The sequence below is a fragment of the Argiope bruennichi genome, chromosome 10, assembly GCF_947563725.1.
Source record: "Argiope bruennichi chromosome 10, qqArgBrue1.1, whole genome shotgun sequence".
Lineage (NCBI taxonomy): Eukaryota > Metazoa > Arthropoda > Arachnida > Araneae > Araneidae > Argiope > Argiope bruennichi.
In genome coordinates this window covers 32,090,054-32,234,232 of record NC_079160.1, presented here as the reverse complement: position 1 = coordinate 32,234,232, position 144,179 = coordinate 32,090,054, and the positions used below count along the sequence as shown (strand labels likewise).

At 30.0% G+C, this 144,179-nt stretch overlaps 2 protein-coding genes across 2 annotated transcripts; both read left to right on the top strand.

The window, feature by feature from the left end:
* Positions 1-37,292: 37,292 nt before the first annotated feature.
* Positions 37,293-108,164, top strand: LOC129988112 (beta,beta-carotene 15,15'-dioxygenase-like). Its single transcript, XM_056096241.1, has 11 exons — positions 37,293-37,444; positions 72,887-73,023; positions 82,117-82,241; positions 84,298-84,439; positions 86,245-86,398; positions 93,127-93,335; positions 95,428-95,670; positions 101,767-101,875; positions 103,749-103,849; positions 106,820-106,934; positions 107,845-108,164. Exons 1-11 carry the CDS (start codon positions 37,384-37,386, stop codon positions 107,997-107,999), a joined length of 1,551 nt encoding a protein of 516 aa, XP_055952216.1. The 5' UTR covers positions 37,293-37,383; the 3' UTR covers positions 108,000-108,164.
* Positions 108,165-115,986: 7,822 nt separating this feature from the next.
* On the top strand, positions 115,987-130,306 carry LOC129987491 (uncharacterized). The gene is made up of 3 exons (XM_056095466.1): positions 115,987-116,053; positions 127,283-127,449; positions 129,898-130,306. The coding sequence occupies exons 2-3, from the start codon at positions 127,304-127,306 to the stop codon at positions 130,304-130,306; spliced, it is 555 nt and encodes a 184-aa protein (XP_055951441.1). The 5' UTR covers positions 115,987-116,053; positions 127,283-127,303.
* Positions 130,307-144,179: the final 13,873 nt, after the last annotated feature.

Genomic DNA, 144,179 nt, shown 5'->3' with positions numbered 1-144,179 from the left:
CATATTTCATATGACGAAAGATAATTTCCGTATAACGAAATTTTTCACTATTAATTTTTCTACTACATATCGCAATGTCTCATTAATCGAACTTTCAGCAAAATAGGTTGCCTTGGAAAATGGCAGTATCTAAAAGATATGGTACTGAAAAAGGAAAGAGTTTAATGCCTTCTATTCTAACTGAAATTGCTTTATAGCACATGGAACAGGACATACTGTAAAGGGTTGCAAAATGAAATGAAAATAAAACGGTGAATGGTGAAAATGACAATGAACCGGTTATAAAAACAGTTTTCACTCGAAAAAAAATACTACCAGCATTTGACGCAATTCGGAAAGGAATGCTGTCTTAGAAAAATGTTGCAGGACTTGTGTTTCGTCTTAATAAAAATACGAAAAAAATCTCCTTTTTTGTTAAGTTCAAAGAAGTAAATATATAACCATCTTTGTTTTTTTCTTTTCCTTTTTGCAAATTAATATGTAAATTTCTATTCAACAAATTTCCCATATAACAAAACTTTAAGGTGAAACGATAAGTCTTCAATAAAAAGAGACTCGAGTGTAATTAAATTACCGGTTTTTCAATATATTCTTTAAAAAAAAGACGTTATTATTTATTTTTATACATTTTATTTTTGCGATTAACATATTATATTTTTGAAGCAGGGGTTAATTATTTCTTTTTGTTTCTATTTTAACTTTCGATCAAACAAAAGTCAATGCACACAATTCTTAAGACGGGATATTGAATTTTAACATGATAATGTTTATCAGTTGGTTACTAATTGTGAATTCCGCTATCTGACATGCATGAAGAAAATTTTTAACATGCTCTACTAAATAAACGCGCCGCGGTGATCTGATTGTAAGGCTTTCAAACCGAAGGATTTCAGGTTCGAGACCCTATTTTACCCAAAAACCGTCGTGTAAGCTGGACTGGTGCATATTAAATCCGTCGTGACCAAACGTCCTCCCGTTGGTGTGGTGTGAAAGTTTGGAGAGGGGAACGCCAGCTCAGCTGCTGTCCTCGTTATCTGACCGCGGTTCAAAATTACGAGGTCCGCCCCAAAATAGCACTAATATTGCTTTGAAATAGGACGTTCATCAAACTAAACAAATTAAACTATTAAGTAGACCGCTGAAACTAGAGCTAATAAATTAGGCACGAAGTTACTTCTTGAATAATAAGACTCATTAAGAAAGAAACATGGCTATATTGACATTTATAAAGGTAATTAGATTTTTTAAATTAAAAATTAATCGAAATGTTATGAATTTTTATGTATAAAGTCGGAGTATATTGTTATTCAAAAGCAACTTTTATGTCACTTTAAAATTAAAAAAATTACCTTTTCAATGATTTCAATTTTTTTTTATCTAACATTAATTGTTTTATATTAAATAATATTATTTTAAATTTACTTTTCACTGATTTAATCACATCATTTATACACAAACGTGATAAAAATGTTAAATATATATCGTGACTTAAAAAAGTATGTAAAACACTTTAATCTCGACACCATTACCTATGCAACTTTTTTATCAAATAAGCGAGTTTTATTTAAGTTCAAGTCCATATTCTAAACAGTAAGATAAACTTTTATCTTGAAAAAAAGGATCTTCTATTTATATCCTAGGCTTCTAAATACATATCTTAGTTTTAACATAATACAGATATTTAATGCTGTGTTAGAATATTAAATATCTGAGTGCGCATTAGTGATATTGCAATGCTAAGAATAATTTTTTAAAAATATTTATATTCTTCTTCACTGGCACGACAACCCCAAATGGACACTGGCCTTTCTCAGAATTCTATTCCAACTCCTGTTCTTGGTCAAGGTTTTCAAATTTAGAGAATGATTTTCAAGTCTTTTTAAAGGCAGTCAATCCATTTAAGTTTTGGTCTCTCTTTTTATAAGGTACCAAATGGTTTAATAAAACAGGTATTCTTTAGTGAATCAATTATCATGCGATATTATTAAGTTTGTAATAATGTCCTGTTTGCTCTTTGAATAGTTTGTAAAGTTTTGAGTAGATTCTTCTTCCTTTGTAACTGTCACATTTATATTCTTCTTATATGTCCCCAAATATTCTTCTTAAATCTTTCTTCGTCGTTGCTCATATTTCAGCAGTTTATGTGAAAATGGGCCCATTAAAAGTTATATAAATGAGTGATTTGGTTTTCTTATTTATGAAATTAGTAGTTTAATATTTTTATTGTCCACAAAAACATCTGTCAGCAGATGTTTTATAATATTCACTTACCTTATTAATTTTTTCTCGCAAATACAGGCGACATAAGAAAAGCATTTTACGGTTTTGTTTTGCATGATAGAATCTGAGCAATATTTACAATAAATATAATCTTAATCATATTTATAATTTATTTTTATTTTCAAAGAATATTAGAAAAATTCTTTGATTAAATTCAATAAAAAAACATTTATTTTCTACGTTTCAACAACACTATTAAAACTGTGTTTTAAATCTTTTTATTTATATTATTTTATACTTTTTTGTTTTTTATATATTTTATAATTCATAAGTATAGATATTATGGATCCTAAAGATTAATATTTCTCAAACTGAATTCCAGATGGCGCCACAAATGTTAATTGTTTTTTTAGTTAAATTAATATATCAGTTGATAGCTAAGTTGTCTAAAATTATTTAAATATTCTATTGTAATCCTGTACCAAATTCCAGAATTGTTGTACATAATGAAGAAAGTTAAAATTCAATTCAAAAACTCCCAACCTTACAAATATGAACATATGAAATTAAATAAAAGCATTTAAAAGCAAATGACAATTCTAACAAAAATTTATCGTTCGTGTTTGTTATCCCATGATTCTGTCAGCAATGGTGGTTTCCCCAAAACTAATTCGCATCAGATGATATTTCTCCTCCTCCTCTTCCTGCAAAAAATTGTGGACCTTGGAAAAGGCATTGAATGTTCTGATTTTTTCCCCCCATGTCCTGCACGTAAGAGTTTTGTGCTTCGTTGAATGGATTAAAAAAAAATTCAAATATACAATATTTGTCACATTAATGTATCAAATTTTATTCTTTTAGCAGCTTATGTTTTGTCGTTATCGAGTTCATTTGTAGTTCGACAGCCAGACACAAACAAATTCTTAGTGAATAAATATCATTCAAAACTTGATAAAAATTAGTAATTGTTCATTTCTTTTTTGAAAAAAAAAAGAAATATCAAATTTCATCCACTTAATTGGAAACGGCATACATGTAATTATATTTTTAAACCTAATTTCAATTCTAATTAATTTCCATTCCAATTTAAAATACGCAGATTCGTCAAAATATCAAGTTCGAATTTTTGACTGTTGCAATGCTTTTTTTTTTTTTTTTTTGCGAACTTCGTAAATGAGAAGCTAAAAAATGACGTCAAATAGCATCTCAATTCTGGCGACCAATATTCAAGTCGAATACATTAACTTAATTTATTCGGCTGCGAAGCAACACTGAATTATTCATAACGTACATTATGATTCCATTTTTTTCTGTATGTGAAATTTTATCGTGACAGCCTTGGTAAAAGTAGAACAGGAAGCGACAGATGAATCCATTTTTAAGTATAAGTTTTGTTTATTAAAGATTTGAGACTACGTCTTAATAGAAATTGGTGACTATTTAGTAGAGCATGTTGTTGATTTGGATGATGTAAAAATAACCACGAATTAAACGTCGTTGAAATAAATAAAATTTTGAAATGGTTTAAGCTTCAAAAAAGAGTGCATAGAGACACGTGTCGAGAAATTTCTACAGAAAAAAAAATAACTGATAATAAATTATTAATTTTTTTCGCTATTTAATCACGATAGAAAAACCACAAAGGCCTAGAGACAAAGATCAAGGATCACGGATTAAAAACACAATTTATCAAGTTCTAAGCAAATAATTGATGTCTATTAAATTTGTCTTGACATTGATAGAAACGGTTGGTATATTTATTTATGGTGTTATAATTAACAAGGGTCGGATTATGAAATAAGCAATGTAGGAAATTGTTAATCCCCCCCAAAAAAAATTCACTATATTTTTAGCGATATTTTCTGAGTATATTAATTTTATGCTTTCATTTAATTTACAAGGATCTTGGAATCAGAAAGATTCAAATTGAAATCGAATATCGTTTAAATAGAGCATTATTCCAATATTCTTAATAGATTATCTTTTATAAGGTTTTTTATTATATTTTTTAAAAACTCTTAAAAAATAAAGCTCTATAATTTAAAAAAATGCCTGACTTTATAATTAAATAAATACTAGATTGTATTTGATAAAAGCTTGTTTTTATTATTACTTTTTAAAAAAATATTTTTAATATTAATTTTGTAATATTTTTATATGCGAAATCTTGGTAAACACCATTTTATCGAAAGGCTCCTATAATTAAAAGTTTTGTAAGTTTATCAATATCTGTCATATAAAATTGTTTATATAGAGAAATGTAAATAATAAAAAATATATCTGATTTTGGAAGCTCGAGAAGGAAAAAAAAGAGACCCCGACATTTAAATGAAAAAAGAAGCTCCTAGATAATTGCTTAAGGGCCAATAGTAACATTAATCTAGGGCTTTATCACAACGGTTCCATAATATAGTAAACAAATTTAAAAACTTAGTAAGACAGTCAAACCTAGTATTATTCTAAAACCGAGAATTATATATAATTTACTAATTAATTCTGATAAATTACTCCATATGGACGGGCTAGATGTTAGTTGTCAATACGACCTATGAGTATATAGATAGTATTTGACATACCAGTTTGACCTATATATATTAATGTTTGTCTTTTAAAGATATATTAAAATAAAATTTATATTTATCCTAGTGGAAAACCGTGAAGTATTCCAACAGAAATATCAGTCACAGTGAGAAATTTACTGTTAAAACACACATGGGCTGCTGTTTATCAGTATTTAGGCAACATCTGAGAGTGACGTTTGAACTATTTCTAATTTATGGGGATAGGTTACCTTTTAGGGTGACTTTTAGATATAACTTTAAACTTTAAACTGGCTTCTCCGACCCGCCGGAAGGCACTCAGGAAAATCTGAATGCACGGACCACCGCAACAGCAATACTGGTGGGAACTGTGGTTGAGTTATAAGAGCCATTACCGGCGGCGGCACAACCCTTCTCTTGGAAAGTACGTCCCGTCATCGATGGGAGGAACCAGACCCCCACCTTTTTGTGTACTCACCAGTGTGGCGAGAACCAACCTCGATGATGGAAGCTTCTCACCCTCAATTTCGAGGTCCCCCTCCACCGGTGGGATGACTTTTAGATATAAATCAGTCTCAAATCAAAGGCATTTTGAAAAAAAAAATCGATTCCTTTTCGATTTTTAGAAAATCTTACAGTAAGAAACTCAACCAAGATGAAAAATTTGTTGCTAAATCTCTAGCGAAATGTTACTTAATATAGGCAGCTCCTGAGAACAGAGTCTGACCTACTTTTGATACATGGTGATATATTGCCTTCGATAGGAACTTTCAGGTATGAAATAAGCCCATACATTGTGTGTGCTTTAATTGGAGGTAAAGTAGGGACACTTCCAGCAGAAGCTCAGAGGCAAAGAAAAATTTGTTTTAAGCATTGCATCATTCGAAATGATGAGATGCTTTCATTTGATGACTGCAATCCTCGTCTGTTATAAAATTGGAGAGACAGAGGATGGAAAGAGGAAATAAATACTCCATATTTTTCAAGAAAACAGAAGAAAAAAAAATGACATAGCTTTTTTTTTCTAATACAATTTGAATAATCTTAAAATAAAAAATCGGCATATTTATAAAACGCAGCATTTTTTTTTTAGAATTATGTGAATTATTTATTATTTTTTGTAAAACTTGTTCAACGGAAGATGGAACGAAGAAGTAAATACCTGCCGGTATCCTGGCTAAGGGATAGCGCGTCTTCTGCGTGATCTGGACGTCCTGGGTTCGAGCATTTTTGTTCTTCCTCTGTTTTATCTGTGAGATGTGTGAATGTGCCCTCTTGTAAAAAGGGGTTGTGCAAGCAAATGCGTGATACGTGAGTGGCAAAGTCGTATTCTTGGCCCTAGTTGGCGCTACTAAAACAAGAGACGCTCCCTACCGGCTTAAATCGCTGTCTTCGTAACAGCGGGCTTGTCCATGGCAAGTACCATAAGAAACAACAACAGTAAATACCTTGTATTTTTCAACAAGACAAAAAAAAACGGCAGAGCATTTGTTCATACAATTTGAATAAATTAAGTAAAAGAAGCGGCATACTTTAAGATTATAAAGCGTAACATTTTTTTTTCTTTTTGAACTAGGCATAATTTGGAATGATGTGAATTATTTATCAGTTGTTGTAAAACTGATACAATTTGAATAATCTTGAGAAAAGACTTTACTTTACTTTGCATACTTTAAAATTATAAAGCATAGCAGTTTTTTTAGAATTAAGCATAATTTAGAATTATGTGAATTATTTATTTTTCACATAACTGATTTGACTGAGAATGGAAAGAGGAAATAAATACTCTCATTATTCAACAAAAAAAAAAATGACAAAGATTTTGTTCATTAATTTGAATAACTTTAAGTAAAAGAATCGGCATGCTTTAAAGTTACAAAGTAAACCGTTTTTTAGAGTTATAAAATAACTTAATATTAGAGGTGTTAATCAATTAAGAATGTTATTGGAATAATGCACGAAAAATAATTTAAATAATATTTTATTTTAATTTGATCAAGTTCGATTTCACGGCCTTTGTAATTAAATGGAAGTACAAAATTAAATAGCTTTTCAATTACCACAAAAAATCTCGTAGAATTGAGCTCCCTGAAGTTGAGGAGGACCCCTAGGCCATTATCGACTTTGTCTATTTAAGAATCCGCCCTTTCTCAGAAAGTTATATCTTTTATCGTGAGTTTCATTTTTTAAAGTCAAACACAGTTAAGTCCTGATTATACTATGAATGAGTTGGGGAAACAAATTCAGAAATAACCGAAGAAAGTTTGGAACAATTTTTATATAAAGTGGGAGGAGTACACAAAAAATTATGGTTTAATAAACAATAAATGACTGTATTTACAAATTGTTGGTTTACTTTTTTACAAAATAAATAAATAAACTCTTTATTATTCGTTGTGTGTGCGTGCTAAATCATCTCTTTCCCACTGGTGATAAAAATGTTCTTTTATATTTAATAAACATGAATGATTCCCTGGTGGATAGTTAAGAGTTTCGAAATATAATTATCATTTTCCTGTGGCATGAAAAATATATCAGAAACAAAAATGGTGTTCTACTAATTTGGATTTTGTTTCATTCTATTTAGATTTTCTTCTCATATGTCCATATTACAACTTTTTTAATTCTAATAATATTAAAAGTGAAAGTGTGTATATGTGTGTTTGCGTTCTACAGCTTAGACCATTTGTTCTACAGTTCCCAAATTTGGCACATATATACCTTGAAGGGCAGAAACATGCACTTAAAAGTGATTTTTTGAAATTTTAGCTAAATAAAACTTAAACTGAATTGGATTATTAGCAAGACTGTTAAAATAACACAGCTTTTAATGCCACACAGTTTGGTGGAAACATGGACATGAAGTTTTTTCTATACAATTTAACTGAAATTAAATATAACTAATCTCTCCTGCAAAATATCTGGTCACCAAAGGTGACTAGCATAAAATGAATCGTAAATTGTGATTTCTGAATTCTATACACGCACAAAAAAAGAGAAACAATTACTACCTCATTTATGTAACAAAACAGCGAAAGATTTATATTTCCATTTCCAAATCAACTAACAATCACTCCACTTAATTCACTTTCAAATCACATTGAATGTTATGAGAGCAACAAAACGTAAACAGCACGCCAACCATCCTCAAAGTGTCAACAAATCTATATCTCTTGGACAGATAAGGTCAACCGGAACCCGCTACTTCCGCCAAACGAACCCAGGGGCGAACCGGAAGGAAATTCGTTACCCGGCCTATTAGCGTGGCCCACTGACCCATGCCGAGAGTTCCTAAGTGCCCATCTCTAGGACAAGTCGAAAGCAACACCTGTAATCTTACGCAAAAAGTAGCCATTCGTCTTCTTTGCTTTTTGATTTGCAGCGTATTTCAACACACGTGTTTCGTCTACTTTCATAATGAAGAGCAACGAGAGTGGAAGTTGTGTTGGTAGGACTTTGTGATTGCGCAATTTAGATCGGGAAGTAACTGGAAGAAGGTTTATTGTTGAGAGTCGGATTATTGTTCTCGCTGCTTTTGTGGATGTTGAGATTGTAAGGCGAAAAAGAACCATTTTTTTTTTTCTACTCTATATTCTGGTTAGTGTTAGATTTGGAGGGGAAATTATTTGAGAGAATGTTCCAACAGACAGTCAGTGGTTTATTTTCAAATAGTTTATTTTCAAATAGTATATTCCAAAATAACTCCGAACCACTGCATAAGGGGGTTTGGTTGGTTGATTCGGATTTTTTTGGTGCAACAGCCGTATTTGGCCATGCTGCGCCAAGCAAATACTAAACCGTAGAGCAAATAATTAAAACATAAGATATTAAAACAAAAGGTATAAACATAAAAATGCAAAAGATAAAAGTGCAAGAATGTATAATATTAATAAATTTAAATGAAACAGTGATGCGAAAAAGACGTTATAATGAAGTGATGTAAAAGGGCAAACATAAACAGAAATTAAAAAGTATTAAATACAAATATAAAAGACAATGATCTTTAACAATTTAAAAATGTTTGGAGGAAATTTTACCACCAGGTCCTGCAAAGTTATTGACGATGACTTAAGAAAGTGTAAACGAGAGGAATTAAAAGATGAGCATTCGATTAAAATATGATTAATGGTATAATCCACACGACGTATAGGGCAATTCGGTGCTCGCCAAAAATGAGATGTTTATATGCGTATAGCGAACATGCCCTATACGGAGGCGAGCCAATTTGACATCAACCTCTCGTTTAGAGTGAGCAGATCACAAATCAATTGCCGGTTTAATTGAATGTAATGTGTTGTGGAACTGCAGATTCCATAATTCCTACCAATTAGTAAAGAGCGAACAAGTGAAGCATCAGAATTGGCAAGCGAATGTGTTGGAAAAGATGATGCAGATTTAGCAGCAAAATCTGCTTTTTCATTTCCGGTAATACCTACATGCCCCGTTATACAGCTTAACTCTTTCTAGGGCCTTGGGAAGTATGCTTCCCACCAAATTTATCAATCTTTGTATGAAATTATGTAGGTTGGCATAAGTTCTGACAAATTGTTTTAGTAAGTCAGAAACTTAGATGCTTCAGTTCTTTATCTCAGACAAAATGATGTGTCTTGATTTGTTACTTGATTATTAATTAACCAAATTAATTAATTAATGAAATTAAATTTATCTAATAAGCTAAATGAATCCCTTTTCTTATTCTAATTTCAAGCCTAAAAATATTTTAACATAATATGACTAGAAAAAAATGGCCCTTTGAAGTGTTAAATGACTTTGAAACCTCTACTTTGTAGGAGTTTCAATGTAAACAAAACCTGGACGGCAACTGGGTGCATCTGATGCTGATAATTTGAAAGTGTCTCCAAGGGACTCATACTGTCAGTATAAACAGGAGGGCAGCCTGTTATACAGTCAGTATAACAGGCAGGTTTAAAAAAACCTAGTCCTCCATTCTTTGGCAAGTTTCTAAATAAATAAACTCGTAAAAAATTCATTATGATTTGTATGAAAAATTTCATGAACTGTAAAATATTAGGACAACAATGTCTAATTGAATTTCTTTACACTGAATTATTAAAATCATTTTTTAAAAAATTGAAATATAATTATTTATATTACATTAAAGTACTAATAATTTATTTAACTGGTCATTTTATATAACGTGGAACTAGAATGATTAATTTAATAAAAGAAAGGGGAGGAAGGGGGAGAGCCCATAAAAAGCATTGCATAAGACACGAATTATTAAAATCTGCCATTAGTTCTTGTTATGCTATTTAAGTTTTATATTCATGTTTATTATGTACAAGAAATTTCCATATAAAATGGAATCCGATGTTGCCACAGTTCTTTTAAAAAGATAATTACTCAAATAATTTATTTTTTTAGTTGCACATTGTCTTTCGTGGTGCTGTGCACTTCCTTATTATTAAAAGCGCAAGGGCTTCTTTCTTCGTAAGCTTTCAAAAACGGAAGAAAATCAAGCGATTTAACTATTTAAAAGTAGATATTTGAATTTCATTGTGAGAAGAAAAATTATTGTTGGAACTTATGCAAACATTTAAAAAAAAATGTCAACATTCAGCAAAACAAGTAGACCGACAATTTAACTCGTCAAAAAAAGACGATTTTTCGAATATTAAAATGATTTTTAAAAAACATTTTTATGCTATATTATTAGTGGGAATTACTTTTGGTGGGAATTTGTGTAATTATCGTAGAAAAATCTCGAATTCTTGTTAATCAAAAATCTAATTAAAATTTTTAAAAATTATTTAAAGAACCGCATTTCTATCATCCAAAGTACATTTTTTTCTCTGTTAAAGTGTTTGGCCAAAGTGGAGCCAACAGATGCACATAAGAATAGAAATTAAATTTTTAAAAGTTTTTTTCTCGAAAGATATACACCCTGAGAATGGGACATAGGTAATTCAAAAGCAAAAACTTTCCAATTTACATAATCCAAGTCGACTATAGTACCAATGTAAAAGGCTTTAAATTTTTTTTTTTTTTTTTTTTTTTTACCTCAATGGATTTAACATGTTAATTATTTGGGTCTGTTGCATCACGAAAAATAAATCCTTCGTTATACACGCAAAATCATTAAAAACTGGCATAATAATTTTAAACAAAGTTATTTAAAGTAATGTTTTTGATTATGAAGCAGTTGTGTTCACGTGGACTCCACGATCAAAACAGTTAAACAAACCGGATGAATCATAAATAATTCAAAGCATGAAAGTGTTTGTTTTTGTTAGTTTATTCGAAGTTGTGCTCTGTTAGCAGTACAATAAAAAGCAAAGTAATATAATATGAAATCGTCCATACCACACATTTTAGTTCAAAAGATAATTCTATAGTACTTTTTAAAGAAATCTGAGTAATTATGAAAAGAGGGAAGGTACCTTTTCTAAAAGTAATTGAATAATATACAATCTATTGAAAAAGATAATGTATTCCAAGTCTCCATGGATGAATATGAGTCTGAATTCAGCAATTTCTCATCAAATAGCTCAGCAGATAGAGATGAGTCATAAATAAAAATTTAAAGAAATTTTACAGCCTGTAAAACTAAACAACTTTCTTTGTTTGATAGGCCATGTATTAGAAATAAATATGCTTATATTACCTATTCGAAACGTCGCGGATATCCGGATAAAAAAGCAAAAGACGTGGTGAGGCAGCTTTTTTTAACCTTTAAGCGGGCTCACGTATATGAGAGATACATTAGAGAAGAATTTCGTTTTATATCTCTTTACCGAAGGGCGCAAGAAAACCGTGATTATGGCTATTCTTGCAGTTCCTTTTGACGAACTGTAAAACAATATTTAGAATTCATGGAGTAAATAGAACTCTCTTTATCTGTTATTTGTATTTCAGAAATACAATCGATCAGTGACGTAAGTTTTTGTTTTACCTTCTTTCCTTTGCTATTTTGAAAAAAATTAATGTAATTAATATCAACAGATACATTAGTTCTTTGGTATATATTGTTACGAATCTGTGAGGCGGCTTCCCAGCATAGTCGGTTCCATAGGAGGTCCCAGAACTTGGCGACAAACTTGGTGACCATTTGGCGACTTGGCGACGAATTTGGCGCCAAAACAGATTATACCCGAAACATCGAGAATTTTCCCAATCCGTCCAGTAGGAACGGAGATACGCCTCGAACGTTCCTGATTGGTTGAGAGGCTTCTAGCCCCGCCTCCTGAGACCTATAAAAGGAAATACCCGCAGCTGCCGGGGTGTGATGAATTGAGTTGTGAACCAGTCGTGAATTGGAGTCGTGGACCAGTGGAGTCGAAGAGTAGTCGGAATCGAGAGCAAGAACTGGCCTTCCAGAGATTAGCGGAGCAGCGACGGAGTCAAGTGAGTGCTGAATTAAGTTGTGCGCTACGGTCTGCATTAGAGTCTGTTGTGTGCTGTTGTCTGCACGTCTCGGCTGAAGATAATTGTATGCTGTATATAGTTGTTGTCCTGTGTGTCTTCGTGTAAATAAACGTCGTTGTTTCATTTTCTACTGCCGCCTGCTGATTGAGTGTTCTCCACACCATATAACTCCCACTATCCAAACGAGCCCCGGAAATTTCGTAACAATATTTAAGAAAAGCTACTTAGAAAAAATATCTACCCAGGTGACAAACGATTTCATGAAAGAACATATTGGGCGAATGACAACTTACTTTTTACAAAGCCAGCTAAGACTACAAGAGTTGAAAAGAAACATAGAATTAGGTTTTGTCGAAATGAACGAAGAGCCATCAAATAAAAACAGCTACAACTACATCAGATTTACTCAATTAAAATCTAATTATTAGATAATTAACAATTCAATTGAAATCTAATTAACTAATTAGCTTCTTAAAACTTTTATAATAGATTATTTAGGAAATGAGCGAGACTGTTTTTGCTAGCATGCAGGACACGCTCACCTAAAAGTTAAAAAAATGGAAAGTTAATAATGTTTTATTTAGGTTAATATTTTTTATTAATCTTTTGAGTATGCATTTATTTTTATCTAACTACCATTTTTACGATGATAATTCTTTTTAAGTTAATATTTTTTTATCAATCTTGTGAATATGTATTTATTTTTATCTGTCTAACATTTTTAACATGTTTATTTTTAACATTTTAACATGTTTAAACATGTTAAACATGTTATTAACATTTTTAACATTTTTTAACATTATTAACATGTTTAAACATGTTATTAACATTTTTAACATGTTTATTTTTAACATTATTAACATGTTTAAACATGTTATTAACATTTTTAACATGTTTATTTTTAACATTATTAACATGTTTAAACATAAACATGTTATTAACATTTTTAACGTGTTTATGTATTATCATGTTTTAAACATGATAATACATTATTAAAGTTAATAATGTATTAACATGTTTATTATTTTTACATGTTATGTACATATTGTATTATTTTGTTAGTACTTTTTTATTTTATTAACCATGTGAAAATGTATTGATATTTATCTATCTAGCATGACTGCAGATTACACGATATACACATTTTACACAAATATTATTGAAGCAGAATGTTCGATTTTATAAATGTTCTAAGTGAACTTGACGAAACACACAGGAACGTGGTCGATTAAATTGGGCAGATTCGTAATATTATCCTTATATTTTAAAATTCATAGAATTTAGTATATTTTAGAAATTTATTTGTTTGACAACAAGAAAAATAAAGTATTCTAATCAATCTGTTTCAGTTTCTTCTCAGACCCACATCTCTAAACAGCTACAGTAGACTCCCGATTATCCGCGCCTGCCACATAAAGTTTTTTTTTCTTTTTCTTTTTGTAAAATAAAAATGTAAAATAAAATTTTTGTAAAATAAAATTTTGTAAATAAAAATGTTCACAAAACTGAGCGAAACGTTAAATTTGCTAACATCGTGCTTATTTATGGCAAAAATATCCCAGGCCTTCTCGGGACCTTCCCCTCTGATGAGTAAATGATTTCTTACTCACCCTTGCAGTGCGGACTTGGCCGAGAAACTTATGCTACGAGAAATGCAATCTCGGATCAAGAGAAAATGCTTCCAAAACAAGAAGCAAACACAAATGACTGATTTTTTCAAAAAGGTGTAGTTTTACAGTTATGCTTTTGTAATTACATAATACAATACAGTATTAAAACAGTACATATGTATTCATTTTTCTGTGTATCCTTGACGCCTCTCGTAAGTACAAAGAACTTTTCTGTTTTCATTAACAAAATGCATTTTAGGTTAGTTTTGAGTGATATACTAAAATATTAAGCGTTAGTGAAACATTTCCTGCTGTTTATTTTACGTTTTATTGTGCATAAAACGATTTTTCAAAGTTGGAATGACTGTTTTCTCTTTTGCTATACCCGTTTTTAGCTTTTTTCGGATTATCCGCGATTTTAGTTATCCGCGGCGGCCGCGCCACCCAATTCCGCGGATAATAGGGAGTGTACTGTACTTAGTATGCCTAGTTAAAAATCTGCTACTACCTGTGAGATAAACATGCTTCTCGTGGCGTCGAACGTGTTGAAGAAAAGTTACACCATTAGCATACTTTATATCAATCATTCAATACAGTCTAACACATTAATTTATAATGTAACTTCTCTTTAAAACTTTCTTCCCTTTTTTTGACATAGAAAACCATGCAACATCCTTGACCGAGCAGAAATGGAACGAAATAAAGCAAACATTCAGCAGGTAGGCATCTGTCTTCTTTGAAGTCCAGAAAAATTACTTTCTCCCAGTAAAATGTTCTTGAAGCATTGTTATTTTTATGGGAAAAAAACTGAGTACAATTTTTCTTGCAGCTTATTCATACAATGTGAAAAGATTTTCTCAATGCAAGCCTTGAAGTTCTGCAAATTATCCGAGCAAACTTTGCTCGGTTGCTCGGATACTGCTATTGTAATGCTTCAATTTTACGTCTCATTCGTCGAAAGAAAACAATCGCCGATGAAAAGAAACTTTTGAATGATTTAAACGGATGTGTTTTGCCTTGACCCAAGCAGAAAACCGCAAGTTCACTTTTGGGGATGTCACAGTGCTTGCGCAGTCCTCAAACAAGTCTGTTTGCGCAGTACTTTTTATATCCATCAAGTTTAAGTGACAGAAAGGTAGAAAAAATATTTACATTAATGTTCTTAGCGTTTGCATGACGAAATCCCACTTTCAATGTGTAACGTGCAATAAATAATTGAGAATTGAGTTTTTTAGAGTAATAAGTTGGCATTTTACATACAACTGAATTATAAGGAATTTGATGAAATATCGAATGTTATTCGGCCTGAAATTTTCATACTTTTTATTAGACCAAAGCTTAATTATTTATCTCAAAAACTTTATTAATACCTTATTTCTAATTTAATATTTTCGAATAGAATTCCGATTATGCGTCGTATGATAAAAATGTAAGAAAACATTATCATTATTATCATTAAACATGAACATTATCATTATCATTATTATTCATTATTTTCATCATTAGTATTCGATGGAATCCCAACTCGTCCGCAATCCCAACTCGTTAATAATTGCATTTTAAATAACTTATTTTTTAATGCAAGAGTTTATTTTATATCAAATATTGGATACACAAAATCTTTCTATAGTCTGAATTTTCAATAAATTTGCCTCTTATTTTCAATAAATAAAGTTTAGGATCCCTTTAAAACCAATGAAAAATGCCATAAAAATAATTATTAAAAAATGTGAAAATAAATAAATAAAATAAAATAAAGATAAAATAATCGAAAATTTCACCATTGCCTAGCATGGAGTATGTATGAATTATTTTTTATTTCAAAATTGCCTACACCTATTCAACTGTATATTGAATTTTGAAAAATTGATAAAAGTTAAGGAAACGTAAGACATGAAATTAGTATTAATGAAAAAAAAAAATGTTTGAATTTAAAGATGAAATAAAACGATTTCTAGTGAGATAATTTTCTTAGAAATTACTGCGAATAAAATGGCAAAATTTCGATTTCTGTCAATTTAATTGATTATAGAATTAACTTCTGCGCTTTAAAAAGTCTTAAAGCGCTTTTCTTAAATAATAAGCATAACCAGGATAAAAATAAGGACCAGGCTCTCCTAAATGTTATCGCATACTGTCCAATACAGATCTTATTCTCCACTCCGCTGCTAAAATTACGAGCCTTGGGTAAGTCTCAAGTGCTTTACTTGACAATGGCGAACAATAGTTAGGAGATATTGATCTTTGAAGTGAATACAGCATTTGTGAATCCATACATACACAGTCACTATGACTTCTATTAATACAACGTGCCATGCACAACAGCGACTTCTATTAAAAAATTGGTTGACTTTGGTCCAGTTGTTTATGAGGAGATGTGGAATTTTCATACATACACAGTCACTGTGACTTCTATTAATGCAACGTGCCGTGCACAACAGTGACTTCTATTAAAAAATTGGTTGACTTTGGTCCAGTTGTTTATGAGGAGATGTGGAATTTTCATACATACACAGTCACTGTGACTTCTATTAATGCAACGTGCCGTGCACAACAGTGACTTCTATTAAAAAATTGGTTGACTTTGGTCCAGTTTTTTATGAGGAGATGTGGAATTTTCATACATACACAGTCAATGTGACTTCTATTAATGCAACGTGCCATGCACAACAGTGACTTCTATAATAAAAAATTGGTGGACTTCGGTCCAGTTGTTTATGAGGAGATGATGAATTTTCATACATACACAGTCACTGTGACTTCTATTATTGCAACGTGCCATGCACAACAGTGACTTCTATTAAGAAATTGGTTGACTTCGGTCCAGTTGTTTATAAAGAGATGAGGAATTTTCATACATACACAGTCACTGTGACTTCTATTAATGCAACGTGCCATGCACAACAGTGACTTCTATAATAAAAAATTGGTGGACTTCGGTCCAGTTGTTTATGAGGAGATGAGGAATTTTCATACATACACAGTCACTGTGACTTCTATTATTGCAACGTGCCATGCACAACAGTGACTTCTATTAAAAAATTGGTTGACTTCGGTCCAGTTGTTTATGAGGAGATGAGGAATTTTCATACATACACAGTCACTGTGACTTCTATTAATGCAACGTGCCATGCACAACAGTGATTTCTATTAAAAAATTAGTTGACTTCGGTCCAGTTGTTTATGAGGAGAAGTGGAATTTTCATACATACACAGTCACTATGACTTCTATTAATACAACGTGCCGTGCGCAACAGTGACTTCTATTAAAAAATTGGTTGTCTTCGGTCCAGTTGTTTATGAGGAGATGTGGAATTTTCATACATACACAGTCACTGTGACTTCTATTAATAATAATGCTATAGATTAAGAAGCAAACATATTAATAAAGGGAAGATATCAAACAGTTTTCTTTTTTACTTTCACTTATTTCGTTCCCTGATATCTAGAGACGCTGTGGGAAGTTATTTCGTTCCAAACTTGTAGGATAGTTCGAACCCACTTAGTAATTTATTTTCATTTTTAGAACACGTTTTCGGTATTCTAGGTCATTATCCAATGGCAGACTTGCTGGGAATAGGAATATTTTTAAAGGATTTTTCTTATTTTTTGCTTTTATAATATTTATAATCAAAAGTTGTAGAGAAAATTATTTCAACATTTAATTAAACTTCGCTAAATTTATATTTTAAGCTAAATTTACTGCTAAAAATATTTAATAAATTTTAAATAGTAACAAACATTATGAAATACTTCATGTGATTTCCACAAGTGCGATTTTATCATTATGCATAGTGGAGATTCAATTATAGAAACCTTTCTATCAAGTGGAGATGCTATGCATTCGACATATTCCTAGACCAAGTGATAAATACTGTATTGATATTTGTATTTAACCATAATAGTACATTAATATGTAAGCTAATGAATTATTGATTATTAAAATGCAAGTTAAGGAATATTTTCGATTTTTTTTTTCTCTTTTGAAAAGTTAAAATGTTTCATTAAGTTAAAAATACGAAAGATATTTTATATAAAATGTGTTTATATGCTGCTGTGTTATGGCTGGAAATTATATTATATATATATATATATATGCACAAGTACATATGGGTAACATTTTTCTTTATTATACTTCTATGCGATATGTGTTTAATTACACGCAGTAAATTAAGTGTTAACTATGCCAATGAATATTTAATATTTAAAATGCAAATTAATGAATATTTTTGATTTTTTTTTTAGAAAAATTGAAATGTTTTGTTGATTGAAAATACAATAAAGATTTTATATGAAATTTATTATTTTTTAAAGCTTTTTTTTATGAATTCTACTGTGCTTTGATTCGAAATTTATATGAATGATTAAGAATATATAGGTAAGATGTTTCTTTATTGTATTTCAATGTCATATATACTTACTTACCTGTAAAAATTAAATGAATAAGTAAATTGTTTCTTATTCATTGACCGTTAAGATATATTCTTAACTACAACCGTCAATGAATAAGTGGATATGCTAAAGAATATCTGTCGTTTAAAATGCTAAACGATGAGTATTTTTATCTTTTTGCATAACTAATATGTTTCATTAATTTAAAAACACAAAAACAAATCAATATTAATATCAAGTTTGTTTATGTCAAATTTGCCCTGTTCTGCAGCCTGTTTTTGATCATGAATATTATATTATATATATATATACGGCATAAGTACATTTAGTATTGGTTTATGTCAAATATTTTATATCAAATTTACCCTGTTCTGTTGCATTATTGTTGGCCATACATATACAGTATAAGTACATTTTTTTTTGACAATTAAAACGCATGAGGTTTTTTTTTTTCTTTCTTTTTTTTAAATTTTTAATGTCAGGGCTTTTGATAGTTTCACACCCGCCTTTCAAATTTATATAAAAAAAACCAAATAAAAAATTAATAAACAAATACAAAATGCGTCCTCTAATTAAGAGAATTAAAGAAATTAATAACAGTGAGATTAAAATACGAATATTGTTTTGCATAATTGACGTAATTCATATTTGAAACTGAATTATTGGATTGACTTGATCAGAAAACATAACAATAAGACTCAATCTGCATCCGATGGTCAAACAAGGCACACTTTTGAATTAGTCGATAGGAAAAAAAATCAAATAAACACACTCTTTGCAGACCGTTGTTCTAGATTCGGAACGAGTTTACGTGATTAGAATCTCAATTATCCGCTCACAAATTATGCTATGGTTTTCAAATGATTGTAAATGTAAACGATGCATTTAGTGCTCTATATAATATGTTGTTATTCGGTTGTTTTTCATGTTATTCATAATGTTTATTCTGATAATTTTCATTTTTGCATTAATGTGAGATAAAACTAGTTGGATTAGCCTCCCCGCGGTTCCCTTCTTTTCATGCATTCTCTAATAAAAGTGTAATCAATCTTCCCCAAAAATTATGGATTTTGAGAAAAGCTGTGCATGAATCCCAGATATGAGAGTCTTATACTTAACGTGGGCCGCGGTGGCCTGGTCTCAGCTTCGGAACCGGAGGGTTTCAGGTTCGTGACCCATTTCCACCGAAGAACCGTCGTGTAAGGGGGTCTGTTGCACGTTAAATCCGTCATGACCAAACGTCCTCCCGCTAGTGTAGTGTGGTGTGGAGAGGGGGGTGCCAGCTCAGGTGTCGTCCTCGTCATTTGACCGCGGTTCAAAATTACGAGGTCCGCCCCAAAATAGCCCTAGTGTTGCTTCAAACGGGACGTTAATATAACTAAAACTTATACTTAACGTGTAGTGAGATAACCAAACATGCAATTTGGAGACCAATTTTATAACAAAAGGAGAAAAAAAAAAAATTGACACAAAACTGCAATTTATTATAGGGATCACATACTGAATTTCATATGTCTAAATCGTTGCGTTTTTACTTTCACGTATACGAATTACACAAATAAAAACTAATCTCTCTTTTAAGGAAACCGACATTTTTTGGAATCTGCATCTTGTAACATAAAAATCAGAAAAATATTTTCTTAAAACTATGCCTATCTGTTTTTTTGTCTATGAACGCGGTAATTTAAAAAAACGTGTTGAGCTAGACGGATGAAATTTGGTACATAGTCTTTACATCAAATTTCTAGATTACTATTAGATTTCAAACGAAACCATACAGAGGAAACCTGTCTGTCATCTGTCTCTCTCTCTCTGTGTGTGTATGTGTGTGTGCGTAAACACATTTAGCCGAAGCACGATCAAGAAGAAGAAACTTTTGAAGATTTTATATTTTATTAACTTATATTTTGAAGATTTCCATTTATTTCATCAAGGGAGGCATGCTATAAACAAACTGACGTCCGTTTACATCGCAAAACAATAACAGAAGAGCAAAAGATTTTTCCCTTCGGTGGTTTTTACAATGAGATTTTATTGGAATTTCTTTGACACGTGTCTGTTAAAGATAGGGAAATTCAGGTATATTTAAAAGACGTAGCAAACCTTAAGGGTTTTTATCTCTTCACTCGGAGTGTGAGAATGTGCGGAATTATCTGTTATCCAGAACAAGTGTTGAATTAATTAAATAAAAAGTGGAATTGGATCAGGAAATAAGAGAACATTTTAGAATGAAGTTAATATGAGCTAAATGTAAGCATTATTTTTTGAAGGCAGTTTCATGGTCGAAGGAGGAGAAGTCACTTTGAATTTTTAACTTCGTTTTATTCCATCCCGGGAGGCATGATTTATGTACAAGCAGCGCACGAACAAAACACGTCCGCTCACAGCGTGGCATAAGAGAGAAAGAAGGGGAAAGTATTTTTCCCAGTGTTTAAATACTGTGAGATTCTGATAGGGATTTCTTTACACGTGTCCATTTCAGTAGGGGAATCAAGAAATCTTTTAGAAGAATTTGTTTAGTTAGCAATTTTTTAATCCTTTCACTCTGAGCTTGGGAAATGCTGACTTAAGCATTTTTACAGAGCTTCAATTGCATTAATTAAATAGAAAAAAATGGAATGGGATCGATGAGGAAATAAGAGTACATTTTAGAATGAAGTTAATATGGACTGAATTAACTTTGGAAAAAAATTAACTAAAACTTTGGATATTAATAATAAAAACTTTGGAAATTAATTAAGGTTGAAATTAGATTTTAAAATGTCATATATAATTAGTAATAAAAACCAAGTTAATAGGGAAAAAAAGTATCAAAATTAAACCAAATAAAATACGAATTTAATTAACTTGGTTTTTATTACTCCCTGCTTGAGGGTGAACCTTGAGAAAGTCTTCAGGCCGGATTCTTATTTTATTTGGTTTAATTTTGATACTTTTTCCTATTAACTTGAATTAGTAACATTTATTACAAATTTTAATTAAAATTTAATTAATATTTATTACTAATACTTACTACAATTAGTAACTATTTATTACTAATTGTCTAAATTCATCTGTGTTTTAGTAGTAGCTGCATTTGCGTTCCCTAAATACAATGGTGCTTTTTCCGTTCTTTTTTTAGTTTTTAGTTTGATTCAGAAATAATTTTTTAGTTTTGATTCCGAAATAATTTTAATTTTAGATTGTTTCAATTATAGGTTTTTATTACAAAATGCTTATATTTTTGATTACTTTATATTATATTATATATATATAAATTTTAAAACAGCTAGGAAGCTTCGATTTCTTTGCCTTTGCAACACAACATCAAAACTGATTCATGACTGAAACATATATTATCCTTTCGCCGGGAAATTTAACACATTTTTTTTTTGTTCTTGATGTATAAACTCCTTGTGTGCCAACAAGTATACCACAAGACTTACAGATACAAGTCATTACACAATTGACAGTAGAATAAATTTCAAATATAAGGACGCAGGCACAAATGCAAAGAAACAAGAAAGAAAAATGGAGGGAAACAAGTAGATACACAAACAAAAGCAAACAAAATTGCTTGAGAACATTAAAATTATTCATCTTTAGATCATAATTCTGCCATCATTTGTGAGTTCAACGAACACCAAATATTATATATTACAAATCAAGAACATTGCAAGAGCAATTTCCCAATAAAAGATTTTAAAAAATTCTTTTAAAAGATTCGATCTCGTGTAATCAACTTGGCAATTTCTGTTTTTAGTAGATTAGCCAAGGCAGCGATCATCTGCGGCAACTGCTAAAACGTCAATAAACTGTCTGGAAACACGTGATTACACATTTCACTTTCTCTTTCGATTGCCGACTGTTGGGCTCGGCCTACTTAAACGCGGACAACTCAACAGTTGCTCAAGACTACTTACAAAAGCTGGAATGCTGCTCTTCCGCTGTTTCACCACAAGGCCACGGGAATGGCCCACCCTCCAGGGGACAGCGAAAGTCACGGGGAACTTATTGCAGGTGGTCGTCTTCTTTGAATATTGAAGGTGACTAGTGATTAGAAAGTTTTTTTTTTTTAAGGCAGGATTTTCCAAAATTGAAAGGTAAAACATCGACCATGTTAATTAAAGATATTCGTGAGGATGTATTCATGCATCTTTCCTTATATTTAAGCCAGAAAAGATAGAAAATAAAAGTACAGCAAAGTCCTTCATAGATTACTATTTAATTATGTTTATTATTGGAATTAATTTAATTAATTAACTGTTAATGACTTTTCAGTTCTTTTTATTAAATTACGGAAACTATGCAAAATTTTGTGTGTGTCTTTTAATTTAAAATAATTTGCACTATTTTCGATATCATTTATTTATTTGTGCCAATAGTATGGCCGACATTGTTTTCTAATAATGCAATTCCTATGAATAGCATCACAAAACATGAAGAGGTTAGTTCAAGAAATATAAATAAATTTAGAAAAATCTCTTTTGCAGCATCATCGAGGTTCCATTTTTGTTGGTCAGGTGAGTCTACATTGCTTTGCTATTTTTTCCTTGCCAAATCTATACAAAAGCTCTCTCTAAGACGCTTTATGAAACAAATGAGCTATCAATGGTAAAATGAAATATGTAGGGTTTACTCATGCAGTGAATCCTGTTATGCACCATAAAAATGTTTTTTAACTATATATTTACATTTACAAAATATTCATACAAGATATCCAATGAAACTCAATATTTCCATGGTTTCTAAAACATGGTATTGCTATCTAAACGAACAAATTTTTAAATTTGAGTTAATTTCTTTTTAATGTGTTGGTTTAAAAATCAACAAAAGTAATAGCAAATTCTATACTTTCTTCATAATAACAAACCATGTATGTATAAAAATCGTTACACATTGGTTGAACTAACTTACCTACAGGAACATCTGTTTCTAAATTTTTATTAATGATTTTTAATGCTTGAACTTCATGCATGATATGGAAAATATTTCTAAAGTTTCTCTGTATCTTCATTACCACAAAGCGATATCATTCATAACTTGATGCTTTGTTGCATCAAATTCTTCAGTTTAAAGGTAGTATGCAAGGCTCCAAACAGTACCAGACAAAAAAAATATCAAATTCATGCTTTTTAAGCATCATTTTTACCAATGTTGCTAAACATTATTTTAAACTTCTGAGTAAAATTTAAATGAAGATTCCACTTTATTGGGAGTACCGTAAATTTAATTGCAAGTAACTACCGTAATAATTAACAACGTTTTGAAAAATGTGAAATTTCATCACATTTGGAATAATAGCCATCAAATTCACTTTAGGACTTTTTTATATAAGTTGTTGTGTTGTATTGTGACTTATGGCACTTTACAAGCCCACTGACAGTTATCTGTCAGCGATTTAACCCCTAGGCGTCTCTTGTTTTTCAGTAGCGCCAATTAGGGCTAAGTACTACTTAGCTACTTCATGCGTCACATTCGCTTGAACAACCCCTTTTTACAGGGAGGCACATTCACACACCTCACAGATAGAACACAGAAGAAGAACAAACAAGCCCGAACCGGGACTCGAACCCGGGACGCCCAGGTCACGGGGAAGACGCGCTACCCCTATGCTAGGACACTGGCTTTTATATAAGTGTTTTGCTTAATTAAATTTCTTATATTTTTGCTCATAATGAATTTTCACAGAAGCATCCGTAATTCAACCAGTTAGCAACAGGAAACAATATTAATAGACTCTCTCAAAAGCGGACTTTTTTCGAATTTCAATGCATTTTAACAACAGTAAGTGGTTCAATACATCTAAAGAGTGGATTGGGTTGATCAGGGAAGATTGACGACGCGCGGACGCTCTCATTATATGGACAGGAACGTCACTTATATTTCACATGGCAATCCGGTACGGTTCTAGAAACGGGTACCATTTGGCGATTTCCCGCCAAATTTTTCTCGCCAATCCCCGCGAACACTGTAATCTTCAGAATTGTATTTCTCAATATTATGACTATTTTCAAGAGATTTTTTTTTCTGAAGATTACAGCGTCCATGGGGCTATGGCAGGAGAAAAATTTGGCATGAAGTATACAAAAAGAACAAAAATAAGAATTAGAAATAATTAAAAATAGCACAATTTGAACAATGTTAAATTTAAAAAAATGCATAAAAATAACAATACAATTTTTTTTAACTCACCCGATTGAAAGATGATAATTTCGTTAATTTACAATAATGCCCTTCTCTTCTACAAACCTTTCCTTTCTGTTAATACCATATCCTGCCCGCATTCACCACACTTCCATCAGCAATTAAATCCATTTTCATGCACCATTCAACACACGCTTTCGCTACCAAACGTTCTAAATCGAAAAAACCTCTCAATTTAAGGGATTCTTCATTTGTCACATTCATACCAGCCATTTTACACCGCAAGAAAAATCGAAGAAAGTAAGAAAAAACTACGTTACAAGACTTGGGGAGCAGTATAAATTAGAAATTCCCCGCGAAAAGCTGCACTTATACCTAATTGGTTGATATTCAAAGTCAATTCATACCTGATTAGTTTATAATTACATCATCGACATCAACCCATTCTCTTCACAGGGTTGCCATACATTGCAGGCGTAGAGAGGTTGCCATATTGGCAACTTTAGCTTTAAAATTTGGCGCCAAACTTGGCGGTACCCCTCTCTAGAATTTAGCCGGCAATCCCTGCTTGATGGTTATAGATATAGTACGCGATCTTTATAAACCCAAAAACTCAAAACTCTCTGTTAGTACTATCAGAGGTAGATATCAAACAGCTAGAGTGCAAACCTATGATCTCTATGAAGAATCGCAAGTCGCGTGTGGCATGGACAAAGATGCACAAGGACTAAATCAAGAAAGGATAGGAATTCATCCTTTGGAGTGAGGAGAGCAGATATGTGTTGTTTGTTACGTGTGAGATACAGTGCATTCGTTATCCTCAAGTACAAGAATCCAGTAACGAAGCATAAGGGTGGAAATGTCATGATTTGGGGATGCGTCTCTCGCCATTGTATGGGTCTCTTGAGGCAGCTTCAAAGCACCGTGGTTAAGGTTCAGTATCAAGACATCCTTCAGAGCACTATACGTCCATATGCACACGAGTCTCTTGTTGCGGTTATATCCTTAACAGTATCGAGAGAGTATAGGCTTGGCTGAAACATCGTCTTATAAATAGAAATGAAATGAATGCCAATGAAAAGAATGGAAAAAGATCCATTTCTTCTCCAACCAAACACTTCTTGATTCTTTGCCTCATAGGTGTTAAGCGGTTATTGGTGCCAAGTGGTTTGCCACCATGTATTAATGCGTAATTGTAATTATTCCTATTTTCATTGGCAATTTTGTGTAGTACCAACAAACTTCTGTTTGTTAATAAATTTGACTTATTTTGAATTAAATAGTAAACTTTAATTCAATTAATTATTCTTGCAGTTTGAATTATCATTGGTTTATGCATCAAACAGATACATAAAAATATACATTGCAAGACAATTTCAGAAAAACAAATTCACTTTGGGGTGAATTAGAAGCAATAAAATATGAACTTGATTCTTTTTTAAAAAATAGTACCTCATTAAACAAAATTAATTATTTTGATTTTTAAACCAATTACCTACAACCTTTCATTCTCCATCCTACAAAGTAATTAAATTCCAATTTTTTCTTAGATGATTCAACTGGTAAAAATGAATACTGCGCTATGGTTGTACAATAACAACAGTTTATTATTTCCTATAGCTTAGAATGCAATCAATATAGTAATAAAAGTGAAATTTTCTTGATGACTCAGCTGATAAAAGATGATAGCTGAATCCAATACCATAGGCGTTATCTTTGAACTAATCTGTAGTAATCTGTAGTAGCTCTTTAAATCCCAAGCTGTGTAGTATTTTAAACAGATCTTTTTACAGATGAGTCGGTTAAAGATTGATTGTCTACAAAGACTGTAGATAAATTGACTACCAGATAATTCTACTAAAGCAGTCAATCATTCGTATCTGTTTTAATATCAAATTGCATAGTAGTTGAAGAATAGTAGTAAAGTAGCAGAATTTCATTTGCAGGTATGTCAGACGATAAAAGACAATAGATAAAGCTATTGCCATATAGTGCTATAAAGATTATCATTACAACTTATTATTTGTAGGTCTTTGAATAGCAAAATTATGGCAGAATTTGTTTTATAGATGAGTCGGATGACAAAAAACGGTAGATAAAGCCACTGCCACACTATGCCATAATAATTACATTTGAAGCCCTCCATTATTCGAAGCCCTTTAAATAGTAAATTTTCTAGCAATTTAAATAGAATTTTTAATGGATGAGTTGGTAAAGGATGATGAATAATGCCACTGCCACATAATGCCATAATTGTTGCTATTGAAACAGTTCATCATTCGCAGATCTTTAAATCGCAAAAGGCTCAATTGGTTTTGCAGATGAATCAGGTGACAAACGGCAGATAAAAGCATTGCCACTTAGTGCTAAAGTTTTTACCTTTGAAACATTTCATCGTAACTCTTTAAATCGCAAATATTTAATTAGTTTTTTTTGTAATAAATGAGTTGGTAATAAACAGTATTAAAGTGGTAGAAGACAGTAAGTAAAATTGTACAGTGGTATTACAGTAGTATAGTCCAACGTACATAACTCTATAAAATGTGAATTATGTAGTGATTAAATAGGATATGTTCTGTAGACAGGTCAGTCAGTAGAAAATATTATACTAAAACCAAAAAAAAAAAAAAAAAAGGATAATATATAATGAAAGGCAATAATAGTTCATGTTAAAATACCAGAATCAATACAATTAGAGTTGTTAACAATTATTTCTGTGAAATTTGTGTTGGCAATGCTCAAAAGAAATAAAATTTACTTATATTTCAATGTGCAATATTAATTTCTTGGTGAAGAAAAGAAAGAGTAATTCTGTAATAGCCATAATTCCAAAAGAATTAAGAAAAAAATGAAGATATTTTTTTTGTGTGTGAGATAAAACATATTTTCTGTGTATTTTCGCTCTCTGGACCAACATAAAATATCCAATCCGATGTTTTTAGGCTAGAGAATTGAAAAGCCATACAACCTCATCAAAAGACCAGGAATTCTTATTTTAAAAAATGAGAAAGGAAAGCCTAGGTGAACAACCTAGATTGTTAACGGTTTCAATAAAAGCTTTCCTTTCACAGAAAATGCGGCATGTAAAGGAAATAAATGTCCCGTTACGAGGTGTCTTCTTCATTTTGGAAACCTTTCTGCACGACTGGCAAACACGCGCGTTTAATATCTCCCATAAAGAAAAAAAAGCGGATGCAAAAACGGACTCGTGAAGTTCTTTTCATAAATTTTCTTCTTGTTTTGTCCATTCTTAAGTAGACCTTGAACAGGATAAAATAGCTCTATTCATGTACTATTATGTTGGAAATAAAGCTTTTAACGTTTTTTTCTGAGCGAAACTTGTCATTCAGCAATAGGCTTTTCTTTAGAAGGTTACTTTCTTTTTGTTTGAGGTATTCTGTGTTAAATAATTCTCTGAAAGGATTTGATTTGAATAGAGTTGCAATGGTTCGCTGTAATGACAATCACGTGTAAAGGTGATTGTCTAAAGACGAGAAAATTAATTCGTTTGCAAAGCAATCAATTGGAATGGTATTTTTTCTTTCTTTCTAGTCTAGCTTCCATTTATTAATTATTATTCCCCTAAAATGTGAATGGCAAATGAATTATTAAATAAATGCAATAATTAAAATTGTTTATATTTTTTTCGTGAACAAGGAATCACATGATAAAAAAAAAGTTTCATTTTTTTTAATCATGTGATAATGATTTTTTTTTTTCAATTTGTATAATAAATGAATCTGAATACGTGGGAATTAGTAAATCTTTACTCTGTTGCAAAATTTTATATCCATCAATATTTTGGAAGTCAAAATATTTTTTACGTGTACAGATGTGTGGCAAACGGACATAAAAGATTTAAGAACATACATATTCGAACGCACTGAGAAAGCACGGATGAACAATTTCCATTTCGATATTATTATTATTATTATTATTTTTTTTTTTTTTGGATTGACTCAAGTCTAAAACTGCGATTTCCAATTTCTATACCTTTCTTAGAACATGATTAATTCTTTTATTTTAGGTGACCACCATGTGTTGGGAAAGTTTATAGGGGGGGGGGGTGCCAGCTCAGGTGTTGTTCTCATCATCTGACCGCGGTTCAAAATTACGAGGTCCGTCCTAAAATAGCCCTAGTATTGTTTTAAAACGGGGCGTTAATATAACTAAATTAAAGTTTGGATGACCGCCTATTGTCATATTCCTCTAACTGAATCATTCCATCGAGAAAAAAATAAAGTGTATTAACTTTAAAGACTTATTTACGGATTCAAATTATTCTAACATTATTTATAAAATTCGTTTTTAATTTTTTAATTTATTCTATTTCAATTTTTTTTTATTTCTATTTCTGTTTTAACTTTTAGCCAACCAATGCTTTAATTTGCCCGAGATGGAAAAGAAGTTTAGTAATGAAATGTAAAATCAATCAGTGGTGTTAGAATCGAATCGGTTTTTATAATTTACAAAATATGAAGAGCCTAAAGATTTATTGAACATATTTCAATTGAATTGATAACAGATAAAAATAAATGAAGGAAGATGGCAAAAAGATTCGATTGATAACTAATCTTTTAAATATTTAAATCGATTCAAAACTTTAAGTGATATAAATGTCCAAAATATTTGAATTCGTGTAAATTTGATCATTGATTAAACAACATTATACATACCATGCACATGTACTTGTGCTCCGATTAATAACTGCTTTTGTGGATAACTTGTGTCCCTAGTCATTTAAAATAATAATTTTTTTGTAAGTTTAAAGTAAATGAATTTAGTACAATTCGAACAAATTTTATTATTGGATACATAACTTAATGTTCTCTATATAATTATATGTGCTACTTGTATGCTTCGATGGATTATCAAATAGGGAAGTCAGCCATCTGATTCTCCGACCCACCATGAAAGCACACGGATTTAAACCATAAAACTGAATGACCGGACCGCCGCAACAGCAACACTGGCGGGAAGTGTGGTTGAGTCCTAAGGGCCATCACCGGCCACGGTACAACCCTCCCCGAAGGAAATACGTCCCGTCATCGATGGGAGCAGTCAGATCCCACACCTATTTGTGTACCTTCCAGGGTGACGAGATCCAACCACCATGCCTGAAGCATCTCATCCTCATTTGGAGGTGCCCTCCCCCGGGGGTTATATCAAATAGGGAAAGTAGCAACTACTTAGAGGACCTCGTAACTTTGAGTCCCTGAAATTTATCAGGTTAATTTGATTTCATGCTTTCATTTTTTTCACAGAACCATTTTTCCGAACTTGTTCAAATTAAAATGAAATATTAAAATGTCAGAATATTCTTTTTTCAGAAATGTCAAATATTCTTTCAGTCAGAATAATCTTTCCAAATTTGGTTGCAGATCAAATTTGGAATCTTGATCCCAAATTTTTTCAGCTGGCAAACCAAAAAACTGTGCGTGGTTTTCTTTTTTGTGACCCAAATTTTTTCAGTTGGTAAACTTTATAAAAAATTTTAAAAACTCTATTGTAGCTACTTTTTATTTTTTTTATTTAAAATTACTTTTTTATTAATTTTTTTTTACGTGAGATACCGAAACAAACCCGCAATGAAATGTTTTGTTATTTCAATTTGCCATATTTCTTTAAAATATTTTATATTAGATTATTAAAAAAAATCAGCAAAAATATCTAATTTCGAAATTTTGCAGAGGAAATGGGATCTCGAAATTTGCAGAGCTTAACTCGGCACTTCTTGCATATCCTATTTAGAGGCGAAATAATTTGGTATCTATTTTGTTAATCGGTTAAATCACAAAATTCACCAACCAATAAAAGCCAGAATGGAATGCACTTATTGACAACCTTGAAATTCATGTATTTTTTTTTCTACTTGCTTAGTATTTTCCTATTATCGGCAGTAACACTGTCAGAGATGTTGATAGTAACGTGTCAACATGCGAGATGTATCATCCATGTTTATCCTTCCGCAACATATAAATCGATTATAAACTGTTCGTGAATCGATTGTAAATTGTGTGCGAATTAGAATTCCTTTTGTAAATGGATGCAAGAAACAACATCATAAAACTGATATGCGTTGTTCAAATTGAAAAGAAATTGTTGAAATTCCTTTTGTATTTATTAAATAAGCAATTAAATTAATTATTTATTTATTTATTAATTTTTTGTGGTATTTTAAGAGTTATTTAGTCACATTCTTTCATTTGACTATAAAGACCATGCATACGAATTCATTCAAGTTAAAATCAAGTATTCTTTAAATTAATTAGAATATTATTCTAATTATTAAATACTATTTGAAAGTTTGAAGCATCATTTTAAATAAAATACACTGCCTTATAATTTAAAAGAATACGATCGATCCAATTATTAAATATTATTTAAATCGTATTAAGAAAAGTTTTGTAATTTTTTTTTTTTTTGTTTAAAATTATTTTTAAATTTCAGTTGTGCATTTTTTTTATATGCAGTACTGAAACTACTTTTTTAGAAAGTGATCTGCAATTAAGAGTTTCAGTACATGTAAATTTGTTACTTAAAACTACTTATATAAAGGTTAAATTGAAATCGATAAGAACTATTTAGTTTTGAAGGTTTAGTGGGAAAAGGCCCCGATATTCACATTGCTTAAGAGCCCTTAGAAAGTCTAATTCGGCCTCTGGTTTTCAGGAAGTAATTCCTATGAAGAGGTTCCATGGAACTGATAACATTGTTGCATTATAAGAATTTTATGGATTCCATGCTAAAGATTCATCTAATTAGTTTAGTTTAGTTATATTAACGTCCCGCTTCAAAGAAACACTAGGTCTATTTTGGGACTGACTTCGAAATTTTGAACCGAGGTCAGATGGCGAGGCCGATACCCGAGCTGACACCCCCTCTCCAAACTTCCACACCACACTAGTTGGAGGACGTTTTGTTCAGACCAATTTAGCGTGCACCAGAGACCAGTTCCACCGAAGAACAGTCATTCTTCGGTGAAATCTGCGAGAATCGGAAATTGAGACTGAAATCCTCCAGTTTCGAAGCCGAGACCTTACCATCAGGCCATTGCGGCCTTCATCTAATTAAAGACTATATGTTTAGAAATATATATATATATATATATATTTGAAATATATATTACTTCTAATAAACTGTAAAAAAAATGATACATTATATTTTGAGTATTAAAATTGTAAAAGATTTTTAGTAATTCCGACATAATTTTTTTGTGAAATGCATGAATTTAAAACTCACTTACTTGAAAGTCAACTTGCTTAAGTCAACTACGTATATACCAATAAGATGAAATGCCGTTAGTACACGCCTGGAAAAAAAGCGAAAAGTAATTAAGATAATTCCATGGTGCGTAATTATTCACTTATAGATGCCATAAAAACCAAAGATTACGTTTTCAGTTCGATTTGCACATATAGTTATACAATATGGAGCGTTTTGTATGAAAATTAATAGTTTTATTAAGAAAATCCAAAAGAGATTTCTAACCTTTTTTTAACCAATTGATTCAAAATTTGACAAATATTGCATTTTGATATAATTTGCATTTTAATGCTGATAGCTTTTGCTTTTACATTTTAACATGTCTGTTTTTTTTTTGTTGTTTTTTTTAGTTTACACTATTGTTTTTACTATTGGCTTGGCACAGCATATCCATACATGGCTCTTGCGATAAAAAAAAATTAGAATAAGAATATCGTCATAAACATTTTTTCAACAGTTAAAGAATATTCTAAAGTCTTATTTTAAACTAATGATTATTAAAAAGCAGGAAAACTAACTTGAACTTATAATGCCTTTTCTTTGTCTATGAAAATGTAAAAAAGTAAAAGCATTCATTATGCAAACAAGTGTACTTCGCAAATGTATGCATTGAGTGCTCATAATTAGTAAAAGAAAGGACTCTTAAAAGTCATTTTTTGCTAAAGGCTTGAGGCGTAATACATGGGGTAGGAGAGATAGACACATAAGGAGGGCAGTATTTTGCTGATTTTCCCCAACACTGGCGCCTTTCATTAAATTTTAAAAACCAAGGATGATGAAAGGGGAGGGGGGTAATAATACCTTACCTAAGGATCATTTTCATCCCTTTTTATGCTAATTGTCTGCACGCAAAGTGTTCAGAACACTAGTTCAGAAAAAGGAAAGGTCAGAAAGGTTCATTACCTGATCTCATGTAGGATCGTTCAAATTTCTACAAAACAGTAGTTGAGCAATTGAACAGGAAAAGTGACCTTGAGAAATTTCTCATGTGACAACAGAAATTGAGTTCTTTTGTCTTGCAAATGATGAAAATTTTATTCAAGACAAGTGTATATTTGCATAACCTTGGCTTCGTTTTACCTTATTTGTTTTCTTGGGGTTGTCTAGAGGCTTCTGTAAACACTATCGTGAATTCTGCCGATTCTGATAACATTAAGAACCTGAAATGATTGCGGTCTTTGCAAATATTCGATAATATTTTTGCATGCAATTAGAAATTGGATTGTATGGATGAAAAACCTGCTGATTTTGACATGGCATGACATTTTTGATTTCATCATTATTTTGTGGCTTTCTTTTTCGCTTCTGGAAAAAAAATTAAAAGCTTCTGTGTTACTTTAATCTTTTAATTGTTTTTTTTTAATTATTGAATTAGAGGAAGCATACTTTTACGAGAACGTGCAGTCTTCTCAATTCAATTAAGAATCTATAGAATACTTAATATACAACTTAGGTATTAATAATGATGTTTACTAAAATATATAATTCGAAATTTTGTTTGAGTCAGTGAGATCTAAAATATAAGTTTACTAAAACTCGAAGGATTTCTGATCTAAATTTTTTAATGCTTCAGATGCAGAGTAAAAAAAATAAAATAAAAACCTTATTCGTCAATTATACCCGTAACTGAGTAATTTTTTTAAAATCATTGTTTAGATGCGATGTTTGCAAATAAGTTCAAATACTTTTCAAGCAAAGTGAACTGTTACTATATTTTTCACTATAATAATACAATATAATATAAATCTGTAATCGTAAAAATAAACATATTAAACTGCGAAACAAGCGGGATGCAATAGAATATGGACTGCAGAAATCGTGGGATAAGCAGTTGGAGGGTTAATATAAGACAAAAAATATTGAATATAAAATTATGTATTATATTTTAACCCTTTCAAGGGCCGTGGGAAGTATGCTTCTCACCAAATTTATCAATCTTTGTATGAAATTATGTAGTTTGGCATAAGTTCTGACAAATTATTTTAGTAAGTCAGAAACTTAGATGCTTCAGTTCTTTAACTCAGATAAAATGATGTATCTTGATTTTTTACTTAATTATTAATTATCCAAATTAATTAATTAATCAAATTAAATTTATCTAATAAACTAAATGAATCCCTTTTCTTATTCTAATTTCAAGCCAAAAAATATTTTAACATAATATGACTAAAAAAAAATGGTCCTTTAAAGGGTTAACTGACGTATTCTATCTAATAGAATCAAATAACTCCTAAAAATACAGTGACGTATGATTAATTGTTAGAAACGAATTTTACATTTTGATTTTAAACATGGAATGAAGATTTTTTTTCAGGCAATAAAACGCGAATCAAGATAAAGAATAAAGTTTCAAACAATAAACTTATCAAGAAAATGGAACTTCAAACTCATTGGTGACAAACAATTATTATAATTAATTTCTTAATTTTTTTTTAATTCCTGAAAAGATGATATTTTCTAAAAAATAATTTTTAATTAATATAATAATATTAATATCACTTAAGAAATTTATATTTTTCCAAACTAACTGCAAGCGATAAAAATTTTCAGTTTTTTTGCTTGAAATTTTTATAATTAATTGCAAAAAGCAATTCGCCATAAAAAGAAATTAAAGAAATCGAAGTTATTAAAACTGGAAAATTAATAAAATTACTTTACTCAAAGATTTTGCGAATGGTTTTGTCTTTAGTAAAGCATCTAAGTTCCCAAAATAAATTGTTTTTATAGTTAAACATCTCATATCAAACATTTTAAGCATCGAGATATACGATGCATTGTTTATGGTTTTATGAGCATATAAACTCCAAACTTCTTTGTTATATTTTGTGCAAACGGGACTTTCTATATAAACATAAAACAATCTTTAAGAAGAAAAAATCGATTTCATTGAAAGTACTGCGTTTCTCCTTTATAGATAAGCAAGTAAAATGTTTCCAAACATACTGTTGCAAGCAACCACAGATATTTAACCAATTAATTGTTTCGACCTCTTCGGAAAATGCGTATCTAAATTTTGTAGTAGAAATTTAGCGATAGCGAGTCTACTCGTCAAATATAGAGTATGTGCAAAATGAAATTATGTTGTAATGAAATGACTTTTACTTTTTTTATTACAATAATCACATTAATTTATTTACTTTAACTGACATAAATTATTTGCATATGAACGGAAAGAAACATAAAAAAAATAATTTATTATTCTAATCTGCTGTTAGAGAATGCTATGAGCAAAACATGGTACAACGCATAATAATCTTGTATTTGTTCCTTTGATTTCGACTTGGTCTCAAAATATTTTAAACATCGTGATATTTACGAATAAGTTTCAGTTTTTACTAAAACTGTAATTCAAACTGCAAATTGTCACTACATATTACTTCTGACGAATAAACTCGTCATAATGCAAAATGTTGTTTTTCCCATGACGAATATACTCGTCAAAAACGGTTAACTGGTTAAACAGATTGTATGCATGAACAAATTTTATAAAGTTTATGTCTAATAGTTATGTTGAATAGTTAGAAAGTTTATAATTATAATTAATATGTATAATATTAACCATTTAACTGCGGAAATTATTTATCAAGTCCTTCAAGTTCCTATTTTTTAAGTCAAGCGATGACGTATATCCACTTCGAACGCAATACAAATGGTTGCATAGAAAATTTTGCAAAAAAAAATGTAATAATGCAAATAGGATTTCATTTTTATTTGACAAAAAAATGATGCATGAACCACGCCAAAATGAAAATTGGGATTGACGTGTATACGCGATGAATGCACTTAACTTGCTAAAAGTTTAATCATAATATATCTATTAATAATAAAGAAAGGAACTCTAGAAGTGAAACTGTTTGACTGAGAGCTATCCAATTCGAACAAATATATTTTGGAGAGGAGGGGGGGGGGTCACCTATTGGAAAGAGGGAAGATATTTGCAATTTTTTAGTAATACTAATTAATTAAAAATTAAGTGCGATTTTATCATTTTTCCGTGATAACGGCCGTTGATAATATTGCACAAAAAATATTTTAACACCATTTTAAGATTCAAAAAATTGCATTTTTAATATCATTGGTTTAGGTGTAATTGAATTTTTTTATGAATTTTGACAACTTTTTTAAATAATAAATTTTGCATAATTTTCAGCCACTCTTTTCATTATTGCAATAAAGTTTATACGGTTTTCATAGTTTAATTCAAACATTTAACCCTATGAATGCGTAATTTCTCAAAATCACTATTTAGATGCGTTGTTTTCAAATAAGTTTAAATGGTTTTCAAACAAAATGAACTGATACTATATGTTACACGATGATAATATAATATAATAAAAATCTCTAATCGTAAAAATAAACACTCTAAATTGCGAAAAACGTTGGATGCAATAGAAAATGGATTGATTGCCAACCTGCGGAAATGGCGGAGTGAGCTGCTGGAGGGTTAATCGTACGACTGCTTCGATTGTTGAAAACGGAAAAAGAAAGATTACGTTTATTATCTATTTCGTTAATTGGAAGAATAGGAAGTGCGACGCAATAGTGATGAAAGTGGAAACAAATGTTTGAGCGGAATAAAATGACAGATTCTGACAATTTCGTTTATCATGTCACTACGATGTCACAGGACTTCACTCGATTAGGATTGCTCTTGCTCACAATAAATAGAACAAGTGTGAAAGCAATAAAATAACACGAATTTTATGTTCATTACAATTTTATGCCTTAAAATTAGGCTGTGTTAGAAATCATAAAGGTTAAGTTATGGATAAGAGGAAACATAAAAATTTAGAAATTAAACGGTACTAATATTTGTGTCAAAACTGTTGGTTGCCAAAGGCGGCTAGTTATAATAAAAAATAGAATGATCCAGAAGCATCTTTAAAAATCAGTAATCAGTACGCCATTATCGCAGAAAGAATGCATATTCCTGCTCTCAAAGCATTTAAACTTTTATATTTATTAGATAGTTCATCAGTTAATGAACAGACGTGCTACAGAGGAAGAGACGCTGTTCAGAATTGTTTAATATGTCGTTTCCTTTCACAGATTTAAAAAACAATCATGGAAATGGTGCAATATGTCGCAAAAAGGGAGATTCTTTGTATAATATCCAATTTCCTAAATGGAAAACAATATGATGAGCATTTTTAAACATTGCTTTGTGCAGTGACTTTCTTACATTTAAAAAGAAATCTTTCTATTAACTACAAAGTGTCTTTTGGGTTAAATTACATGCTAGTTCTAGCTACAAAGTCTGATTAATTAAATAACAAATAAAACTAAATTAAATATACCTTATTATATTTTCCTTTTATAATTCTTTTAGTTAGATTAATGCTCCGTTTCAATGATACGCTATTGGCACTTTAGGATTGGCCTCTTTTTTTGAACCTTGCTCGTATGATGAGGATGACATCTGAGCTGGCATGCTATTCTCCGACCTTCTGAACACATAATCGCAAAACTGACAGTTTCGAATTAAATACGAACATCGTAAACGCTATGCATATTTTATGATTGACAAAAATTTATTAAATCTAATTATAAACACAAATAATTATTAAGTAAATAAAAATATATGCTTCGCTGTCTTCTCTAATTATTATAATTCACTTTTTTTGAAACTGTTTGAAAAATTTTTTTAATGAATTGTACAACTTCAAATGATATGCATTCATTTTCTTTACATCTCATCACGAGACTGAGCATGCTCCGCTGTCGTGACGTCATCTGACAACTATGACCTCATTTTCGGAAGTGCGAACCACGTGCTGTTCTCTGGAACTTCACTTTCACTCCGCTCTCTGTGGATTACCACTTTCTGCTTTCGGCATCTGACCATGGAGAAGCTGTTCGAATCCGTTCAAGAGAATCCCAATCCGCAGGTGGCGGAAATTACAGGTGGGCCTCTCTTATGATATGCATTTACTACGTCGCAATTTTATTGCAGCGAGCATGTTTATTATATGTTCCTTTGCAATCTTATCAATAAATTTCTTTGCACTATATTAATATATTCATTTGCATATAAGTTCTCTGCGATATATTAAAATATTCCTCTGCATATATGTTCTCTGCGATATATTAAAATATTCCTCTGCATATATGTTCTCTGCGATATATTAAAATATTCCTCTGCATATATGTTCTCTGCGATATATTAAAATATTCCTCTGCATATATGTTCTCTGCGATATATTAAAATATTCCTCTGCATATATGTTCTCTGCGATATATTAAAATATTCCTCTGCATATATGTTCTCTGCGATATATTAAAATATTCCTCTGCATATATGTTCTCTGCGATATATTAAAATATTCCTCTGCATATATGTTCTCTGCGATATATTAAAATATTCCTCTGCATATATGTTCTCTGCGATATATTAAAATATTCCTCTGCATATATGTTCTCTGCGATATATTGAAATATTCCTTTGCATATATGTTCTCTGCGATATATTAAAATATTCCTTTGCATATATGTTCTCTGCAATCTAAGTCTCAAATAAGTCTTTTGCATATAAGTCCCAAATTTTTCAATTAAAACTTAATTATTATATAATTATTATATTGTTAATTGCATGAAGATACGTAAAATTTATTTTGAAGTGCATGCTGCAAGTGCAGAACCTTCGTCCTCAAACCACCGAATTCGGTATACGTGTACTTCTTGGATAGTATGTGCTCCCTAAAAAAAATAATAGTGGTTATTAAAATTTTGAATTTAAAAACTAACCAAAAAATCATGCTTTTTTTTTTCAATAACTTTAGAACAAATTATTACACAATATTTTAAAAAAATAATTTTTCAGGGATATCCATTTTATTTCCATATGATTTCTAAAATTTTATTTATCTTTACTTTTTATTGTCTTAATAATTGAGTTTATACTCTAACACATTGTTGATGCACAACTTTCTTTCGCAGATTGCCAATGCTATATTTAAAATTGGATTTTTTTAAAAAAGAATTAATTTAGCTTAAAACGTTATCCCACCATTTTTAAGACGACAACTTCGAGTATCTCGTAATTTTCTGATTCTTTTTTTAATGATTTTCTAGGATATATTTTTTACAAATTTATAAAGTGCGTATACATGAACATTTTCGGACATGTCAAGCAGAATTTACGCTTAATTTATTTCGTAATATTTCCCTTCATATTGGGCTGATAAAATCATTGACCTACCAATTTAGTTAATCTCCAAAGTAAATAATACATAATATATTAGAAAATAACAACAAAGTTTTTCAATACAAATAAAAATAGGTACATTTTTATTTAGATTGAGAAACGTTGCTGTTAATCCGTTGGATGCGTTTAAATGCTAGCATAACCAAGCTTTTATTCGTCTTCAAAATGAATTGCTTGTTTCGCTTCATTATAGATTTAACCCTATAATAACTCTTCAGCCGGTTTCGGATGATTAAATCATATTTAACAACGAAGAAGAGAGAATTTCGCGGTGAACGAGTTAAATATCAAATTTCATTATTTGAGCCGCAAGTCGAACTCCTCATTATATACGAAGAGGCTATTAATACAACTAAAATTTTATTTTATGAAGTTGCGAATATACAAAATTGTTTCATTTTGTTATGTTATGATGTCGAATAAGAATATGAAGTTGTTTCTTAGTGTAAATATATTTATTAATGGGTTAGAATTGATTATGAATTTGATAAAAATGCTTCTCGAAGCTTGATCGATGGTTAATCTAGTGTAGAATATTTGCATCTTATCGTAAATACAGACAACATATTAATTTTTTAAATTGAATTGAAATATTTATATTTTAAATTACTGAAACTTCTGCGTTACCTTTTGTAAAATGATTTACATAGATCTGGTAATAAGATCCGTTGAGATCTAATGCAATGTCGATTGGAACACAATTATTAAATTTTGTTTAGCTGCAGTTAGAAAATATAGTAAATCCCTCTTTCAAGGGACTAATGATGCATGAATGAAGACTTATGGTCGGAATGTTAATCAACTTGTATTATAAATATAATACAAAAGAAATCATTTAAAAGTAATTTTAAAAAATAGTATTGTATATTACTATACAGAGTTGGAAAAAAATTAATATTAAAAATATCATAAAGGATGGAAAGTTATATCTTTATTGTATTATGCATGCAGCTAAACATCTAGTTAAGGTTTTTTTATTATCTAACGTGCTGCTATTTGAGTATTAAATATAGCATATACGAATTGGGTTCATTAAATACATTTCCAACTAGTTTTTTTATATTAAAGTTCGAAGTTTTTAAGTGGAATCTCTTGACTTTAATGGAAGAGGGAATGATTTTAATTTCGTAATTAACAAAATATAACTTTCTATTCTTCAATTGTGAATAATTATGGAGTTGTGATAACATTATAACAGTACATAATCTTCTTTTTTCAATACCGAAGATTCTAATACTTTCTTAATAGAAACGAATTATTTTATTAATTCGACGGATTGATTTTGAATCTTCAAAGAACTGATAATTGGAAAATGTTTGAAAATATATAAATTCCATCGTATGATTTATATTACTGAAAGCATAAGAGAAATCGGTACGATAAATGGTCTATACACAAGTGCAGGTTTCAAATATTGTTCAGAAAAATTAGTTACCGAATGTATAACGGAGATAATTTTACTACGGATTTCATCAAATGTTCAAGCTATTAAGATAAATATAAATTTTTGTTGCCTACTTTGAGACAAAATGATACAGAAAGTAAGATATCCAACTAAAAATACGAGTATAGATATTTCTGGTTCCTGTGAGACTAAAGACGAGCTATTATTGCTCGTCTTTAGTCTCACAGGAACCAGAAGCTCAATTCAAAGAACTAGATGGGTTCAAAAACTTTGAAACATTCTGTTAAGATATAATTTATAATTTGAATTTTTTTCTGATAATTCAAAGTCAATTAAACCTTGTTTGCTTTTGAAATATATAAGTTAAATACGCCCATACCCTATGTCCCAAGAGATTCTCAGTGAATAATTTATTAAATTCCTTCATGCTTCATAAAACTTAACTGTATTTAAGGTGTACGTACACACTAGATTTTTTTTAAATTTTAACTTTAAAAATCCAGTTTTTTTTACAGTAGGTCATTAATATGTTTAAACTCATTTCAGTGAGAAAAAACCATATTACACTAATTAAATATTTAATGTGCTAATTAGCCTATTTTTTGAACATGATATCTTAAATTCTAATTTGTACAGACACACAATTCCAGTTGGAAATGATGCCTAATATTAGTCTTCATGTTGTCTACCTAAATCAAGTTATAAAAAAATAGTTTTTTAAACAATTTTTTCATCAACGATGAATAGAAAAAGCGAGATTTTTTCTGTCATTTTAACTTTTAAATAGCTATTAAAAATGTATTTCTATAAATATAACTTTGATTAAACCACAAACCATCCACTGTTTCATGTAAATTATTTTGATATATAAATAATTGTATTTGGTTCATTTCTTGTTGAGTTATGATTGATTGAATGAAGTAACATAGTGGGAAAATATCATTCTTCATAGAATGAGTTTAAAAAATACCGAAACTAGAGTTTTTAGTGAAAGTACCTCAAGAAAAATAATTACAACTCGAGAAATATTTCGAATATTGACAACATCTTGGTATAGTTTGAAAGCTAAAGGATCAGAGAATATTATTAAGCAATAAAAAAAAATTCGATATTTTGAACGATTTTCGAAGTTTCAAGTGTGTACATACATCTTAATGAAGTGCATTCATTAAAAGGCAATACAAATATTCTCTTAATTAGAAACTTTGAAGGCATGAAAGTATAAATATACAGTTTATTTTTTACAGTTAATAATTAGATTTATTAATTTATACATTTAAAGTTGTACAATATAATTACTTATTTAACTCTTTAACTGTTATAGGTGTATAGATGCGTCAAGCAAAGGCTGTCGGCTTAGAGTATAAATGTACCTCTTGCTTTGCGGAAGTTTTGGTTGTTTATTTCATGTATATGTTCGGCAATGTTTCTGTAGTATGAGTATAGCATTCGCAAAAACCACATACTTCGTTGATTATCAACGAGAATAAACGAAATTTTGTTTATTTCGTCAGCTATTTTCTGTATCTTAAAATCGTTACATCTGTTGCCAGAAAGTTGATTAATTCATTAGCATATTGTAATAAAACGTCGTGTTTGTATACGATTTTTATATTTGCTGCTGTTAATGCCTTAAAAATGTGTATAAGTGAAAGGTTAAAAGTATTTAGCAGTCAGTCAGCTTTTTTTTTGTGCATAATTAGTCATTATACCTACGGCTAAACCCGTATTTGTTCTATATATATATGTAAGAAAAGCCAAGTAGATATTATTTTATGCTGTGCAGTTTTCATATTTTTATACCCAGCCCCTTAAGATGTTTCGGAACTCAAACATAATTATGGGAGTAATTAAATATTAAAAATTTAGCACGAATGACTGTTTCTATCTCGCCGTTTGGCGTGTGTATATAAAGATTTGGCAGGAATTCCTTCTATAAAACCGGGTAACATATATTTGGCAGCGTAAGAATTATAAAATTTCTAGGTTAATATTGGCGAATTTGAGATTTTTACTACTTAGATTATCTTAACATTTTTAATAATAAGAATTCTTTTTTGAATTAATACTTAATATAATAAATAACATAGATAAGTTTTAATATTAACTGTTATTAAAATGGAATTGTAAATATTACAATACTCGGATACAGTCAAATAATTTTCGTTGGGCAAGATGCAATTTCCTGTAAATGGAATACTAACGCACATAAAAGAAAATTTTCTATGAAAACAGGCTAAAAATATGTAGTTTATAAAGGTTAAGAAAAAGTGATTATTAAAAATAAGTCTTTGAAGCCAGTTCCATGAAATATATATATATTCATGACTGTTTTTTTCAAGTGAAAAAAAAATTGATAGCAAAAGCACTCGAATTATAGATGTAATTAAGCAGTAAAACGGGTTTAGTACTTCCAAAGAAAAGCAATTATTATTGTGTTAAGTTATTCATTTTATAATTTCCGAAAATTTAAAATTGGAGAAATTGCTATTTGAAAGTGAAATTTTTCAATTAAAAGCTAATTTTTTAAAGATGAAGCAAGATATTCGGTAATTATAGACAGAATACATCTTATCAGGAAAACGTAAATCCCTCTTTACTTCCCATTTCACGGATTTTAGGAGGTGATGTGAATTTTAAGTAGCCCATTTAATCATTCTAAACCGTCGATGTGTGTACCGAAATTCGTTTGAATCCGTATGGGATGTATTATTGTATAAGTTTCAAACAAACGGGCATGCAATATTGTATATAATAATTGTATATTGCTTCTTCACTAAAATTATTTACATGTTTTTTAATTAAACCTTTCACACTCACAATTTGCTATTGCCATCAGAACATTGAAGTTTCTCATTAAAATATACAAAGCACAAAATAACTTCCTTTTACGAAAAGTTTCGTTTTTCAGTAATCTCTGATAAATCAAAATATACACGAATTCCTTGAATAATCCATTTTAATAAAATTCTACATTCATCTAACATTTTATCACAGTTGCAAAACTACTGATTAAATCTAACACTTCTTGAAAAATTTGCGCATTATATTTATCAATAGCATACATGACATCTAGTCATGACATACAAAAGGACTGTTAGTCACTATAATACTTATATTAATCACGTATTTATTAAAATAGCTAAATGTGTAAAAAAAAATTAACATTCTATCAACGCGATTATTTAAATGATTACCAACACAAAATGAAACGACAAAATGTTTAGTTTTAAACATTTTGTCGTTTCATTTTGCTTATTCACTTAGATCCAATTACTCTCAATTTAAATTTTTGAACCGAAATGAATTGAAATCGGATTTTAGTAGGGTTCCATCAGTTTCAGATTGTACAGGTATCGACGTTTGATAAGAGGAAAAAAAGACATTTCTGGTGCCACTGTATACTTTAGACTTTTTCTGTACCATAAATACTGGGTATTATTTGACATTTTGACCCCTTTGATGCCCACTCTCTTGATATTTGGTGAAAACATTTCCTTTCTTAGGGAGAAATCTATGTAACCTTTCTCCTTTCTTCCTTTCAATGACCTCTTGCAGAAATCCCCAACTTCTCCTTCCATTTGGCCATGACATTCCGAAACAGGGTCATCACCCTGAAAATCCAAAAGTTGAACAAAAAATGGACAACTTTTGCAATGAGGTTTAATAACCCCCTAACACCAGGAGCATATTTCGTAAAAGCGTGTGCCAACGATTTTCTTCAATTTCTAAAAGTCACCTTTAAGTCTCGTGTTGAAAGGGCTTCTTTTTTCTGTAACTTTTGCTCAATATGATTGAGGACTTAAGTGAAGCAAATCGAAAACAAGTTCTTATGAAAAGCCATGAAATGCCTTCAGATACAATTCCATTTAACTTGCCTTTCATTTTATAAACTACTAGCTATAACGAAAAAAAAAAAAATTATAAAAGCAATATTTTGTCGGCTGAACTTGATCTTGGGTTAGACTGGGATTTTGTTGTTTGAGAATGGGGAAAAAGGGATTTTTAGCTTTAAATGCTGACATGTGCAGAATAAAAAAAAAGATTCTGTCTAATAAATAGTAATTTGTTTTTTCAGATAAACTTGAAGGTCTTACATATTTTACAAAATTCTGCTAGCGAGTTCCCTGAATATACTAGTTGTTGGATTTATTTTCAGTTTTCTCCCCTGTCTATATCTTATTTATTTTGAATGATACTGAAAAATATGGCTTAACTTGTTAAGTTCATCGAGCGTATTATATATTGAATTATTCAGAAACCTGGGTATTATCAACAGTTTTCTTATTCTATTTTAATGCAACTATCGTTCGTCATTTTTTTTCTGAAAGTTTTGGTACCCAGAATTTCATCCTAGTTTTTCGAGGTAATTAAGCCTGTAATTTTTATACTTGTCTGCATAACAAAGTTTTATTTAAGAACTGCTTTTATATGAAGGAGTATGGCTTCTGTATTTTAATTCTTGCATCAAAATTTTTTGGGATATAAATGCGCGATATATTATGTTTTAATTTTTTTTTTTTTTGTATTTATGCTAGGCACGCTTTTTAAATTCATTTTAAGTTTTTTAAATATAAAATACAAAAGGAGTGTAATAAATATTAGAAAAGGCTCAAATATCGCATTGCTTTTATATTGTTATGGGCCCATTTTTTTTAATCGTAAATATAGCTAAATTTGGAGATAAATACAACTGAAATCATTTTACCTCAATAATTATAACAACTTTGGCGCTGTAAACATTGAATTAACATTACTTTTTTCAGACAAATAAAAAGATTGAAAAATTTTAAGCGTATAAACTTTTTCAGATAGAACAGCAACAACAAAAACAAATTCAATACTTTTCAATATAAGCATATCGAAGAATACTCCAATTATTATATCCCATTCAATTTTCTTTCCTTTTTCCTTACTTCCATTTCAATAAAGATATCGGGATAGGGAATAATAATAAATAAACAGGAGACAAAGTAAAATATTTTATTGCAAATATGGACATCAAAAATAAATCAGAATAACCATGAAATACTAATTAGACATTCTAAATAAACTGGGATATGTATCATATTTGAATCACAATTTTTAATAAAAATTTTAATGAACTATTTTTGTATTAAATATGGATTAATTTACTGTTTCAGCGCCTCTGGCAATTTTGGTTTAAGGTCTATTATATTAATAAAAAATTCACTATCCAGTGCTCTAATAATTTAAAAAAAATCTATTTGATATTCGTTTGATATTTAAAAAAATTTAATAATTCATTGTTGTAAGCATGACGGAATGTTAAAATTAATTTCATATTCAGTGACGCAATGCGTATGGAATCAATATTAATAAGTAGACGATTAATAAAGTTTTGAATACATTAAAATCCAATAAACTGGAAAGTTAGTCCCAATCTAATATATAAAAAATAAAAATAAATTTCATTTTTTATGCCGATAATAAAGTAACAAAATTATTAGGAATAAAACTTTTTATCACTTTCAATCCTCCAATAGTTTATTTATTGTTTAACCGAAGTGTTTTCTACAAAAAAGATGCATCTTGTTGGTGTGGTACGAAGAACATTTGATTGAAGTTAAAAATTATAGGCCCACATCAAAATTGTCTTATCTTTGCTTCCTAACAGGACATTAAGATAAATAACCTCAAGGTTTTTGTTATTCCTTTAAGGTGTATGTACACACTTGAAACTTCGAAAATCGTTCAAAATATCGAACATTTTTTTTATTGCTTAATAATGTTCTCTGATCCTTTTAGCTTTCAAACGATACCAAGATGTTGTCAATATTCGAAATATTTCTCGAGTTAAGATTATTTTTCTTGAGGTGCTTTCATTAAAAATTCTAGTTTCGGCGTTTTTAAAACTCATTTTATGAAGAATGATATTTTTCCACTCTGTTGCTTCATTCAAGCAATCATAACTCAACAAGAAATTAAACAAATACAGTTATTTATATATGAAAATAATCTGTATGAAATAGCGGATGTTTTGTGCTTCAATCAAAGTTATATTTATAGAAATAAATTTTTAATAGTTGTTTAAAAGTTAAAATGACAGAAAAAATCTCGCTTTTTCTACTCATCGTTGATGAAAAAATTGTTTAAAAAAACTATACATTTTTATTACTTGTTTGAGGCAGACAACATGAAGACTAATATTAGGCATCATTTCCAACTAGAAATGTGTGTCTGTACAAATTAGAATTTAAGATATCATGTTTCAAAAAATAGGCTAATTAGCTCATTAAATATTATTTAATTAATGAATAATTAGTGTAATATGGTTTTTTCTCATTTAAATTAGTTTAATCATATATTAATAACCTACTGTAAAAAAACTGGAGTTTTAAAGTTAAAATTCAAAAAAAAAATCTTCAAGTGTGTACGTACAACTTAAAGCTTCAAAAAATATCCAGTAAGCACGTTTCCATTCCTGAAAAATATAATGAAAATGGCACGTGAAAATGTGTAAGCAAAGGACTCGTGGTTTTGATATGGATTATATCCAGACATCACAACCGATGAGTCAGTCGTTACTGAGAAGAAATGTGACAACTGAAATGTGCAATTTGCCGTTAGTCAAATTTTCCCCTTAGAGTAAATAAAATGATTATTTTGTGGCAAGAAAGAGGCAACTCCAATTGTCATTATGTGCTATATCATCTGCAATATAAATTTTTGAATGAAAATACTTCCCCTATAAACAAGAGCAATTAAGGAGATGAGCAAAAATAATTTCATAAAATCCAGAAATTTGAATTCTCAAAGTTCATTTACGGTTTTTTGGAAAATTGGAGATATCTCCTCTGTGCAGCAAACTCAAAATTCTGAAAATTCTGAGCGAAGCCATTCAGGAACGCTGTTTAAGTGAATTATCATTCAGATCATCAAATATTATTTAATATTGAATAGATTATCACTTCTTAAATTTCCAAGCGTATAATCTAATGCAGGTTTATATTTTGCTGATATATCTCGATAGAAAAAAATAACTGCAAAAGATTTGAATTGGGGAGAAAACGTGTATTTTACTGTTAAATATTTTTGTACTTTTTTTCACTTTTAGTGCTGCATCTGCACGTTTGAGGTCACTTTTTCTGATGAGACTTAAAACATCTGTTTGAGATAAAGATCATTTTGTGACCTTCGTATAGATCACTTATATAATAAGATTATTCAGATATTAAAACAGCTGCGTAAAATCGGCTATCAAGAATTACTGAATCACCAGCTGTTTAGAAACACGATATACCAAAAATTAAGAAGAGGTATGCGTTATTGTGAAATATTTTCAAAATTGCAATTTTATTCAAAAATATTTAGGGGTTTTTTTTTGCCCTATCTAAACGATTATTTTGAATATAATTTTCACTTTCTTTACAGTCGAATGTACAGTTTGGCTAATTCGAAGCAGATTAAAATAAAAATAAAAATTCGATTTAGCTAAATATGCGAATTGTGAAAAACTGAATCTTAACCAGAAAGAGTGGTTTTCTCAATTTTCTTGTATATATTCTAATAAGTGTTATCCCAAAGAATGTCTTGGATGGCATTAGCCTACAGTAACGAAACATTAGCCTTTGGCGAGAATTTGGCATTTATCGAATCTATCACGTGATATTTGGCGAGTTATTTAGCGATTAATCCCTGCCATCAGGCTAATAGCATCCAAATATCGAATTTGTGTTTTAGGTAATAAAATTGTAGAAGAAATATAATAATCTTACAAATTTCATTTATGCAAAATGTTATCTTTCCTTTATGGTTTTTCGCATGCCCATGAGCAAACAGACTATCAAACATTCATCTTCATGGATTTGGTTCGGAATATCGCAAATGTTGATCTGTATCATAAAATCATAAGCTAAATTGAATATTTCTAGATCTTTGCACTTTTGAGTTATATGCCCCATAAGCAATCGGATGGACAAACAGGTTTTCTGTAAAGGGACTTCATTTAAAACTTAAGCGATATTTGCAGTTTCGGTACTATGACCAAAAACAAGATTTCATCATTTTCATTTGAGTTATTGTACAAGACCAATTTAATTTTGAAAAAGTGACTTTTGCTAAAAATACTTAACCATATGGAGATTCGCTAAACTTTGTCGCTTGAATTTATTGCAATATTTTTCTTTAGAATATTTTATTTATTGCAAAATTAAAGTAACTCGTAAGTATTTAAATTCAATTTTGCAACCTCAGAAAATACATCGGGCATTTGCTCTGCTTAATTCATCTCTAAGAATACCACTGAACTGAGTCGGTGCTTAACTCATCTCTAAGAATACCACTGAACTGAGTCGGTGCTTAACTCATCTCTAAGAATACCACTGAACTGAGTCGGTGCTTAACTCATCTCTAAGAATACCACTGAACTGAGTCGGTGCTTAACTCATCTCTAAGAATACCACTGAACTGAGTCGGTGCTTAATTCATCTCTAAGAATACCACTGAACTGAGTCGGTGCTTAATTCATCTCTAAGAATACCACTGAACTGAGTCGGTGCTTAATTCATCTCTAAGAATACCACTGAACTGAGTCGGTGCTTAACTCATCTCTAAGAATACCACTGAACTGAGTCGGTGCTTAACTCATCTCTAAGAATACCACTGAACTGAGTCGGTGCTTAACTCATCTCTAAGAATACCACTGAACTGAGTCGGTGCTTAACTCATCTCTAAGAATACCACTGAACTGAGTCGGTGCTTAACTCATCTCTAAGAATACCACTGAACTGAGTCGGTGCTTAACTCATCTCTAAGAATACCACTGAACTGAGTCGGTGCTTAACTCATCTCTAAGAATACCACTGAACTGAGTCGGTGCTTAACTCATCTCTAAGAATACCACTGAACTGAGTCGGTGCTTAACTCATCTCTAAGAATACCACTGAACTGAGTCGGTGCTTAACTCATCTCTAAGAATACCACTGAACTGAGTCGCTGTCATCCAGTGAATTCTGCCCCTTAAACATGGAGTCCAATTGAATTTTTATCACAGTGGATCTTTTACAGTGTGTTTCAAAAGTCACTATGCTCTTCTCTTATTTTATTAACAATCTTTCAATAGATGAACATATATTATAGTCAAATTCTTGAGTTCAAGCTCTCTTCTTTTCCTGAACAATGGAAATAATTTTCACCTCTAAAATCCGATAAAGGTACAAACGCTGCAATGTACTATTATCAAGTCAAGATTTTTATAAAATTTAGAACTCATAATGCAGTTGTTAGGGTACTATGCACCTTTGGATAATAAATGTTAAGCAGGTTATGTTTGCAAAAGCGTTAACATATTGATATTTGTTCAAACAAAATCACTCTTTTGGGCCAAATCGAACCAAGGAGGAATCATTCTTGCAAAATACATGCTGAATTTTCTACAATTTAAAAAGGAACTAAACCTAAAATGCGCCATATTGAAGAAATAAACGGAAAGTCTGTAGCTGGCTTGTAGTATTTTACTGCCATTCATTATTCCGGTTACATATACGGAATACAAGTAGGCCAGAGTATACTATTATAGCAATCTTCTGATAGTTGTGCTGTGAATAATACAAGGACTTGAACATTGGGAAACATCTTTATATTCAGGAATCGAGGCAACAGTAAACAACGAAAGTTTTATAAAGAACAACACTGTTAAAATTTAACAAGCAGACAGTACTTCTTAAATAATGTCACCATTTCGCAATGTGAACAGTTCGAAGCGAGGGTTAGTCCGGGTGCCTTTTATATGATCCCGAAAGGATGTGCAACTTTCAAGATGGATCTCCGGATCTCAGGTACTAAGCGATTTCTGGAATTCCCAAATGTATCAAATTTTTTTTTGTCCTCAAAATCGCTACTAGTCTCCTAATGGTTGCTAAGGTTGAGGGATCACTGTTATGGCATTTATTAACATTTCGCCGCCCACATGTCTCGTAAAAATTTCTTCGCTTGGAGCCGGCAGCACTACGTAAGATTACTTCGCTTGTCGACGATAGTTTTTAAGGTTATTGGAAGATTATAAATCGTCAGCTTTACTAACATACTAAGTAACAATAACATCGCTGTGGCGTTGCCGACCGTTGAGCGATACTTTACGTGCGACACTACTTGGTGTCCCCGGGCGGCATAGTGTTAAGTGTCAAAAATATTTCCACTGAAGACATTAACATGGTTAAGAAACGGTAATTCGTAAAATTCTCTTTTTATCCGCGAATTTATTTAAACTTAGAATTGGATGACTATTCAGATTTTGGGCATTTATTATTTCCAAAATATTCTAAATATTTAAGTGACCAAATAAGTTTTCTCATTTAAAAAAAATAGCTACTTTTAAATATAAATTTAAAAATCGAAAATTACGTTATAAGACAAGAAAAGTGCAAAACACATTCAGCCCAAATATTAAGAAATTCAGTTATCGTTCACGAAAAATTTGATGTGTAAGTAAAATTCAAATAAGCATCAAACATGCAATATGATACCAAATAATAAACCTGACAAGAATAAACACTCTTCTAAAATAATAACTCATAGGGATGATTGAATGTCTACTTATATGAATTTGTTTAAACAGGAAAAGTAAATAATCTACGAAAGTGATATATGGTACGTTTGACTTGTTATCATGGTGAAGTACAAATAAAGCTAAAAGTTTGACTGCTATAAGCAAATACTTCATATCTATACACATTGATACACCTTTTTCATTTTAATCGCTCATTCATTTTGTGGAAGAGTTATGGAAGAAACTTTGTATTCTTATCAAATGAAAGCTTTTAGAAAATAATGTAATATTTAAACAAATATATTTTTATCTTAAATTGTATAATAAGGATTTGGAATTCAATGTATATTCGAATTAATATACTTAGGAACAAATATTAGAAGTTTCAGAAACTGAATCCATTGTATTAAACAATAGGTAGGAGTATTCTCAATTTGATTTTTTTCTTTATTTTCATGTTTTACTTTATAACGGAGATATTCTATTTGGCAATCATTACTTTGTCTACATAGTATGCGTTATCTGCATTTTTGTCATCTATATCACATACTGAATTTCTTAAATCTGGTTTGTTGACACACACGCTTGATTTGAGGTAAGCTTTGAAAGGGACGAAAAGAGGGGAAAACTAATAATTACTACTTAGAATGAGAAAATAAATATTTTGATAAATGTAAACGGATGTTTTAAAACTTCATTTAGTTTTTCTATATACTTAACGTTTTTTATTAAGAATCGTTTGGTTTATACCATTTGGAAGCTTTATATATTCTTAACTAACGACATAAAGGAAATCATAACTGTACTTAATTTTTTTTCTCTTGTTGCTGCTTATACATTGAGTCAAAATAAAATAAACACCCATGATTGATATAGAAAATGCATTTCAAATATATTGTTAACTTATAAGGTAGATATATACAATTAACTTATTCTTGTAGGATGCAAATACTTGTAAACGTTTAAATCAAAATGCAAAAAGAAGTAACTCAACTAAAACAGAAAAGCAACAAGTTTCATTCTTCAAAAAAAGTAAACGGAGAACACCGATGCCATCAAAAATGACAGTTGTAACATTAATATTTTGTCTGCAGTCCTTCAGATTTTATCACTTCTTTTAATATTCTAGGCATGGATGAGACCAGTTTTTTGTCAGTTCGAGAGTTTTTTTTTGCATTTTTTCTATGACTATTTGTTTCAACTCTTTCTTATTAGAAATGGTTCTTAGGCATGCTTTTTTCTCAAGATATGCTCATAAATTTTCAATGGGATTTATATCTAGTGACTCTGGATGATGGTCCAAAGTCTTCTCACATCACGATAGAGTAACCATTCTTTGACAATCTATGTGTGTTTGGAATCGTTATGTTTGAAGAGCCAGCTTCGTGATGATTCTAAATTCGCAACACTAGGGGCAACATTATCTTTTAAAATATTTAGATAATATTTTGTTCATTGTAAATACGAAAAATACTAAATTATCGACTCGTGAAACTGCTATAAGCCCCTAGATCATAACAGATGCATCCTCTCCAGTGTTTAATAGTCTTAACTGAATACTTATTACTGGATTCTTCATTCTTTGGTTTCCATATTTTTTGCAAGCTTCTGCGTACCAAACAATTAGGTTTTTTATTATTATCATTAAATAAAATGTTATGCCAAAATTCTAAATTCTTATCAGGTACTTTTTGGCAAAAAGTTGGCGCTTTTTCTCGTTCGATTTTGTTGTGGTAAATGATTTCTTGCGTGGAATCGTGTCATGTAACTCATGCTCATGAAAGTCCTCCTTATAATGCTTGCACTTAATGCCTTCGCTGATCTTTGCAAAGTGCTTTGAAATATTTTAACATCATTTGCAGCTGGATTAGTTTTGACATCTTGTACTAGTGCTCTCACTTTTGTACCCGTGAATTCACTTCTGTATTTCTTGTTCTCTGAAAGTCTTTAATCTATCTGTATTTGGAGTATTTGTCAAATATTTTTTCACTTCGCATTTTATTGCCCTTTTTCTCGTAAAGATTCAACATTTTCCTTCAAATTTACTATCAATTGTCTCACTTCTAGTGTTGTCTGTTTCCCCATCCCCAAATATCTGAATTTTCTAGAAATTTATTTAAATTCAAGCAGAATATAAGATTTTTATATTAAAATCCTCTAAAAAATGGTAATATCTATAAAATTAAAATATTTGAAGGAAAAAGAGTTGTTTACTTTTTGTTGCAAAAAATTGGATGATCTTGGGTTCAAGTTGATTTATTTCTTTATGGATTTTATTTTAATTGAATGTTTACAAGCTGTTAGACACTGCGTGAATATGTTAATAACTATCTACTTTATAAGTCAATATATTATATTTGAATATAATATATTTGAAATAACACATTTTCTAAATCAATCGTGGATGTTTACTTTCTTTTGATTCTCATTATATACCTTGTATTCTATTTGTTCCTCTATTGCTTTTAACTTTTACCCGCAAAATCTCACGATATTCGGTTACGGGGTTTAATCGTCATAATGTCAACTATTCCAGAAAACCAGGATTTTTTTTCAATGGAAAAAGCATGCGTATCTATTATTTGAGTAGAATAATTCAGAACACAACTTGTGTGAAAAATATCGTACTCTTTTGTAAATAAAAATTAATTGCCTAGCAAAGACTCAACTGCCATATGCCCCAAATTCAGTTAGAAGGTTAACCGTTTATTAGGTCGTCATAAATTAACCTTTGGCAATCCTTTATCGCCGCTATAGGGTCATTGGGTTGTACGCATATTTTTGGCCTACACACATATAATAGAATTTTCTTTATTAGACTTTTACTTCGACAACATTTACCTTTACTTAGATTGCAACTGTTATTTTTCGTTTTAATCGTTATTTTTCGTTTTAATAGTTGCAATGTTTTTCAAGGACTAGTGAATATTAGCAGCTAAGCATCAGTGACGGATTTAAATATTTTGAGATTCTAGGGAATGCATATAAGGTCTCTTTTAATAAAATGGACAATTTATTTTTATATATCAGTACATTTTTACATGTTATGAGTTATTTTACTTTAATATGTATTTTATTAAATTTAGGAATATGTTTTATCTATTATGATATCAAATTTCTTGGCTTCTTTGTTAGTTACAATAGTACCATTCTAAAACTGGTACCACAATATTGTTACAAATTTGTAATTTTGTTACCCGGCACGAATAATGTCATCCTGGGAAAAACCGTTAAAACCCTTTGTAAGATCTGTCCTGTGCGTCAATGACCTGAGAGCTTGGCGACCATTTGGCGACTAAATGGATACTACTGGAAAGTTCGAGAACTTTCACGATCCATCCACTAAGACCCGAGGTACAGTCAGGTACGCCCTGATTGGTCTGGAAGACTCTAGCCCCGCCTCCGGGAACTATAAAAGACAGGCACTCGGAAGTCGTGTGGATCGTCAGAAGTTGTGTGTGTGAGAGTGGTCGAAGTCACCGACTAGTAAAAAGATTTTGGAGAGGATTAGACAGCAAGCAAGCAAGTTGCTGAACTAATGACTATAGCGATTAAATGCGTTACGTTATTACGATTGATCGACGGTAATTTGCTGTATAGAAAAAATTTGTAACAATATTATTAAAGCAAATGTTGAATTTAAAAAACATTTGAATAACTATAATAATGTAATGAAAAATAAACATGCCTAATGATACTTGATAAAGTGTTAATATCCTAATATTTGATCATTCATAGAATTTATTTTTCACACACTTATTTCTTTGGAAACTAGTTAAATGGTGTTTTAAACTACCTTCTTGCAACTGCCAGTAACATCCCTGCCAGCTGCCTAGTTTGAAATATCAACTGATAAACATGTAATTAGTTTACGATGGTAACGAAGCATTTAATTTTGGACTAGCCAGTCGGAATTTTAACTGTTTAATACATTAAGGTAAAAATCTGCCTTTTATGGATTAAAACTAAAATTCTGAAATATTTCTTCTGGAATCTTGCCTGCTTTCTTCCGATTACATTATCTAATGTCATCTATTCGTATTCGTGAAGTCTATGGTGTTTTATTCTTTAATTTGATTGCACGTAGTTCACTTTTGAACTGGAAGGCTTTTGACATCGGTTAGAAAGGCATTGTAATTGCGTACATTTTTATCATAGTCTAACGCCGTAGTCATAACTGCAATACAACTTTATAAAAAACCCAATAAAACAAAACAGAAAACAAAACCTATTTTTTAAAATGTTTTCTTCTTTGTTATGAAATTCTTTTAGAAGCAGATATAACACGTGAATCTCGATTTTGGAACCGGAGGATCGTAAGTTTGAGACTAATTTCCATGCACGATCTGCCACCTGATGCATGTTGAATCTACCAACATTTTCCTACTAGAATGACACGGAAGTCTAGGGAAGGCGAATGTTGAATCTACCAACATTGTCCTACTAGAATGACACGGAAGTCTAGGGAAGGCGAATGTTGAATCTACCAACATTGTCCTACTAGAATGACACGGAAGTCTAGGGAAGGCGAATGTTGAATCTACCAACATTGTCCTACTAGAATGACACGGAAGTCTAGGGAAGGCGAATGTTGAATCTACCAACATTGTCCTACTAGAATGACACGGAAGTCGAGGGAAGGCGAATGTTGAATCTACCAACATTGTCCTACTAGAATGACACGGAAGTCGAGGGAAGGCGAATGTTGAATCTACCAACATTGTCCTACTAGAATGACACGGAAGTCGAGGGAAGGCGAATGTTGAATCTACCAACATTGTCCTACTAGAATGACACGGAAGTCGAGGGAAGGCGAATGTTGAATCTACCAACATTGTCCTACTAGAATGACACGGAAGTCGAGGGAAGGCGAATGTTGAATCTACCAACATTGTCCTACTAGAATGACACGGAAGTCGAGGGAAGGCGAATGTTGAATCTACCAACATTGTCCTACTAGAATGACACGGAAGTCGAGGGAAGGCGAATGTTGAATCTACCAACATTGTCCTACTAGAATGACACGGAAGTCGAGGGAAGGCGAATGTTGAATCTACCAACATTGTCCTACTAGAATGACACGGAAGTCTAGGGAAGGCGAATGTTGAATCTACCAACATTGTCCTACTAGAATGACACGGAAGTCGAGGGAAGGCGAATGTTGAATCTACCAACATTGTCCTACTAGAATGACACGTAAGTCGAGGGAAGGCGAATGTTGAATCTACCAACATTGTCCTACTAGAATGACACGTAAGTCGAGGGAAGGTATGGATGTTGAACATTATTTAAAACTACATTTGCATTACCTTCCTTCGAGTAGTTCCAAAGAAGAAATTTAATTCCGTTAAAAAAAAAAAAAAAACCTTATGAATAACTTCTAAACGCATTTGCGTGTCATCGTTTACCCCTACGTTGGAATTAGTTTTAAATTTCACATTGTGATAGATTCATAAATGTTTAGACATTCATTTTAATGCCTAAATCGTTGCATCGTAAATTCCCATGATTAACTGACGCATTTTAGAATTTTTATTACTGTTTTTATATCACATTATAATTAGCGTGACACAGCCTTGGGGAGGCGGGCCTTGCGGCAACAAAAGTCTATTTTAAATGTCTAAATTACGGTTCTTGTTCATTCTCAACAGACATTCTAAAGTTTCAAAACGGAAAGTTTATTTAGCAAATAAAAGGAATCTGCTACATTGAATGAAATCGGTTCTTTTTTCCAACATAGCATTCGAAAAAATAAATAAAATAGCTTCCAGAACCTGTTTAGTAATTTCGACCATTCTTTTAAAATAATCTCCCTAATGATTTAGACTGTCAAAAGATGCAAGTAGCAATTATGGAAGATTATGGAAAATAAGATACTTTAATGATTTTTTTTTGTTCATTGAAAAATATTTTCTTTTGAATGAATGAAAAAGTTCTTTAATTATATCTGAATCGTGAATTTTGAGCTGGCTGCTTATTATATTCAATTATACTGTCACCTTCCTGCGAAAAGACTGAAATGCTTCAGGTTATTGCACAGTTCTCAGGCCTTGTATTTTGAAAATGTCGTTTTGATTCAGCTAGAAAAGTCGTGGAATTACTTATGCATTCAACATAGTATAAGATTCAATACGAAAAAAATTCATGAATTTTAATTTCAAGTTTAGAAACCTATTATTGAACTATAATTCAGACATGAATATCTTTTGAATATTTTAAAGGAAAAATTTTTGAATTCCAAGTATGGTGTTTCGTTGTATTATGTGGACTATAACTCGCCAACAATAACCATTCTTCAATGTTAAGCCTTCTTGTTTGTTTCGTGCACCCGCTTGTGTCATGACGCAGCTCTCGACTGACTGTTACAAACTTTTTTACAGCTGGTCTTTCAGTGGGCTTTTGTTATAAATGACGTAACATATGATGAAGAAAAAGTTGGTGTGTAGTGATCAAGACTGACGATTGGAGGTATAAGGATGAGATTGGTGACGATTGGAGGTATAAGGATGAGATTATAAAATTAAAGAATAAAAGGAACAGATTGAGTTATTTGCATATTAGTTTTGTGCATCTTTAAAAATATCTTTAGTAAGAGTAATGGAGAAGCGTTCTTGTTAAAAATCTAACATTAGATCAATTGACTGTCTTTAAGGATTGTAATATTGGGACAATTTGTGAAGTATAGTTGGAAATAGATCAAAATGATATAAATTCATTTGCATGAATATTACTCGCTCTGCGTTGTCGAACCATTGATGAAGAAACTCTGGAAATCGATGCGCTTTTATAGAATTCTCCACAGGCTGTTACCAGCTCATTCTCTAACTCGTTTATACTTCATATTTAATTCTTACATCCTAGTCTACTCCAAGAGGTTTTTGATACATTTTTTTGGATTCTTTCCCATATTGGTATTCGAAGAGAGGACAGGAGTTGGCTGATGCTGTTGCACAATTTGTAAACGAAATTCGTATGTAGTCTCTTCCCTATGCTAATTTGTTAACATGCATTCAATGCGTTTTTAAAAACCTGACGAAAACAATGGAGTTAAAATACAGAAGATGAGTTGCATACTTTAAACTTTTATAATTCTATGGTTCTCCTCTCTAAACCGCAGAAATGATGACCTTGTAATGTAATCTAATGAAATGTAAGGCGAACCTTAATACTTTAAAGTGAGTTTTTTATTTTTGAATTCGCGTTGATTGCATTTTACCTACATCACGTCACTACAGTTCACAATATACACATTTATAGTGGTTGTAATTCATTTTGTTTTCCGTCGATTTTTATGATTTGAATATTTTATAAAATAAGCTGTAAGATTGTATAAGCAAAAGTTTGTTTTAACTTTTAGAACAATAAAAATCACTCGAATACTGCTTGATAGTTTATCTAAAATAGCGACAAAAATGCAGTTTAAAAAAATTATTAGAGAATTAACTTTAAATATATTGTAATATTCAAACAGTTTCAACTAGCTTTTACTTGACTGTCTTCATATTTATGCAAATGGAATTTAATGATTTATTAGTTCTAAAATTTTGCGGAGATGCTTATTTTCATTGATTTTACCATTTCTTAATATTTTTGAGTAAGTCTTCATTCCATATGAGCAGATATTCCATCTGAGAGCAATTTGAAAAAATAATTTTCAAGATTTTATAATACTGATAATATTAATAATAAACTATGTTAAATACTAAACAATACTTAAAATGGAGATTATTTTATCATTGTAATGTCCTGATCTAGACTGATCAAATAACGAAGCAGAATTTCCAGACAATTCTTTATTTTACAGCCCTATATATAAAAAGAAAAACTTTTTCTAATCTTGGTTAAATAAATAGTTATTTACACTTGTAGTAGGAGATACAACAGTCAAAGTCGAAGGGTTTCTTAAAACTCCGTTGGTTCTCGGAATCCGAACTAGTGGGCGTAGTCCAACAGTCCTCTGCAATTCGTTTCTTCTCTCCCTCCTAAAAAATCTCCGCACTTTATTTCGGTGACAATCTCCGCCTCTTAATTTACATTGGTCATTTGAGCTCCCTTTCGGCCAATCGGGGTTCAGCAATATACTCTCTTAGCGGCGCCAGTGGGTCGTGGAAAGGTCCTTTCACAGAGAGAAACATCTAGCATCCAGATGTTTGGACACCCCTTTCTCTTTGAAGGTGCTATCAATACCTCTTGGACGAGGAATTCCACATGTGGTCTTTCATTGTAGTCGCTAATGAACAGATCCGAGACCACCCAGGTGAAAAGATGCACCATCTGGCTTTCTTGAGGCGTTTAATAAGTAACAGCGACGACACAGCTGACTGTAAATGTCTTATCAGTACTGGGAAATGGGGAATGTTACAGTGCATATTTCAGCAATAGCAGTCAATTTGAGAAAACATGCATATCATGATTCTATAATATTTATAATAATAAATGTTAAATGCCAAAAAAATATTTAAAATAGTTTTATTAACATAATGTAGAGCTTAGTAAGTAGTGCACTATTTATATCGGCTAATAAAAAAGTTTGTCTACTTTTTATACTCTAATAAATATACGTTTTTATTAATTAGAAAATATTTTTAAAAATCATATTCAAAATAAAAAACTCGAAACGCTGAAAGGAGATTTCGAGGAATTTAATCCGCATTGAATATTAAGAAACCAAATATTTTATTATTAATTTCAGTCTAGATTATATTATAAATTTGATTAAAATTCGGATCTAATTGACGATTTATCAATCTCTTGCACTTTTACCATGTTTTTAACTGCCGAACTTTTGATAAAATTTATTTTCTACATTAATTAATATGCATTTCATTTTCTACTTCCGTTTCCATAATTACTTTACGTATTAGCATGGTAAACAACATGGGTGTTTATTATGTTTGCATCTCCTATACTATTCAATAAAAAACTTTCCTCCAGACAATAAAAAAAAAAATCTTATTAAAACATTCTAGTTTTCGTTTCAAACTTAGGTAAGTAGCTTGTAACTAACATTTGCATATCAAATAACAAAAAAAGCACCTGCGAGCATGTTAGATGACATAAAAAAAAAAGAAACGAAATGCAGTAATTAAAACATAGCGTGACATTCTTCGTCTAGCAGCTGGAATGTATTCGGCTTTGTCTGAGCTTATCATATTCCTATAGACATATACATTTGTTTGTTTGGTTTCACTTCGGGAAGTAATTACATATTTATGATAGATATTTAATAGCTTTCTTTTCCTCGTTCAAAGCAACGGTAATACAGGTCAATTGGTGACTGCCATTTATGTGTCTTCTTTTGAATGGGAGAAATGACCACTTTTTGAAGCATTCAATGAATACTCTAATCTAGAACCAGAATTGCTTCAGGGAATTCTTATTGGTTTATTCTTTATTTCTTTGATTCTTATAAAGGATAGCGTTAACAGATCAGCGGAAGATAGAAGTCTGAATCGTTAAATTAAATAGAATTAACAAGAATTCGGCACAAAAACTGTACTTCTAGCCACAAAATCCCATACCAAATATTAATTATACCTTATGATATATTTAAACCATTGCTTTTTTAAAAAAATTATCGCTTTTATAATTTTATGAAAGTACCTACTGAATGAAAGACAGTCAACCCGTTGTTGGATTTGGCTCAAAATTGGTCATACGTACAGGGCCGGCCATCTGGAGGATGCGTCGGGTGCTATGCACCCAGGCCCTGCGACTGAGGGGGGGTCCAACCGTAATTAAGAATTAATAGTGCTCAGAACAATAATAGCATTTACACGTACTGAAAGTATAAATGTTTGTTTCCACGTGGTTGGCTGAGCTTCGACTGACGCCGCTATTACGCAATGCTTATAGTGATACCTATAAGGGGGGGGGAGGAAGTTGATTTATGAATAAAGAAATCCTCTTCAGACATGTTCAGACAGAGCGGCGCGACTTCTGGGCGCAAGCGGCGGCCAGAAGTTGAGGCTGAAGCCGGTTTCAAATGGACTTGTAAATCATCTATATACTTTTTCTGCATCTAATGCAATATTTTTTATGCGTGCTCTATTATGTTTGTTTATATTAAATTGCTCAAACAAAAAGTAAAAGAAGATAAATTAAACGATTACTGCTTCACCGGCCATGACGGAATGAAAAGAACTAAGAAGTTTAAATGGAGCTGCCGACGAATTTGGAAATATATGAAGTTCATAGTATATATTGTCACGTGGGTACTCTAGTGTGGAACTCAATAACACACACAAGAAGTAGAGCTAAATCAATTTATTAACTCAACTCTGAACTCAGAACACAGTGATTGACAGATCTTCTGCTTTTATACTAGCAGGGAAAGTTCCAGAACACTTGTCTGGAGACAGTAAGAAAAGTCCAGAACACTTGTCTGGAGACAGTAAGAAAAGTCCAGAATCTTTTGGAACATGAAATAAAGGAAAACATAGAATCAAGGAATGAAATATTTTACAGACTGTGAATGACATTGTCTCTAGAGAGATTCAGACTTACGATCTCTTTATTATGAGATCAGTGCTATGACCATTCGGCCATGCAGAGTCGACTGCCTCTTTTGAATGCGGCAATATTATAGTCTTGTACAAGTGTGAAAAGTATTGTTAATATAAGGTAAATAGATTTACAATCACTTACCTCATCTACTAAATAATAGTTATTTAAATAAAATAATAAATTCGAAAAATAGAATTGTGCATCATTTAGCACATAGTTCTAAAGAACAAATTACCTCAGGAAATGAAGTCTTTAACAAAATTAAACATGATATAAAAGCAGCTATGTACTATAGTATTCAAAGGGATCCTACTCCTGATATTTCCCATAAGGAATAAACTTCAATCGTTATTAGGCATATAAAATTTAAAGAGAAAGTTAACTATAAACGAGTCATTTATAGGGTTTATTTATGTAACTGATGTGACTGGAGAAGGACTATCAAGAACTCTATTGAAATGATTTACTGAGCTTGATTTAGATATTATGAATTGTAGAAGGCTAGCATATGACAACGATAGTAACATGAAAGGGAAATGTGAAGGAATACAATCTAGAATACTTTCTCTAAATCTGCATGCAATTTGTTTCTTGCCTGTCACTTTCCTTTAATTTATTAATTTGTGATGCCGCTTCCAGCAGTATATATAGTTAAAAAAATTTGGGGGATATTACAGCGTTTATATTGCTTATTTTCTGCAATGGGAAAAAGATGGGAAATTCTACAAAGCATTTAACATTATTCTTAAACCATTATGTGACACTTGTTGGGAAGCCAAAATATATTAGGTGAAAGAAATGTATACACAGTTTGTAAACAAATGTAAACTTGCAATGCCCTAGAAGAATTTATTGATGTTTAAATTATGCAAGTAACGATAGTATAACGGTATCCGAAACTAAAAGTTTATTAGGTGCAAGAAATGTTACTTATTTTATGTTTAAATGTATTGTTTACAATATTTCCTAAAATTAACACTATAAATAAACTACTTCAAGCAGAAACAATTGTTTTTGACTCGGATTTCAATTTAGTCAATAAAATTAAAACATCCAAAATTTAAGAACAAACTTTAAAACATTTTTCGACGAAGCAAAAGTGCTAGCACATAATTTTAACATTTTCCTGCAAAACGAATTCGAAAAAGGAAAAGATTATATTCTGAATTAGCCAAAGACGTAATTATAGAAAACCCGATAGAGGAATTAAGATGTTATTTTTATAACACTGCAATTGATACTGTTATTGTACAAATAGAAGATAGATTTAAAAGTATACCAAATATTATTTCTGGTTAAAATTAATTACTGATATAAAAACTTTATAAAAACATGAATTAGAAAAATGTTCCAAAAACTTTGTAAAGTTTTATAACAAAGATGTAAATGAAAACCTAAGTCAGGGAATTTGTTGACTAAATATTTTAATTTGCATACTAAATAATAATTATAATGAATTATTTCTAAATGTATTAACTGTATTGAAACTTCTTTTTACGGTGCCAGTTACTACAGCAAGTTCTGAGCTCTCAGAAAATTAAAATTTAAAAATTATCTTCAGTCAAGCATGATTCAGAACGCTTAAATGCACTTGCTGTATTATCGAAAAAGAAATTGCAAAAAATTGTAATTTTTCTTATTGTAATTTCTGATTTATTAGCAAAAAAAAACCCTCATTAAATAAATATGTATTACAAATATATGTTCAGTTTTTGCTTAAAAAGAAAATTAGGGTCCCAAATGAATTCTTGCACCCAGGCCTGTTGGAAGAGAAGGCCGGCTCTGGCCATAAGCCCTTTAATCTATTTTTTCATAACCGGCTATAAATATATGGCGACGAGTTGTTATGAATTTGTAAATTTTTACTATAATTTTTCAAATTCAAGTCATTATAAGATTCCTTCATCAGATTTGATTGTCAACGCTACTGATTTTCTGTATGAGTAAGTTCTACAACAATTCTTTGTCAAATACATATTTTAAATTCTTTATTTTTTTAGGATAAAAAATATATAATTCTTACTTTTATCTAAACATTGTAGTTGTTGCTACCATAAATACATGTTCTGAATTTGATGCTTGTAATGAAATTTTGGAGGTATTAAAACGCAAAATAAAAAATTAGGTGTGTAATTTTGTCAAACTAAATAAAAAGTTCACTTTGTTTCATACTTGAGTAGCCTCTTAGCCGATGCAGTTCCAAAGAACTGCACCGTTGCCCAGGGAACACCACTTGGAGGTGGGCTACTTTTGTTCCCCTCCCACCCACCCTCCATCGCTGCATCCGAAGATAGTTCTGATCTAAAAACTGCATCGGGCAGCCGACGGCAGTTTTGATTTTAAACTGCGTCCTTCTGCGATCGGTATCTCACTGGAATATCCAAGGCTAAGCAGAACTGGTAGATCGCAAAGGATTCTACAACTGGCACTCCGACAGGAGCCATCCGTGCAGGCAAATCCAGAGCAGAACACAGCTTGTAGACCATATAGGATTCTACAACAGGGATATCTAACTTCTGGGTTGCAGATGGAGCCAATTTCGCTGGAAGTTCTAAAGCCTGGCAAATCCTAAATACCGTGTAGGAGCGAACCACTGGGACGGATTCTACTATAGTCGCAGGTGGATCAGATGGTGTATCAATATCTTGATCCAAATCGGGATCGAAAAACAGATCTCCGATTGAGGGTAAGTGAGGGAACATGTAATATTTCAACAGTTCCAAGATCGTCCATAGGACGATCCATCCAACGATGGCCGTAGCCTCATTGAAATGTTCACAAAACGCACCAAGCATAGCTCAGCAAAAAAGTCACACAACGATCAGTTGCAAAAAGAGAAATGATTCTTAACAGAGCAGCAGAAGGTGGATTCATTATTTCATTTATTATATTGTTTGTATTTTGTGCGTTTGTTTAACATTAAACAGTAATATTTCTGCTAACAACAATAATAAGCGATTGCTGAAAACTTCTGCATCCAATAACAACTGAAATATAACCAGTGATTATTACTAAATTAACAATGGAATAAATCTAATAATCAAGCATAGAATACTAGAGGGGGGCAAAGAGGGGAGTTAAATCAATTATGTGGGTTTTAATTTATATATTTTTTCGAATATTAACTGCATTTTTTATGAGGGATTTAAAACGAATACTATCGATCGAGATTACAATTGATTAAAATTTGTAAAAAATGTGTTGAGTAAAATTTGAGAAATTTCCTTTTTACTTAATATGTTAAGAAATAAGTTTCTGCCCTGTGCTGTATTTGAGGTAAATTGCCATCTCATATTAGTGTAGTAATTAGTTAAACAAAGGAAGTGGAAGACAAAAGAAAAGTGAAAGAAAGAAAAGAAACGCGCAAAAATATGCTGAAAGATAAAGATCACGCGAAACTAATGCAGCAAAAAACATTTCAAGAAGTACCAATTTTCAAAATCCCTTACATGAGCGTTTAGTGCTTCGTAGAATAATGAATAAAACCGAATATTTATTTTGGACGCTCATTTGTCAATCAAATGAAACTCGGAGTTCCATACCAAACTATTTTAATGATAAGATCAGTTTTCAGATTAAGTCGCTGTTATTACGTTTACAATTTTGAACGAGCAGACCGACAGACGATCAATCCAAATTTGAAATACTTTAGATGTAAAATCGTCGGCATGCTGGCCTAGGGGTAGCACGTCTTCCCGTGATCTGGGCGTCCCGGGTTCGAGTCTTGGTTCGGGCATGGTTGCTCTTCCCCTTGTGTTCTATCTATGTGATGTGTGAAAGAGCCACCCCCCCCCTGTAATAAGGGGTTGTGCAAGAGAGTGTGGGAGTGTCATCTTCATATGAGCTGGAAGTCAGACTTCTGCCCTCGGGTGTTCAGGAGTCTTTACCCTCAAACTACTGGACCCTTTTTTCCGTTGTAACGCGGACACATCATCAGATGTTAAAACATGTACATCAAATATTATACATTTAGCGTTCTTCGTTTTGTTGTTAACGTGTTAAATTACTTTTGGACCACCGAATTCACAAATTTCCTCTGAATGCACTTCTTTCAAAATTTGATAGAAACTTTAAAATCTGAAGTAGAGACCATATACAAAATTTCACCCATGAAGCTGAAAACGCTTTTGAAGAATTGTGTTCACTCATAGGCGTGATTTTATTTTTAAAAAATAAGTTTCTGAGATTCTGGGAGATCTAAAACGTGCCGATTCGTAAAAATATGGAGTTAGAATTTTTTTCAAAACTATTATAAGTGCAAACTATAAAACTATACTTAAAAGCTATATTATGTATAAACTATAAACTATATTTTTTAACTATTGTAAGTCCTGGCTAGGAACACCACCAAACCCCTTCTTATTTGATTGACTGTTGACGAGTTTTCAGAAAGTTGGAACGATTTTTTAATGTTTTGCAAGTAACTGGACATTAATCTTAAGTCTTACCGGACCTTTAATTACTGTCTTACTATAAAAAGTATCCAGAAACTGAATTGAAGCTTCAAATGGCAAAACAATGCTCAAAACCTGGAAAGTGAAATGCAATCATTCATTTAGCTAAAATTTAACATGGAATGTATTAAATATAATTAGTATTTTGTAGCTTTATTTTTATTTTCTGTTAAATTCATCTTTAACTAGGAATCTGTTTTATACATGAAAAAATGTAATATTTTGAAAAATGATGATATAGATAATTTATTTACCTTCTTCCTACATTTATCCTTTAAGCTTTATACATGGTTTCAGTCTTAAACCCTTAAAAACCACAAAGGCGCCAGAAAAATTGAAATTTATTCTGTGAGAGATTAAGAGCTATTGAAGGTGTTTACGTGGCTGTCATGAGGCTTTGTCACAAGACGCAAAATATGAATTAGAGAACTGTTCCGAAAACATTGTAAAGTTTTATAACAGATTTAGATGAAAACCAAATCCAAGAAATTTGTTACGGGATTTGATTTTGAAAGAAAGATGTAAATAACGCACAAGATATATTGCAATGTCTACTAAATAATTATAATGAGTTATTTCTAAATGTATTAACTGTGTTAAAACTTTTCTTTACGTTGCCAGTTGCTACAGCAAGTGCTGTATTAATAATCATCTTCGGTCAAGCATGTTTTCAGAACGCTTAAATACACTTGCTATATTAAGCATCGGAAAAGAAATTGCAAAAAATTGTAATTTTTCTGAAGTAATTGATGTATTAACAAAAAAAATCGAGCATTAAATATGCATTTATGTTCAGATTTGTATTTTATTTTTATTTGCTTTACAAAAAAAATTAGGGTCCCAAATGACTTCTTGCACCTAGGCCCCTTTGAAGAGAAGGCCGGCTCTGTATGCGTCTACACTACCGATGTAAAATTTTTGTACAGAATTTTATCTGTCTAGCTCTTTTCGTTTGTAATTGTGTTAATTTATATTCTAACATCCGGACAGATGGACTTTCTCTGAACAGATTTTACTCAAAATTTGATAAAAATCTGAATTTGGAAAGATCGAATACCAAATTTCTTCCGTCTATCCCAAGTTATTTTTGTCGAAGACAGATAAATGAACATTTTCTAAAAGTTTTCAGAACTCATAATGGTCTAAAATGTGGAAATTCCTCAATTTCCAGTTCAAATTTTTTCGAAGGTTACTATACTTTCTCTATACTACGTATACGAAAAAGTAAATATGATCAAACCAATGGAACTGCTGATTCTTGAAACGTTATGATATGCAATTGAAACTAGTCTTCATTTTACACTGCAAAAAAAAAGTTATAAAAAAAACTAATATTTGAAGGAGTGATTTTTACCTGCCTACCTGACCTAATTGCCGAGGATTCGAAATAAAGATTCAAAGACTCGTACTTGATGTCTTTACACAAAAAATAATCCTTACTGTGATGCGACCCCATGAAACAGCCTTCATTGCACAAGCAAGATGATTCAGAAATTGCGATGAATCATTTAAAACTGACAGTGGTAATATTGCAAAATCGTAAACTACGCAAATGGATACTGGAAGATTCATTTTAATTGCTAATCTACTCTGTGGGTTATTTAAAAAAAATGGTTTTCCAGCAGCGATAACTTCAGAAAACAAGCGAACTAAAACTCTAAGGTCAAACTAGTTAGTCTTTGCGATATGTTGTTTGTTATTGACAAAGAAAAGGGGTGGAGTTAGAAAATTAGCCGAATTTTTTTAATTTTGGAACTATTTAAAGTTTTTTACATCGTAGATTAGCTATCTGAAAATTCTTTAACTTTTGCAGTCCATAAAGTAATAAGATGCATTATACATATTTGAGTGATCATTTCAGTGATCTAAAATCACATTGTTTTGTTATAATTATTAAAAATTAAGTTTTTTCTATTATACGGCTTTTATAATCATTATCCTTCAGAAACCATTGTTCATGATGCATCGTTTTCAATCTGACGGGACACAGGAGTGTAAAGAATTAAATAATTGATTCTTTTAATTTTATTTATTATTGAACATGTCAAACAACTCTCTGTAATAAAAATTAAAGCAATTTATTTAAATACACGCATTGAGTTGAAGTTTATTAAGCTATTAATTAAGGTTTAACTCAAGAAATTGATTTTTTTTTTTAATGAACCTTTCGCCAGGATTTTTTTTTTCTGTTTGCTGTTGTTTCATCTAAAGTTTCAATCAGAATTAAAGTATTTATGATCTTGGTTATTTCACAATACGATTTCGTCTAATTGGTTTTTGAATGAACTTTGTATATGTTTCTTATGGCTAAAATAAATCCTTTCCCGTTATTTTCAAATTTTAAAGTTTCTTGAAATTAAATGTATTTTCCAATTTAAGCAAAGAAGTTAGTAAAACAATTTGCGCATTTTTTTTCACACTTTGACAACACTTAAGGTAATAAGGAAAGGAAACATGCTTTGAAGTTTATATTTTTATGAAGTCCTTATTATTTTAGAAATCTTACTTTAGATAAAGAACTATATATAACACAATTTATACTATATATAACACAATTGCATAGTGAAAGATAAACAGTGAAAATAGTTACGAAATAATATAATTACGAGCCATAGTTTATGAAACATTTTCATTTCTTCAAGTATTTTTTTCAGTTGCTAGATTGGTGCTATCGGAATTTTAATTTTTGTTTTTATTTTTAAAAAAATATTTTTACGGAGATTTCAAATAAAAAAATATTTTTTAATATCTAAATTGCGTTTGTATAAACTCTTTCTATTTATACATTGCCTTTTTCCAAGTACTTATTTGAAATTTCATATACAAAGTACCGATACATTTGTAACTAAAACAACTCTTTTTAATATTCAGGGTTTTATTTTTTTCATATTTACTTACTTTTTACTTTATAATGTTAACTAGATATAGTTTATTTTTTCTGTTAAATATGTCTATTTTAAATTTAAAAAAATTTTTTTTAAATAGTGTTTTTTTTTTTTTTTTTTTTTTTTTTTTTGCATCTTGTCTTGCAACATTGATTCAAATGTAAGTTTTTATTCTTTGGTTCACTTTAACTGTGCAGAAGTTCATATGTTTTGCATTCTGATGTTGTTGTATGCATACTAAAAATTTTTGATACTATATTGGAGAGGTATGTTTATTCTTTATCCACGTTTTTAAAAGCATGATTTTAAAGGAAATTCATCCTAGGGCTTTAATTCAATAATAATTGTAAGAAGTTGAAATTTATATTTTGCCTTGATATTATTAAGGTACAAATGATTTGAAATAAAAAAAATATTTGTAATGTATAAAATATTACTTTTAGAAGTAATTTTGGAGGAAAATAAAATTATTTTAGATTTGCTATTTAATTTTAATGATTCGCTTTTACATTTAGCTGATTTTCACAACGTGTACAAGAACAAGGATAAGATTACATCGCTGTTATATCAAAACGTCGCGAGTTCGTATTTTTGTTATAACAGCAGAGGCCTTTCGCGACTGATGGCATTTTGTTTTTGATCTGTATGTTAAGTTCTATATGATAGCTACATCTGCTCTCAAATTGCTGCATATTTACCAAAAAGCTAGCCTTGCATAGATAAAAAATTCTGTCGTAAGTCAAGTTGTTGAATTTCGTATGCCAAACCTGACATACGGCATTTTGATTTAAGAGACAATAAGTGAATTTTTGTTCTATTTGCTATGAGAATTGAGTCACTGTTATTAAATAATTCACCATTGGAGAAAGAGTGAAATCTCCTAAGTAACTGGTTTGATAGGTCTTATTACCTACATTTTATTTGCGGTCATTATGCAAATTAAGGTTGCAGTTAATTATCGAAACATGAACTCGTGTGCACAAGTTTGGAGGCTTTTTTTTAATTTGTGTTCCAGAAATTTTTTTATAAACACATACATACCACATGCCCAATAAATAGTTCTAAATTGTTTTGCTTATAAATTGAAATTCTTCGTAATAAGAGTCATTAAGTATTTTTGTTTTCTGCATTATCTTGTAGCATAAGAGATTTTATTAAATTGTTATTTTGATTTTGAAACTCGAAACATTTCTCATGTGACCTGGGCACTTTCCAAATACGAATGTTTACAGTCCAGTTTTGTCGTATGTTTTCGGGTTTCGTAAGTTTTAATTCTTTTATGTATCGAGGATTAAATTAATCCTTAAAGCTATAAAAGTGGAAACTGATTTTTTTTATGGGGAAAAAGAGAAAGTAGACTCATTTTTCATTATGTTAGAGTAAAATTTGGAAGCAGGTAGTCAGCCTTTCATGTATAATGCTATGAAAGTGATTCTGAATGTAGTCTCCGTATGTTCTTGTGAAATAATTGAATTCAATCTTGTTTTTTTTTTGTTTTTTTCTTATTTCTAAATAATTCAAACATCAACAAAACATTGTGTTAGAATTACTTTCACTTAGACCATCAGTAAATAAACTTTTTTGGGCTATTAGGATACGCATTTAAATGTAGCACAAAATTTGGAAGGTGTTTTCCAAATTATCATTCAGAAACTTTATCCTTAAAGTCTAGTCTTTTTTTTAAATATTCATCTGTGATATTTTGACGTATAAATTTTGTATTCATTTTTAAGATATTATAAAAGCAATTAAAAATAATGAGTGAAGTGGCTTTTTTTTTCCTATGATAATTTCCTTATTAAGACTAAGAAACTCAAATGAATAAATGTCTTCGGCAATTTTCATAGACGTATCTTAAACGAAACAATGACTTATTTAATCAAATTGTCTTTAAAAAAAGCTACTGTAGTCGCCTCTTATAGTGATCGCAGATGTAGCATTCTTTTATATTGATCAAAATTTTGAACGGAATCTCCCTATCCAAATACCCAGAACATTCTACTGTAGTGTTTGTAGCGATTCGCTTGTAGAGATCAATCGGGTAGAAAAGTCCAAAACCGAAGTATTGGAAATTTCCCACCTGTTGCTTAATTCATTGCTGACATGTAGAAAGATACTGAATTTGTAGCACGGAGGAATGTTAATGCGTAAATGAAAACGATGTGGGGAAGAGGGAGGCAAAGATTATGCATTGAGAAATCGCTTGCTCAATGCCCCCCATCTGCTTTAAAGTGAGAGAAAAAGATGGCTTGTGAGTAGACCATTGTTTCTTAAGACCGAAGACTTTAAAATTATTCCAATAGCGTGCTGAATATTTTGATAAACTTCATTTATGAACAATTTATCCAATAAATGCTTGATAATTAAAAAATAAGTTAGTATTTAATACGCTTTCCTAAAAAAAGTTGAAAAAGGTTCACATTTATTTCCTTAATTCTTAACATTGTATCGATTTTTCCTAGTTTAAACTCAATGAATAATGCGAATTATGTCTGGCAGTTTTTTTCTGTATCTTTGTATTACTCCAAATTTGTTTTTTAAGCATTTTGGTTGTACTGTTCATTCGGATGTAGCGATCGCTTTGGCTTGGACCAAAAGTGATCGCTATAAATGAAAAACTGTACATCAATAAATCTTTGTTCATCCAAAAAGATAATAGAATAATTCAACAAAAATCAGACAAAATTAAACAACATATTTGATCTTCTTACTAAATACAGATAAATTGAGTCTGTTTGTGTATCTTTAAGGAAATCATTTTTATAACTGAATTAAATGAACTAAATTTCATTCACTAAACTTCGAGGTCAAAGTTTAGAATGATTACAATGCTTTCTCTCGGTGCATTTCATATACGTGAAAATAAAAACAAAATTTTGAAATAGCCAAGTGATAAAGTGGACGCATAGGTTCCACTGACTAAAAAGGAAGAAAATAATCGGGTATTATCTTGCCATCTCTTTTTTGCGACTTCATTGCCACTTCTGGAACCACGCCACGTTCGTAAGGCTTCATTCTTTTCATATTTTAAGAGTTTTATTTCTTTTATAGGAAACCTTTATGGATATTATTCCCTCTATAAGTAATTCTATGACATTGTTACTTTTATATGGCACCAAATTATAAGCACCTCAATTACTTAATGAATTTAAATTGTCACTTTCAAGACAGATTTGAATCAATTGCAAAATACAAGTCAGGATGAATATACAGCATTGATGTCAAAAGCCTTTATTATATTTCGAAGAATAACTATTCTTTTTATTTTTATTCTCTAATATTAATAGTGTCAAAAACAGAAAAGAAAGGAAAAAGAAAACTGGAGATTTTGATAAAAATTTTAGTCATCATAGTCCGACAAACACTTTTTTGAAATTAATTAAAAAAATCTTTGAACACGGGTCGGTTTATGATCACTATAACTCAAACGTTTCAGTTGGCCTAGGGATTTCGTATGCGGATTTCTTATAAAATGCGGATTTTATATAAAATGTGTCGATTTATAACAAATTTCAAGTTAGATGCATTCAAAGGAATTTTTTGATTGTGTAAGTTATAGCAGTATATTATAAAAAGAAAGCTACTCGATGGATAGAATTTTATTTAGTTTTAGCGTCTAGAGCCATATCAAATTTGTCATAGTTGACCACCTCTGTATGAGTATTCTCATTTATGTAAACACGTATACAACTAAAAAATGCAACGATTTAGATTAAAGAAATTTGGAATGTGATCTTGTTACAAAAAATTGTAGTTCTGTGCCAAATATTTATTGGTCGAAAAGAATGTCGAAAAAATCATACTCGTTATTCTTCGCTATACTAAACGAAGAATAGAACTCTCGTATCCTGAAACAAAAAAAATTTAAAATAATAAATTAATGCTTGGGCTTTGAAGCACATGTCAAATTTCCTCCAGTTCGGACAAAAACATACACATTTTTATATGCAACATATATTTATGTGCGATGTACATTAATCTTTATAAATTATTTCGAAAGTATTTATTAAATTATCAAAAATCTTTAAGTCAAAATTAAAATTATGGAAGTGTGAGATTCATATGTAGAAACATTTAGAGAAATTAGAATCGCAATTGAATTTATTTTAATTTTTGTAAATATAATTAATTTTGGTAATATAAAATATCCCAAACATTTAATATAATGAATGCTTGGAATATATTGTTACTTGTGATATTAATTGGGGTTTTATAGAATCTTCAGATTGTCTATTGCAATTTTATATTTTCTATATTTAGTATAATTCATAAATATTTCTTCTCAAATCTTATTTCAAATGAAAAATAAACTATTATAATTTTTTTTTCTATAAAAGTCAAGATTTGTCAGCAATTCTAAATTCTGCCTTCTCTTTATACAGGAAAGATACCTGACTGGGTGGAAGGTCAACTTTTTCGACTGGGGCCTGCCAAATGGGATTTCGACGAGGATTTCTCGCTCAATCACTGGCTCGATGGCTCCGCACTCATGTACAAATTCACCATCAAGAAAGGACACGCAAGTGACATTAACTATTGTTTGATCTATTTGACTGTGTAAACGAAATAACCCGTTAAATATGATTGTTAATTATATACTGCTGCGAAAAACGCGCTTGCTATGATGGTCGCTTGTTAGCCAGGCTATATTCTCTTCCCAATGATAGATTGTTCAAAATTTGATAAGCATTTCTTGAACGGGTCGGGGCAAGAGAAATACCAAGTCACATTTCTAAACTTCTGAGATATATCGATTAGAAAGTTAGATGAAATATTGAAATCAAAATAAAGTTGTTTCTTTTGCCAGTTTCTTAGTAATACTTGAGCTATTCTGGATAACAATATGACATTACTATAATATTTTCTTTATAAATTAACTGTGATCGTCGAAAACTGTGTCGCTTGGCACTGTTTTAGATATTCAATCATTAGATTTGATAAACGTATGCTTCCATATGACTTTTCAAAGTTAATAAGATAGTTCTATTATTTTCTACAATTCAAAATAAAATAACGGAAGCTATGAAATATATTATTATAATAATAATTATGCAAGAGAAATAATCCAGCTAAGGAAAAAATAAAATACATAACACGCCATGAGCTAAGATTTTGGATTTTCAACATTTCCGCAATTTCCCTATTCCTTCAGGATCATCAACCAAGTTCTTGCAGTAATTATAGTAGATTGGTGGAATGTAATCCAGAAGTTTTAAAACATCTTTAATTTTATTTTTCTGAATTTTGTTTGCATTTTTTCTTTCTACAAGTTAAAAATAATTGCATTTGCAAACAATCGAGCACAATTAGTAACTTCAAAACTTAATAAACTAAATAAAATTTAGTGCATAGGTTATTGTACATTTTAGATGTAAAATGTAAATTTTTATCAAATTTTGAATGAAATATGTAAGAATTGACCGTATATCGGACTGTACTTCCTTCCACATTCATTAAGTGTAATGATTGAAATCAATGAAATTCGGTAGGTAATGTGATGTCTTGATCTAGACTGATCAAATAAAGAAGCAGATTTTCCAGACAATTCTTTATTTCACGGCCCTATATATACAAAGAACAACTCGTTCTAATCTTTGTTAAATAAAATGTTATTTACACCTGTAGTAGGAGACACAACAGTCAAAGTCGAAGGCTTTCTTGAAACTCAGTTGGTTCTCGGACTCCGAACTCGTTGGCGTAGTTCAACAGTCCGCCTGCAATTCGCTTCTTTTCTCCTAAAAAAAATCTCCGCACTTTATTTCGGTGACAATCTTCGCCTCTTAATTTACATTGGTCATTTGAGCTCTTTCGGCCAATCGGGGTTCAGCAATATGCTCCCTCAGCGGCGCCAGTGGGTCGTGGGAAGGTCCTTTTAGTAAAGCACCTTTCATAACTGACTATTCTGGAACACGGAGTTATCATAGTCCTTTCACAATGAGAAACATCTAGCATCCAGATGTTTGGACACCCCTTTTTTTTCTTTGAAGGTACTATCAATACCTCTTGGACGAGGAATTCCCCATGTGGTCTTTCACTAATGAACAGATGTAGTCGCTAATGAACAGATGCGAGACCACCCAGATGAAAAGATCCACCATCTGGCTATCTCGAGGAGTTTAATAATTAGCTGTAACGACACAGCTGGCTGTAAATGTCTTATCAGTACTGGGAAAAGGGGAATGTTACAGTAATCTTCTGACTACAGCTTCGTGTCAGAGATTGCTTGCAATCTGGTATAGGATATAAATATCCAAAATACTTGCATGGTTGATCCAATAAAAAGAATAAAATCACCTCGGTGATCTGAATTTTGCAATTATTGTTCTCTAATACTATGCAAGGCATTCCGACCCTTATCCATGATCCGTAACTTTATACAGGCGAGAGAGGAATAAGACTTTTTATTGCAGAATATGCTAAAAACTTGAGGGGGGGGGGCAATTCCTCTTATTAATTTCTGGTGTCTGAAATATGCATAACATTTTTCCACATTTTGCGTTCTTGTATATGTAGTATAGATAAAGTATAGTAATCAACAAAAACTCGAATTCGAGATTTTGACGGACCTCCACGTTTTAGACCCGCGTTCGAAAAATACATTTTTAGAAAGTTTCTATCTGTGACAATAACTCCACGACGCTTAGAGCTAGATGGTTGAAATTTGGTGTGCAATCTTTACACCGAATTCGAGTAATTTACACCTAAGAGCTAGATATATAGAATTTGGTACCCAAATTTAACATATATAGTGTAGACACCTTTTAGTTTTTGACAGATCCCACTACGTGTTGAATGTCTGTCGGTCTGTACTTTCAGAAATATAAAAATAACTTTTCTCAAAGACGCAATATCTTAAATGTATCGAATATGGTATGGGATTTTGTGACTACAAGTGCAGTTTTGAGTCAAATCTTAAATTAAATCTGCTGAGAAAAGTATCTTAAACACAAATTAGATTTTGGTGTAATGTGATGTATGTTATAATACTAAAGTATGGCAGAGATTAATCGCCAAATAACTCGCCAAGGATAACGCAATAGATTCAATAAAAATGCTAAGTTGATGCCAAAAGTTAATATTTCGAACTACAATTTCAGGTAAAGCGTTTTCTGGCATGACAAATTTATTAGAGTGCTTGAAAATTTTGGGAAGATCACTCCAGCTGGTTTGAATTATGCTAATTCGACTCAAAAACAAATTGAGCCAGAGTGATGAAATTTAATATATTATTTTGCTGCAAATTGTCTTCCAAAATTGAGAAAAAATTCATGAAAGGGGTCTAAGAAAACATACCAATAAGATAAATCGAAAAAGGAAAGTATCTGCGAGGATGAAATTTGACATAAGGATTTATATTGTGAATCTCAGCTATTTATTAAATTTTTATCAAATGTATCATAAAGAGGACAATCTGATTTGCGCAATCAGATATGTGAAAGCGGTTACGCAAGGTCTTAGATAATATAATTTGGCACAGGCTTAGATAAATATAATTTGGTATGCGCTCTTGTAATAAACTTGTACATTTTTGTCCAATTTTGGATCCAATCAGTGAAGGTATGCTGAGTTCCTTTCATTATATTACGAAGCACAAAATGCATCCGTGTCGCTACATGTAGCAGTCGAAGAGAAAAGGCACTCGCACTGACAGATTGCTATGATTTTTAAGAATTAGGCGGTTTTCTCTCGACACTTCCTCAACGCCACTATTCGTTCAGGGAATGGGGGCCACGGTAGTCTGGTGGTAAGGTCTCGGCTTCGGAACTGAGGGTATTTAGTTTCTATACCCGATTCCACAGAAAAGACCGTCGTGTAAGCGGGTCTTGTGCGCGTTAAATCCGTCGGGGGTAAAACGTCCTCCCACTGGTGGGGTGTGGAAGTTTGGAGAGGGGGTTCTGCAGGCTCAAATATCGTACTCGTCATCTGACCGTGGTTCAGAATTACGAAGTCAATCCCTAAAATAGCCCTAGTGTTGCTTTAAAATGGGACGTTAATATAACTAAACTAAACATCGTTCAGGGGATGAAGAGAATATTAAAACGGAAAAGATGATAGTTTGATCCTCTTATTCCTAAAATCATTCCAGTTCAGTGTATCTCATAACAATGAAACTGCCGAGTTTCTCTTTCGAAGATAAAAATTTCCTTATGTCCTTCAAAGAAGGGATTGATATAAAAAAAAAGACCTTTGTTAGCAGATGGCTATTTAGTAAATATATGCTTGGACACTCTTTGAGAGTTTTAGAAAACCTCCTTGGCCCCCAAAACCATCTGAGTAACGAATAAAGCATTTGTCATGGTTATTCAATCCCACTGAACGAAAGAGGAAACCCGAGTAATAATTTCTCGGGTTTGGTCACCTGCTGTATTTCTGTTGAACGGGCATTTGGAGTCTATCGGTATTCATAATAAACGAAAAAATGGAGAGAACACTTCCACAAGTTCAAATTACTCTTAACAATATTTTCTTGAAAAGCTATTATTAAATTAAATAATCTGTTAATTTAGTTTTATATTTAAATGTGTCAATGTACAGTAACAAATTGAAATCATGCCAAATAATACAGAAAAGAATTACTACCATATTTTTATAAAATTATAGCCTTGTTTTTTATATAAATTTGATAATGAATGAAATAATTTTGAAATGAATATGAATAACTTTAATTTAAACATCAGGTCAAAATATTTAGAATAAGACTTAGCTGATATGTTCAGTTTTATGTAAAAGTAAATGCCAACCCTGCATATAAAATTTTAGTTTATTGACGCAAATAGGAAAAATGAACACTGTAAACCATTCTTTGATTTATAAAGGTAAACTTAAAAAGGAGCAAATTTAGGAAGGTGTAAATATTTTACCTGTAAAAATGGTTGAAAACTATAGTAGCAATCAGTCATGTTTTATTCATGACGAATAATATTAATCGATAAATAAAATTAAATCAAATTTTCAATTGGTTTAAGTAGAAAACCTTGCAAAATCACGTGTTTATCTACGTGTTTATCTACGTGTTGTCTCGTGATCCTGCTATCTTCAGTGTGAATATTACTACGGTTATTTCTAGCTATTTTGCTCACCTGCTATAATGCGCCATCACATAAAAATTACTCACTTTTTTACCGAGATTTTTTCTTGCCCTTCAATGCATTTCAAGGTTGTTTCATTAACATTTAATCCTTCTTAAGCCCATTTGCATTCACAGCTGAAATACTGTATTAGATACGACTTAGAAATAGCAACTAGCTGACATCACTTCGAAAAGTTGCGCGGTGTTAGGTGGAAATATTTTTATTTACTTGCCACCTAGGGCGCCACGTGTTTCACTGTAAATATTCGTTGAGTAATTTCCAATTAAATCTCTTGTGCATAAGTTAATATTCATGAATTCCTCAAAAAATATGTTAAGTATCCGATTGTGAAAGACATCATCTTCTGCTTACACCATTTTTACTGTTTCGTATACGTAGTATACATAAAGTATAGTAATCGTACAGCGCCAACGTACAAACTCGTATACATTTTCCTTTATTAATAGTTAACAAAAATAAATTATTTTATGAAAAGATTAAAGATGTTTTACATTTTTTTCTGTTAATAAGTTAAAATAGTGATCTATTTAATTATTTTTAATTTCAAACCTCGAAATCCTTTACTCCTCATAAGGTATCCTTGAAATGTTTTTAAGTCGTATATCACCATTTACTCTACGTACTTTAAAATCTATTTCTAATTCAAGAAACTGCTAAGAATTGGTATGATGCGGACTGGAAGGTTATATACCCACCCCGTCAATATCAATCACTTTTTCATAGCATCATTTGAATTATGGCCACTGAATGGGGAGGGGGGGGATATTTGAAGGAGCGTAGAAAAGGGAGGGGACTAGTGGTGTACTTTATCAAGGTGTTTACGAAAGAATTTGGAAGAAGGAAGTGATTGAGAATTATGGGTGGAAAACATTGGAGTGGGAATGCCACACCCCATTGGCACATCTGGAGTGATCGTATGTGATCGGCGTTTCGACGGATGTAGTGTGCTTCTTTAGTGGATATTCCACAGCCGGCGATTATTGGCACTTATCATACTTCCTTGTATTCTGATGGATGCGCGTTTTGAGAGGATGACAGTTACCATGCACGAATTTTTCTGTTTTTGGTTGCAAATCGATTGGGTTATGGTAATATCTTCCACTTCATTTTGGTCCTGTGGTAAGGTCTCGGCTTGTGAGCCGTAGGGTTTCAGATTCGAGACCCCATTCCCCCGAAGAACCGCCGTGTAAGGGGGTCTGTTGCACGATAAATCCGTCAGGGCCAAACGTCCTCCCTTTCGTGTGGTGTGGTGTAGAGAGGGGGTACCAGCTCGTGTGTCGTTCTCGTCATCTGACCGCGGTTCAAAATTACGAGGTCCGTCCCAAAATAGCCCAAGTGTTGCTTTAAATGGGACGTAAATATAACTAGACTAAATCCACTTCATTTCACTTGGCTGCTTTTCAGGCTTGTTTATAATTAGGAAACATGTCGTACAGAAAACCGCTAACAGAATTCAATGCGATTAAAATAAATATGGGCGATGAAAATTGGCAGCGACATCAGCTACCACAAAGATTTAATTGATTTGGAGTCTCTAGTAATATTAAGGACAGAGTGTTGCGTGTTCACTTCAGCTTGATACCCTAGAAGCAGCAAAACAATGATCAACAATCCAAAAATGAAAAACTGAGTACATTGGATACAGGACTTTTAATTTCAAATAATAACAAAGATGTGTGTGTTATTGGGCAAGTCAGACCAACTGCTCTACAGCTAACTAAATTGGCACTTATATACTTCAGAAAGAGAAAATTTACACCTCGGAGTGATTTTTTTTTTTTCATTTTTTAATGAATTAAAAATTAAGCTAAATTTATTTTTCAGCAATAATTTCTGAAAATATTGCATGTTTAGTTTTATACCGTTTAAAATTTTTTCAAAGAATTTCTTTTTAATGATACCAATTTAATAGTTTGAATTTTTTAAAATTTGACGTTACAATATCGTTAAATTTAAAAAAACTGATAATCCAGACAATTACGTTTTGAACAACGCGATGATGCGACACATTTCTTTTAAACAGGTTCACGTAAGGAATGAACAAAACATATACGAATGCCACAACTCTATTCTGTATTTACAATTTATTGCTTAAAAATTATTTATTAACGGTATTGGGGCTATGAAGTTGTGTCTAAGAGATATAATTGAAATCAAATGCAACCAGTATCATCCGGCTAGTTTCGAACATATAGCGATTAAAACTCTGTACTATAGTCATAGTAAACGGTTAAAAATACTATTGTTTAAAAAATTGTACACTTTGCCCATTGTCTGAACATTATGCATACGGAAAATATAGTTGAAAATATGAGTGCATATGAAATGTGCGGGAATTAGATTCCATATTTCACTCCATAAATTGACTTAAGACAGAATAAAATATTTTTCTATAATATAAAAACAATTTATGCAAACTTTGCATTTTATTCATTTTGTTATTGGTAGATAGCGAGTAACCTTATCCATGACATTTGAGGTTTTGCCAGGGTTATAAATATTTAATGGAAAAGTATTATTGTATCGTATTGAGTATTTATATTGCACTTGACGGTAAAATGGCGTGAAAAAAAGGGAAAGTAAAGCTTTATTTAACGAATGAGTTTAAAACAATATCATTTACCAATTCTACTTTTAGATTTACTACTACTAATTCTACACCTTTGTGGCAACAGTAATCAATAACTTTCCGGTTTTTTTTTTTTTTTTTTTTTCTGCAATGGAAATTTTTTTCTCTCGGTTAGCAATCGTCTTAGAAAAGCACGTGTCTTGAGAAAAGCACGTGTTAACTCTTCCTTGCCTTTTAAAAAAAAAGTAATGGGGTGTCCAGTGATATCATATACAGAGGGCGAAAAATGGACGAAGACGAGAAGCTATCAATTTGAAAAGAAAAGCTGATGATTAACGTCGAAACATGAAAAACTAGATCAATATTTAAATATTAGAGATGAACAAAGACTATTTACATTGTAGGAGTTTTAAGTCGGAACTAGTTTAAATAAATTTGCAGGTAAATCTGAAAAATGATATGAAATCATGAATTAAATCATTGTCAAGTGATGCTCAGTCGGAGATTCAAAACGATGTAACAAAACTATATAAATAAAAAAATGAGAATTTATGTAGATTTTTTACTCTAATAGTGAGCTAGTTTATAAACCTTCATAGATAGGGAAGTAATTACATCATCATTAGGTCTCTTTGAAACAGGGTGAGCTGAAATCATTTTCATCTATTTCTGGGCAATCCCTTAAATGTCCTCATATCTTCTCTGAAAGATGTTAAGAAAGAATTAAAATGAAATCGTTACATGATCGAAAATCAAGGACCGTTCGACGAGTCTCTTTGAAATTTGCATATTTTTCTTAATATATCTGGATACTTTTAATCATATAATGATATAGACTTGTCATAGCTCTACAAATTAATTTGTAAATCATTCAAGAGGCGTGTATTTCCAATTGGTAAATTATTTTCATTGTTTTGTTTCAGTCAACTGATATACTGCTTAAGAAATTACGATGTCTAACTTTTTTTATACATTCCACCAATGCATTTAGGTATTTAATTATTAATAGGTTTTTATTAACTCGCATTGCTCTGCCTCTTCGGGAAAAATTTTGCAATCGATTAAAAATTGGCGTTACCGACAGATGGCGCGTTGTCAAATCATTAGCTCATCAAAAAGTTAATTTTAAATCAGCGGCAAATTTTACACACAGAAGAACTAAAAAAACTAAAAACAAGTAAAATTAAAAAATTAAAAAGGGACCAAAAAATGGACTAAAATTATAATTTTCTATTAAACATTCTTTCTCTAGTCTTCTCCTTTCAGGACAAACTGTATGTGGTTACAGATGTGCACGGGGCTAAGAGAAGTTATTTTATATTTTAGTCCGCCTTAAAAACGTGATATATTAATTTTTATTTAAATTGTTATTTAATCAAATTTTGAGCAATTTTTCTTGGAAAGAATTTACTCTTTTCTTATTAAAACTGATCGAGTTAGGAAGCTTTTAATCTTGAAATTTTAAGATAATCAAAGATCACCTCGTGGAAGCGCTACTTAGTGATCGGCGTATCTTCCTTAAAATAGGCGTTAAATGGTTTTAAATTGTCTAGCATTCAAGACTTCATTATTTGATCAATATTAATCGCAAAAGAATGCTTAAAAATATTATGTCAATAATATTTCAATATTTGAAATTTTTAAAATTTGAAGTAAATACCTACATCTAACTGTTTAGAAATTACCAACTGGGTCATTCTTAGAATTGATAGATTGCGTTTATATAATTTTTGATCAGCACAAAGTTATAGTAAAATTTAATTCAAATGGACTGAATAACAATCGAATTTTCTTATTTATATTAACTCCTTTCAACCTGTGTCATTCAAATCGAAATCTTGATAATAAATTGTAAAATATATAAATTGTGAATATATAGTTCTCCTATTTAAAATTTTATTTAAAAAATGTATCGACACTTTCAAACATGTAAATTTTTCATTTTATATAGGTGGATGTTATGACGAGATTTTTGGATACACTTGCATATCAAAAGATTTGTCAAATCAAGAGGCCAGTCTTCACGGAGTTTGGGACAAAATCGTACCCGGATCCATGCAAAAATGTTTTCTCAAGGTATTTGGAATTTTCTTGAAACTATATAATACTTTTTTCGCTTTTTCGTATACGAAACTTGGAAAATAAATAATAATAATAAACCATGAAAAAATTTTTATTTTGAGATTTTGACAAATTTTTATGTTTAAGTTCCAATCTGAAAAACATTTTTTAATTATGAACACTAACTCAAATTCTTTGAATTAGAAAACAAGGATGAAGATATGTGGTCTTTACACGAAATTTGTAGATTTTTTTTTTAAAAAAACCTTCTAGACGAAATCTATAAGAAATCTGATTATTCTTTTAAAGTGATCATAACTACAAAATATAAAGACCTAGATAAATGAAATTTGGTATACAGATTTACCGTTTTAAAATGTAAAAAATACCCAATTTCGAGCTAATTCCAGTAGGGGGTTGGCCATCTGTCTGTTTATTTTCGTATACATGCAAATGTGATGGTTCGAAATTGCAATGATTTAGACAAATAAAATTTAGCATATGATCTTGGCTATAAAATTGTATTTTTGTCAAAATTTGATTTCCTCGGTCTATAAGACTTGTATGAGTTGTCAACAGCGGTTTCTCTTGTATTCGAAGTTGTAAAAAAAACTCTAAGCAATTCATTTAAACAAATGTTGTAAAAGTAATGCAATTTTAAAATCATACATTAGTGTACATATCCAGATATATTTGACGTTATTAGTGTTTAAAATAAAATGCCTTTCCGTTAAAAATTATGAATAAGTTACTAAGCAACGGAAACCAACAATACCACAAATGCTTTGGTTTTTATTTTCTGTCTTACGTTTTTATAAATTTATATGAAATATTTCATAGTTCTTTGAAATAGCCTAATATAGCCGTCAAGATTTTATATTAGGCATATTATCCCAATACTTCAAATGAATAATCATAACTAAATAATTTCTGAACTACAACCTCTAGATATAATAATCGTCCATATGTGATAATTATGAGAGGAGAGCTTTACCTTTCAAATAAAATCCTAAAATGTCTAAAAGGAAATATAAGGCTTCCTACATCCAATTTGTTGATCGAGCGAAAATTTAATATACTTCGGTAATTACATTCAATAATAATTTTTTTATAAAATTTTACATGAAAGTATGCTGTAGAGTGCTTTGAATACGAGCGATTTTTTTATTAACTTTATGTTCGTTTGAAAAATTTGGATGTATCTTCATTTTTCGATGGAAAACTTGTATTCTGTTATCTTGACTTTAATCTTTAGATTACGGAATTTTTAAAACATTTTCCATTTAATTTTTCATCATGACACTTTCCAAATATAACAAATGTATTCTTCTATTTTTCTCTATCGGTGTTTAAGAGCTAGGAGCAAGAGTTCATAATGAAGAAAAATAAAGTTGTTATGCGGCGGAATCCCATTGCCAAAAAGAAAAAATGTTTTCTTATGAATAAAACTTCATTTTTATAAATTATAAGCAAGCAAATGTACGGTGTAAACGTAAATTTAACTGAAAGAAATTATTTGGATTTTTTTTTAAATTTCTATCATTTAAATGTATAATTTAATGAAATTAGTAAACATTATAATAGAGTATAACATGCTTTGCGTTCTGTTAAGATGGAATTTTGTTATAGATTTTTTTTATTCACTTTTTGACGCGCTAAAACTTTGAAACTAAATTTTGGTCACATGCATATTCTTGAGTGAAAATACACTATTTTACTCTTTTTTAGAATTTAGCTATAAGTTAATTGAGTTTCTACTCCCTACGATGGGTGGTCCTAGTAGCGACTTTGAGCTGATTTCAAGGACCAATAATATTTCTAAAAATCAGAAAATAATTAAAATAATAATTTCTATTGCAAACGTAATAAATGTTTTTAAAAACTAATTTTTAAAATTTATTTTATTGATTCAAAAACAGATTTATTATGCATCGCATTATAATATGCTTTTTATATTAAAATAAAAATTAATACTGCAATTTATTTCTAATAATCGATTTATAGCATACCGTAAAATTCGATTTAACATAATCTTTTTTTCCTAAGCGTATAACAATATTATTTTTTCAAGGTATTTTTCAAAAATTGTGCCATTGGAGATGACCGACAATGACATGGCGAATGTTTACCTGTTGGATGACGAATTGTATGCATCTTCCGAGACTTGCCACATTTGGAAAGTGAATCCTGAAGACCTCAAATGTGTCAAGAAGGCAAGCCGTCATTTTACTTAAAAAGAAAAAAATATTTTCTTTTTCATTACTTGTATGGCTTATTATAAGAAATTCATTAGTTTAATTTTTTCTACTTTTTGTAAATAATCGAAGTTAATGCATGCATTCAATATCTGAAACTTTGAGTAAAGTCTTGGTAGTTAGCACTATACCTTAAGTCTTGCAATGATGATGACTAGCGCTCTTGATAAAACAATGTAGTAGTTGATATTTTTGTGCTTGAATCAGGATTTTCAGAGACAGATTTCGATACTAGTTGACTATTACTTAAATTTTGCTTACTCTAATCTTGGACCAACATTAAATTTTTAACTTTTAGAGACAAGGCTTGTACTTCCATTTGAAACATTGCTTTAAATGTCTTATGGGGTGTCCATGCTTATCGTGCTCCGATAGCTAATTTCTAAGCCATTAGAAATAAGCATATGGTTTTATTTGTGGAAGTACTTTAAATGAAGAGAAGAATTGTATTTTACTTTGTTTGAGTTAAATGCATTTTTGAAAAAATTGTTTTAAACCTTTCCCAGTACAGTCAGCCATATTTACTAAATCTTCGATGCTCTGAAACAAATGAAGAAAAAGGCCCTTTTTATGACTAAAATTGTTCAAGTTATCTCTTAAACCTAAATAGGGGACTCTCACAAATTTATTGTGTGGCGTGGCGTCGAGGGGGGGGGGGTGCCAGCTCAGGTGTTGTCCTCGTCATCTGACAGCGGTTCAAAATTACGAGGTCCGTCACAAAATAGCCCTAGTGTTGCTTTACAACGAGACGTTAATATAACTAAACTAAACTCACAAAAAAAAGTAATACAAAAGTGCACAAGTTTAATTTTCACCTGAACTTTTAAAATCCCATTCTCGGAAACGGATTTATTAAGTCTGAAATCTAAAATAGAAATTTTCAATGCTTCATAATTCAATTAGATTTAGTCAGAAATGTTTTTGTTTTGTTTAAAATATTGAAGCGCCTAGAAAATTCACTAAATCTGACTAATAGAACCAGTAGATTGTATTTTAAAAAAATAACTGGATTTCGTAACTTTCTGAGAACTATTTATTAACTCAAACAACAAACGATTGAGAAGAAATATTTCATTCCCAATTGAAACTATATCTATTACTAATTTTTTAGAATTTAGTTACTGGATCACGATAAGAGTGAACACTTAAGTTATGAGGTTTGTGCGATCCACAAACATTGCGATGAAATGTATATCACTTCTTAGAGAAGTCTGTTCCTTTCAAGTTTATTCTTAAAATAATTTGGAAGACAAAATTAGGTATTTACTTAAATGTAACACTCAAAATGTAAGGATTGTATTTGGAAAAAGAAATAATCATGTATTTTAAATGGGAAAACTCAAATTGTAATGAAAGCCTTTTAGGGTATTTTTTTTTTAAAAAAAATCTCCTCCTTGAAAACTTATTTCACAAATTTGCAAGGCAAAAACGTACCGTTTACTCAGAATTTTTGTTATTCAGCCGGGCGTTTAATTTTTACCATTAATTTCGTTTCTTCAGTTTTAAATGCCAAACACTGCTATTTACAATTTTAATGCAATTTTGATTAAATTTAATTAAAACGATTTCGGAAAATAAGATTCACATTTTGCAAGCTTTTTATATTTACACACATAATTTGTATTCTTTGATGAAAATAAATGTCATCCTACAAATATTTTATTTATGTAATACCAGCTCTCTAAGTAGTTTAAATAAGTTCACATAAGTCGATTCATAGTAAAATTTTATTTTTTACTGACTTGCCTTGTGCTGTGTAACAGACAGATATAAAGGAACTGCTCTCTGTGAACTTGGCTAGCTCTCACCCCCATCACAGCCCGGATGGAACTGTCTACAACCTGGGCGCCAGTTATCTCTCGGGGTTACGCTATCACATCCTCAAGATGACTCCTCTTTCCCCACATTCTCTCAAAGGTAGGTTTGGTAAAATTTCTTTTAGGTAATTTGTCTTGGTAGCGGATTATTAAAAAGTCTTGTGGTATGGTTTGTTAACCTCTTCGCATACAATGATGTGCCTGACACGGAAATCGAATGACTGAATTTTTAGTTTTAAACCTGCAATTAAGATGAGAAATGCTAAAATCATTTATAAGCGCTTTGATATCTCAAATGCTCCTTATATTAAAAAATCAAAATAACAAATGTCCAAAACAGGATGTCATCTAATTAAGAAGTTAAATAAATTTGTATTTCAAGGGGTTATATTGTCCTGCTGAACGGCTTACAAGCCATTTTAAATTTTAAGTAAACACCCGACTGCAAAACTAAATTGAAAATCATAAAGAAAAGAAAACAGGACATAGAATCATAACCCTTTGCACACGGAAATATTACCCGATGAATAATCATTCATTTAATACATGGGCTCGTTTATTACACACACAGACACACACACACAGACACACACACACACACTCATACACACACACAAAAAAAATAATATAAATATATATATATATGCAACTGTTTTTAAGTTGAAATTTCCCTGAAAACATGCATATACATCTTTTTAACATTCTGTAAGTATTTTAAAAAAATTAAAATAAAATGTTAATGACGCACCGTCTTGAATGGTGACTGTGAGAAGACATTCGGGTGAAAAGATTTAAACATCTTATCTACTTTGTACTAGCTTTATTTCTATCGTTTTTTCCCTCCACATTTATGTTTATAATTAGAACCAAAGGGCCGGGATAGCCTGGTTGATAGGACGTTGGATGCGCGTCCCTTGGGTTGCGAATTCGAACCCCACCGGCCAAAGACTCCCCATGAGTGTGGTGGCTGGCGCACGTATAATTCTGCCGTGGTCACAAAGTCCTCCATGTCGAGAGTAATGTCACTGGGAGTACTGTATCAGGGGTGATCGTTCTGATTCGGGTCTAAATCACGATCTGTGGATGAGAGAATGCATGAATGAATAATGCATGAATAAAGGGTTGCAAGCATGAATAAAGTCCGCCCCAGAAAAAGAGTTGTGACGTGTGTGTAGTTAAGTCTTATTTTTGGCCCTAGATGGTGCTACTGAAAAAACAAGAGACGCACCCTTCGCTTAAAATCACTGAATTCTAAAGTCTATGACAAGTGCCATTAGAAACAACAAAATATGTTATGTTGTTTAAGTTACTAAATGAACCTCTGAATAAGTCTCTAAACTTTTATATAGTAATATATAAGTAATATAGACAAAGTATAATAATCATTAAAAAAAATTGAAATTGGAGGTTTTGATAAATTTCCACGGTTAAGACTTTCCTGAGTTCGAAAAACACATTTTTGAAAAATGTACGTCTGTCTATCTGTAATAAAGATAAATCAAAAACAATATTATCTAGTAGGAGGAAATTTGGTATATGAATTTTATACGGAATTTGTAGATTTCTGTCAAATTCTCTGCAAAATCCCCACAGAGGAAATCTACCTGCCTGTCTATTCAAATAGAATTGAATTTCCTACAAAATGAGGAAAGCTGTATAGACAAAATTCGCAGTATTAAAATCCATAGACTAGACACTTATCAAATTTTGAGCGAAAGCCAACTAGGAATTGTCCCTCTATTGATTGTAATTTTAGAAACATATAACTCAAGGTCACAGTGACTTAAATGTATCAAATTTGGTATATAATTTTGTGATTACAAGTATAGTTGTTTTTGTTTCAATCGATTAGATAAAACGCGTCTAAAACACAGATTTGTTTTCGGATAATATTAACCGCATGTCAGGGATTAATCGCCAAATAAGTCGCCAAAGCAAAGATATTCGATTTAAATGCTAAATTGAAGCCAAAGGTTAATATTCCATAACTATTGTATGCCAATGCTATGGAAGGGGCTCTTCGGGATAAACACCTTCACTAGAGAGCATGGGAGAAAATTTGGGGGGGAGAACTCTATTGGTTTATACATAGTAATTTATTCAATTTCTCTATTAATTTTCATTATTTATAGATTAATATCTATTAATTTTTATTCTAAAATATCAGTAGCCCGTCAGCCGCTGTTAAAATTAAAATAACAGCGTTGCCCGAGGAACACCACGTGGAGGTCGGCTATCAGAGTTCCTCGAGGGCTGCCCCCAAACACCCCGATGACTACATTCTGGGACAGCCCCGGGTGGTCAATATGACCACCCTCTCTCGTGCCTAAGTTATACATTCCATCTGCTTATCATGAATTAGGACTATTTGTAAATATGGTTGTAGTTCATTGATATACACTTCTTGATTTGATTGCTTTAGAGGATTCTTTTTTTAGTATTTTTTAGTGACAGATCAAATGTTTTTTGGAATAAGAAATGCAGTAGTTATATTATTCCTTTTGAATATTAATTAGATTAAACAACTGTCTCTTCTGAACACAATTAGATAGTTAGACTGAATCCCATAGCTTGGATGTGTGGAGAAGTTGAGACGTGGGAAATGGATTGATCTTCAGTTCTTAAATAAAAAAATATCTTTTTGAATTCTGAAAAACGCAATTGATTTCATTTTACATTGTTTCCTACTAAATTTATCTTCATTGCGGTTAATTGATTGCCAGATTCAGAATCCTTTTGATCAATTGAATGTTTATCGAATGGTTCATATCTTATTTCGAGTCCATAAAATGATTCAGCAGAATTTTGTTACTGTATTTAAATCGAGTCATCATATATTTTCTTCAAATCATCTATGGGTTGCTGGAATTTTCATTTTGTCGACAAGTTTATTAAATAATACTTTCTACGATATTATCATGAATTCTTTATTCTCTTTCTATAATTCCGAATCATTGGGATCATTATAGAATTGTCACAGACTGTAAAATGGACAAAGAATTGCTCATCAAAAATTCTATATGATTTTGTATATTTCAGTGCACTATTTTTTTAAAAAATGTTTAATTGTTCTTTCTTCATTGCAGCATTTTTAAAACCAATGTCTGCATCAAAATGACTTCCGATTCGAAGCAATTTGATGTCTCTACGTTCAACAAGTGTATAAATTCTTTATTGGTGAATTTTCTGAGTTTTCTTTAGTCCAAAATCCATTTTGATTCACGTTCCATTTTGAGTTTTGATCCACAGTTATTAGTAATAGGAATTGGTATTTCTGTTTAAAATAATGTAAAGATATTATGCAACTGCAGAATTTTCGTCTTCATTTCTGCATTGTGATTCTTTTTCATGCTATTCAAAGGTATTCTTCTAATTTTCTTAGTTCATTAAATATTTAACAAAAAGCAATGTGTATCATGAGATATTTTTTCATTTTTTTAGAAATAATGGATTGATTATTTCATTGAAAAAAATGCTATTTCAAAATATTGATTCAGAGATTGTCCAGCACACAGCAGATATTGACAAGAGGAATCTTTTCAGTCATTTGAATGACGAAAAGAGCTTTTAAAAAAATTTACGATATAATCAAGACTTAAAATCTGAATGCAGGCGTGTTTTATTGTCTTCAGGGCTATGATTCACTTTTAAGATGTTAGACAAAATATTATGATTCGTTTTCTGGAGTCTCGTTAATTTTCTGCCTTGAAATATGTAAATTAAATAGCCTGCTTGGAACGGGGAATTGGAGGCTCGCCGAAAGCAATGCGAATTTCGTTCTCGCGGTCGAGCCTCCCTCGTTCCATGGAGTAATACATCATGATCAGATACTGTTTTGCAGTTGCAAGGTCGAAGTCTGCCTCGTTAGGCTTTTCAATATCATCGCCAAAATCAAAGGTTGCAGTTGGTTTTTCTGCTTTAGCAGACTTGAAAACGGAAGCACTGAAATGAAATAAACAGCAAATTAGTGCATTCTAGTTCTCTTTAATTTTATTATGGAGAATTAGTAAATAGAGAAATATTAAACTTATATAATCTAAGCAGTATAAAAACTATTATAATCTAATTTAGACACTATTTTAAACTTTGTCAATACAACGTCCAGAAATAAGACAGCAGTCAATGGAATCCTTTATTTAGACAGTAATTATTGTTATTATGTAGTGAATACAATTAAAGCTTTTATTATGCTGTGCCATTTATGCTAAAAATTAGTATATCTGCAAAATTAGAGTTGAATTTTAAATTGCTAACAGTATAATGTTTGTTTACTGAAATTAAAGAACAGCAGATATATTAATTAACAGTCAAATTAGATTATTAACTCGTTAATATAATTACTTAAATTAGTATCTCTTTGTACAATCATTTTAATTTTTGCTATTTTCAAGACAGAAATTAAAACAGTATGTAAATAACATCATTTGAATACCGTAATACTTTTAAACATGAAAATTTTACGAAACATAAAGAAAGATTTTGTGTACTTACAATGCTCTCCGAATTCGTTTGAGCAGTTTAGGTGCCATCACAATCCAAAGTAGTTTTTCGGTACAAAAATCGCAATAAAATAACCAAATATCAAAATCGCAGTGAAATTCACAAGATGCTTCAGCGTCAGTGTCTTTTCACCAAATGGGCAGAAACATTGTTGATTTCGGCCAAAGAATATTAATCCATTGTTATAGTAACAGTTATCATCATTATTTTAGTTTGTTTCATTTTAAGAATTAATTGTTACAACAATGTTTAATTGCATTATTTTATACAATACTACTCGCTTCTTTCTGACATTGTTTATTTACAATATGGCAAAATATTTTTTATTTATTCATGTAAAAAAAAACTAAATGCAGAATTTTTAAATATCTAATATTCTAATTCAATCTAATTGACAGAAACCACTATAATCCGGAGTAAATCATATAAAAATTATAATAACGCTTCAAATTTGTTCATAATTCAATATTTTATTTATTTAGATGAAATAAATTCAACAGTCAGCTATAAAGATCATATGCTATTTGTTGATCGTTCAACTAAATAACCTAATGCAAATGCATTCACTGCTTGAAAAAGAATGAATAATATTTTTCAAAGACTTCCATCAAACTAGAACCTATGAAACAATTTCTTCAAATTAAAACCTATGTGTATATATAAAATGAGTATCTGTTGGTTAAATTATGTGAAAAATTCTTTACAAATCACAATCTTAATTAACTAAATTTCTTGAAACTGAAGTCTGTAAAACAATTTGCTTCGAATTAAATTCCTGGGTATCTATAACATGTATATTGAAAAGTTAAATTACGTGAAAAATTGTTTGTAAATCGTAAATTTAATTAATTTTGCAATTAATTTCATACTTTTTAAGTATTATGCACCTTCACACTTAAATACAAATTTCGAATTTTTTTACTATTTGACAAAATAAGGAAAAGAAATATCTATATAATTCGTAAATTCTTTCAAATATCTGCAAATCGTAAAAAAAAATAATTCATGCAAAAATAATGAATACGGAATTCTGAATATTTCTTTTGTCATATCACTTTTACGATACATAAATCTTCCCGAAGACTCTCCGTGTGTGGTGGCTGGCGCATGTATAAATCTATCGTCGTCACAAAGTCCTCCATGTCGAGAGTAATACCACTGGGAGTACTGGATCATTGGTGATCGTTCTTTGATTCAGGTCTAAATTACGATCTATGCATACTAGAATGAAATGCATGAAAAAAGTCCGCCCCTTAAAAAGGGTTGTGACGTGTGAGTAGTTAAGTCGTTCTCTTGGCCCTAGATGGCATGACTGAAAAAACAAGAGACGCACCCTTGACTTAAAATCACTGACTTACAAAATTAAGTGGGCTTGTCTATGACAAGTGCCATAAGAAACAACAACAGAACCAAAGAAATAGTTTAAGTCCCATAGAAAAAAAAATGTTTGCTTGTAGCCTCAAAAAAAATATTTCTATTTTTAAAAAAACTATTTCTAAATATGAAAAAACAGATAATTATCAAAAAAAAGTACAATATAATTAATTCAGTAGCAATAGTAATTTAAAAGTTTTAATTACTACAAAAAAACTTGCAGTTAGATATTATCATTCATTTTTGGTACCAAATGAAATTGGATGCAAATACAATTTTACTGTAAAACTGTTTACTATTTATTTTTTTTTATTTTTTTTACATATTTATAACAATTTTCTTTTTTACAAAGTAAATTTTCTAATAAAAATATAGCCATAAAAACAAACGAATTCGGGTGAGTTATTCTATTTCTTACAAACTTCAGATTTCCAGAGGAAATATTTCTTGATAAATTTAAACTCTGCATTAAAATTTCATATTAATATCAATTCAAAAACTTGCCTGCTAAATGAAAACAGGCATTTCCCTCTTCATGTCAGAATGTTTATCCAATTAAACGGAACTTGACATGGAGATTGTATCCACTGAAGTTCTTTTGTCTCTGGACCTTTTCTTAGATATATGAACGAATAACAAATTCTATAAAACAGCTTTTTGAATTTTTCTGATTTTGATTTCTTAATTCTTAAAGCATTTTTGATTTCTTAAAAAGAAAGTCATACGAGAAATATTATTTCAAAGCAAGTTTTAACATGCATATTTAGTCCATTTCTGATCACTAAGAATAAGATCAATGGAACATGGTTCGCAACTGTAGATTAAGGATCAGTAGTATAGTTTTGTTATGTTACTTTTTGCACATTCAGATTATATAGAGCTCTAGAAATGGTAACACTGTTAGAAATAGTCTCCTTTTTCAATTTTTGCAGTTCTCACTTTTGTTTGTTACAGAACCCAAAGGGTTTGAGCGTGCGTCCATTTTAACTAGTATCAATTCCAACCAGAAAACAAGTTTCAGCTATTACCACAGCTTCGGCTTGACGGAGAATTACATTTTGTTCGTGGAGCAACCCCTACTGGTCAATACTGTCCGGATGGCCGCATCGGGTATCAAAGGGTATAGTCTCAAAGAGTGCTTTGACTGGAATCCTGCTCAGAAGGTAAGCATTTCGAATAAACTAAATACGGATATAAATTAATAAGACTTTTGCTATGCAAGCATTTCAGTGTTTCATGATGGAAAAGAAACTTTTGCATCATCAATTTGACCATTCATCAAAAGCGTCCTTGATATTTCATTAGCACCGAATTTAGAATATTAAGCTATTTGGGGCCAAAAACAGTGTACTGAGGTTTCTCTTTTATATGAGCAAAAAAACTGCCCAACTTAATTCACAACACGTTTTGCACATTTTAATCTTGATATTGGGTTACTTCAGCATCTTCGTGAAGTGAATTGCATACTTATACCATTTTTTTAAAATTCAATCTCTCTGTATTCCCTTCCTTTAGCTGAGCAGTTTTGTATGCCCTAGTGTTGCTTTAAAATGGGACGTTAATATAACTAAACCAAACCAAACGAAATAAATCTTGTCTGTCTAGTTGGAAATTCGCCACTGAACCTAATATGGAAATTTTGGAACAATATTCTTGAGTTCAACGTTACAGTTGCGGAAATTTTAAAGTAATTTCCAAGTGTATTACTGCCAAAAATAAGAAGTGTCTTTAGATCTTCTACTCAAAATATGTTCTATGTAAATCAAAAACGTATAGCATATGCGTGTAGCTCATTTTTACGAGCTCAAAATTTCTTATAGTATAGAAAAGATACTAAATTCTAAACACTATTTAAAATATCAAATTGTTTCTTGTTAAGATAATAATTGTGTTGAAAAGTCGATTTTTCACGAAAAAAAAATCGAATATATTTATACATAATATTCTGTTTTTTTGCACATGTAATATGTTTTATGTCTCTTCTCTTAAAAATGCTGATTTTTATATTGGAATACTCTACGTTTTAATGTTACATCTTTTAAATATATTGCCAATTCCTAAATTTTGGTAAAATCTTATTAAGGAAAGTCATAAATTGAAATCTAATGTATATATAATTTTTTTGTATTTGGTATAATAACTTAATATTTGATATAATAACTCAATATATTGTCCGATTTCTGAATTACGGAATAAATCTAATCTTTTAAAATTTTTAGCTTTTTTAATATTTTATAATACGAATTTTTTTAATTTCATGTTATTCATCGAATTTAGCATTTGAATAGAAATGCAGCTTGTTCCTTAGTCCAGGGACTAGATACTATATGTAAATAGTAAGGCTTTGAAGAAATCATTGGATAAATTTCTAAAATCTTTTTAGCCCCCCCCTCTCAAAATCGGAAAATTCTCCCCCTCCCCCCCCCCCAAAAAAAAACTTCCGGTTTTTAATACTTTTGGTTTTTAATAAATATGGCTTTGTTTCATTTTTGAAAATTATTTTATGTAAAAATTTAAAAATGAGTATTTAATAGCATTTTTTCAAAAAAAAAAAAATTGTCCTGAAGGTAGTCGCATTCTGAAGGAAAATATTTTGCCGAGATTTTTCAAATTAATAAGTTGGCTTTTTTTAACTCAAGTTTCAAAGACATTGATAATTTAAAAAAGGCTGAAGAATTAGTGAGAAAAATAAAGACATAACCATTAGTATTCAGAATGCATGAAACAAATTGTCATTTCCAAAGAAATTAGGAAATACGTCAGTCAGAAATCTGATTCAGGAGATTGTTCAGACGTAATTGACAATTCAATCGACTTGCATCTGTTGGTTCGCTTTCGACTTGGATTTGAATGCGATAATTTCCCAAATTATTGTTAAAACACTATTTCTCCTAATCCGATATTTTTTCAATCAGTCCATTCCTTAGATCTCGCCATATATGAATTTCTCGCCCATTTTCCTCCTTGATTGAAGAATTAAGAGTCGACGATTCGCAAGTTCCAATGAAGTAGAGCAAATTCTAACAAGGGTACTAGGGGATATGGTTTGCTTTCCTGAGCTTTCTTATTTATAACTTTTTATAAATGATGGCAAAATGAAAATAGTTTTTACCCCTGAAGAAAGATACAATTAAAATAACCTCAAAAACTTATTAACGCCTAATTACGATTTTATTATAATGAAAAAGAAAAACGATCTAAATTTTACTTTCTATCAATTGTGGATTCTATTTATTAAACAGAATTTATTTTCAGACCCGCTTTCATCTCATCGATCGTGTATCTGGGCACGAAATCAAAACCAAGTATCAGTCAGAAGCGTTCTTCTTTTTCCACCACATCAATACCTATGAGGAGGATGGACACGTGGTGGCTGATATCCAGGCCTTCCCCGATCCAGAAGTGCTGGACAAGTTTTACATGAGCAAGCTTCGTCTCGGGGAATTTGATGTCTCTTGCCAGCCCATCTTCACAAGATTTGTATTGCCTCTGAAAACCGTGAGATTTCAAGACCTCCAGATTTTATTATATTTTTATCTCTTTACCTTTTATTGGTTTTAAATGAATTAATACATTAACTATCGTGCTTGGATAAGAAAAATTTCGTAGTGCGATTGCGAGGAAACAATGTTTCTTCTGGTTATGAGGCTTTCAGTCTATATGATCCATGAGGCCCTGTCGCCAAAAATAGTGCATGGCAGTTTACTTAATACATAAAAAACTATGTTAAGATATTTTTCAGGATATCATAAGTCTTTGGATTGAAAATTTTGACCTTTCAGCAATAGAATCGTAATGAAATAACCAATTTAACAGTTTTTAAAAAGAGTCAATGAATTACCTATGACAATGGCTAGGAACAGCCAAATGTCATATCAATTTTCATTTTCAAGTTCGTATCGAATTGTTTGAGATAGACACCAAAGAACATTAGTACATTTTGCAAACCTCATTATTAAATATCGAAGTGAATACTTATCGTTTAGAAATTCTGTAAAAATAACAATTTTATTTGAATTCCGATAAATATCGTCATAAAATTAAAAATCCGAAATGCAAAAGAGAATCAATAAGCATAACTGCATTTGTTGATGAAATTTTTTAAAACCTCCATTTAATGTCTTTTTATAAAAACAGAAATTTCAAAAATTGACATGAATCAATTAATTTCATTTCTTTCAAGAGAACTGAACTAAGACGACGTATGAGAGGAAAGACGTGTAACTGCATTTTTAAGAAACAACTTTGATTATTACAGTTCAATACTTTTAAATGAACTTTGAATAATTACTAAGTTTTTTTAAGAATTTGCTAATTAAGTTAGTACAGAAAATATCCCAAAATCCGTTCGTGGTTGTAAAGTGAATAGTCAAACAAATTCAATAAGAAATAAGCATGCTTTATTCTACATGAAGAAAAATTAATAACAGATGATAAAACATATCCGAGGAGGACACATGAACAACACTTCTAATAAAAAGCAGCATATATTAAACGACTAAGAGAATAAAGCGCTCACAAAGAGCTTGCAGGAGAGAGACTTCATTCAACTACTACTCACGTCTCTCGAATCATCTGCTACTCTTACTGATTCAATACTGAATCTCGGGTTTTTTACAGTTTCCTTGCCGGAGCAAATCTTCTAAAACGATACCGTAATGAAATATCGCCAAAATGCAAGCAATTTCATTAACTTTCATTTTTGTCGCCTAAGTCGCAAGTTCGTCACCAAGGCTGCGGGTCATTGAGTCGGTATCCATGAATTAGAATCGTCAGATAAATCAGAGATCAGAATCGTAAAACCATTTTCCATACCAAGGGACTTGCTAAGCTCGGAACTTATATCACGAATTCGTAACAAAATTATTGCGTGTAACTTAAAACTATAATTAACTATAATTTAAAATCAAACATTTATCATAAAGGAAGAAAATTATATCTTTGTTGTATAGTTTGAATTTTAATTATGCATTTATTCGATTTATGAACACTCGGAAAATGTTTAGTTAGGATACTTTGTAATCGTTGTCTGATATGTTGACTATCTTCGTGTATTAAGTATAGTATTAAGAATCGGTCTAAATTCACTAAATATTTTTTGTTTTAACGAATAAAGTTTCTCCAAGCGTATCTTTAAAGGGAGGGAGGAATAATTTCTTCACATTCTTCATCGCTTTAAATTAGCCCCAGTTCATTTGTCTTCAATTCATTTATCAATTTTGAACTATTCCAAAACTCTGATAAATATATCACATGGAAAAGTTTCGCCTTAATACAAATGGTGGAATAATCGAGGCAGAAAATTCATTTTTTAGAGAAAGAAAAATCACCTTTAACCCTTTAAAGGGGCCATTTTTTTCTAGTCATATTATGTTAAAATATTTTTAGACTTGAAATTAGAATAAGAAAAGGGATCCATTTAGCTTATTGGATAAATTGAATTTGATTCATTAATTAATTTGGTTAATTAATAAAGTAACAAATCAAGACGCATCATTTTGTGTGAAATAAAGAACTGAAGCATCAAAGTTTCTGACTTACTAAAAAAATGTGTCAGAACTGATGCCAACCTACATAATCTCATACAAAGATGGATAAATTTGGTGGGAAGCATTCTTCCCGCTGCCTTAGAAAGGGTTAAAGAAGCCGAAGGAGAAAAAGAAACTTTGCTTTCTTGGTATTGTATAAAGAAATGTACGAAGTATTTTCTGGATAGTTTTCACTAAATCAGATTCGTGATAAAACATATGAATGGTACTTTACTGCATTTACTTCCAATACATTTTTTTATTAGTTTCTCGTATGCAAAGGATGCAAAAAGGAAATATTGTAATCGTTAAGAAAAATAATCGAACTCGAGATTTTGAAGAATCTTCACATATCAGGCCTTCCTGGTCCGGGGAAACGTAACTAAAATATTTTAATCTAGATGGATGAAATGTAGTATATACTTCATACCACATACGTAGATTTCTATCGCATTCTGAACAAAATCCATATAGAGTCTGTCTAAACACATGATTAATATTTTTTGATACACATGATTAACATTTAAAATGATCTATATCAAATTTAGAAATAAATCCTTTAAGGGGTTGATTGATTTAATTCAATATTCCAACATTGTCTTTCTTCCGCACTTTTTTTGTAGGCATGTAAGCGCAATGTCTTAGATCAATCTATTGTATTCCATTTTGGTCTCAATCGTCGAAGAAAGGTATCAAAAAATGCATCTTCTGTTTTCTTTTCTATAAAGCACAAAACTCGAGTGCAGAGCTCAAAAAATAAAAACATAGCACTCCGAACTTCCAAAAAAACCTCAATTTTATGCGGGGTATGGGGAGGGGGTAGGAGAAAACCTTATATTTGATTGTGTGCAGGAAAGTTTCGGGGAAATCACTGAGACTAATGTTAACATCCATGTTATAAAATTAGAAAGTAGTTATTTCGCTATGTGTCCGAGGAAAATATTTTGTTTTCTTGAAACCTTAAGATAGAAGGGAAACTGTGTCGAAAGAGTCAATTTTAAGATGCTACTGATTCTGCTTGTGATGTGGTCTGTTGCAAAATTGATTTGCGATTCTATGAAATTGTTTTGCAATTATTCTATAATTTTTTTTTCGTTGTTTGCACTATGAGGAAGTTTGCGGTTAGGAATAATGTAATAAAATCTAAATTCTGTGCCTTTGAGAAATGGTGATATCGATAAATTTCAGTGTTGTAACTTGACATACAAATAGTCAATAAATCTAGTTTTGCAGCACCTCTTTTTCCCCTTGTGCAGACTTTTTCCCTATGCTTTCGGCTGGAAACTGTGGAATCCCTCCATCATACTGTTTTCTTTAACCTAATTGTCTATGTGTGTTTGTAAATTTTGTAGTGTAGCTGTGTCCGTGTAGATTAAAAATATTACATCCGGAGAGTCCATTAGAAAATCACAACACAGTCACTATAGCTTTCAATTTGTTGAATGAAAGAAATATACAGGCTGATCGGTTGAGTCCTTTTAAGCTCTTTAATTCAAAATGACATCTAGTATATAAAGGTAAATAACGTGTATCTATAATGCAGTGACTGTACTGAATGAAATGGGACAGGTCGAACGCTCCTAGCGGCGAAATATAGAAAACACGGACAAAAAAAAAAAAATAAGATCGGCGAAATAGTCCAATTAGAAAAATGTACGCTATGCCCGCAGGGGAAAGTTTGATGGAATTATCTGGAAAAAATTTGTGGACGACGTGATGCTTATTTTGGCGGAGTGCCTGATCTTGGTGGTCAATCTCCGAGACCTTATAGTTGATTTAATTTTACCTGGTTTAAAGGATGATTTAAGTCTAAACATTTTAATGCTTGATTAGTAAAAATTTGTGGAAATTTGCGATATAAATTATAAACTTTTTGTGATTTTTTTTTCTTTTTTAAACCGGTTTATTCAAAAATTGAATTCGCAATTCAATTCTTTCATACACCGTTTCTTTAAATACATGAATCAGTTCTCAGTAAGTTTTATGGGAAAATGTACGTTATATATTTCATTTCCGTGCTTTTAACTATTATAAAGTTTGTAAAAACATATATCAACTAAACTTTTGATGTGCTAGATATATTTTAGCTGGCACAATGTATGTGTTATGTGTATAGAGCCCATTTGTCTCCGATACAATCCATCTTTATTCAATATGAAAAGAACACTCGCGTCGAATCCATGTTTTGTAAAATATTGACTCGGCAGTCTTCTATATTTTTCGTTTTCGCCCCCTATACACGTTGCATCGCCGAAAAAATTGATTATGTCTGCTTATGTGCTGATATAAATTTTTTGTAGATTTCTTGCAACAAAATAGATTTAAAATTAGTTTTAAACCACAACCCTCATTGGGAAGAGGTATATTTCAAAACATTTCATTTTCCCAGGAAGGTGAGAATTATTTTTAACTGTATTTTCATCTAAAATTTTATTCCCTATAAGAATTTTAAAGTATCTTAAAAATAAAGCGATATTTACCAAATGTTTCTATTGGCTTATGGACACACATTCGCACTAAGTATTTAAAAAATATTCATTGCAAATCGCACTGAATTAAAAAAATTATTCAATATTTCAAATTTGGTATAAGGATCAATATGACCTAGCTCATCTAGATGATAGTTTCCAACAAGATTTGAGGAAAAGGAAAATTTCATGATGTAAAAAATTCACTTGGATTTTGCTAATATAGGATTCTCTTTAATTCGACAATGTTCTAGTCTGTAATGTATCAGACAATTGAGAATCTATACATTTTTACAGAAAACTTGTCGAATATGTAAGTTAACTAACTCATCGCTGAGCAGAAAACGCCAAACGATTAAGGAGAGTTTTGCAAAAAGAGTTGTATGACTTTTTTTTCGAGTTATTTTATTGATTTGATATTTATAGAATTTCTTAATCTTTGCTATACGCTATTTTAGACAATGTCATTGCTACTTCAGCAATATTTGGATTACAGTTAATGCAAGAATAATATCTTTTAATTTAAATTATGATTAATTAATTTGGTTTTTTTTTAATTTTATGGCAATCTATCAGTATTCAAAATATATAAAAATATGATTCAATTAAAATCAATAAAAAAAATTCTTAATTGACACCTTTCAATTTTTCCTCCATTTTCTGCGTTTTTCACTACACACACACACACACACACACACACACACACACACACACACCACGAATTCTGCATGTTACGATTTAGTATATAGTATTTCATAGAATAAGTTCTAAAACCGAATATGAGATCTTTTCCATTTGAGAAATTGAACTCAAATTTCGATACAGATCTCTCACAAACTGCCATAAAATTTCATTTCAACAGGCGGTTGTATTTTTTAATTATAGTGCTCGTTTACAAGTGAATAACCAGTCAGATGGTCACCTCTTCGATCGATTTACCCCAATTTTTAATGCATATCTGCATTTCTGATGATAAAATCATGTGCTAAATTTCAGCCGTTTAGTTCTTTACGTTTTTCGTTTTATCGGATTCGAATGCATACTTTTGCATGCTTTCTAGTAAACTACCCGTTTTCTTAAGCTTCAAACTATAGCTTGCAGAGCATCTTAACTTCTTAAAAACTAAAATAATACTCCAAGCATTTTAGAATTCCATCGGCTTCTTTATTCTTTCAATTTAACAGCGTATATTACAAACATTGCCAGATTTCAGAAGGCTTACAATTGATCATCAGCTATTATACAAAAAAATAAACGAAATAATATTAATAAAATATGTTTATGAGAGAAAAAATCGTTTGCTTTTAACTTTTTAATAATATTTTAATTAAATAAAAATAGTAGCAGTTACAAAATGTCTATTAACAGATTTAGATTGATATTTACCGAACACATATGAGCACGATTTGGGAAGATTTAAAACACGATTCGAATTCGGGAAGATTTAAAATGTAGGAATCGTCAAAATGTGGAAGTCGTATTTTTTGAAAAATACCGTGTTTTCTATAAAATATAAATATTCCTATATGAAAAAATAAGAATATTGAACCAAAAAAACTATTTGTATTGACTTCGTTTTTCTCTGTTTGTGCTTTCAGGATGGAAAGAAAGGAGAAAACTTGGTTACTTTGAAAAATACCCAAGCCACTGCAATTAAGCAAGATAATGGAGTTGTGTTCCTAGAACCTGAACAAAAAGGAGAAGCTGGTAATCGAATTTTAATGATTGTATTCCATCTCGATAATAATTTCCTATCGCATGTATTATAGAACTACTAGTAATTGGCTATTTAATTTAATAATCTGTAACATTTCTGAAACTGCAAAATATAACTTAGATTCAAAATGTACTTCATTTTACCTAAATATAAATTATTTTGTAACTTCATTTCATAAAGAGCATATTATAATCAATAAATTAAGAAAATATGTAGTCTTATATTGGAAGGAATACATTCTCTCTAAATTCAGGCATTTTTGCTTGAAATATGGAAATCGGTATTATTGTAAGTACATGTATTTTTATAGAATAGTAATGGATTCAATTTAAAACAAACTAGAAAATTTGTGACTTTATATATAGATGGTTTGAAGCATTTTTTTAATAATATATTTTATAGATATCTGAAATTAACTTAAAATCAACTATTAAAACAATATTAGATCATTTAATATTTTTAAGATAAATCAGCGGTAAGAAAATTTTGCATTGATTTAATTTATTAGAACATTTCTGATAAAAACCTTTGATTGGGGAGGGGGGTATTTGTTCTCAAATATTCAATTATTACTTTCAGCTGCTATTAATAGATGGCTGAACAATAAATTCCATTTGAATTTTGATTGTAATCTATTTCATTATTTCTCCAATAGATGGCAGCAGGAAAGAAGTGAAAGATCGTATTACATGTTGTTCGATTCATGACAAAAATTTTTAACTCACTTTAAAAATGCGTTATCGCTAATCATAAGAAAAATATAGAAATTATTTTTATTTATACTAGTATTTCTTTAAATCAATTTTTTACCTATTTTTTAAATTGGAGGGATATCTTATAATATTCTGCTGTGCAATTTCAATTGCGAATGTTCTTATTTTAAGATTGGTTGTATAAATATTAATTTGTTAAACATATAACTCGAATTTAAACTAAAAATTCATTATTTTATTCCTTTTACTAATAAATTAGAATAAATTAAGTAATTAATGAAAATAAAACTTGCTTAAAAATCTCTTGTTTTGAATAGTAAGAAAATTAATAAAATCTTTTTAAATTTATATAAAATTTATATTTTTGAAAAAAAATTAGGAACTTCAAAAAGTATAATTCATAAATGAAGAATAATATAGTCTGATTTTGTAAGTTTTTTTATAGCCCTATGTGTAAAATGAAGTAACAAAATGTAAGGTAATAAGAAATCTAAAACTATTTTTTAATAAAATAAAAATTATTTAACCCTTTGTAAGGCCATGGGAAGTATGCTTCCCACCATATTCATCTATCTTTGGGTGAAATTACGTAGATTGGCTTAAGTTCTGACAAATTTTTCAATAAGACAGAAACTTAGATGTTACAGTTCCTTGTCTCGCACAAAATGGCGTGTCTTGATTTGTTACTTAATTATTAATTAACACAATAAATTAATCAATTTAAATGCATCTGATAAGTTAAATGAATCACTTTCCATTAGCCAGTCTCATTCCAAAAAATATTTTACTATACTATGACTAGAAAAAAATGGCCTTTTAAAAGGTTAAAATGATATAACACCACATAATTTTGATAATCAATTTAAAGCTTACTTATCAATCAAATAAGATTTTTTCAGTGCAACTTGGAATTTTTTAGACTATCTTGCTTGATAAGATTAAAACGATTTATTCTTTTACCAAATTTGGTTCATTTTATTTTTAAGTCTCAAATTGAGGCATTGTATATTTTTGTTACTAAAACGATTGTCAGATATACACATTAATAGTATCCTTAAGTTGATATTTCATTATAATTAAATATTACATTTTAAAAAAAAGAATTTCCTTTTTTTATCTGTTTGATCAATAAATGCATTACATTTTTCAGGTTATGAAATGCCAACCATAAATTATTCCATGTTCAATACAAGAAAATATCGATACGTATATGGTAGCGGAGTTTTTGAAACGGGAAAATTTGCCAACTCGGTATAGTATTGTCATCTTTATTTTCAGTACTGTAAAAAAGATAGTTTCCTTTGCATGTGCAATTCCTTTATATATCTTCAGAGTGTTGATTTAAAGAAATTAAAATTGCCAATTCTTATTGCAAAGCATCTTGCTAAATATTTTTAAGCGTTGATTGAAATATTATACCTTTTTAGAAGGAAAATGTTTAAGCAGTTTATAAATACTTAATTATATTTATTAAGGTGTGTACACAAAAATTATACAAGTATCTTCTTCATTTTATTTTGGAATTGTGAAGAAAACAACACGTTTAATCGAATTTGTCTTGTAGCCAACATTTACATAAATATACAAAATCCTCGATTAAATTATAATTTTTTTATTACAATTATTGTTCTAATAATATATTCATGGCGTTCCAATATAAAAATTGGCTACGAATATCAACTACAAAATGCTTGCACTCGAGTTTGAACTCGTTCATGATCATAATGTATTAACAAATTCATAAGCTGATTGGCAAGTGTTCAGTTGTCCAATTGTCATTAAATTTGATAAGTTATTTAATTATAAAAATTGTAGGATTTATAAATTTTTATAGATGTTCGTAACGCAAGTCGAATTGTGAGCATAAGTAAAATACACGTGGTGACTATCTGTTATTACCAACCAATGAATATTGTTTGTAAATTTTTAGATGAGATTTTTTCCTTTTTTCTATGACCAGTAACTAGTGAATGTTGTTTAGAGCCATTATTTTATTCTATGGCTGATAATTATGGACAATATAAGTGTGCAAATAATTTTGTTTGATTTCAAAAATTAAAGGTAAGAGTTTTAAAGGAAAACTTTTATTCCTTTCATACAAATCCTTGATTTAATTTCAATTTTTTTAAATCCTTCCATATTAGATTTAAATTCTTTTCAATCAAAATTAACTATCATTCAGGTAAGTCTGCAATAAGCAAAAGGTTTACATTATGGATAAGCGATGAAAGTGCTTTAGTATTTTTAGAATTTTCATTTTATTACAGTATGTTTGCAGTAAAATATATTAAGCTACGCAATAAAGATACGAAACACCAAATTAAAAGTCAAGCAGTTTTATTACATGAAACGCGACTATTTTTCTCGCGTTTTATTTCAATAAAAATCCCATCAGCACTGCACTACCTGGTTATTTATATATTTCAATTTTCTACATGCAATTTTCTGTGTTGTGTGACTTACGGCACTTTACAACCCTCTGACAGTTATCTGTCAGCGATTTAAGCCGAGTAAGCGCCTCTTGTTCTTACAGTAGCGCCAACTAGGAACAAGTTGTAATTTTCTTTCATTTGTATTGAATGCAATATTGATTATTCTATTTAAGTGACTGAGGCTTTTATTATATAAATTCTATTCGTAAACAGGAAATGATTGTGTACATACATACTAGAAGATTTTTTTAAAATTTTAACATTAAAAATCCAGTTTTTTCACAGTAGCTCATTAATATGTTTAAACCCATTTCAGTGAGAAAAAACCATATTACCCTAATTATTAAATAATATTTAATGAGCTAATTAGCATATTTTTTGAAACATGATATTTTAAATTCTAATTTGTACAGACACACAATTCTAATTGGAAATGATGTCTAATGTTAGTCTTCATGTTGTCTGCCTTAAGTTATAAAAATATATAATTTCTGTTTAACAATTTTTTCATCAACGATGAATAGATAAAGCGAGATTTTTTCTGTCATTTTTACTTTTAAATAGCTATTAAAAATTTATTTCTATAAATATAACTTTGATTGAAGCACAAAACATCCTTTGTTTCATAGACCTTATTTTGATATATAAACAATTGTATTTGGTTAATTACTTGTTGAGTTATGATTGTTTGAATGAAGCAACATAGTAGGAAAATATCATTCTTCAAAAAAGGAGTTTAAAAAAAAACGAAACTAGAGGTTTTAGTGAAAGTACCTCTCTAAAAATAATCATAACTCGAGAAATATTCCGAATATTGGCAACATTTTGGTATCGTTTGAAAGCTAAGGCATCATAGAACATTTTGAAGCATTAAAAAAAAAAAATCGATATTTTGAACGACTTTCGAAGTTCCAAGTGTGTACGCACACCTTAAATGAACATTTTAATCACTTATTTCATGCCAAATTTTCAGATGCATTTTGTAGAAGTTTGTTTTGAACTTAAAACTACATTTGTTGAGTTATTAATGCTCTTTTTAAAGTTGTATTCTTATTTTAGACTGAGTTCCAAGCGCATTTCTTCGCTTACATATTAATGCCATTCGTATTCTGTCATTAATTTCAAGTTATAATTTCATTAATTGGAAACGAATCAATTTATGATGAGATTATAATCGTACTTTTCATACAATTTCTAACTCAGTGATAATATATTTGGTGTGTATGCATACTTTAATAAAAAAAATCATCTTAAGAATTTAAAGTTTTAAATTGTCAGATTTGGAAAATTTAGTTTGCATGTACCAAATATGCGATTAAATATCATAACATATCATCTCGTATGTTATGAGTTATAGATTAATATACCTTTCATTATGAGTTTGTATTGTATTAGTCATACTTTTGCATTTAATCATTTATTTACTGATTGTGTGCGAATATTTTATAAACAATATTCCAAGATCACTTTTTACTTGATACTTTCGATAGCAGAACACGTATCATTTTGGATACTTCGCTGAATAATTCTTAATCCGCCTTAAGTGGAATAATTCGTATTCAACGAATTATCATCAGAAGCGTAATATTACCCTGGCGTCTATGTCCAATACTCATCAACAAATAAACATTACCCTATTTAATATTTATATTAAATTAAATATTTATTATACTCTTTGCTATTTTTTTCCTCTAATTTTAATTAGCAGTCATCACGTGTTGATTATTCCAATTGCGGAGTTTAATGCATTAAGAAAAATGTATGCATTTTAATTAATATATTTTTTTAGTTGATCAAGTTAGACAACTCAACTGGCGAGATGACAGTATGGAAGGGCACTGACAAAATGTATCCAAGTGAGATAACCTATGTTCCTAGACCAGGGTCCAAAGAGGAAGATGATGGTAAAAAAATTTCTTTAAATACAATTCAAATTTTATTGATTTATTTATGTAATATGACTTTCACTTTTAAGAGAATTTTTATATTTTTGAAAGTAAATTTTCTGACTTTGCATAAGCTGTAATCGGTATCTACTACCATGGCGTCTCGATTGAAAGTGGCATTTGAGCATCAAGTGATTGTTTGTACTGTTAATGCTGTCAGTGACTTATCATTTGCAAATGGCGAATACCAATTTTCACCTCGAAATCTTCATTGATTTAGCAAGTGTACCAGCTGGGCACGCTAGTAAGATCTTGGACCAGCTGGGCACGCTAGTAAGATCTTGGACCAGCTGGGCACGCTAGTAAGATCTTGGACCAGCTGGGCACGCTAGTAAGATCTTGGACCAGCTGGGCACGCTAGTAAGATCTTGGACCAGCTGGGCACGCTAGTAAGATCTTGGGAAAATTGCACCAGTTTTTCATAACTCGTTTATAAGTTAATTTTTTGTTCTGTATTGCTGACGCCACCTAATGGTGAATTTGGAAGAATTACTACAAAATTTCATAACTGTAATATAATAAAAGGTTTTCAGAAAATATTAAAGATTTTAAAAGCATACTTTTATTGTTCTAAAAGCTAAATTATTTTTCATCTGAACTATATATATCAAAATAAAATAGTGGAAGAGAGTGGCATTGAAAACACAATAAAAAGATATAAGCAATAATAAATATCACGAGAAATAAAATTCCCCCAAAAAAAACTTTAAAAATTAAAAAAATTATGCAAATGAACTGTAAAATTCCTGTTTATTTTGTATTAAAATCAACATTTTTAAGCAAAGTCTCTTTACCTTTTCATTGATGTATTTAAAAACTTTTTTCGTTATTCATAATTAACATTGATATGTTTCTTCTCCAATTGCAGGTGTTTTGCTTTCTGTAGTTCTCGATGTTAGTTCAGATACCCGAGACTTCTTGATGGTGCTGGATGCCAAACATTTTCAAGAATTGGGAAGAGCCTATGTACCAAGAACAGTGCATCTGCCTCCCACAATCCATGGCTTGTTCCGCCGAAACTGAAGCTTAGTGGCTCTTTAATGTATTTATGAATTATTGTCTGCAATCGTAGATTGTAAATATGTGAATGAGTCTTTTATTATCAACTGCTGTATATTTATTTTAAAGCTTTTTAGCTGCTTGATGTACATTTTTCCTTTTTATTATCCATAAACTGTGTGATTCAGACACTTGTGTAGTTATTTATTAGTTGTGTGGTGGTTTTAAATATTTTTCACGAGGTGAAAACTTGGCTAATAAATTGAAGTAAAAGGCATCTTTTGCCTGGAATAGATCATATTATTATTCTTTGTTCTCTGTACATTAAATCAATCTTATTTACACAAGTACGCATAGTCGGTAAATCTAAAATATTTTATTTACACTTCGTAAACAGAACTTTCATATAGTTCTTATTACTAGGCTCAGATTGTCTGGTGATCAAATAATAATAATTTAAATTTTTAACAAATATGGCTGAGTAAGGAGTTTTACTATATCAAGTTAAAAATCCCGAGGTTGAGCTGCCTGAAATTTGAGAAACTAAAAACCATAGAGCTGTCGGGTTTTCTATTTAATCTTTGAACAAAAAGTTTAACTGAGAGAAACTGTATTAGTGCAAATATTTGCTAATATTCATCATATCTGTTCATCAGATAAAATGCAGAAAATCTATTTTCTAATAACAGTATTCTGAAATAGCAGTGTTAAAAATTAGTTATATTTTACGTTTTTATTGGTTTACTTTATACTCGGTTTGTTTGTTATTCAGTAAAATGTTTGCGGTAGATTAAAAATGGCGACAGATGGCGCCATGTAGTTAGCTCATAGGGAAGTTAGTTTAAAACCGATTGCAAAATTTCACATACAAACAAAGGTAAAAAGCAAAAAAATAGTATTTAAAAAATGATTAATATACTTTGCTTTTAAAACGGATTAAAAAGTATAATATAATTTCTTCTAACCTCATTCAGATTTATAACCCCATATAAATTATTACCCTGAAAATTTTTATTGCGAATTTTTAAAATTATCAAACTTTTCTGGAGAAATTATTTAATTACTTTACATAAATATGCAAATAAATTTTTAAACTTTGCCTGACCATTTTTCTACTGCAAACATCTGCGAGAATTTATTGTCTGTTATCATTTATGTTATTGAGATTTGTTTTCAAAAGAATAGCTGTTCCCGTGTTTTAATTTATTAGCTGTTGCATTAATTATTTATTTTTGCACGTTTATACGCTCTAATGATTTTTAAGTTTTAATTTTTTTTAATCAGCTCAAATAATATTCTGACATTAGAGATCTTCTCTCATTTCCTTTTGTACCTTTAGACGTAACGGAAAATAGAATAAATAAGTAGAATATTGTTATATGCTAATTGTTCTAAATTCGGATATTTGAATAAATCGAATTTTTATTGTTGTACCTTCAGCTTGGAATTAGTTAAATATCTGTTTATAAATCAAATATACAGAATAAATATTAAATGCGGTGAATTTTTAAAAATAACTTGAACTGTTTAAGGACTAATGACTGAATTACTGAAGGACTAATTACTATTTTCTGAAAATAATCCTACTAATGGCACTTTTAGACGCTGACACTTCAAACTTTTAATACAGGAAAGATATTTTCAGCAATTTTACAATGCTGTAATTGATCAAGTAGGTAAATCATCTTCGATATTGGAACCTTAAAAAGGGTCAGTTTTTCCATCAAAATTGCAAATATTAGAAGAAAATGCTTGTTAATTGATGCTTAAATTCCTTTTTTCAATGTTTTCTTTTGTCTAATTTTGCTGAATGCTCAAATGAACAAACGTTTCTGAGATCAGATTCCTCTAATTGTAATATTTTGATTTTAAATTATGAACTTCTTTATCGACATATCCATTTCATGAAATTTTAGACATGCACAAAAAATTATAATCAGAAAAGACATATCTCCACCATTTTATTGCTTGTACCGAAACTCTGAATCATTTAATAAAATGGAATCAATGTATCTTTTAAACTTTCAATATTTGTGTAAAATTGTGAAATTAACCAGTAATGAATAACAGAAGTAACATCTCAGAATCTGAATTACAAAAATTAAAAATTTAATTTTCTATTATATATAATCTTTTTCGAAACATATGTTAAATAATTAGTTAAAATCGCTTGCATTAATAATCCAGTTCTATTAATCTTGTACTTCTAATAAAGATAAAAATGTGCAGGTGTGTTTTAGCACTGTACAGAATATACCATTTGACCTAATGCTAATCTTGATATATATATACTTTGGTAACTAAAGATGTGTACCTCAGAGAAATTTTATTTTAATTTATTAAAAACTACGAGAAATTTTGGAGTTTGTCCACAATGATTTCAGTAATATGATTTTTATTTCTATTCGTTCATCTCTTTTCGTTTTTCCTGTTATCCCTATTTGGAGTAAACAAACACATCCTGACGCATGAGCGGAGGATCTACGAATCCATGAAGAAACAGTAGGAGATACTGAGAAAATTTTACAATCGTTGAAAAATTCAAACTCGAGATTCTGAACAATCTCCACATTTCAAACCCAACTTCAGAAAAGAGTTGAGTGGGAGGGGCATTCATTTCTGCTTGTTTGTGGACACGAAAACTTAAAAATACTTTTAACCAGAAAGGTTGAAGTTTGTTATAGGGAATGTAGAAAAATTCTTAGATATCCATCACATTTCAAAGGACTTCCATTCAGAGGAAACCGGTCTGACTGTTTGTTGAAATACATGCAAGCTATACAGCTATAAAATGCAAAGAGTCATGCAGATAAAATTTGGCACATTGACTTCGCATCTAAAACGTAGACCTCTATTGAAATTTGAACCAAATATATGAGAGGATTGACTGCTTATACCTTTGTATACATCTAAAAGAAATATCGCAGAAACGCTGTGACTTAAATCAATGAAATTTGGTATTTTGTCTTGTTACAGTAATGGCAATTTTGTGTCAAATTTTGATGGTCTATATTCATGGGTATTGTTTACCAGGGCCTTTGCAAAACATTGGCGCCATATCCAAAGTCCACAATTTTATGCGCGGGGGGGGGGTTGGAGGTTTGTGTATGTGAGAAAATGTTTCTCATTTTGGAGACACCATTTCTTGCTATTTAAATTATTGATTTATTATAACTATATTTGTATTATACAAATATATTTATTACAAATGAATTTTTTTATTTTAAATCTTTGGGACTTTTTTGCTTAACCCTTTCTAGGGCCGTGGGAAGTATGCTTCCCACCAAATTTATCATTTGTATGAAATTATGTAGATAGGCATACGTTCCGACACACTTTTTTAGAAAGACAGAAACTTAGATGCTTCAGTTCTTTATCTCACACAAAATGATGCGTCTTGATTTGTTACTTAATTATTAATTAACCAAATTAATTAATTTAATTTATCTAATAAGCTAAATGAATCCCTTTTCTTATTCTAATTTCAAGTCTAAAAATATTTTAACATAATATGACTAGAAAAAAATGGTCCTCTAAAGGGTTAATGTAGGAAACAGCGGACAGAAAAGAGGGATAAAAATTTTGGTATTTGTCCTGGGTTACTTTTTACATTGTTTGCTTACATTGTACAGCAGTGTAGAAGTTGATTCTTTAGTCGCAGTCAGGATTTGTAATTGAGGCGACGACATTGTGTAAGGAGTAGCCATATTCCGTGTGCGAGTTTCACACTATCGCGCTCAACATCAGATGAGCATTCATTAATGTTTTTAATAACATAAAGCGAAATTTATTAAGAAAAAAAAACTATAGTAATGTGCATTAAAAATTAACTTTTACTATACACTGATGAATGCAAGTTAAATAAATAGACATTAAAAATGAACTTTTACTATACACTGATGAAGGCAAGTTAAATAAATAGACATTAAAAATTAACTTTTACTATACACTGATGAATGCAAGTTAAATAAATAGAGATTATTGCTTAATCTGAAAAGATGTTTTGTTTATAAGAATCTTTTATAAATATAACAGAATATGTGAGATATAACTCATTATTCAAATCTGAAATTTTTTTCCGATTTCTTCAGCCTAATTTAAAATTGAAGTTCTTATTAAAAATGTCATTAGATTTCTAAGCGATTTAATTCAATTTTAATTATTTTTTGACAATTAATATCCATTAAGTTTGGTTTGGTTCGGTTCGGTTCGGTTCACTGTTTTTATGGCTCAAAAGTCAAGATGTTGACAACGCTGTGCAAAACAAGGGGATAGAAATACAACATTGTGGAGATATAACATTTTAGTTATTTTTTTTATGTTTGTTTTAAAAATATCTCAATATGCAACCATAATTCAAATGATGGAATAAAGTGTTATGGATTTTAAAAATTCAAAAAGATTAATATGAGATATTTTGAATGAAATAGTCAAATATAAATTGCAAAAAATAAAACTTTTTAACTATTTCAAAAATGGTCCTTTTTTCCGAAGGTAAATGGTTGTTTAAAAATTTATAAAACTATTTTGTATTGAAAATAATGCAATGAGGAAACTGTGTCAACATTAGTTTTAAAGATTTATAAAATTCTTAATTCATTAAAAATGAAAATATATTATGGTTTTTATTAAAATTCATATTTACTTAGATTATTTGATTGGAGACAGACTTTTGCTCTCACGTTTGAAATATTTGATAAAAAATTTAATGTCATATTCCAAAATTTTATTATTATAAAAATTCAAAGTATGATAATAATACATGATTTAAAAAACATGCACTTACTGTATGACAATAAGTTCGAACATGCTTCCAAATTACTTGCGAAACCAAATTAGCCACTTACATTGCTTACTTTATTTTTACAGAGGCAATATCAGAAGATGAAATGATTTTCAAGTCATATAAATCAAACAAGAGAGCAGAGTTCAAGTAGAAACAATTCTATTCATTGTTAAAGATTTAAATAAGATTGGAGTTTTAGAGGTATACCAATACTCCCAATGCCTTCTGGAAGCCATTGATTGTTTTCATATAAGATTCTCCGTATAGTTGTTCTGCAGTAATGCTGCAGGGACCGAGGCTCCACAGTTGAAGCAACTTTACCAACAGCTTGGCAGTAAAAGCTGTAAATATCTGTTATTACTTCGGGACTGAGCCAGCCTGCTTCATAAGTTTCTGTCAGTTCTCCAAGAGTTAAAAAAATGTCTGGGTCAGAATGCCACACTAATCGTAGAGCGTCGGATGCAGCAGAGAGATTTCGCAATCTGTTGTTGTAGTACCAAAGAAGTAGCAGCTGCAGGATGAGTCGCTTGTTAACAGTTACACCAGTTTCCCAGAGCAAATTAAAATTCTAGTATTTTGGAGATGTCCTAGACCTAAAATTTGCCAAAAAAATATTGATTTTAATTGCAATTTGATAAATAATGATCATAAAAATGAAGTTTGATTTTCATGCATGTAATTTGTAAAGGGACTGGGTTTTACATAATAAGAGCTGTTTTAGAACTTTTAATTTATCATTCTGTTCTTTTCCTTCCCCTCCCCCCCCCTTTTTTTGACGTGGTGAACTTTTTAACGGAACCATTCGAATCACTTTAAATTCTGAACCAGAACTACAACAGATAAGGTATTAATTATTAGTCTTCATGTTTTATCATGTTAAACTTGCATTTCTTGACTACTCTTATTGCTAGATCTAAGATAAAAGTATTTGCTGGTTTTACTATAGCATGTTGTCCCACCGTGGCGCACCTCAGATATGGGGATAAGGAGCTTCCGGTATGGTGGTTGGTTCTCATCACCTGGTGAGTACGGAAACGGTGTGGCTACCTGCTATCGATGACAGGACGTGCTTTCCGCGACCAAGACCTTCCAAAACCTTGGTCCAATACCTTCGTAAAACGTGTATTACGAACATCGTGACTGGCCATTGGCCACATGTGCACTTTCTCCGGACGTAGCCAAGGCTTTTGAAAAAATTTGGCACGAAGGGCTCTTATTCAAGTGCATGCGATTTGGATTTTCGGCGCAATTTGTCAATCTTCTCGTAGTTTTAGAGTACCAATAAATGTAATTTCGCCAAGACCAATCCTGAACGGTTGTGCGCAAGGAAGTTTACTCTCTTCAACTCTTTCCAACATTTACACTAACCATCTGCCGAGAGTTAGGAATTGTCACTTAGCAATCTTTGCAGACGATACCACCATTCTTACACAGCATAGGGATCCATATATAGTCATTACAGAATTACAATAATACATGGCCCTTTTACAGTGCTGGTTCATCGGCTGGAAAATAAAAATCAACCCAAATAAATGCGCGTGCCTCCTGTTTAATAAAAAATTGGAAATGCCTGATCTGGCCCCAATCAAAATATTCGACCAGCCCGTCCCCTTTGTAAAAGAGTAAAAATACTTAGGGGTAATTTTAGACGCAAAATTAAGCTTTAATAGTCATATTAAAGAAGCCCCTGCCAAAGCTACAGGTTTGAGTAAGAAACTCAACAGCTTAATTTTCAGTAAGCTATCGATTAGGCTCAAGCTTCTGCTCTACAAAACTATTTTAAGACCAATTCTAATGTACGGCTCCTAAATTTGGGAGGGGGGGGGGCACTTCTGCGGGTAACATTAAGAGGTTGCAAGCTTTTGAAAATCGTCACCTGATGAAGATTGCTAATGCTCTCTGGTACAGCAGGAGAAAAATAATTTACATCGACCTCGAAATTGAACCTGTTTCGGAATTTATCAGAAGTACGTCACTTAATTTCTTCGACAATGTTGTATGACTTTTGCGTACAATACACTTTGCGTACGAATCATAAAACTGTCAATCAGTTGTCTCGTTTACAATGCGGTTGTGCTACTGATAAGGGTCAGTTCTAGAAGAGGTTGCAACATCTTAAACGTTATCTAAAAGTGTCATATTTGGCGAGAATTAGGACACAATTTCGAATACTTAACGATACGTTCATTAATATAATTTCCTGCGTTTTAATACTATAAGAGTAATTTCCACTTTGCTTTTTATGAAAGATGAATTGATTTTCAATGTATTTATTTAAAAATGTAAGATAAAAACATTGGGGAAAGATATTTCTGCTCATATAAATAGTGTACCCACTTCGAAATAATAATCATTTTTTCTAGATTTCAGATATAAATGCATTACTTTACATAAATATAACGTTTTGCATTAAACGAAAGAGTTTGCGTTTCATTAATTTTTGATTTATTCATTCTTCATTCGTTTATTTAATTCAATAATTTCGAACATTAAAATATGTTATTTAAATATAGGCCCTTAAAAAAGTTGTTTGTTGAATTTAAAGCATAGTTAAATGAGGTTAGTGGTATTGGAATGATTTGTAAGGAGGGAAAACTTGCAAAAGCAATTCTTGAAATTCCGTAAGTAGTAAGAAAAGCTTCCAATTAAAGATATAAATTTCCATGCTATATCAATTTTAAAAAAATCAGTTTCCAGAGTAGAAAGCCATTACAAATTTAAAATTTTCTGTTTGTCATCGTAGATATAATTTAAATATTGTTACATTTTTTTTTAATCTGTACTCTGATAAAGATAAATTATTTGTTCATTGTATGACTTTGCATTTTGTATATGAAATATTGTAAGTATACGGTGCATAAAATAAGCAACTTACTAAATCAGAAGTATATTAATATTTTGCTAACTGATCATTTGTATCTGCGAAAATTTGTAGGAGATATTAGCTGAATTCAAATTTAATTTTCTTCTAGTTGCACTATTTATTAAACCATAATCCAAATCTACTGTTAAAAAATAAAATAGAATTAAGAAAAAGGATTTTTACATTAATATATGTAGTATATGTTCTTCAGTAACTTTAATTTTGCTGAAGATCGTTCGTATATTTACAATAAATCATTAAAAATAGTTTTGAATGAAGTTCTAGTAATACACTCTTCAACAATATACATCTACACCTAATTGAAATGTTTACTGATTAGCTATGCGTTTTTTCCATATTTTAATCATTGTAATTATTTCTTATTTCAGAAGAATTCATGGCCGTTTTAAACCTTCCAGGGGCCCTGAGGTAATGTAAATTTCAAAGCCCTTTTCATCTCCAAATTTTTTAATTGATTTTTATTCAGCAATTTTAAGTAGTAAATTTTGAAAACTGAAGTCGCAATATTATGTCCCTTTCTAAAAAGTCCATTTCAATATTGTACAAATAAAAAAAGTGCACAGTCAAAACGTAAAATTAATTTTAAGCAGAGTATCAAAAACAAAAGACAACTTTCTATAACACTCTAAACAATATTGTAAAAGGAGGAAATATATTTTTTTAAACTGTAAGGCTCCAAATTTTTTAGAATTATAAAACAGCATAACGAATAACTTGTAATTAGGAATATTACTAGAATAAAATTCCAAAATTAATTTAATAAATATTTGATTATGACTTGAATAAATGGACTGCAGGGCCGTCTGTCATAAATGACAATATAAAACTAAATACCTTTCTACAACTACTAAAAATTATCAAGAACTGAGGGTAGTTTTCTTTGTTGCTTTTTTTAACTAATCACTGTTTGTTAAGATTTGTCATTTAATCAGACTCGTCATATTTAAATACTTCTTCATCCAATTAGAATATTATGTTAACTTACCTGCATATGCATTTTGAGATTAATATTTATCATAAGTATTCTTTATAAGCTTCTTATGCATTCTACTTTCAAAATTTACATCATCAATGGAAAAATAAGAGAATACAGAGTTTAAAAATTATCTAAATTTGTAACAATGTCACAAAAGATAAAAGAAATCACACTAAGAATATTTTAAAATAATATTCAATATATTGCAATATTATAAAAATCAAATAAATAGTAAATTCGGGAAAAGTTTAAAAAATGCTTTCTTACGTATTATTATTCCATTTTCAGTTGTAATGTTCCATTAAAATATCCCGAATTTTATTTTTAATTCATAAAATAAAATAAGGACTGATTTAGGAACTTAAATAACAAAATACCTGATATCATACGCGGGCGCATACACACACACACACACACAAAGGAGAGGGGAGGGGAGGGAATGGAAAAAATTGACTTTAAACACGGAAGCATATACTTTAAATTTCACAGGTATTTCCAAATTTTTCGTTTAAAATTATTCAAAAATTAAAGTGTGGAATATTCAGACTTTAATCTAGAAGTTTTAATTAACAAAATAAGATTTTCTTCCAGTGGATGTATATATATTCGTCTATCAATCTATTTAAAATATCGACCATTGGATGTAGAGATACTAAATTTAACACACGTATATTTGGGAGAAAGAAATATGCTATTAATACAAAAAATAATGTTATCTCTAATGTAAATTATCTTAAAATTTTTTAAACAAAATTCATTTTATTGGTTTATCAGTCCTTGCGTATTTTTATTCTGTAAAAAGAATACAGATCTTAGATAGCATGTATGTTTTATAGTCAAGATCTTCCGTTTATATTTACGTATGAAAAGATAAAGTTTGCATATAAACGAGAATACTAGATTTTTAAATATAAGATAAAATGTATTTTTATAACTATATCAGGCTTCTTAAGTTATTTATTTCATGTGTATATGAATTATTTATTTGATTACCAGATTTATCAAAAGTTTTGAACAGATTTAATTTCAAATAGTAGCAAATTTATCAACAGTTAAATTGTCTTATTGACTTTTGTGTTATTAATTAGCTGAAATGCACATTTAAATGAGTCATTTATCTCAAAACATTTGGAGTCGTCTGTGATGGTAATAGTTAAGTTCAGGTGTACTTTTTTAGAATAGAATGTTGCTATTTTAGATTTCTTTTTAAAGTTTATTAATTTTCATTTGAGAACTATATTCGGCATACTTTGGCAGTGAGAGTTGATACGATTTGAAAACGTTTTTGATATATTTAGTCGTATATTTTAAACTTGCCACCTTTGGCGACCATTGTGATTAATGGTTGATGAAAATGTCAAATGTTTTCACAACAAATCCTTCTTAAATTTCTCATTTTGATATATATATATATATATATATATATATATATATATATATATATATATATATATATATATATATATATATATATATATATATATAAGCAACTATCAATCCAGAAATAAACAATATGAAAATTATCTATATAAAATTTCCTGAATCTATATAATAAAATATACATTGTACTTAGAGAGCGCTAAAGCTGCTATAACTAAAACACAAATGACCTCAACCAAAATAGAATTAGAAATAAGTTTATAGTCAAAATTCAAAAAGAAAGAAAGAAAATGAATCCGGCCCGAAGACTTTTACAAGGGTCACCCTCAGTCAAGGATTCAAACAAGGGTCTGACTCTCGTCCAACAAACTGACCCCTCGTGACCCGAAAATCAGAGAAAATTGAGGTTTTGGAGACAAAATTAGTATCACAGGAATAAAAAAATTATACCAAAACAAGTAAAATCAATCCAGATAAAAACACAGCAAATCAAACCACAAAATACCATTAAAATGGAACCAAAATCATTTAAACAAGAAAGCAAAGTACTTACTAATTGAAAGTATAATTCCAAAAGACAATGTGAGGTGAAATAGATTTTTTTTTTCTTTTAAATACAAAAACATCGTGCGTAATAATCTATAATTTTAATAAATTCCTCTTACCAAATCAAGTGAATTAAACTCTGTCAAAATACGAAGGATTTTCTTTTAATATATTTAAACTGGCTAACTTTTATTTATTACTCAAGATATATTTTTATTTAAGTGTACACTATTTTTTAATGCAAAAGCTGTCAAGAGGATTAAACGTTTTGTGAGTATTAACTCAATATTTTACCATCCAGGTAATTAATTATTAATAATTTCCACCAATTATATATAAATTACAAATAAAACTACTTGAAAGGGAAATAACCAGCAATTCCTCCCCTTTTTTATGAAATACTAACCGTCTTTGTCGACCAGGTGGTTCCATTATTAATGGCTGTTGGAAATTTTGCTTAAATATTTAATATTATTACTCACGCCTTCCCACGCTTCCTCAGGAAACATCTTTAAACATTGATACATACATTATTTTTATTAATTGAGAAACCTCACATCGCTCAGTTCATTGTGGTTGGTTGCATGCAATGGTTGCATTTCCTTAATTTTCTACCCATGAATTTAAATTTTCAGTTTTATGACATGAATGCCGCCATTATTTCATTCTGAAGTTAAAACCTTAATTGTAAGAAAGGACAATTTCATTAAAACCCTATTTCATACTGGAAACTACTCAACATGGAAAAAGAAGCCAAATCCTCCTATTTTGTTCAGAAATAATGGGAGAAAGGCTGAAATATTTATAGAAACAATTAAAACGATTTGAATTTTGCTTCAACAATGAAATTTAATACTACAAAACAGGCTTAAAATATTTTTGTTAAAATTGATTTAGAATAGAAAAAAAATTATAATAAAAAGATAATGCTTTGAATTTTAACATTATCTTTTTATGTTAATGTAAAAATTATCATTGCGTTATTGTCATGTGTGTGCCATTATCATTGTTATGTGTTATTATCATTTCAGGAATAGTAGCGGAAAATGCGGACATTTCATTTACTTTTAATTAATTAAAACTCTAATCAAAATATCAAAACAAAAAATCTTCCTGAAGTGTGCATTTCTTCCCCTCTAAAGTACATATCAAGTTAAATAACTATAATTTTAATGGCCTAGCTTGTAGATTGTCGTCAAATGACAAAAAAAAAAAAAAAAAAAAAATGTTATTAGAAAAAGATAAAGACAGAGGATCTCAAAATGTTAGTAAAATGATGTAGTCTCTAAATGAGGACCTTCAAATGTTTACAAATGTTATTTATGAGAAGTGTTATGAAAATCATTCTCAAAGATCTACTATTATATCTATAGTTTTTAATATATTATTTTTATTGAAATTTATCTCAACAAAGAATTCAATAAACCTTATAAATATTAAAGTAACTAAAAGACATTGCGCCAAATTCACTAATTACCATGAAGATCATCAATGAATAATTTTATTAAAATTTCGGGGTGTTTTTTTAATCCTTATCGTGGCAAGATTGCTTTTTTGAAAATAATATAAAGTTGTATGTATGGTATACTATACAAAATGAACATAAGGGTTAATAATTGAATTATGGTTGAATTAAATTGATAATTAAATTAATAATAATTGAATTAAAATTGAATAATGAATAATAATTGAAAATAATATAAAGTTGTATGTATGGTATACTATACAAAATGAACATAAGTGTTAAACTTAATTTTGAAAATCAAGAGCTAATTGAATAATTTTATTAAAATTTCGGGGCGTTTTTTTAATCCTTATCGTGGCAAGATTGCTTTTTTAAAAATAATATAAAGTTGTATGTATGGTATACTATACAAAATGAACATAATTGTTAAACTAAATTTTGAAAATCAAGAGCTAATTGAATAATTTTATTAAAATTTCGGGGTGTTTTTTTAATCCTTATCGTGGCAAGATTGCTTTTTTGAAAATAATATAAAGTTGTATGTATGGTATAGTATACAAAATGAACATAAGGGTTAATAATTGAATTATGGTTGAATTAAATTGATAATTAAATTAATAATAATTGAATTAAAATTGAATAATGAATAATAATTGAAAATAATATAAAGTTGTATGTATGGTATACTATACAAAATGAACATAAGTGTTAAACTTAATTTTGAAAATCAAGAGCTAATTGAATAATTTTATTAAAATTTCGGGGCGTTTTTTTAATCCTTATCGTGGCAAGATTGCTTTTTTAAAAATAATATAAAGTTGTATGTATGGTATACTATACAAAATGAACATAAGGGTTAATAATTGAATTATGGTTGAATTAAATTGATAAATAAATTAATAATAATTGAATTAAAATTGAATAATGAATAATAATTGAAAATAATATAAAGTTGTATGTATGGTATACTATACAAAATGCACATAAGTGTTAAACTTAATTTTGAAAATAAAGAGCTAATTGAATAATTTTATTAAAATTTCGGGGTGTTTTTTTAATCCTTATCGTGGCAAGATTGCTTTTTTGAAAATAATATAAAGTTGTATGTATGGTATACTATACAAAATGAACATTAGGGTTAATAATTGAATTATGGTTGAATTAAATTGATAATTAATAATAATTGAATTAAAATTGAATAATGAATAATAATTGAAAATAATATAAATTTGTATGTATGGTATACTATACAAAATGAACATAAGTGTTAAACTTAATTTTGAAAATCAAGAGCTGCGCGGTATGCAGTTTGATAACTCGGGCAAATTTATTTGGAACGAAATCATTTTATTGCGACTATAACTTTATCCATTCTCTGAATTAATGATTATTGGAGAATGTACTATCAGACAAATAGTTGCGTATGATAATTTTTCTGTATTGAGTAAATTTCCATTTCTACTTTTTACCATTTTAAATTTCCTTTTCTAAACTTTTTATTTTTGAATGAATCGCCACAAAAAAAAAATATGTTTATACCAACTTAAAATTTAAAAAAAAAAAATGCTAACTTTATAGTGATATCAGTTCCACTTTCATGCGAATTTTCTCTCATTTTTAATCATTTTTCAATGTTAATTTAAACAAAATTTGTTCGGTGATATCGAAATGTTAAAAGTAGTTCATTTTATAATCACGTATATGAATCGCGCATTTCTGCCAAAGTTAATATTAAATTGCTTTCTAAAGATACTTTTATTTACAATACATAGAATAAAAGCAAAAATATGCACATGCAGATATAAATTAAACACTGTTTTTTAAAAAATTATTGCAATGTCTTCAACTGTTTGATTAAAAAATTGTAACGTGTTCACTTAGCATATCATCTCTAATTGCCAGGAATCGAACCATCCGCGAAATGATAGTGCGAACTTCTATTAAATAAATTTTTCTCCACTAACCTTCTTTTTTTTTTTTTACAATTTATTTTATTCTCCTCGCATATACGAATCTTAACTTTTTATTAGGAAGTTTAAAGTTTTAATTTTTCTCTAAAATCAAAATCTTCCATGTAATCACATATGTTCAGCATTTTCTTTCAACATTATTAGAAGCGGAGGTTGAGAACTTCGAGTTCATGTACTCCGCGATCAATACCTGAAGTCAGCAATTATCATATCTCTTTTTTATTTTATTTTTCAGGTTGAGTTCATTAAATAAAATTTTATTTTACTTAATAATTTTGCCAGTTTTAATTGCATTGCTATGTGCCATAATACAAAACTAAAACTTTCGTTTATCCTAAATCTTTAGCGTAGTAATTAACTAACTACTACGTTTAAGAATCTTGAAGGATGATTATAAGAATATTGAAATCTGTTAAACGTAGAAACGTTTTTTTTTTTTTTTTTTGCTTTATTTTCAAACAAACAAACCGAATGAATGATGACGGGACCACGAGTACTGCGGCTAGTATAATGTAATAATATAAAACTCATGTTTATATGAAATATTATAATACGCATAATTCTCTTATAGTCTGCTGCTTTATGTTTCTTAAATGAGAATATCAGTTTTACTAAATAATTTTGAAATCTCGTAACAGCAGTATTCAAATGTACACAAAAATACGCTATCCACTCTCCAAACTTCGTAATATTTTGAACATTAAAGACTAAAATCATTATTCTATGTGAATTATAATAAAGGAAGCGATGAATGATTGGGAATTTCCATTAGCTCAAACTGGACTTTCCAACTTCTCATCATTTACAACATAGCTTGAAAACAATGGGGCTGGTGTATAGCATCGGCTCTTTAGGTGTTATGGCCAAACAGTAAGAATTTAAAAGCTGTTGCCAATTTAACACATTTTTAAGTAGAGTGATTCATCAAAATGCATATACAACCATTTCTATAAGCGGGAAAGAAACGATTTTGGGACTGTATTGACGGATTTTAAAAATTCTTAAATGACTGAAGAAATCATCAGATAATCCATATTGAAAGACATGAAGGGGGAAATGGATTTTAATTACAATCGAGGAAGATGCTCATAAAATTGAGATAAGACTATAGAGATACTTTTACCTGAAATTACTTAATCAATTTGCATTCTTAGATAACAGAATAAAATTATAGAAAATTAATCCATAGAAAAAAGGACAGCTTTAAAATAATAATAACAAATAAATTTTTAAAAAAATTCGTCAAAATTTTGAAGTTTGAGGAAAGGCTAAAAACGCAAAATTTATTTTAAAGTTTACAATATGTCTCCTGAGAGACCAAACTCGTAAAGAATGAGGGAGAAAAAAAAAACTATATTTTTTCTTACTCCATATGTTAGTAAAGTTAAGAAATAACCATATTGGTTAAATTTCAATCGATGCCTGTTTACCTTTCAACTATAAATTCATCCGAAATAGAAATAAAGCTTATTCTCAACTTTCTGAAGCAGTACGCACGTGTCTTTTCTCTTCCTTCTTTGGCTTTGATCGAGAAATGAAAAGTAACAAACTTTCATAAATTTCGGACAGCGTCTCCTCACGACCTTCTATAGGTCATTCCTTTTCCCGTCGTATGGGGATAGAGCTGATGTGGTTCACATTCTCCAGCAAGAGATAACAATTGACGTTCCTGGAATGTATCGCTCTAATTCTAAGGAAACACATGTTAGCCATTCTTCTCATGGACACTCTGGCTGATAACAATAAATGACGCTAACATAACAAAGGCAGATCATTCCTAGAGATACGAATATATTGAAAAGACCCCTCCGAAAACCGTTAAGAACATAAGAAGAAAGAACAAACCCCTTGGCACATGACGTTTCTGAAGCCCCCTCTTCTCTTTCAAAATTTCCCGCAGAAGTTCCCGCATTCACAAAATACCATTATCTCTTCCTTCGTTAAAAGGAACATCGTCCACTTACGAATCTTCCAGAAGGTTCTACATCGTTCAGATTTATGGATATTCAGACCAATTTATTTAGTTGTCGAAAGCAAGCCCTCCCCTCCCCTCCCCTTCTCATATGCCATGCCCGTTCGAAAGAAAGAAAAAAATCAATGCCGTATCCAATTCATTAGACATTAATTGCGACATTAGAAAAAGTGACATCAAAACACATTGTTTGTTTGGGATTCAGCTCCTCAAAGCCGTATTTCGTTATGCTGAGTGAAACCTATTTTCTTCAAGTTCAATATGAAATGTCTGAGAAAGATTTACAAAATGTGAATTCAAAAATTTGGAGTTGTAATGAAACAAATCAATTGTTTACTGAAAAGCTCAGAAATCTTAATTCAGATAGCAGGGGAAAATAGGGGAATAGCAGTTAAATTTAGGACCTAAGGTTCTGAAAAATTTTGCTCTTTCTTTTTTTCAATTCTTTCTTCCCTATCAATGGATATTTAATTGTGCTTTATGGAATTTATATTTCACATGCTATTTTGAGTGTAGTAAGGTTGGTTAGTTTTGCTAATTTCTTCGTTTAAGTGACAATTTAATGGAAGAAGCCTGATGCTATCTTATCCAGGAAAAGTTTTATTATAATTAATTCGATAGTTTTCAACATGATATTCAGGTATATGTCTATAGTATGAATGAAAAATGAATTTCGGAGTGCTGCTTTTCGAAAATCAGTCATCATCTAAACTTCAATCTTAATAAACTTTAATATATAATATCAATCTTCGATTTCCTAAATATTTTTTTCTTTTTAGTAATTATTATATATTTTTTAAAAAATTGGAAGAGGAAAAATTATTCCCTGAACAAATTTCTTGGTTCCTTCCTGGATTTCACTTTTTACACTTCAGTATATATTCGATGGAGTGTTCTTGAACACGAAGAACAAAGAAAAAAATTAAATCATCAAAAACTTCCAATTTGAGATTTAGATCTAATTTTCACGGTTCAGACGGTCTTGACAAAAAGAAAAATTATTTTGATATAACGTATGTTTGCACTGCCGTTTGCATCTCTAAAATACAAAATAATTCACAAATATTTTGAGCTAGATGGATAGAATTTGGTCTACATCTACATCTACAAATGCATATAATATATATATATATCTACAAATACATGCATCTACTATCTAATTTTGAACGCAATCCATTAAGAGGAAGTCTGAACGGTTGGTTGTTCGAGTATAATTAACACTTGATAACTATAAAAAAATAGAAAGCTGAAAAAATTTGGTGTGGAAAATCAGTACCTGAAATGCAGATCTTACTGCAGGATTACAGGATTCTTACTGAATCCGACTAAACGTTCGGCCGTCTGTATTTCCCTACGCATGTAAATGCAGTAACTGAAATCAATGAAATTTGGTATATAATCTTGTTACCACAACTGTGGTTCCGTTTCAAATTTTGACTCAAATCATCAAAAAAAAAAAAAAAAAAATCCAAATACAATTTGCAAGGAAAGTTCACTGAATAAAATATAGATTCTCGCTAAAACTCCAAAGTTGTATATTTCTTAAATATTGTTCACCTATTCCATGCAATTTTATGCGGTGGGAAAGCGGATAATATCTTTATTAATGAGAATGCGAGTAAGATTCAAGGGGGGCACTCCTGATGTGCTTGGCATTGGAAATGTTAAATTGTTCCAAAAGTGTTGCTTTGGTAGCCCCTTAAATTGCTTGTTTTCGATATAAATATACTCAGTTTAAAACCTTCTTAAATAATTGTACACCCGCTGATATGGTACAAAAGATTAAAGAGCGAATACTAGTTAGAATGTCGGTCTCTTCATCTGAATGCGGTTAAAAAAATTATTAAATTGCTCCCGTAAAGTGAGTGATGGTGCACAACAAATCATCTTTTTCTTACGTTCCTAGTTGAACCTGTGCAGATTTAATTTGCAATGTCATCTCATCTTGAAAAGAATGTCCTGTTATCTAAGACTGTGGGGTTCCCACCACCTTCCGACGGCATGCCACAGCACTACTGCTGCCATTTTTTTATTGATTAATATATTAATTAAAAGAAAAAAACTGAAAACTGTTAAAGTGTAATTATATATTTTTTAAATAAATGATCTAACACGAGTAAGCAAATCATATCGTTTCGTTCAGAGCGCCGTTAGTTATGGAGACACTTTCTTCATCTGGCCACGAAACATTTCAAAATAGCCTTAATATTGCTTTCATATGATACACATATATATATAACTAAACTAAACTAAACTAAACTAAACTGCGCCGAGAAAATTAAATGTGTTTTGGAGAGTCAAAATCAAAGCATTTCACCTTAGCTTTTTTTTTTTTTTTCCCCAATCCCTCGTTCGAGCTCATTTCCATTGATCTCTAATCACAGGCACGAGTTTCTTCTGATTAACGCACAATTCATTATTTCTTGGGGCATTTGAAAACCATATCCAACTATCATCACTGTCGTTATTTTATTTTCATTCTCCTCAAATCACAAGAACGAGGGCCTTGCGATAACACGCACTTTATTCATTCTTGGGGTATTTTAAAAACATATCCCTCCTCCGCCAATGTCTTTTTTTCTTTGTATTGTTAGATTAAGTAAAGATAAAACATTAAACATCAATTGAATTGAACCACCCCTCTCTATACAACCCTCCATTTCATCGGAAAGAAGCAGGAATCACTGAGAAAATGCCATCAAGGTCGACTGCCTTTCTTTTGTCGAATGTATTGTCACCCCTCCAACCCCCACGTGTTTCTCACCCTTTCTAATGTAGTCTTTCGTGGCAATCGACATTTTCAGAAAATACTGCGTTGGCTCGGCTCGCTCTTTTAGAAGATCCGTTCGTTTCGAACCGTTCATTCGCTAACGGTTCATCCCTATAGCCAAACTAGAACGTTCATTTTCCTTCATTCATTCCTCGGACTAGCTTGAAAACGCATGAGAACATAGTTGTGTCCATTTTTGTAAGACCAGCCACGTTTTCCTACTATTCTTACTGTATGGAATATAAACGAGCCGGTAGAACCTGAAATGATCGTTTGAAAGTGGTTTTTTTTAAAAAACTTTTCCACTGTAAAAAGAAACATAACAAATTTTAAATTTTAAAATGACGGATAAACTTAGATGCAAAAATAAATTTTAGATTTCATACATATTTTCCTTTGCCTGAATTCATCATCAGTTGTATTGCTGACTGCAGTCTTCAAGGATTAATTTATTCCGCATTGTTCACTAAATGTTTGATGATGATGGACTTCGGGATATTAATGCCTTGTAATAATAAGTCTAAAAGTTTCGGCAATAAACTCTACCATGTTCATCAGGCTGGAAGGAAACAAGAAACGATGTCCTGGTGTTGTGAATTCATCGTGTATGGCTTTTTTGATGTATCGTTCAGATCCATAAGGGAAGTTTTGAAGTACCTGGACGGCCCTAAATTTTGTGATCCTTGGCAGGAATATTGGCAACTTACAATTGCTTATGAAATCAGGTAAGCATATTATATTCTTTTATTTTTAATACTATATCTGTAATATCTAGATATCTGAAAATGATATTTGCATTTTTTGAATGAAAAGATAATTTTCATGTATGCATATATATAAGAAAGATATTGATTATAATTTAAAAATTAGATTAAAATGTATGTTTATTGATTATTTTATGTGGATATCAAAATTGAAGCAATATTTTTCTTTGAGGATAGTCAAAAACTTATCAGAAACTTCATATAAACTTAAGCATTAAATTATTTTTTTTTCAATCTAAAGTTAGATTATCTTAAAATATAAATGAAAGGTAGTTTCAAATTTATAATTTGTAGTTGTAATATCAAGTACAAACATAAAAATGTTACTTTTTACTTTTCAAATTTTGAACTCAATGTCGTGATATAAAACATCAAAATCTACCTATAAATTATATACGACATATAGAGATGTTTTTTCTTAAATTATTTTATGATTGGATAGAAGAAATTTTAAACACCGAAACGAATGTTGCTGCATGTTCTGAAATTTAATTTAGTACCTTACATTTTCTTCATGTTATATGGTTGCAAATGAATTGTAAAATCTACTTTTATAGTTTGTTAATATAAAAAATGCATTGTTTGTGTATTTTTTATATGCCAAGAATGTTCTCTTTAACATGAATGTTTTATACGTGCTGCATTTCTTTCGTTGTCTGTGCGTAATATTCTACACATAGATATCAGCAATTATTACACCAATGCGCTTTAATTAAAATTATTTATTATGTAAAGAAATAAAAATACTGTTATCGTTTCCTCCGATAAAGAATACTTCTGATTTTAACAGTTAAATATAAGGTACTAACTAACAAAGCTTTTAATCCATTTTAAAGCGTTAAGTACATTCCCGATTTCAGTAATTATGAAAATCAGTTCTATTATTAAATTATAGTCAACAGGGATTTGCTATAATACTTTTCTATGAACTGTTTTCTTTTGTGTTTTTACATGTATTTCTTTTTATCTGTTTTAGATAAATAAATTTTGCATGATGAACATTTTAATTTCAAATGTCTTATTCTATGAATACTTCAAAGTAATGATTGTAAGTGTAAGTGATAGTATATTATCAGATGCGGTCCTGTAAGTGCCTAGTATATTATATAAAATCCAATATTTCTTTGATCAAATGGCTTTTTGTGTAAAATTTTAAATTGTCATTTAACATTGTTTAGTAATAAGTAAAATTGCTCTAAAGATAGAAATCTAATTGCCTGTTATTCATCGCCTACGATAAAAGGTTTTTGTAGTCTTGGTATTCATTGCCCTTAAAACGAAAGGGCAATCTTATATTCTCTATCTTTTTTTTCCCCAAAATATCAGATCCTCACATATGAGAATATCATAAAATGTTTCTTTTATCTCACTCTAGATGTATATAATTATCGTATTCGAAAAAAATTAGGCACTTTTGCCATGCTTCAGGATTCGTTTATTTATTTAAAGCAAGAACGAAGGAAAGAGATTTTTACATATAATAATAATGCGGACTTGGATTACAAGTGGTCTTAAAAGAGGCACAAAAAATGCGGTCACCTCATACTAATGTGAAAAAACTATTTTATTCTATAGTGAAACACTTTTAACAATTTTTATTTACTGTAAAGAGCCTAAACATTAAATTATGAAGTATAAATGAAAAATTTCTGCTCTTCAAATTTGATAATCACTTTTTTATAAATAAGAATAATTTTATTATTTCTTATTGAATTTTTTTGATAACATTTTGAGATTAAAAGTTTTTAACGTGAAAATAATTTCAGTCACATTAAAGCATATTATACGAAATATTCGGTGAGAAATTTATGAAAACTTTTTAGTCACTTGCACTAACTATATATGCATTCAATGGGTAGGTTTCAGTTAAAATTATATAATACGATAAGAAAAGGCCAGACACCAACAAGCCCTGTGGAAAAAAATTGAAAAACGAACAAACAAATGGATTAATAGGTAATTCATTATTTTTTTAGGCCTTTGTCGTTTTAAATCCAACCACCAAATACCAACCACCAGACCATTAATGGATACCACTCTATTATTCTTTAGTGATCATTTTTGTAATACCTTCATTGTATTTTGACTGTTTTTGAATACATGATTATGTCTATACGATTTGTTATTGTTTTCATTTAAAAATATGCAAATATATATATATCAAAGAATTCTTGAACTTACTCTAATAGTCTCTCTTTAATTTGGATTGTGGATTTTCTTTGAACGCATTTAAAATGTAAAACATCATTTAAAACATTTTAAATCTTTGAACATCATTTAAAATGTAAAAAGAAAAATCCTGTATGAAACGTAAAATTTCTCTCATAAAGGAATACCAAACCGACACCAAATTTGAATATATGAATACATCATTTTTTTTCTTATATTGTCACTTTTTTTTTCTTTCAGTTCCCTCATACCTTACAACCCATTTTCAGTCTTTGAGTTTGGCAAGCGAGAGATCATGTTACTACAATTGCTTTGGTTTTATAAACAAAAGTGGCGTAATGCCTCAGCTTCATTGGATGCAGTACGATTGGTTTGGAACTCTGTCCCTGACAGATTTTTAAATATAGATGAAATGACGACCTTTTTTGAAAAGATTGGACTCGCATCAAATAAAATAAAAGAAGTATACAACTTCTACTCACAAGCTATTGATAAATTGGATTACCCCCTGGAACCTCGGTCACTGCAGCATTATAGCAGAATTACAGTACGTAGGATCCTCTATGAAAATAATCAATGGCTTCCAGAAGGCATTAAGAAGATTGGTCTGCCCCCAAAATTGCAACGCTATTTAAATCTGGATATGTAAATTTTCTTGCATTTTCATCATTCAATTTATAAAATTGTTTCATTTTTAATGCTGTAATATCTCTTTGCTTTTACTTACATTAAACATATTTGTTTCTTCTAAAAGTTTTGTTGAATGAAATCATTTTTTAAGTATATTGGAATTATACTAATTTCTTTACCACAGATTTTGCAGCAACTCATACATTAGGATCGACCAGGAAATGAAACTATAAAACCTTTTTTTTTTTTTTTTTTTCGAAAAAAGCTTAGTTTTATTGAAGTTGAAAATAATCTTTGTATTTATTAAATATTTGAAATGTTGAGGCAAAAATCTATTACTAATATGAATATATTCAGCGAGAAGGAATTTCAATCGAAAGCGTATTAAATTTTAGTTTGTAAATAATTATAAGTTTTTATTTCTTTTTGATATGAATTTCCAATGTGACTCAATTCTTTCAATGTCTCCCTTTAAATGTATGTTTTTGTTATCAGTTCTAAACATTTAAATATTAATCGTTTTTTTTTAAATCCACCATATTTCATTCTTTAAAAGAACATTGGCTTATTACATGTTTAGCGTGCCGTAGTACAGATTCGATCTATTCAAAAATACTGGTTAAGTAAAATGGAAATTGTAAAAAAGGAGAAATTTTTTAATTTTTGAATTGAAAATGAATTAAGTTATTATTTTTAATATGTAACAATTTTAATGAATAATTGATAATTAAAGAAAGGTTTAAGAAAGAAGTGACATAAATATTGAAATTTACTGCTTAAAAGTTTCAATAAATTCGTATGCAATTTTAATAATAATAATAATAAACATCATACAGTTCTTGGAATGCAATAATTATGAAATAATACTTCAGAATTTGAGAAATTTAACAGAACTCGTGATTTTTCCTTTTTACTGAAGGGCTGGTAATATTATTCATTTCATATTTTATATAGCTCACCAATTTATCATTAGCTTTTAAAAGCAATATTTTTTTTAAATACCACGTTTCAAAAATCTTTTTTTTTTTCATGTAGATTTGATTGCTATAGTCGAATGGCTCACTCTGGTAATTCTATTGCATTAAAAATTCCTTTATACTAATAAATGACAAAAGTAAAAAAAAAAAAAAAAAAAACTATTAAAATAATTGTGAAATTTTTAGTTTAATATGTAAGAGTTTTAATGAATAATTAATAATCAAGCAGTAATTTTAATAAATAAATTAAATGGTTAAAACCTTAATATATATAAAATAATAATTTAATTAAATTAGTAATAGGTTTTTATAAACTATCAATATAGTAAACGTTGAATAGAACAATCAAATCAAAATATTCAAACAAAACAAATTAAAAATTAAAAAAAAAAAGACTTTTTTTTTTTTTTTGCATTTTTAATTTTGTTTGAATGCAATTTCAAATTAATATAGGGACTACAAAAAGCTTATTTAATTACCATCACGAATGACAATAAGATTGGATTTATTTTACAAACGATAACTATTTATTAAATAAAACGATTTTTAACTACTTTAAATCTCATTTATAACTAAAAAAGTCGATTCGAATTATTAAGGATATTTTTAATTATTCTTATAGGAAATTCAAAGAATAAATCTAATTATCGATGAATTGGATTTGAAACACTTTGTCCAGAAGTCGAAAGGCAAATGTGGATTCTGTTCCTTGAAATTTTAGATACGGTTAAGTGTTAAAGCAAAAATTTAAAGTGAAAAATGAATTCTTATAGCATTCATGAATTTCCATTTTTACTGAGTTATTGAGAATATTATTCATTTTGGTATCATATGTGACTCACAATTTTACTTTTAATTCTTAAACAATATTTTTAAAAATTACCTCGTTTGAAATACACGATATTTTTTAATTCATATTTTGTCTGTACAGTAAATCGGTTATTTCTGATGATTTTACTGCACTAAAAATCTATTTATCCTATTTTACGATATAAGAAAAAAAATCGTTAAAATAAATTAGATCTATTGTAGTATCCAAACTTTTCAATGAATATTCAATAATTAAACGGGCATTTTGATCAATTAAATAATTATTGTGCTTTAAAATATTATACAGTTTAAAAAACTCATTAAATTACTCATCAGTTTTGATAAACAAACCATACACAGAACTTCGAATAGGATATTCATGCCAAAATTTTCGAAAGAAACAGCAAAGACTATAATAGGAATATTTTTTGTTAAATGTGAGAAATAATTTTATTGAATTTGTTTATTGTTTTTAATGCAATATATAATTAACGAAGGGTCTTAAAAAATTTATTTATTTACATTCATAGGTATCAAAAGAACTGGATTTATTTTACGAACAATATATATTTATTAGTCAAAATAATTTTTTACTTTTTTAAATCTCATTTCAAAGTAATGAAAATAGATTCGAAATATTAAAATAATTTTCAATTAGGTTAATTGGAAACACAAAAGATTAAATCGAATTGTCGGTGAATTCAAACGGAAAAATACCTTGTCCAGGAGTTAGAAGCTGAACGTAGATTCCGTTTGCTCCAGGATATAATAAAAAGAAAATTTTATTTCCTTTTTCTTATTTTCTTTCTATTTCAAAACTGTTAGAAGGCAAAAGAGAATAACAAAGGCATTAAAACATGCATACATTGAAAAATTTAAAGCAGATTCTGACCACATTCCATAAAATGCCTGTCTTTATTTCTGTAAAGTTCAATTTTAAATTAAAGTGGAAATGATGAAACGTCAATTAACATAAAGACTTTTTTTTTTACTGGAGCCAAGCATGCCTTTAAAAAAATGTATGAGAACGAAAAGCAGTTTTGGTCTTATGTGAACTACAGAATAATTGTCTTAACTTATATTTCATAGAATTATTCAACAAAAATTCACGGATTCATCGCAAATTTCAATTTTTAGTTTCATTTTCAAGAAGATTTAAATGATATCGATAATAATATTTTATTTTTTGGGTTTATAAATATACTTCAAAAAATTATGATATTTAAATTTCAGTGAGGCCTTTTGGTTCGAAGAATTCATATTCCGGAAAATATTCTTTACACACCAACTTTTAAATAAAGAAATAAGTGTTTCTACCCTCTGCTATCAAATCTGACCGATTTATTAACTTTTGAAAATTAAAATTTCAAAACAATCACCTTTTTCATAATCTATGCCAATCACTTTTGGGAAACCCTGGGAGGTGATTGACTTCTTTGAGACGGTCGAGGAGGTAATCTAAAATCGTCCGTTTTTATAAAATAGTGATATTCAAATTTTCGAAAGTCAGTCAGTTTTAGTGATTGATTTAATTGATTGGAGTACAACACTTTTTATTTAAAATACTATTAGTGCTTTAAGAATATTTTGTTAAATATGATTTACAGAGCAGAGGATCCAGATAAAAGCTACATATTCGCAATTTATTAGAACATTTATTGACTCACGTTATATAAAATACAATTATTTACTTCATTTAGACCATTTTAACACATGTATTTATATTATTAAAGGTTTACAAATTAGCCGTGGGACCCTGAATTAAAAGCATATATATTAAACATGTTTTCACACACAAAAAAAAACTGATTTATTGAATTAATAATGTAAATATTGTAAAACATCGTTGAAAACTCTGTATGTAAAAACTTTCAAACGTAAATTTTTTTTAGAAAATATTATATTTCTTATTTATTTCCTTTTATACAGAGAAGTGCTGAAAATTACACTTTTCTAGGTTTCCAGTAATATTTAACTTATTTTTTTAATTTCAGCTTTTGACAATGGAATGGCAACACGTTGATAAAGACTAATTTTTTCCTCTGCATGCTTAACGTTCACGCGCAAGTTAAATCTTCTTTTCATTTTGATCGAAATACATTGTACAAAAATATGATTAAATATTTTTTTTAAAAATTCATTAAAAATAGAGATTTAATTTGTTGGTTAGAACATTAGCATCATTGAAAAGATTATTTTTTTGAATTTTCATATAATGTAAAAATGAATTTTGTGCGATAATATTTTCGGAATTTATAGCAGAAAAGCGCTAAAATTTCGCTTAATTTTTCATTAATTAAAATTTTAATTCAAAATTCTCTCCCAGGTGCACATTTTGAATTTCTAAGGAACACATATGCCAAATTTGATGGCTCTAGGTCAAACGATCTGGCCAGTAGAGTGCCAACACACACACACACACACACTGAGCTTTATTTTAAGTATAGATATAAAAAAAACACTCATTTTCTCGTGTATGAATAAATTCAGATGTTAATACGATACCTTAATGTTAGTTTATCACCGATTCTGCTGATTCCTATTATTTGGTTGAAACCTCCGCTTTATATAAACAATACACATGCAGAAAAATATGGAATTATTTTTTAATAAAACCGTCTACATTGTTTCTTATAATCGTTTTTATAAATCGTTTATTCCCATATTTAAGTTCCAATTTTACAAATTGCCAGTAAAAATTATTCTCAGCAAATAGTACTATTCTTTAAAATTTCAAATCATCATCTGCTGCTTGTAGAAGATGAGCCCAAATTCTGTTTTTCTTTTCCTTTTTACTATTTGTATGGTCGATAAAATACCCTTAATATCCTCTGACAGAATCTTCAGAGATTTTTTATATGACCAAATTTTATAGATAGTTCGTTTAGCGTTTTCGGAGTCATTTAAAAAATACGTAAATCCGAAAGCGTCCGGATATTCTTGATCGCATAGTGTCTTTGTTCACAGTTTTTTGATAAAGTACAAATGGAACCATGATTGCAAATTATACAGTATTGAAGGCATCTGTCTTCAAAAATGTTATGAATTCGATTTTATATTGTCATGAAAATGCAAAGAATAAGTCACAAAGTAACACTATTAAGTTTATTGGCTAAAAACAACTCGTAACATGCAGGCGAAGAATTGATTCCACTGTTTGTGGAACTCAGAATTTATACCTTTACAGAATAATCTAGAATCATAAAGAAAGTTATAAAAAGTTCTAGAAGCTTCTAGTAGAAGTAATAAATAAATATATACATGTAATGATATTTTAAACTCTTAATTTAATCCAAATTATTTTCCAAAGCTTTATCTTAATTTAGCCCAAAGTGAAAAAATAATGCGTCATCAGAACTACGTATCAAATGAGAGTGATACTTCCGTTTCTCTTCTCAAGGTCAACACATATATTGCCTTGGCGCATGGCCAGAAATCCAATGTTATATAAGACTAGTGATCATTTGTTCGTCCCTTTTTGCCTTCTGCTTTTTGTGTCGCGCTACGCCTTCTTGTAAAAATCATGCCTGCCACTCGGAATAGAATAAAACGAAATTAAAGATAGAAAGTCTCTTCACTGCTTGTTCGAACCTGCACTTTCCTTCAACCAAAATATGTTACATATTATTTAGTTGACAGGATTATAAAAGTTTTACATACATATAAAGTAAATATGTAAACCATATATATTTTCATTTTTTATTAATTAAGATATTTTATAAATCTTTAAAACTAATCTTGATTCAATTTCCTCATTGCATTATTTTCAATGCAAAATAGATTTATAAATTCTTAAACAATCATTTTCCTTTTGAAAAAATTACCATTTTTTTTAAATAATTAAAAAGTTTTTTTTTATTTTCATTTGTAAATTTATACTTGATTATTTCATTCAAATACCTGCTATTAATCTTATTGAATTTTTAAAATCCATAATCTCTTATTCCATCATTGACATTACGTTCGGTATTTTTTTTTTCAGATAATTTCGAAAAAAACAAAAAAATTATTAAAATTTTATACCCCCACATTATTGTATTTTTATCCACTTGCATGTCATTGTCAACATTTTAGTTTTCAGCCATAAAGAAGTCGAACCAAACCAAACTTAATGGATATTAATTTTCAAAAAATAATAAAAAATTGAATTAAATCTCTTAGAAATATAATGACACTTCCAATTAGAATCTCAATTTTAAATTAAGATGATGCAAACAGGAAAAAGGGTGGAAGTTTGGTGAGGGGGCCCAGGCGTCGTTCTTGTCATTTGACCGTGGTCTCAAAATTATGTGGTTCGTCCCAAAATAGCCCAAGTGTTGCTATAAAAATGGGACGTTAGTATAACTAAACTCACATATTCTATTACATTTATAAAAGATATTTTAAACAAAACATACTTCCAAAATAAGCAATAATCTATATTTTTCTCTACTTGCATTCATCAGTGTATAGTAAATTTAACTGTCAATGCAGTTTTTTCTTTATTAATTTGCTTTATGTTATTATTAAAGACATTTATTAATGCTTTTCTGACTTTGATCCTGATACTGTGAAACCTATACATAACTGAAATATGACTATTCCTTACTCAGTTTTGTCGCTTCAATTACAAATTACCAAATACAAATCCTGATTGCAGCTAAAGAATCAAATGCTACCTTGCTAAAAGCATAATATATATATATATATATGCATACAGGATTCATACACAAAGAGTGTTTGACCCATCTCATCGTTTTCTGGAAAGTTCTCTTGAATGTATTCATAATTCTAGGAATTATCAGTGTTTATTACTCAATGTTACAGTCTTTTCAAAATTTTACAAAGAAATTTCCAAATGAAAGGATGGGACCTAAAGTCTATGGGAAGAAAGGCTTTTAGGTATTTCCTTACAAACTGAGCAAGGTATTTCAGGAACTTCAATTGTTAACTCCGTCTGAAGAATGTCCCCCACGGGAAAAGGAATTCCGTCTCTTTTCATACAAAAGAGCAAGAAATTTCACGGTGACAATCATTTGGCTGGTTGAAAACGAGGGATTTGACAATTCTCTATTTCTAAACTGATAACTTTAAACGGTAGTGGGACAGATGTGTACAACCATTTGCGTACAGCTCATAAAAAAGCCAATAAATCACGCGTAGCTCTTTGAAAAAAGGGGGTAGGGAGTAATTAGTCTAGGTTTGCTAAAACATATGTTATCTATTGGCAAGAGTATTTGGCGAGAAAATGTATTGGTATTTTAACTAAATTTTGATGCTTAAACACAGGGAAAAAACTTTTGTCTCTATGTGTATATGCTGGCTCTGTACACACCAGGCCGTTTGCCTATCAAATTTGGCAAATATATATTTTGGAGGGTAGGAAAGTGATTTTTTGAATTTTTAATTAGAATTTTAATTTATTAAAAAATAAGAGAATTATTTTATTACTTTGATAACTTTCTAAAAATTTACAGTGAAAAATAGTTTTTACTTGCAAATCATATCCATTCTCTGCAGTATTCTTTCACAGTCAAAGTATGCTAAATATAGTTCTCAAATGAAAATCAATAAAGTTTAAAAGAAAACCTGAAACAGAAACACCTGAACTTAACTATTACCATCAGAAGCGATTCCAATTGTTTTAAGATAAGTGGATTATTTAAATGTGCATTTCAGCTCATTAATAACACACAAGTCAATAAGAGAATTTAACAGTTGATAAATTTGCTACTATTTGAAATTAAATTTGTTCAAAACTTTTGATAAATCTGGTAATCAAATAAATAATTCATATACACATGAAATAAATAACTTAAGAAGCCTGATATAGTTATAAAAATACATTTTATCTTATATTTAAAAATCTAGTTTTCTCGTTTATATGAAAACTTTGTCTTTTCATACGTAAATATAAACGGAAGATCTTGACTATAAAACATATATTCTATCTAAGATCTGTATTCTTTTTACAGAATAAAAATACGCAAGTACTAATAAACCAATAAAATGAATGTTGTTTAAAAAATTTTAAGATAATTTACATTAGAGATAACATTATTTTTTGTATTAATATTTTTAAATGCACAGAATTGCACATTTCTTTCTCCCAAATATAAGTGTGTTAAAATTAGTATCTCTACATCCAATGGTCGATATTTTAAATAGATTGATAGACGCATATGTATACATTCACTTTCATTCTTGGAAGAAAATCTTATTTTGTTAATTAAAATTTCTAGATTAAAGTCTGAATATTCCACACTTTAATTTTTGAATAATTTTAAACGAAAAATTTGGAAATACCTGTGAAATTTAAAATATATGCTTCCGTGTTTAAATTCAATTTTTTCCATTCCCTCCCCTCCCCCCTCGTTATTTTGTTATTTAAGTTACTAAATCAGTCCTTATTTTATTTTATGAATTAAAAATAAAAATCGGGATATTTTAATGGAACATTACAACTGAAAATGGAAAAATAATACGTAAGAAAGCATTTTTTAAACTTTTCCCGAATTTACTATTTATTTGATTTTTATAATATCGCAATGTATTGAATATTATTTTAAAATATTCTTAGTATGATTTCTTTTATCTTTTGTGACAATGTTACAAATTTAGATAATTTTGAAACGCTGTATTCTCTTATTTTTCCATTGATGATGTAAATTTTGAAAGTAGAATGCATAAGAAGCTTATAAAGAATACTTATGATAAATATTAATCGCAAAATGCATATGCAGGTAAGTTAACATAATATTCTAATTGGATGAAAAAGTATTTAAATATGACGAGTCTGATTGAATGACAAATCTTAACAAAGAGTGATTAGTTAAAAAAAGCAACAAAGAAAACTACCCTCAGCTCTTGGTAATTTTTAGTAGTTGTAGAAAGGTATTTAGTTTTATACTTTCATTTATGACAGACGGCCCTGCAGTCAATTTATTCAAGTCATAATCAAGTATTTATTAAATTAATTTTAGAATTTTATTCTAGTTATATTCCTAATTACCATTTACAAGTTATTCGTTATGCTGTTTTATAATTCTAAAAAATTTGGATCTTTACAGTTTAAAAAAAATATATTTCATATTTCCTCCTTTTAAAATATTGTTTAGATTGTTATATAAAGTTGTCTTTTGTTTTCGATATTTTGCTTAAAAATAATTTTACGTTTTGACTGTGCACTTTTTTTATTTGTACAATATTGAAATGGACTTTTTAGAAAGGGACGTAATATTGCGACTTCAGTTTTCAAAATTTACTACTTAAAATTGCTGGATAAAAATTAAATTAAAATCAATTAAAAAATTTGGAGAGAAAAAGGGCTTTGAGATTTGCATTATCTCAGGGCCCCTGGAAGGTTTAAAACGGCTATAAATTCTTCTGAAATAAGAAATAATTATATTGATTAAAATATGGATAAAACGCATAGCTAATCAGTAAACATTTTAATTAAGGTGTAGTATATTGTTGAAGAGTGTATTACCAGAACTTCATTCAAAACTATTTTTAATCATTTATTGTAAATATAAGAACGATCTTCAATAAAATTAAAGTTACTGAAAAACATATACTACATATATTAATGTAAAAATCATTTTTCTTAATTCTATTTTATTTTTTAACAGTAGATTTGGATTATGGTTTAATAAATAGTGCAACTAGAAGAAAATTAAATTTGAATTCAGCTAATATCTCCTACAAATTTTCGCAGATACAAATGATCAGTTAGCAAAATATTAATATACTTCTGATTTAGTAAGTTGCTTATTTTATACACCGTATACTTACAATATTTCATATACAAAACGCAAAGTCATACAATGAACAAATAATTTATCTTTATCAGAGTACAGATTTTTTAAAAAATGTAACAATATTTAAATTATATCTACGATGAGAAACAGAAAATTTTAAATTTGTAATGGCTTTCTACTCTGGAAACTGATTTTTTTAAAATTCATATAACGTGAAAACTTAACATCCGTAATTGGAAGCTTTTCTTACTACTTACGGAATTTCAAGAATTTCTTTTGCAAGTTTTCCCTCTTTACAGATCATTCCAATACCACTAATCTCATTTAATTGTACTTTAAATTTAAGAAACAACTTTTTTAAGTGCCTATATTTAAATAACATATTTTAATGTTCGAAATTATTGAATTAAATAAATGAATGGAGAAGAAATAAATCAAAAATTAATGAAACGCAAACTTTTTCGTTTAATGCAAAACGTTATATTGATGTAAAGTAATGCATTTATATCTGAAATCTAGAAAAAATGATTATTATTTTGAAAAGGGTACACTATTTATATGAGCAGAAATATCATTCCTCAATTTTTTTATCTTACATTTTTAAATAAATACATGGAAAAGCAATCCATCTTCCATAAAAAGCAGAGTGGAAATTACTCCTATCGTATTAAAACGCATGAAATTATATTAACGAACGTATCGTTAAGTATTCGAAATTGTGTCAAACATCATATTAACTTTCACCAAATCTGACAATTTTAGATAACGTTTAAAATATTGTAGCCTCTTCTAGAAGTAATCCTTATCAGTATCATAATCGCCTTGTAAACGACACCACTGATTGACAGTTTTATGACTGATACGGAAAAGTCCGTATGTAAAAGTCAAATAACCGTGTCCGTACGGATCTCTTCCACTACTGTCTGTACACACCCTGATCTGAGAGAGTCGATAAGATGTTTCAAATTTAATTTTGAATCCACAATTCATTTTCTAACATAGGGTTTTTAAGAAGAAAAAAAAATAGAAATAGATTGTATTTAAAAGAAGAAGAAAAAAAAACATCCTACGCAATAATCTATAATTTTAATAAATTCCTCTTAACATATCAAGTGAATTAAATTCTGTCAAAATCAGAAGGATTTTCTTTTAATATATTTAAACTGGCTAACTTTTATTTATTACTCAAGATATATTTTTATTTAAGTGTACACTATTTTTTAATGCAAAAGCTGTCAAGAGGATTAAAAGTTTTGTGACTATTAACTCAATATTTTATCATCCAGGTAATTAATTATTAATAATTTCCACCAATTATATATAAATTAAAATAAAACTACTTGAAAGGGAAATAACCAGCAATTCCTCCCCTTTTTTATGAAATACTAACCGTATTTGTCGACCAGGTGATTCCATTATTAATGGCTGTAAGAAATTTTGCTGAAATATTTATTATTATTACTCACGCCTCCCCACGCTTCCTCAGGAAAAATATTTAAACATTGATTCATACATTTTTTTTATTAATTGAGAAACCTCACATCGCTCAGTTCATTGTGTTATGCATTTCCTTAATTTTCTACCCATGAATTTAAATTTTCAGTTTTATGACATAAATGCCGCCATTATTTCTTTCTGAAGTTAAAACCTTAATTGTAAGAAAGAACAATTTCATTAAAACCATATTTCATTCTGGAAACTACTCAACATGGAAAATGAAGCCAAACCCTCCTATTTTGTTCAGAAATAATGGGAGAAATGATGAAATATTAATAAAAAAATGAAAACGATTTGAATTTTGCTTCAACAATGAAATTTAATGCTACAATACAGGCTTAAGATAATTCTTTTTAAATTGATTTAGAATAGAAAAAAAATTATATGAAAAAGATAATGTTTTGAATTTAAACATTATCTTTTTATAGTAATGTAAAAATTATCATTGTGTTATTGTCATGTGTGTGTCATTATCATTATTATGTGTTGTGTCATTATCATTATTTCAGGAGTAGTAGCGGAAAAATGCCGTTCATTTCATTTACTTTTAATTAATTAAAACTCTAATCAAAATATCAAAAAATATCTTCCTGAAGTGTGCATTTCTCCCTCTTTAAAGTACATATCAAGTTAAATAACTATAATTTTAATAGCCTGGGCTGTAGATTGTCGTTAAATGACGAAAAAATTATTTGTTATTAGAAAAGATAAAGATAAAGACAGAGGATCTCAAAATGTTAGTAAAATAATGTAGCATCTAAATGAGGACCTTCAAATTTTTACAAATGTAATTTATGAGAATTGCTATGAAAATCATTCTCAAAGAACTATTACTTTTTTTTTTGGCATAATAGTTATTATTTTAATCCTATTATTATATCTATAGTTTTTAATTTATTACTTTTATTGAAATTTATCTCAACAAAGAATTCAATAAACCTTATAAATATTAAAGTAACTAAAAGACATTACGCCAAATTCACTAATTACTATGAAGATCATCAATGAATCATTTTATTAACTTAATTCATTTCTTTTTAACTTAATTTTAAAAATCAAGAGCTGAGCGGTATGCAGTTTGATAACTCGGGCAAATTTATTTGAACGAAATCATTTTATTGCGACTATAACTTTTTATCCATTCTCTGAATTAATGATTATTGGAGAATGTACTATTAGACAAATAGTTGCATATGATAATTTTTTCTGTAATGAGAAAATTTCCATTTATACGTTTTACTATTTTAAATTTCCTTTTCTAAACTTTTTATTTTTGAATGAATCGCCACACAAAAAAATATGTTTATACAAACTTAAAAAAAAATGCTAACTTTATAGTGATATCAGTTCCACTTTCATGCGAATTTTCTCTCATTTTTAATCATTTTTCAATGTTAATTTAAACAAAATTTGTTCGGTGATATCGAAATGTTAAAAGTAGTTTATTCTATAATCACGTTTATCAATCGCGCCTTTCTACCAAAGTTAATATTAAATTGCTTTCTAAAGATACTTTTATTTACAATACATAGAATAAAAGCAAAAATATGCACATGAAGATATAAATTAAACACAGTTTTTTAAAATTATTGCAATGTCTTCAACTGTTTGATTAAAAAATTGTAACGTGTTCACTTAGCATATCATCTCTAATTGCCAGGCATCACACCATCCACGAAATGCTTTTGCGAACTTCTATTAAATAAATTTTTCTCCACTCCCCCTCCTTACTTTTTACAATTTATTTTATTCTCTTCGCTTATACAAAACTTTTTATTCGGTAGTTCGAAGTTTCAATTTTTCTCTGCAATCAAAATCTTCCAAGTAATCAGACAGGTTTTGTATTTTCTTTCAACATTATTAGAAACGGAGGTTGAGAATTTCGAGTTCAAATACTCCGCGATCAATCCCTGAAGTCAGCAATTATCATATCTCTTTTTTATTTTAATTTTTCAGGTTGAGTTCATAAAATACAATTTTATTTTACTTAATAATTTTGTCAGCTTTAATTGCATTGCTATGTGCCATAATACAAAACTAAAACTGTCGTTTATCCTAAATCTTTAGCGTAGTAATTAACTAACTACTACGTTTAAGAATCTTGAAGGATGATTATAAGAATATCGAAATCTGTTAAACGTAGAAACGTTTTTTTTTTTTTTTTTTTTTTTGCTTTATTTTCAAACAAACAAAACGAATGATTGATGATGGGGCCACGAGTACTGCGGCTAGTATAATGTAATATAAAAATCATGTTTATATGAAATATTATAATACGCATAATTCTCTTATAGTCTGCTGCTTTATGTTTCTTAAATGAGAATATCAGTTTTACTAAATAATTTTGAAATCTCGTGAAAGCAGTATTCAAATGTGCACAAAAATACGCTATCCACTCTCCAAACTTTTTAATATTTTGAACATTAAAGACTAAAATCATTATTCCATGTGAATTATAATAAAGGAAGCGATGAATGATTGGGAATTTCCATGAGTTCAACATTGTCGCAATATAGCCTACCTTTGGCTCTTGCGCCATTATATCCGAATAAACCAACCATGAGTTCAAACTGGACTTTCCAACTTCTCATCATGTACAACATAGCTTGAAAACAATGGGGCTGGTATATAATATCGGCTCTTTAGGTGTTATGGCCAAACAGTAAGAATTTAAAAGCTGTTGCCAATTTAACACATTTTTAAGTAGAGTGATTCATCAAAATGCATATACAACCATATCTATAAGCGGGAAAGAAACGATTTTGGGACTGTATTGACGGATTTTAAAAATTCTTAAATGAATGAAGAAATCATCAGATAATACAAATTGAAAGGGAGGATGGGGAAATGGATTTTAATTACAATCGAG

What these genes read in the sequence shown, in the direction of transcription:
- LOC129988112 (XM_056096241.1), top strand. Translation starts at nt 37,384, where the DNA reads ATGGAGAAGCTGTTCGAATCCGTTCAAGAGAATCCCAATCCGCAGGTG. An exon ending in TCACCATCAAGAAAGGACAC is followed by an intron (nt 73,024 to 82,116) that starts GCAAGTGACATT and finishes CATTTTATATAG; the next exon opens with GTGGATGTTATGACGAGATT. An exon ending in TTGTATTGCCTCTGAAAACC is followed by an intron (nt 95,671 to 101,766) that starts GTGAGATTTCAA and finishes TTGTGCTTTCAG; the next exon opens with GATGGAAAGAAAGGAGAAAA.
- LOC129987491 (XM_056095466.1), top strand. Translation starts at nt 127,304, where the DNA reads ATGTCCTGGTGTTGTGAATTCATCGTGTATGGCTTTTTTGATGTATCG. An exon ending in ACAATTGCTTATGAAATCAG is followed by an intron (nt 127,450 to 129,897) that starts GTAAGCATATTA and finishes TTTTTCTTTCAG; the next exon opens with TTCCCTCATACCTTACAACC.